The sequence below is a fragment of the Bactrocera dorsalis genome, chromosome 1 (genome assembly GCF_023373825.1).
Source record: "Bactrocera dorsalis isolate Fly_Bdor chromosome 1, ASM2337382v1, whole genome shotgun sequence".
Taxonomy (NCBI): Eukaryota; Metazoa; Arthropoda; class Insecta; order Diptera; family Tephritidae; genus Bactrocera; species Bactrocera dorsalis.
In genome coordinates, this window is record NC_064303.1 from 104,397,132 (window position 1) to 104,541,310 (window position 144,179).

General features: G+C 35.3%; 6 protein-coding genes across 7 annotated transcripts in view; 2 read left to right on the forward strand and 4 right to left on the reverse strand.

Moving 5' to 3' along the window:
- Positions 1-9,913: 9,913 nt before the first annotated feature.
- On the reverse strand, positions 9,914-31,700 carry LOC105232994 (uncharacterized). Of its 2 annotated transcripts, none has more exons than XM_049455559.1 (2): positions 31,099-31,691; positions 9,914-11,017 (listed from the first exon to the last, which is right to left on the reverse strand). In XM_049455559.1, the coding sequence occupies exons 1-2, from the start codon at positions 31,313-31,315 to the stop codon at positions 9,939-9,941; spliced, it is 1,296 nt and encodes a 431-aa protein (XP_049311516.1). In that variant the 5' UTR covers positions 31,316-31,691; the 3' UTR covers positions 9,914-9,938. The 2 variants fall into 2 exon arrangements, with proteins under 2 accessions (XP_049311516.1, XP_049311509.1); XM_049455552.1 differs by lacking the exon at positions 9,914-11,017 and having other exon boundaries at positions 29,689-31,368; positions 31,443-31,700.
- On the reverse strand, positions 15,249-56,740 carry LOC105232989 (uncharacterized). The gene is made up of 4 exons (XM_049455573.1): positions 56,576-56,740; positions 20,949-21,237; positions 20,859-20,884; positions 15,249-16,725 (listed from the first exon to the last, which is right to left on the reverse strand). Exon 4 carries the CDS (start codon positions 16,684-16,686, stop codon positions 15,391-15,393), a length of 1,296 nt encoding a protein of 431 aa, XP_049311530.1. The 5' UTR covers positions 16,687-16,725; positions 20,859-20,884; positions 20,949-21,237; positions 56,576-56,740; the 3' UTR covers positions 15,249-15,390.
- LOC105232993 (uncharacterized) lies at positions 23,491-64,532 on the reverse strand. The gene is made up of 7 exons (XM_049455535.1): positions 64,401-64,532; positions 57,553-57,702; positions 48,509-48,547; positions 48,001-48,047; positions 47,345-47,940; positions 46,917-47,266; positions 23,491-25,233 (listed from the first exon to the last, which is right to left on the reverse strand). Exons 2-7 carry the CDS (start codon positions 57,670-57,672, stop codon positions 23,923-23,925), a joined length of 2,463 nt encoding a protein of 820 aa, XP_049311492.1. The 5' UTR covers positions 57,673-57,702; positions 64,401-64,532; the 3' UTR covers positions 23,491-23,922.
- Positions 44,854-64,401, forward strand: LOC109580023 (uncharacterized). The gene is made up of 3 exons (XM_049455539.1): positions 44,854-45,248; positions 45,419-45,624; positions 62,520-64,401. Exons 1-3 carry the CDS (start codon positions 45,163-45,165, stop codon positions 64,322-64,324), a joined length of 2,097 nt encoding a protein of 698 aa, XP_049311496.1. The 5' UTR covers positions 44,854-45,162; the 3' UTR covers positions 64,325-64,401.
- LOC105232991 (uncharacterized) lies at positions 57,151-59,803 on the forward strand. Its single transcript, XM_011214911.4, has 3 exons — positions 57,151-58,453; positions 58,528-58,842; positions 59,380-59,803. The coding sequence occupies exons 1-3, from the start codon at positions 57,857-57,859 to the stop codon at positions 59,602-59,604; spliced, it is 1,137 nt and encodes a 378-aa protein (XP_011213213.2). The 5' UTR covers positions 57,151-57,856; the 3' UTR covers positions 59,605-59,803.
- A 27,910-nt stretch (positions 64,533-92,442) lies between the features above and the next one.
- LOC105232995 (neural cell adhesion molecule 1) overlaps positions 92,443-144,179 on the reverse strand; it is a 287,944-nt gene continuing 236,207 nt past the window's right edge. Inside the window, exons 2-7 of the mRNA XM_049455551.1 lie at positions 107,329-107,523; positions 106,891-107,001; positions 106,540-106,677; positions 104,032-104,190; positions 94,733-95,251; positions 92,443-94,040 (exon numbers count right to left, since the gene is read on the reverse strand). Coding sequence (XP_049311508.1) covers positions 93,760-94,040; positions 94,733-95,251; positions 104,032-104,190; positions 106,540-106,677; positions 106,891-107,001; positions 107,329-107,523 — 1,403 coding nt within the window. The 3' untranslated portion in view covers positions 92,443-93,759. The remainder of the gene's footprint in view (positions 94,041-94,732; positions 95,252-104,031; positions 104,191-106,539; positions 106,678-106,890; positions 107,002-107,328; positions 107,524-144,179) is intronic.

The following is a 144,179-nucleotide window of genomic DNA, read 5'->3' on the forward strand; positions in this document are numbered from 1 at the left end:
CTGCGCTCAACTCGCTTGTATGGGTGAGCATCTGCTGCCAGTGTGTGCAGCGTTGCAACTGTCTGCCAAGTGGCAACTGCTTCCGATGCGCTTTTGATTAATGCGCTTTCGTGATTCGACGCCAATTGAATATTATCTACAACCCGTTGCACTTTGTTGTTTTCCGCTTTATTTTTACTTGATCCGTGCGCTCACTTGGGTGGGCGTTTAAATTGAATAATTGGCATGTTGAGATTGAGTAGACGACTAACGACCGCGAGTGCTTACAGGGATTTTATATTTGTCAAACGCAAGTAGAGGGTGTTTGCTTGGAGTATAGTATTTTCTATATTTCTTGAGGTTAGCTGTTGCAGCAGCTGTCGGAGTTTCTTTGACATTTATGTGCAGAAGACTTTAAAAGGGTTAAGAAAATAGGAAACGCTTACGAACTCGGACCTTAAAGAATATTGAGGAGGTGCCCTAAGCTACCTTGCATCCAAAATTATAATTACTAACCGAAGCAATATTTTACTGATCCATATTTTTCATACCTGAAGATGGAAGGAACATTATCGTGAGTCCGTACAGGCAAACTATTCACGTCCTTCCGATTCTCTCTGTCAATATTAATCATCCAAAAGCTTATTGATGGGAACTTTTCATTACTTATTGTCCCAAAATCACCTTGAACATGTTATTTGCCTCGGTTAACGCACTTGCAGTAATCTTTTCCACAATCCTTGCTGAATAACATTCACTCTGCTAGTTGGAAACCAATTTTAGGCCTCTGCGAGATCAAACCGACCTAGTAAAGGTGGATTGAAATTAGGCAGAGGGCATTTTGTTCAACAGGTGAAGTCGCGGTCGCTGCAATTTATGTCTAAACTCTTACCATTTCAATAATTTATCTGAGGCTGATTTCAAATTGAAGTTTCTTATCTCAAAAACGAACACCCTTTGTACATTAGTGCGATCACTGTAACAAGCTGAAGGGGATTGGGACTTTAATTTTCAATGGGTATCAAGCAAAGGAGAGGATTCATATATTGCTATTATGTTATTAATTGCTAAATACGGGAGGTTAACCCTTTCCAATATTTTACGGTACCTTCATTTTTCTTGTCAAATAAATACGCTTGAGGCTGTTGTTTCCTTTTCATTTGGACATTTTTTACGTGGCAGATCCTAAACCCAGTGCACAACCCTGGGAAGGGATGGTTCGCCTTCTCACTTTAGCTTGCCTTCAAACGGATGTTTTTTGGCTAACCAGAAGATACTTGTCCTAATACCGGAAGTCGCGAGCTTCTTGAACCATATGTAACACAATCGTTTCTGGCCATTCCCAGGTGAATGGCGCTCAGAGAACTTTCCTCATTTGCGTGAACTTCAGTACATGATTCTATCCTCCATCAAAACATATCAGAAGGTCTAAGTTTGGGAGATCTCGCAAAATCTAAGCTTGTAAGGAATATGTAGTTTATATATTGAGTGACTTCTGAATATTCAAGGATCTGCCTTGTGGAATATTGTTAAATATACAATTCTTACAATAGAAAATAAAGTACAGAGAGTTTTCGAAAAAATACTAAATAAAAAGTGAGTAAAGTAAGTGGTGGGAAGTGTGAAGGAAGTCGAGTGGTGAAAGACAATTATACAGCCACATATTGAAAGTCAATGTGAGAGCCCATGAAAACTGAGAGAATTTTTGAGAGGCAGATTGATCCCCTCAGAGTAACTTTGAGACCCACCCGAGGTAACCGGTGAGAACCTGAGAGGGACGGCGAGTGCTATTGAGAAACAACGACAGCGCGTGGAGGTCGTTGAGACCCATTAAAGTCCGTGAGAGTCGATTAAAGACAGCGGGAATTGCAGAAAGCTTTATATTCCTTTCTCAGTTTATATTTCTGAAGTCTGAAAAACCTTGCCGATAAATATTTCTGTGCTTATCGTTAACTTCCGGTAACTGTAAAATATATGTTATGAATCTGAGCTGATACTTGGCAGTCTTAGAATCAAAGTGCAATGTGAAAAATCGTCTAAAAGTGGCATTCTCTGCTGCGAATCCTCCACATACTCATACTGATAGTTGGTTAGTAGTATAACTGTAGTTCCTCAGAAGGATATTTGACCTCAGGGTAGAACATAACATATAATGCTGTTACTATTACTAAAAAATATTATTAATCGTCCGACCATATTAGATACTTGGCAGTCTCAGCCTGCCTAGAAAAAATTCATACAAACTTTTAAACATTCCTACGCTGATTCAGTGCTACTCTATCAATTGTTTTCTTTCATGCAAAAATTTCGTTTTTTCGTTATTCTATTTAAGGCGCCAGTTTTTACTGTTCTTCATTCAATCATCATTCTAACCTCAATTTCATAGCTGACGCCACACCAATACACTTGCAGCGTCAGCGCGAATTATCAGAAATGACAACTCGAAGTCGTAACCTCATATCATGGCTTAGACATGTCATGCGTAGTCATCAGCTGAAGTGTACAGTTTTATTGCCACTGGCTTCATCCGTACGCGCCTAACGGGATGCGAGAAGGTCCATTGGCGTTCACTTAATGAATCCAATTCTTTTGAGACGCAGCTAGTTGTGGTCGCCGCTAAAATGCGTTGATTGCCATTTGTCTTGTGGCCGCCAAATGTCGGTGCGAGATGCGATTTGACGAAAGTGGGACAAGCGAAAGCACGTGAAAAATCAGAATTTCACTTTTACGCTTCAAATTGAATTAAAAGTTGATTGGAAGCAGTTGTACGTGAATGCTGGAGAAAAGAGAGCAACGCAATGCGCCAGAAAATGGAAAGGGAAGTAACAGAATTACGCAACGATGCTGGTTAATGCGATTAAAGTGTGGATTGCAACTGTACTAATTGAAAGTACATAACTATTAATACTAATGATGTGATGAAGTCGTTCTCAATTCGAGAGGGATGAATGCGATGGTGCATTTTCGTTGGTAAAGAAAATCAAACAATTATCGGTATGATCTATGGGTGTGTAAACTCTGGCTTGTAGATGATCCTACAATTAGGAACACATCACCGCAGGAAATGTCTGAATTCAACTCATGGTAATCATACAGTTTCTGACATTCGGGTGACTGCATGGGTTTCCTCGGGTAAAAAACAGCCTTTTTCAATAATTTTTTCTCATTTAAAAATTAAATATTTTATTACAAGTTTTTACTGTTACAAACAAACACTATTAACAAAGAAATTCTGAAATTTTTAGAAAAAAAAAACAAATTTAAACTCGGCCATTGCGACTCCATTTCTGGTGACCCCCCTGACAAAATTTTTGGAAGAATTTTTACAAAAAAAATTAAAAATTCCCGAGATTTTTTTCAAATAGCTTTAATTGAAAAAAAGACCAGTGTAAAATTTCATGAAAATCGATTAAGCAGTTCTCGAGAAACCTTGCCAATCGACTTTAAACACACATTTTAGAGAAAAATGCATTTAAAGACGGCGGTATTAGCCTAACTAGCCTCGAACGCACAAGTTCTCAATCCTCGAAATTATTACTAGGATCAATTCAAAATTTAGGATCATATTCTAGAGGTAGAATTTAATAAGACAATACAAAAAAAAATATTTTTTGAAACCCGTAAACCCATGTGACTCCTTAAGCTCGCTAATGGTACTTGAGGTTGAGGTTAAAAAAAACAAAGAAATCGAGGTAGGGTTACGTTTCCTGATGATGCCAGATGATGTAAACACCGTCGGACGCTGTCTGCGATTTCAAATCCATAACTTGGATTCCACTCTTCCGAGTGAAACTTTGATGTGCTTCTTCCGAGTTTTTGGAAAAATAAAGTTTTAATTCACAGTGAATCTGAAGCCTTGTTATCGAGGCAGGTTTCATATAAATCAAGTCGACGGCTGCCTTAAATCTGTACTGATATACACAAGCAGTGTTGCCATACCAAAATAATTACTTATTCATTATCACGCTTTCCCATGATTCATACCAACAAATGATATAATTCGATTTGTCAAGCGTTAAGGTTGGTACGCAGCCTCAAGAAATTGCTCAAGGAAAAAATACATTATTTCTCAAGTAATTTTGACAGCTGCTTACGCATTGTGAATGATCCACATTAGAAGAACAAGACAGAATAAGCAAAGTAAACAAACTTTGTGCGTATGTATGTATGTGTTGTGTTACCATACCATAATATTTTCATTGAGATTTAAGGAATGTTGTTGATGATTGGTTGGATTTATACAACATTTCAAAATGGAATATACTTTATAATAATGATTTCAACTAATTTAGGATAAATTTGACGATTACTTCGAATTTCCTTCAATAAACAATTGTTTATTTGATGTTTCTTCGCAAAACCAGGTTTGCCATATTCACATTTTTTTGAAAAAAAGTATTAAAAATTAGTACTAGATTTCTTAAGAGCTTCAGAGGGTAATGAATCGAAAAAACCATACCAGTTGTCAAAAAAATTGGAAGCCCTTGAGATACAACCGTGTCATAATATGTCCTCTGACGCACACGAAATTGTTTTGCGTTTCTTTCTTTAATGGAAAAATTCTGCTTTCCCAAAAAAAGTGTTAGTAAAGCTTTAATTTCGTTTTCAATAAGTCTTCAGTTTTTAAAATCCATATAATAATTCTTTGTATTATCATTTTTGACAATAATTTGTCATTTGTGCCATTCACAATAGTAGAAGTGGTCTAATGCAAGCAGTTCGAATATAATTTTTATACCACTTTATTTGGTATAAATACACACTCTCTTATACCGAATTCAACTCGCTAACGTGGCTGCTGTTTTCACTTATAAATTGTTTGACAAAAGAGCAGAAGCAAGGCAAGAAATGGCGAATCGAACAGAGCTAAGGTAAAGCAAGGACATAAAGAAAAGTAGAATAACCAATAATTCCCAAAGTAGGACGAAACATGCAGTGAGCTAAAATAGAAAGAAAATATTCTCAAAGATTGAAAGTAGTAGTTCAGACACATATATCCACGCCCTTAACGCTACTTTATTATATTGAATGCAGCACGCAACAATATTTGCTTTGCGCTATTATTTAGCAACAGATAATTCTTGTAATCCACAAATTTATTTCTGACACTCGGTTAAACCGTTGTATTAATTGTTACACGTGTTTCGTTCAATTCCCGCATTCTCTCGCACAAAATTCGGGCATTACATTACAAATCACAGCGAACGCATGAATCCCGGCGATCCGGCGATTATTCATTCGCATTATGTTTTCGTACCAACCGCTAACAAAGTTTTCGAAACAATAAAACAATAATTCTGCATATCGATTTTAGTTGTACATTCATGCCATTATTTGTAAGTATTCGCCATTAATCCAATGCGAGCGCAATAATGTTGTGTGGAAGTGAAAATTAATTTATAAACATGTTTCACCACAAAACCTGCCTTGAATTTTAATAACTGTACATACAACTGTTACAGCGCATGCCAATAGCCTAAGTAAGTATTTGCGGAATTTCGGTTATTTAGCGTAGACCGCATTTAATTGGCAAATATAGATGCACAATTAAGTTTCGGCACAGTCTGGCTGTGTGCGTGCGTCCTTGTAAATGTGTGTGTGTGTGCGAGTTGGTGAAAACCGCAAACAACAAATCGCTGGTAACCAACAGTGGCGTCGCATAATAATATAGCCGTTGAAGAATCCTGTCAAAAACATTCCATGAAAATAGTAAACTTCTGAAGTTTCTGACAATAAGTCATAAAAATCGATTGAAAAACTTAGAAGTCTTTAGTATATATACATACATACTTGTATACCAAAAATCTCTATACAACTCGACAAATTTCGCTCTAAATAAATTCTTTTAAAACTAAAACCAAATAGTCATATATTGGCTGCTTAGAAGAGGATTACAATGATACCGCATAAGGCCAACGATCCTGGAAAGACACACCAAGAAGACTGTATACCCAAAATATCTCTTCAATTGCACAAATTTCCATCCACACAGATTATAGCGAATTTTGACTCGGGTATTTAGACTTTCAGAATTTCTTCTGAATATAGCTGTCAAAGCGACTATTAAAGGGTATACATGTGTTTGACATTTATATACAGTTTACTTTGGAAAATTACCATGAAATTTAAACTGGAAAATGTTTATAAAATTGATACAATGTATTAAAAAACTATTTCCAAAACTCAGGAATCTGAATATTGAACCAGAAAATTTAAAATCTGTACCATCTTTAGTTCAAACAATCATGTGCTAGTGCTTTAATCAGAAAAAGTAGTCTGTTAAAGTCTCAAATGCTAGAGTCATAGTTGTTCCATAAATCTCAAGACAAAAAAAAAAAAAAAAACAATTATTATTGATGTAAAAAAATATTTTCTATTTTTCGATTCTTCGAGATATAATCAACTGATAAATGTCAAAACTCTTTAGGTCAATGAAACATAATATATTGGTATCTCGTGAAACTATCACATTATTGTCAATTTAGGGCGACCGAAACATATCGAAAATCAAATATACATATATGTCGGTCATCTTATTTGACTTCATTAATCTTTTTGTACTCGTGGCGGCTGGCAAGCTTAGTTTAGATGGCTGATTCCTCAACAATGCAAGAGATCACACTTTGACTGTTATGGACAGTGCTTCATTAAGCCACACGAGAAACTGCTGTAGTTTGATATCAGCTATCGGCAAAATGCCCTGAACCTATCACAAATTATATCTAATTTTATTAAATCAACTAAACTTCATTAATGCAGACTTTCCTCACTGCCTTTGGAGACAGCTGTTTTAGTTTTGGGCTTGACGATTGAAAATGCGGTATTTTTCTACCCATAACTCGATTAGATAAGCTTCGGCGGCCTCATGTGCTGAACACAATGACCGCGACAGACTGCAGCAGCACGACAGTCAACTGAAAATGGCGTTGTGAAGCCTACTACGTGCGGCTTTTGTGAGAAGGCAGCAACATAACAATGGCCGGAATGCACACAAGACAACACAGCTCTCCATTTTGCATGTACACAATTTCGTTGTGGAAATACTAATACCTTTCACTTCAATGAAATTATAATATTTTGTTCAAAGTGAAATTTTTTATGCAAAAAATAAGTAATTAGGTAAATTTATTTGTTTTAAATTATCAATTGTTATTATAAATGATATAATAGAGCTATTTTATGCTTTTATTTGTAAAAAAAAAGTCAGGTTTGTTAGGGCTTTGAATAATTTTACATTTTACATATTAGTGGCATCACCACTCCACCTCATCTCTACTGTCAACTCTACTGTCGTTGGCAAATATTAGAATATATTGAAGTTAGCGAGAGCGACAACTGTCGGCCTGCAGTCGTGTCATCGTGCAGCTGTCAAAATAACTGTGTCCATAAGAACGTGTGTATTTTAATATTTGACAGATGTCGCTTGCAGTCTGTCGCGCTCAATGTGTTCAGCACATCACTGCACATTGCTCTCTATTTTTACTTTGCTTAATATGGCTTAAGTTTTCTAACTTTTATTTTTTTGTTTCATTTTTTTCACTTTGACAGTTTGAAGTGTCTAAATCAGCTGTGATACCATATATTTCCGTGCTAACAAACAGATGGCGCTAAATCAGAGTCGCGTAGAGAAATTTCGAGTAGACTAGCTTCAAATATCCTCGGTGACGAGATTAACAAGTGTCATTTTTGGCCAAATCTTGCTAAATTTAAGAATAGTGAGATAATCTATTCAACAGCTTAAACTTTGAAATTAAGGGTAGTTCCTAACATGGTATAAGACTAAGCTTAGATTCACTTTAACGCTGACGGTATGAATTTTTTCTCCACAGAATATTTTCACAAAAGGCCGTAAATCAAAAAAAGACATATTTTCTGTGTTCATTATAGAATAATGAAAATAAAAAAATTACTTTATAATGTTATCATTTTTCTTGGTTATAATACGACTTGACCATGTGTGATTCCTTATGGGCAATGAGAAATCAAAGTGACTTAGCCTTTTTGAGTAGCGGGGAACACAAAAAAAAAAACAGCGACCGACAAAATTACACTCCCGAAGATCAGCCATATAAAGGGTGAACATATTAATCAATTTAAATAAATAACTTTTAAAACTATTTCATCAATGTAAGCCCCTTTCTCTACGACCCCCATACACTGACTATATAACTTCAACACTTATGTAAATATATAATTAATTACTTACATAAATTATATATAAGTACGCCTCTGTGAACGGCGCCTTAAGAAATAGACACAGCAAATTCCTCGCGAATTTTGTTTAAATGTGCTAATATTAGTTTTCCCAGCCACCCCGCCCGCCAGCTAGCGCATTCCACGCTGCGCTCGTGTGCACGTACCGAGCTTTATTAATTCAGTTTGTTTTTCAAGTCCGTAAATCGCCAAAGAAAAAAGAGGCGAACAAAAATTTCGTGGCACGCATTGCGCCAACCACAAGAAATTTCGTGGCCACTTTGCTGTGGTTTTGATACAAAAACACGCTCCACACACACACACACTCACACGCATAAACGCAGCGCCTGGCGCACACTTGTGTTGCTTGCGTCTGTATTTGTTCTAAATGCTGCAATTGTTCGAAATTATAAATAAAAGTAAAAGCGTGAAATTGCGCGTTCCATTTGGTTTTCGCTAATTGGTCACATGAGACGCACGCTCTAAGCAATTTAATTGTCAGCAGTTGCTTATAAACTTGATTTCTATTTAAACTGCAACAAGTGCTGCGATTGCGCTGCTGCAGAGTCGCGCTAATTTTGTGCAAACTCTCTCTGGAGGGTGTGGGTAAACGTTTTAAAGGAGCTCCTTCAGGGATGCTATGGAAGAATGTATGATGCCGCAGTTTGGAAGAAACTTGTAAGTGTTCTATTGGAAGTATTTAATTTGATCATGCTAAAACACTAGGATTAATTCTTCAGTAATTGGGTCTAGCTATACTAAGATGACACTCTTTACATGAAAGTTTCGAAACTCGATGTTCGTCGTGATTGCTTTAGGCACTCGATGACTTGGAGTATTCCAGGCAATATTTTTCAGCATCTAGTTTGATTACTGTAACTGTGGCAATATGCATATGGTAAGGACCAACTATCTAACTACAAAACTAGTTGGTTTTCGAATCGACATTTCTCCGCTAGCTTCTGCTCTCTTGTTAAAAAAATTGCATGTAAAAGCAACAACAGGGCTAACGAGTTAAATTCGTAAAAGAGAATATGTGAATTTCTCAATAAAGTACCGCTTTTTTCTGCCTGTTTTTCTGAGCATCTGGTATAATTTGTTCGACTCGCTGGAGAGCAACGCCTTGTGAATCGAAGACAGCTACAGAAACTAAGCGACTTACAGTCAATCTATCTAAATTACAAAAAACCAACAATTGAAACTTTTTATTGAGCTCTGCAACACCAATAATTACTTTGACTGTTTATAAATTAGCCGAAGCTGCATAGCTCGGCTTTCATTCGTCATATGCGGTAAATATAAAAAGTTGTACTATAAGTAGACTACATGGCGCACTATCAAAACGTTTTTCTTGACTGGCAGAATACAAACCCATTACAAACATAATTTTCAAATTTTTGGTATAATAAATGAGGACACTTATTTTTGGTTTCTTTGAAATTTTATTTACAACTCTTACAAATAATTTTTTTTGTTTTACTTTTCTGAGTTAATTTTAATTTTTTTTTGTGATTTTTATTTTTTGCTTCAATTATTATGAATTCACTATAATAAATAGTTTAAATAAAAACAGCTTAACCTAAATTTTTTTTTTGAGTTTTTTCTAAAACTGGTTAACTCACTGAACTTAACTTGCTAACTTAAATTAAAATAACAAATAACAAATAACATTGTTTGATTTTCTTTTTTTTTCTGAATTTATGAGCGTGTTGGTTTCAAAGTGCAATAAATTCAGATTCCATTATGACATTTTTCTCGGATGGTTCTCAAGACACAGCTTCTGTTTGCGTTATAACATTTCTTTCGGTTAAATCTGATGACGTAACTTGCGGATCGTTTATGACATCCCTTTCGGTTAAATCTGAAGACACAACTTCCGGTTGCATTACAACATTTCTTTCATACGCATCTGTTGACGTAACTTCCGGAACGCTTATGACCTTTCTTGCAGCTGAAACTGCAAACATAGGTTCTTGTTTGATTGCAACATTTGCTTCTGGTGGAGCAAGGGCTATTTTTGAAAGACTGCGACGCAGCTTCTTGCACTCGTCGGCACATTTGGTGGTAATAGATGTTTTTACATCCTTAGCCGACATATCTGTCATAATTGTCATAAACTCGATTATATCTTGTACGATCAGCTGATCCAATTGCCCTTTCTCGGGTTTGTTCATTTTCAAAAACGCCGGCGAAGGCTTGCCAGTCAACGTGTGCGTAGCGAGTGTCTTATGATCGAATATACGACTTAACAGTTTTCGTGTTATTGCCGCGCCTGTGTTGTTCCAATTAAGTTCCAGTAAAAATTTCTTTATGACTCTGGTGTTATTTGCTCCGATTACTACAAATTCGGTACCATCGACAACAATGGTGCGTTCGTTGAGGCGCTCTTTAATCACATTCATATCAACTGGTACGATTTCCTTCACCTTTACTTTCTTTAGTTGCTGATCTTCGACAGTATCACTGCTCTCACTGTGTGAACGTGGACTGCTTTGTGCTGGCAGTGTGCGTTTTACTGCGCATTTCTGTACAGTTGTTGTTGTACTTTGCGTTGAACCACCTTGCTGTAGTTGCGGTTGCAACGGTATTTCAACTAGTCTATTAAGTGTTTGACTAAGTCCCGGTGTTAGCGTTGTTGCACTAGCACCAGTTGGCATTTCAGTTCTTATTGGTGACAAGTTTGGGGTCTCCCGTCCCAGTAATTGGCAACTTTTCTTTTCATTGGAGGATTTTGTCAAGTCAAGTGGCTCAACAAATGCTGGCTTCTGCATTTTCAGCTTCATATTTTCTTTAGTTAATCTTTCTAGATTCATGCGTAACTGCTGCACTACTACAAGTTCTTCATCTTCTGTATTTATGGTACGCAATTTTCGTTCAAAATCATCCACCATATGTGACACTTCATTGAAAATTTCTTTATTCTCCGCTTTGTTGTGAGCGGTTTGGTTGAGAATGTTCTCCAATACTTGTGGGAACTGTATTACGTGTTCCCTCATTGCGCTAATCTGCATGGGCTGTGGAACACTGTTTAAAAACGGGGGTTTCTTACATATGTTATCCATATATATTTATTTATTTTTTTTTTTGATATTCGTATTTTTCAATTTGATCTCCGTTGCTAAAACTTCAAACTGTTATATGAGATTCTAATAATTGTCTTTTTCACTTTTGGTTTATAAACTCACGTTTTAGGATTGTCTTTTTTCAATCACTTTTGGTTTGTACACTAGCGTTTTATGATTGACGATAATGTGTTCTCATCGTTTCAAGAAACGAAACTGTCGATCTAGAGCACTGCTGCTGCGGCTTTTAAAGCAAAAAGCTGGCATCAAGTGGCTAGCACAGGTAGAACGTTGTTCACTCAGTCGCTGATTTATTTTCGCGCTCCCACCAACCTGATCACCCTCAGAGTGCGCAGCTTTCTTTTTTACGCACTCACTTAAACGAGATTTAGAACAAAGGCATAAAGTGGCTGGCGCAGGTAGACAATGACATTTGCACGCCATTCGCGGATTTGTTTTCGCGCTTATACTAACCTTGTCACCCGGAGCGTATAAAACTGCTAAGCTACCAAAGTAAATAGTTTGCTGTCTCTTTCCGATTTTGAGTAATTTTAGTATATGCCAACAATATTAAGCATTACGGCAATATTGAGAAATATCAATGGATCTTCGCGAGCTATAAAATATTTCATAATGCTATTTCAGGCAATGTAAGTATCTACCTATGTATCTAATGAGTGTTATTTGGAACTGTCTTGAAAACAAGATCACTTCCAACACACACTTTACAGACAAAGCCGTTTCTAATATATTTATTATGAAAATATTTTAAGTGTTCAGAATATATAGTTTTGCTAACCTTATATACATTCGTTGCACATTCACTCATAGGAGACTTTAGACATTTTTATAAAAGCTTCTTAAAAATTTTTCAGAACAAATATTTTTAGTCCACAAAAGATTTGAAACAGAATATAATATCAAAGAACGTGTCTATTAAATTTGTTGTATTAGAAAATGAAGAGATCTTAAAATCAGCAAATAAAATTATGTATTGAAATCTCAAAAAACTATGAAAGCTTATAAAAGAATCTTAACCTCACATAATATTTCAGTTTATCATCTTTTCTTGCATTCTGAACTTTGAATTTTTCCAGTTTACGCAGCGTGTCAGATTCGGACTTTCTCAATAGACATTCTAATTGTTGTTCAAAATTCGCTGAGACTGATTGTTTCTTACTAAACTTTTAAGATGTGCTATCAAATCTGGATCAAATATGACTATGAAATGATGTAAAAAAGTGAGGAGTTGTTTGATTTTCAAATAAAAATTAAATTTCTAACACACTTTTTATGGAGCCTCATAGGTAGTAGCTCCTTTTATTGCCTTATTTCTAACTCTATTTGATTAATAAATCTCATACAATGTGGCATAGCAATCTTCTTTATTGCACTAATTGATGCAAAGTATTGAAATTCTAGATCACATCTCCCAGATGTGCTTTATTTTCTGTGTTATTAGTTCCAGCATTTTTGGGAATTGATAATAGGTGACATGTTAAGAATGCGATACCCATTGCCGCCTTCACCAGACCAAATTATAATAAAATGAAAGAACTCCCGAGCTTTATTAAGAAACTTGAGGTCAAGGAACATGAGATATATAGTTCTTTGGTAGGCAGTTTTGGTTTGGATGTTTCTTAATGATCGCGATATATAATTAATCTATAACCAAAATCCAGCTCTCAATCCAGATCAAGTAAAACACTGTATCTTCAAATATAATCACTAACAATCGATTATGTGACCGATGTCTATTCCTAGCACCATCAGTTAAGATCAATTAGCATAAACAAAGATTGTAATAACTTCACAATTTTACCGTGTTATTTTAGTCATCAAAATGCACTTTCGCTTAGAGATTCCTCATTCAAACGAACATCGGTGAATACTTAAGTAGGTGTTGCCTTTTCATTTGTTATGTGAAATTATTCAAAAGATCTGTAAATTTATGAAAATTAGAAATTCACTACACCCGTGCCAGGCATCGCTGCGTATCCTTCACGGAAAGTACCTGCACCATCAAGTATGTGTTTGTGTGCACAAGCTGACATAAGCAGCGCTGCCTTTAAGGTTTAGTTTGTCTACTAACCTTTCAGCTTCGCTATACTTGTTATTGTTGTGAAACAATAGATCATACAAGACTAGTTGCCAGTGCAAAAGGGTGTCACGCACTTTCTTTGTGTTCCTTCGTACTTTGCTTTTATGTTCTACGTTTAAAATAATATGCAAATTTATTTATTTATTAGTGAGAGGTATTAACATATTTTTCAACTTCTGTATATCAAATAATGTAATATTTGTTAAAAGCAATCATATATTCTCATATTTAAATATCCAAGAAATTTTCTTCTTAACTGATAAAATAAAATTGCACACCCGTCGAAAAAAAATTTAAAAATTCCACATTTCTAATATTAGGTGCAATAAATTAAGACAATTATTAAGTAATTCACTCTAGAAGTTTGTTCTTTCTTAATATGTAGAGTTACAGATTTCTTAAAGGTCTATATTATTAGTTATAACTCAAGTCAAATATGTTTTTACTGCCCGCAACTTTGCAATTCTTGCAATATATATTCGTCGATAACGTTTATCTTATGTGGATTTGGGAGAACCCCATAGAATAAATAATTCGAAATTTTTAAATCACATTTACGTCGTTTCGGCGGCTAACGGCTGCTTTATGTTAGTACGCAGCAAGTTAGAGACTATTGTTTTTATAATATTTGGTCGCATAATTTTATATATATAAAATATTGTTCAATGTTTCGGATTTATAATTGAAACTTAGAGATTATCCTTTCATGATAGTAGTCAATACTTCCCTTACTACCCATATATCGAATATTCAGATTTTCAAATTTCCGACTGACTTTGTACCGCATATAGCGGCCAATATGTGAGCTGACTTAATAAAAGAACAGCGTGTTTTTCTTATAACGATGTTTGTGTTTAGAAATAACAAAGTCGAGCAAAAACTCGCCCTAGACCCTAAATAGCCTTATGTTCCTGAAGGTACGTCCCACGCTTTAATCCTTGCAAATTGAAAGAGTAAGACATTTTTGATTATACTTGAACTTGGTTCTTCTTTACTCGTTTATTATAAGTTAGATTTTTAAAGAACTCAATTCACTTTTTCCCTAATAGTTGTTTCATCTATACTTTTTATTACATAAATAAATTCGGAACACTTCTAAAACAAGCTTTCAGAACAAACAAATGTTTAGAGTTAATAAAGGATGAAATAAGAATAAAACAAGAAAAAACGTTAACTTCGGCTGCACCGAAGCTAGTATACCCTTCACAGGTGAATTTTATTATTATCTTAGAAAATAACCTGTGCCAACTTTTGTGAAGATACATTGACAAATGCGAAAGTTTTCCATACCAGAATATGCTATGGTAGCTATATGCTATAGTTAACCGATCTGAACAATTTCTTCGGAGATTATATTATTACCTTAAGTAGTAATCCATGTCAAATTTTGTGAAGATACTACGTCAAAGGCGAATGTTCTCCATACAAGAATTTGATTTCGATCATTCAGTTTGTATGGCAGCTATATGCTATAGTTATCCGATCTGAACAATTTCTTCGGAGATTACATTGTTATCTAAGAAAATAATCTATACCAAATTTCGTGAATATATTTTGTTAAATGTGAACGTTTTCCATACAAGAACTTGATTCCGATCGTGCTTTATAGGGTCTCCGATGCTTCCTTCTGGGTGTTACAAACTTTGTGGCAAACTTAGTATACCCTGTTCAAGGTATAAAAACAACCATTTCCTTGACTAATAGTATACAACACCATTACGATAAATTTTTTAAATTTTTGGTATAATAAATGAGGACACATATTTTTGATTTCTATGAAGTTTTTATTTACATTTCCTAAAACTAATTTTTTTTGTTTTTCTTTTGCCTTTATTTTAATTTTTTTTACTTTTCTTTTTTGCTTCAATTGATATGAATTGATATAATAAATAGTTTAAATATAAAGGGCTTAACCTATTTATTTTTTTTTTGGAGTTTTTTCTAAAACTGGTTAACTCACTGAACTTAACTTGCTAACTTCAAATAAAAAACAAATAACGGAAACATGGTTTGGTTTTTCTTCCGTTTGTGTCTGAATTTGTGTGCGTGTTGATCTCAAATTTCCATATATTCCGGTTCCATCACAACATTTCTTTCGGTCAAATCTGAAGACGCAGCTTCCCATTCCATCACAACATTTCTTTCGGTCAAATCTAAATGTTCAGCTTCTGGTTGCGTTATAACATTTCTTTCATACGAATCTGATGTTGTAACTCCCGCAAAGCGTATGACACTTCTTGCAGCTGAAACTGCAAACATAGGTTCTTGTCTGATTGTAATATTTTCTTCTGGTGGGGCAAGGGCTATTATTGAAAGACGGTGCCGTCGCTTCTTGCACTCGTCTGCACATTTCGACGCAATGGATGCTTTCACATCCCGGGCGGACATATCTGTCACAATCGTCATAAACTCGATTATATCTTGTACGATCAGCTGATTCAATTTGCCTTTTTCGGGTTTGTTCATATTCACAAACGCCGGCGAAGGCCTGCCGGTCAACGTGTGCGTAGCGAGTATCTTATGTCCGAATATACGACTTAACAGTTTCCGTGTTATTGCCGGCCCTGTGTTGTTCCAATTTAGTTCCAGTAAAAATTCCTTCAACACGCTGGTGTTATTTGCTCCGATTACTACTAATTCGGTACCATCGACAACTATGGTGCGTTCGTCGAGGCGCTCTTTAATCACATACATATTCACCTTTATTTTCTTTTGTTGTTGCTCTTCGACATTATCACTGCTCGGATTGAATGAAGGTGGATTGCTTTGCGCTGGCAGTGCGCGTTTTCCTGCGCAAATCTGTGCAGTTGTTGTTGTAGTTTGTGTTGAACCACCTTGCTGTGGTTGCGGTTGCAACGGTATTTCAACTAGTCTATTATGTGCTCGACTAAGTCCCGGTGTTAGTGTTGTTGCACTACCACCAGTTGGCATTTCATATTTTATTGGCGACACCTTCGGGGTCTCCCGTCCTAGTAATTGATTAGCTTTCCTTTCATTGGAGGATTTTGTCAAATCGAGTGTTTTTTGAAGTGCTAGCTGCTGTGTTTTCGAGTTCATATTTTCTTTAGTTAATCTTTCCAGATTCTTGCGTAACTGCCGCACTGCTATAAGTTCTTTTTTTAATGAAATTTTGTTAAGCACTTTGCCTCTAAAATCATCCATTATTTGCGACAATGTATTGGGAAGCTTATTTTTTTCATCTTGAGTGTGAGTGGATCGGTTGTGAGTGGCTTGGTTGTTAATGTTCTCCGCAACTTGTGGGAAGTGTACTACGTGGTTTCTCATCGAGCTAGTCAACAATGGCCGCGTTAGATCCTTAGGAAACTCGGTGTGGTTAAATGTGCTACCCATTTTTAAGTCCTTTTCTTAATATTCGTATTTTTTGAATTTAAATCTGTTGCTCAAGTCTCTTTCTGAATGTGCTAGTGAACAGACGTGTCACGTGTTTAGTGGAGATCTAAATATCAAAGTGTAGCAAAATCGATTTGTTAATAACATCCAACAATTGTAAAGTCGCGAAATGAATGCAGAAGGTGAGAGTACTCTCTTCAAATGGCAAAGTGTTACAAACAAAAATGGAAAGCGTGCCAACAAAGAGTCCCCTAGCTTGTATGTCCACAGAAAACAAGTAATTATACACCCAAACCGATACGATCTTTTGAGTGACGACGACAATGATGAACGAGAGGCTGGCGAGAACAATAATATCGAAGCGAATGAAGCAACAATGCCGAATATTCCAAAGCCACCACCGTTGATTATACCTGGAGTAGTTAACATAAGTGAAATGATAACCTCTATTTCAACTTTGATTTCTAGAAAAGATTTTAGTTATAAATCGTCAAAAGATGGACAAGTTAGACTATTTATAAATAACATAGATTCATATAGAAAAATTGTACAACTACTAGAAGCAGGGAAGATAAGTTATCATACATATCAGCCCAAACAGGAACGGTCATATAGAATAGTACTAAAGGGATTACACTGGTCAACTCCTACTGATGATATAAAAAATGACATTACTCTATTAGGACATAAAGTCAGAAATGTATTTAATGTTAAGAGTAGAGTAACAAAACAACCTTTGTCAATGTTTTTTGTTGACTTGGAGCCAAGTACCAACAACAAAGACATCTATGAGTTAAAACATTTGAATAATGCAAATATTAAAGTAGAGCCCCCTAGGCAAACAAGTGACATGGTTCAATGCCATCGATGCCAAGAATTTGGACATACCAAAACGTATTGTAGAAAACCCTATAAATGCGTAAAATGTGGACTAATGCATCCAACCGCAGAATGCACAAAACCAAAAGACACTTTACCAACATGTGCTCATTGCCAACAACACCACACCGCGAATTACAAAGGCTGCATAGTTTATCAGCAACTCACTGGAAAGAAGCCTATATTTTCCAACCGTACGAAAGAGAGTGTAAACATGAGATCGCAAAACACTAATAATAACACAAATACTGTAATCAACAACAAGCAGTCATACGCTAGCATTTTAACAGGTAAAGACAACAGCAATGAGGTAAATGAACAAAAATCAATAGAAAATATTGAGCGTTTACTCTCTAAACAAATTGAATTAACAAACACACTTCTTAATATGATGTCACTACTTATCGATAAACTATGCAAGCAGACTTAAGAATAGCAATATGGAATGCCAATGGTTTATCCCGTCATACACAGGAAACTGAAATATTTTTAAAAGACAACTTCATTGATATAATGTTGATTTCAGAAACCCATTTCACAGACAAAACCTTTTTTAATATAAGAAACTATGACCTAATCGCCACTAATCACCCTAGTAACAGGGCTCACGCCGGCTGTGCTGTTTTGGTTAAATCAAATATCAAGTATGATATACTTGAACCAACACAAACATTGTCAATACAAGCTGCAGGGATCAAACTAAATTGCAATAATATTGACTTACATATTTATGCTTTGTATTCACCGCCAAGACATAGCATCACAACTCCGGAATACGAAAACTTTTTTAATTCCCTGGGCAATAGATTCCTTGTGGGAGGTGATTATAACGCTAAACATCCCTGGTGGGGCTCACGTATCCCTAACCCAAAAGGTAGAGAACTTTATAAGTGCATTACAAAGAATAATTTTAAAACTTTATCTACTGGTGAGCCTACTTACTGGCCAAGTGATCCACGTAAAATCCCTGATCTGCTAGATTTTGCTGTATATAAAGGCATTCAAACTCCACTGCTTGACATTGTCAGTTCTGAAGAACTAAGCTCAGACCACTCGCCAGTTATTATCAGTTATAGCACTCTTATTGATACAAAGCAACGGAAGTATATTGGATTAAATAATAAAAACCAAATCAATATCTTTCAAGACCAGATAACAGACAATGTGGAACTTAATACCTCAATCAAAAGCTCAATAGAACTGGACAATGCAGTTGAAACATTTACGTCGTTAATTCATCAAGCAGTTGCTGCATCTATAATCGAAAATAGTGCAAACTTTACACCTAGACGTCGTGCCTGTGTGCATGTGTCTGCAGATATCAGAGCATTAATTCAACAAAAGAGAAAATTACGAAAAAAATGGCAAAATACTAGAAGCCCAGCAGACAAGACTATACTAAATAAGGCTACAGGTGAACTTAAAGATAAACTTAAAGAATTTAGAAATAAATCAATCTCAGATTATATTGAAAATCTAAATGACAATAGTAACGATGACTACAAAATATGGAAAGCTACGAAGTACCTGAAACGCCCCAAAAAAGAGAAATGTGCCAATAAAGGACTGCAATGATGCATGGTGTAGATCTGACAAGAGCAAGGCAGATGCATATGCGAAACATTTAGAAATAACCTTTACACCTATTACAATTAATAATGGTAACGATTCCGATGTTCTTCAATTTCTTGATGCCCCATGTCAATTGTCAATGCCAATCAAACATATAACACCTGCAGAAATTTGTAGTGAAATCGAAAAGCTTGACAAAAATAAATCTCCAGGATATGACAAAATCGATGCTAAAATAGCTAAGTGTCTACCAAAAAAAGGTATTATGTTTTTGACACTAATATATAATTCAATTCTAAGATTAAGCCATTTCCCTACGCAGTGGAAATGTGCAGAAATTGTGATGGTTCCCAAGCCCAACAAACCAGAAAACGAGATAACCTCGTATAGACCTATCAGTCTACTGACGCTGTTCTCAAAAATATTTGAGAGAATATTCTTACGTAGAATTTCGCCAATACTCAAAGAAAATAACATAATACCTGAACACCAATTTGGTTTTCGCCGACATCATGGCACACCTGAACAATGCCATCGAGTTATAAATTTCGTTGTTGACTCTTTTGAAAGAAAAGAATATTGTTCTGCTGTGTTTTTGGATATACAACAAGCATTCGATAAAGTTTGGCACCATGGTCTGTTATATAAAATGAAAAAAATCTTCCCATCACCAATTTATTTAATTATTAAGTCGTATCTCGCTAATAGATCATATTATGTAAAAGTAAATGATGAAACCTCTACCATAACATACATCAAAGCTGGTGTACCTCAAGGAAGCGTTCTCGGACCAGTCCTTTATACAATTTTTACTGCAGACATGCCACAAACTGAAAACGTATTTATTGCTACATATGCTGACGACACTGCTATACTGGCAACAAATCCATCTCCAATTGAAGCTTCCAACTTAGTCCAGAAACAACTGAATGAGATACAGTCCTGGCTAGATCGTTGGAAAATAAAGGTCAATACAAATAAATCTGTACATGTGCTATTCACTTTAAGGCGAAAAGACTGTCCTCCTTGTCACATATATGGTAGTACGATTCCGAAAATTGACAGCGTCAAATACTTAGGCTTGCACTTGGACAAGCGCCTAACATGGAAATCTCATATTCAAGCCAAAAATAAACAATTAAAAATGAAAACTAAAAAACTGTATTGGCTACTTGGACCTAAATCAACTCTATATCTCGAGACTAAACTCCTATTATATAAAGCTTTATTAAAGCCAATATGGACTTATGGCATTCAGCTTTGGGGCACAGCCTCGATTTCAAATATAGAAATATTGCAAAGATATCAGTCTAAAACTTTAAGACTAATTACAAATGCTCCTTGGTACATCACGAATAAAGCCATACACTCGGATCTAAATATTCCTTTTATAAAAAATGAAATTAAAAGGTTCAGTACGGCATACTTACGCAGAATTAGTAATCATGAAAACTTACTGGCAATTACGCTATTAGATGAAACCAATGAAATCACTCGACTTAAAAGGCATCATGTACTAGATCTACCCTTTAGAAGTTAATTAATATAAAATTAAGTTAAACAAATTGTAAATGTACCTATGTACATACATAAGTATATTATTATTGGCCTCACTGGAGATCAATAATACAAGTCAAATTTCCATAGTTAACTAATTTGCTTATTGTTCTACGAATAGATTGCAAATACATGTATTCAATAAAAAAAAAAAAAAAAAAAAAAAATCTGTTGCTAAATCTTCAAGCAGCTAAAATGTTGTATTATATAGTAAGAATGGTCTTTTTTAAATCACATTTGTCTTATAAACTCACCTTTTATGATTTCGGATGATGTGTGTTCGTCGCTCGAAACTGTCGATCTGCTGCAAGGGCTTTTATGCAAAAATCTGCCGTCAAGTGGCTGGCACAGGTAGAACGTTTATCAGTCATTCGCTGTTTTGCTTTCGCGCTCCCACCAAGCTTATCACCCTGAGGGTATAAAACTGCTAAGCTAGCAAAGTAAATGTAATGCTGCCTCTTTCCTGTTTTGAGCGATTTTAGTATATGCAAAAAATGGAGCAATAACGACAAGAAGAGGGAATTTGCACTGGTCCTTCGCGAGCTATAAAATATGTATATAATGAGTGTTATTGGAAACTGTTCTGAAAATGTTAAAACACAATTTACATACAACAATTATTCTAATATTTTTCTTTTAAAAATATTTTAAGAAATCAGAATATGGAGTTTTATAATACTACTTCATTCACTCATAAGAGACATAAACCATTTTTGTGTAAGCTTCTAAACAAATATTTTTAGTTCGGAAAAGATTTGAAACAAAATATACGAGGTGTGTTCAAAAAGTATCGCGAATCGTAACTGACAGTTTTCTTCGATTGCAGGGGCGTGGTGCATCATGAGTTCTTGCCACAGGGAAGAACGGTCAATAAGGAATATTAGCTGCAAGTTATGCGCAATTTGCGCGAAGCAATCCGCCAGAAACGCCCGGGTTTGTGGAAGAACGAAAATTGGCTTTTGCACCACGGCAACGCCTTTGCTCACACACATCGTTGCTTGTGCGTGACTTTTTGGCCAAAAACAACACACTAATGATGCCGCAGCCACCATATTCCCCAGATCTGGCCCCCTGTGACTTTTTCTTGTTCCCTAAACTGAAGAGGCCCATGAAAGGACGACGTTACGCTTCTCTTGACGAGATAAAGACGGCATCGAAGGAGGAGCTGAAGAAGATAAAAAAAAATGATTTTTTGAAGTGCTTCGAAGATTGGAAAAACCGTTGGCACAAGTGTATAATATCTCATGGGGATTACTTTGAAGGGGACAAAATAGATATTCATGAATAAATAAATAATTTTTGAAAAAACACAAAATTCGCGATACTTTTTGAACACACCTCGTAATGTCGAAGAACACGTCTATTATATTTGTTGTATTAGAAATTTGGGAAGATCTTAAAATCAGGGAATGGAATTATGTATTGAAATGCCACGAAAGCTTACAAAGCCATGAAAGCTTATAAAAGAATCTTAACCTCACACATAATGTATAATATATTCTGGCTCAAATATGAATATCCTTGCATTACCTTATCTCTAACTCTCTTTAATTAATAAATCTCATACATTGTGGCATACCATTCTCCTTCATCACATGAACTGGCGCAAAATATTGAAAACCTAGACCTCATCTTCCAGATTAGATTAATAATTAAAACTTGAAAAGAGGACGAATATAAATTCGAAGGTATCTAAAGCTTATTGCGATTTCGAAAAGTTTCTAAATCGTAATTAAATTAAAAAATTGTCGAAAAATTCAGTCGAATATTATACTTACAATAATAAATGCTGGGTCTTCCCATAGGTAATGATACGAATACGAGTAGTACCCAGCATTTATTAGGCGAGATGAGCTTGAAGTTTCGTAATAAAGTAGAAATGTAGAAACAGCGAGTAAAAAATCGTCAAAACCAGCATCTTTTTGGAAGCCGAAGGCAAATCGTATTAAAAAAAATAATGCACTTGCCAACTGCCGTAATGAAAAAACGAGGTTCGACAAAAAAATATGTTTTCTATGACGTAATTTTTATAAATTCCTAGCCATGTCTTTAGACGTTGATTTCGGGCTTTCCAAATTCCTCCAAAGTTGCCCAAAAACACAAAAAGTGTCGGGAACGTTCGAGCTGGTCTCTCTTGCATTTCAAAGTAGTCATGGCCGTTGATGTTTTACATGCTAAGGACTTCTCTTTTTGAAACCTTTTAGTTGGAATCAAAGTCACCGTTTCGAGTGGCTACAGGAATATTATTCGTTTTTTTTTTCAGTTAAGTGCTTAAACTCTTCAGACCCTTTCAATAAATCATATAGTAACATATTTATCAAGTTCCGCCATCACTTTAAAGCGCAACATTTTTTGGACCTAACTACATACATATATCGTAGAAAGGTCAAATGACAACCAAAACTAACCTTTGACTTATTCGCTTAGCGATGTTATGTTATGTTTGAAAGTTCAGTACGTTACATTTGAGTGGACAATACATTCCTACAATACGATTAGTGACAATTCTGGCTGAGCTCGTAAAGCTGTCATGTATGAGTTCAAGATACATTTTCTGCTTTGAGCCAAATATATTGCCGGAAATCATCACTAGTAGTTTAGAACTAACAGCAATGTATATCAGCTTATAGGAACACTTCTGCACTGACGCTAGAACTGAAGAGCCCGATTCTCAGGCGCAATAAGTTGTGAGTAGAAAAAAGTCTCTGGTTCTAGATTACATTGTGCTTTACCGAATATAATCTTTTTAACTGACAAAATAAAATTTAAAAAATATAAGTTTTTAAAATTAAAAAAAGCACTTATTAATTTTTACATTCTAATAATTTTTTATTTTATTTTTTACTAGATCTACAGCTATTTTAAATATAACTTGAGTCAAATGTTTTATGGCTATCGGAAATTGCGTCATTGTTGCATTAAATATTTGTCATTAACATTTTTCTTATGGGGTTCGCGGAGGATCGTAGAGAATAATTCGAGTTTTTTAAATCACATTTACGTCATTCCGGCGGCTCAGTCGTTAGCTTCATATTAGTACGCAGCAAGTTAGAGCCTAATGTTTTATCCTAAAGCAGTTCATCTCAAATAGCTTACTGAATAGATAGTAATATTTGGTTCCAAGAGTCGTATTGTTATATACGTTGTCAAATGATCTAATGGTCAACACCTCATTCCCTTTTTCGTGCATCAAAATTTGTGCGTGTCGATTCAAAAATGCCATAGGTTTCATACAACTGCTATTTCGGATGAATCAGAATCTGATGAAACTTCCACTGTTTCCGGTTCCATCCTAACATTTCTCTCGCGTGAATCTGAAGACGCAGCTTCCGATTCCGTTATAACATTTCTTTCGCATGAAGTTGTAGACGCAGCTTCCGGAACGCTTATGACATTTCTTTCAGATGAAACTGCAGTTTCTGGTTTTCTTGCAACATTTGCTTCCGGTGGTGCAACAGGTTTTGCTGAAAGATTGCGAAGGAACATTTTAGCCAAGATCATGCACTTTTTATTAATGACTTCTTTCACATCACTGGCCTTCATATCTTTCATAACCACCATAAATTCGATTATGTCGTCTACGACCAATTGATCCAATTGCCTTCTTTCGGCTTTGTACTTATCTAAGAACACCGGCGATGTCTTGCCGGTCAACGTATGCGTAGCAAGAGTTTTCTGGTCGAATAAATGACATAATAGTTTCCGTGTTATTGACGAACCTGTCTTGTACCAATTTAGTCCCAGTAAAAATTCTTTCCACACAGGGGTTCCGTTTACACCTATTATTACAAATTCAATTCCCCTGTCCTCTACGGTAAACTGGTCGAAGTGGCGTCTGATCAAATTTATATATCTTTCATTGCTTCCATTCATCTTTAGTTTCTTTAGTTGTTGTTCATGGACATTAGCTCTGCTCTGATTGAAGGAAGGTGCATTGGTTTGCGCTGCTGGTGCACGCTTTTGTGTTTGATGAGTTGGTGAAACAATGACGATCGGTCTTTGTGCATGCGCTGTTGAAGTTTGTGCCCCAATATCCCGCTTTTGTTGCTGCGCAGACAGATTACCAATCTTAGTTGTGGTAACATTAGTTGGCGTTTTATTTTTTTGTGGCGACGCTTTTGGTGTCTTCAAACCCTGTAATGGACTAGTTTGCCTGGTGGGTGCAGCCTTTCTATTTCTCGACAAATCGAGTGCCTTTTCGGTATTCTCACGCCCCTTGCCTTCGAGAACATATTTTCTATAAAGTAACTTTTTGGGAGGCAGTGGCACTTTAAACACACTATCTGCTGTCTTACATTCTTCTGACGATTCTTTTTCATGTGAAGTATTAGTGGTCTTTTTGTTTGTTAAAGGTTTCTCTTGATTGTCGGCGACTTCTCCAGTTTGTGAGTTGCAGTGAGTAGTGGGATTCCTGTTCGAGCCAATCGGCAATGATGGCGCCAGATTCTCTTTGTTGTTCAAAGACGGTTGTTTATTGTTAGAATTCATGTCAGTGTGTGCGTATGTATGTACGTAAAATAAAGGTCGAACTGTCAAAATCTGTAACAGAAAAAAGGATAGCTGTATCACAAAAAGTAGTTTCATAGGAACTTAAGCAAGGAAAAAGCGCTAACATTGAACCAGGCCATAGTATTGCATAATTTTTAAGTCAAAATTTTCACAAACTTTCTAAACGTTTCGCAAAAAATATTTAACCGATAGATTATCAGTTACTTTACGTAAGCTTTTTAAAGTAAATTGGGTAGAAAATTTGTGAAAGCTTCTAAAAAGCTTTCATAATAATTAATGGGAAAGAGTGTGTCTAATTAATCGATTACAATAGAAAATTTTAAGATATCTTACAAGCAGCTAAGAGAATTATTCATTGAAATCGCATGTAAGCTTACAAAACCATGAAAGCTTATAAAAATACCGTAACCTCACACCTAATTTTTCGGTTAGCAAGTTACATTGTGACTTTGCCAATTCTTTGGGGTTATTCGATATATACAATATACCAATTGTTACATAAAGTTCACTCAATCAGTCTGAGCTCCTAACTGTACTTTGAACAATTGGTTCAAATATGCATATGACTTTCATAAAAGTATGAACAGCTGAATTGGGTTTTGAAAAACGAATTAAACGTTTGTCAACCTTTTTGGCGATCAGCAGCAATATCAGGCTCTCTAGTTGTCTTATCTGAAGTTGTCTCTGATAAGTAGATTCCACACAATTATGCATGCCAATACTCTACACCACATCAATCAGCGAGAAATATTGCAAACTTAGAGTTTGGTTAGTAATTAAATATAGTAAAAGCTAGAAATAAATAGCTTTTAAGTTAAGAAAATATATTACTATAAAGCATACATTTCTCGATCCACATCAATTAAGCAACGTATCCGCGGTTATAATCGCTAATAATCACTTATGTGACGAATGCTCACTAACGGCAACACTTTCGAGCTTCCAAGTGTTACTCCAAATTAAGATTAACTACCGTAAATAACGAATACAAAGAAGCCGTAATTTCAACGTGTTATTTCAGTCGTTCAAAATATGCATCTTCACTTAGAGATTCTCGTTCAAACGAGCAGCGGTAAATACTTAAGTAGGCGTTGCCTTTTCAGTTATTTTCTGTTCATTGTTATGGGAAAATATTCAAAAGATACCTAAATTTATGAATATTAGAAATTCACTTCAGCCGTGCCAAGCATCGCTGCGTATCCTTCACGGGAACTACCCCCACCATCAAGTATGTGTTTCTGTGCGTATGCGCACAAGTTGACATAAACCGCGTTGCTTTTGGCGCTTAATCCGTCTACTAACCTTTCAGCTTCGCTAGTTTCGCTATTGTTACGAAACAATAGATCATGCAAAACACGTTGCCAGTGCAAAGGGGTGTCACTCATTTTCTTTGTAATTTTTGTGTAGCTTGTTGTTTTGTCCAATAGTTTAAAATACCTAATTAGTGAAAGGGATTAGCCCTCTAATAGTATTGTAAAGAATATAACTGCACATTTTATCAAGGACTCGGGAAGGTGAATATCTTTGCCTTCACTGAAGCCGGTAATGAAAGCTGTTATGAGACTACTCAACAAATCTGACGGCAAAATTTCGGACTGAATACGAATTTCAGCTCAAAAATGTTCCACCACGTACAGCTATTTATATCATTTTAGTAGGGGGGGTCACACGTTGGCGGCTACAATACAAAAAAATCCAACGTATTAAGAAATTTTTACTATCATTTTTGGGTTGTCTACCCAAAATTAGCAAGAAACAACCTCCACTGACATTACAATCGAAAAATGACTGGAAACTATTGTAATTATACATGTCTATTTATCTATTTTTATTATATATATCTATCTAATTATATGTATCTATGGCGGTAGATCGACACATGTGGGCGATATTGCATAAATTTTGTTTTAAATTCCTTCTGCGTTCCACATCTTCTCGAAGATGACCGCTAACGATTTTGTCCAGTTTTCTAAGAACTTTAGCGAAAATGAAAAGATCATCGCCAAAAAAAAGGCATTTTCAAAATCAAAACACAAAACGTATATATATAGTAAATATAATATCAGAAGATTGCTAAGTGTATTGAATAAGAAAATCACAGCTTTCCAATAAAAATCTTAATATATGCATATCTAAGCCGTGTTTCCAAGTAGATTTTATATAATTTGAAAAGTTTTCTAAAAGCACACAAAGAATACCAGCAACTAATCGCTTTTACTAAAAGAACGCGTGTTGCCTTTAGCAATGAAAACTAGTATTAAAGAGCGTCAAATAGATATCGGTTGCGGCCACCTTTCCTGGGTTTGTTTGGGATAATCAAAAGTTCTTTAGAAAAACGAGAAGTCCTTACTTTTGGTCACCATGATGAATGAATTATTATTATTCTCCTCGTTAAGGGGGACCTTAAAGTATGTAGGCGATCTCGTTGCTCTCTGTTCGTAAAAATCTGTCTGCCACAAGATGAACAAAAATCTCAAAATTTAATATACCCTCCTTAAGAGGTGGAACTATTTTACTCTCGACATCTGTTCAATATATCGTAGTCATCCCAGATTGTGGGGAGTGAAGAGAGAATGTTTGTGGCAGCGGGCAGCAGGAGTTGCCATGCCAAGCTACTCCAATCTTGCAAGGTTTAGGGATCAGATCAACCTCCCCTGAGACAAATTCCGTCTCCATGTCGCGCTGTATAGAGGACACTGCAAGCTCAGGAAACACTTGTCCAACATGGGCATAGTCTATTGCGGAATCTCCCGGTATTGCGATGTGGAACAGGAAACTCCAGAACACTAGATTCTAGATTGCACAGAAATTTGTAGAAGTAGGCTCCCGACCCCAGGTTTCATCACACTTCAGTCGTACCCAGCAAACTCCTGAAATTAGAGTCCTAGACCTTTGTGGCCATATGTGATATAGGAGAGTGACAATAGACCATTGATCGCAATGCAAAGCATCAATTATTTTCTATCTAACTATGTATCTATCTATCCTAGATAGTATCCTAAGCTGGAGGGAATACATTTAGAGCAGGGCGTCCGAAGTCCTTCAAATTCTGAACTATTACAGAAGAGTCGATGCCCCAAAGTGGAGTTTACAACCACATATGAGCTATTGGTTCTAAAGAACTGTCATCCTCTCCGCAGCAAAACCACTGAAACGAGTGCAACGGCCGATTATGCACGCAATGAAAACTACGTCAATTAAGACTGTAGAATTATCCTCGACAACCAATACATGATGTTGATGGTGTACAGATCAAAAAGCTCCTACTTCTAGGCAAAAAGGGAGCTTAGTCAAATTTTAGGATTTATCAGAGTCCAGCTATCCCACCGTCACAAAATGGAAAAACAGGAGACGGCGGAATGCAGAGCATCCACAGAGGATGATGATACGCTGGAATTATATTATCTAAACGAATTCCCAGTCATCAACTATATGAGACGGGAAAAATTCCATGGCTCCCAATGCTCCAACAGAGACATTGGGCAACTGAGAATCTGACTTTTTTACTAAATCAGTGGCTAAATGAGGCTTAATTTGGTTAGAACTCAGTAAGACAAAGGGCCAAATGATGGCCATGTGCTTAGCGTTATTTTAGTTTGGAGTATTATTTATGTATTTTTTCCTTTTTTGTAACAATAAACCTGTGAAAAGCTCTAAATAAAAATTTCTGTTCAATTTAAAATTCAAGAATTTTTAATATTAGCAAAATTATTATTTCGAAAATTAAAAAAAAAAAAAATCAAGAAGTTCTTTTGGAAGTATTTAATTTGATCGCAAGATCATGCTCAAAGTCTAGGCTTAATTCATCAGTAGTTGGGTCTAGCTATTCTAAGATGACATATACATTAAAGGTTCGAAAGTCGTTGTTCGTCGTGATTGCTTTAGACACTCGACGATTTAGCGGATTACAGACAATATTTTTCAGCATCTAGCTTGATTATTGTAACTGTGGCAATATGCATATGGTAAGGACCAACTACCTAACTACAAAACTAGTTGGTTTTAGAATCGACATTTCTCCGCTAGCTTCTACTCTCTTGTCAAAAAAAAATGGTTTGTAAAAGCAACAACAGGGCTAACGAGTTAAATTAGTTGAAGAGAATATGTGAATTTCTCAATAAAGTGGCATATCCGCTTGTTTCTGCCTGTTTTTCTGAGCATCTGGTATAATTTATTCGACTCGCTGGAAAGTAACGCTTTGTGAATCGAAGACAGCTAAAGAAACTAAGCGACTTACAGTCAATCTATCTAAATTACAAAAAACCAACAATTGAAACTTTTTATTGAGCTCTGCAACACCAATAATTACTTTGACTGTTTATAAATTAGCCGAAGCCCGAACTGAATTGATCGGTTTTCATTCGTAATATGCGGTAAATATAAAAAGTTGTACTATAAGTAGACTACATGGCGCACTATCAAAACGTTTTTCTTGACTGGCAGAATACGAACCCATTACAAACATTATTTTCAAATTTTTGGTACAATAAAAGAAGACACTTATTTTTGGTTTCTTTGAAATTTTTATTTACAATTCTTACAAATAATTTTTTTTTGTTTTAATTTTCTGAGTTAATTTTAATTTTTTTTGTGATTTTTCTTTTTTCTTCAATTATTATGAATTCAATATAATAAATAGTTTAAATAAAAACAGCTTAACACCTACATTTTTTTGTGTTTTTTTTCTAAAACTGGTTAACTCACTGTACTTAACTTGCTAACTTAAATTAAAAAACAAATAACAATTACATCGTTGGATTTTCTTTTTTTTCTGCATTTATGAGCGTGTTGTTATGACATTTTTCTCGGATGGTTCTAAAGACACAGCTTCTATTTGCGTTATAACATTTTTTTCGGTTAAATCTGATGACGTAACTTGCGAATCGTTTATGACATCCCTTTCGGTTAAATCTGAAGACACAACTTCCGGTTGTATTACAACATTTCTTTCATACGAATCTGTTGACGTAACTTCCGGCACGCTTATGACATTTCTTGCAGCTGAAACTGCAAACATAGATTCTTGTTTGATTGTAACATTGCCTTCTGGTGGAGCAAGGGCTATTTTTGAAAGACTGCGACGCAGCTTCTTGCACTCGTCGGCACATTTGGTGGTAATAGATGTTTTCACATCCTTAGCCGACATATCTGTCATAATTGTCATAAACTCGATTATATCTTGTACGATCAGCTGATCCAATTGCCCTTTCTCAGGTTTGTTCATTTTCAAAAACGCCGGCGATGGTTTGCCGGTCAGCGTATGCGTAGCGAGTGTCTTATGATCGAATATACGACTTAACAGTTTTCGTGTTATTGCCGCGCCTGTGTTGTTCCAATTAAGTTCCAGTAAAAATTTGCTCGGGACTCTGTTGTTATTTGCTCCGATTACTACAAATTCGGTACCATCGACAACAATGGTGCGTTCGTTGAGGCGCTCTTTAATCACATTCATATCAACTGGTACGATTTCCTTCACCTTTACTTTCTTTAGTTGCTGATCTTCGACAGTATCATTGCTTTCATTGTGTGAATGTGGACTGCTTTGTGCTGGCAGTGTGCGTTTTACTGCGCATTTCTGTACAGTTGTTGTTGTACTTTGTGTTGAACCTCCTTGCTGTAGTTGCGGTTGCAACGGTATTTCAACTAGTCTATTAAGTGTTTGACTAAGTCCCGGTGTTAGCGTTGTTGCACTAGCACTAGCTGGCATTTCAGTTCTTATTGGTGACAAGTTTGGGGTATCCCGTCCCAGTAATTGGAAACTTTTTCTTTCATTCGAGGATTTTGTCAAGTCAAGTGGCTCAACAAATGCTGGCTGCTGCGTTTTCAGCTTCATATTTTCTTTAATTATTCTTTCTAGATTCATGCGTAACTGCTGCACTACTACAAGTTCTTCACCTTCTGTAGTTATTCTAAGCAATTTTCGTTCAAAATCATTTACCATATGTGAAACTTCATTGAAAATTTCTTTATTTTCCGCTTTCTTGTGAGCGGTTTGGTTGAGAACGTTCTCCAATACTTGTGGGAACTGTATTACGTGTTCCCTCATTGCGCTAATCTGCATGGGCTGTGGAACACTGTTTAAAAACGGGGGTTTCTTACATATGTTCTCCATTTCTAATTTTTTTTTGATATTCGTATTTTTCAATTTGATCTCCGTTGCTAAAACTTCAAATAGTCAAACTGTTGTATGAGATTCTAATAATTGTCTTTGTTAAATCACTTTTGGTTTCTAAACTCACGTTTTAAGATTGTCTTTTTTAAATCACTTTTGGTTTCTAAACTCACGTTTTAAGATTGTCTTTTTTAAAATCACTTTTGGTTTGTACACTAGCGTTTTATGATTGACGATAATGTGTTCTCATCGTTTCAAGAAACGAAACTGTCGATCTAGAGCACTGCTGCTGCGGCTTTTAAAGCAAAAAGCTGGCAACAAGTGGCTGGCACAGGTAGAACGTTGATCACTCATTCGCTGATTTATTTTCGCGCTCCCACCAACCTGATCACCCTCAGAGTGCGCAGCTTTCTTTTTTACGCACTCACTTAAACGAGATTTAGAACAAAGGCATAAAGTGGCTGGCGCAGGTAGACAATGACATTTGCACGCCATTCGCGGATTTGTTTTCGCGCTTCCACCAACCTTGTCACCCGGAGCGTATAAAACTGCTAAGCTACCAAAGTAAATAGTTTGCTGTCTCTTTCCGATTTTGAGTAATTTTAGTATATGCCAACAATATTAAGCATTACGGCAATATTGAAAAATTTCAGTGGACATTCGTGAGCTATAAAATATTTCATAATGCTATTTCAGGCAATGTAAGTATCTACCTATGTATCTAATGAGTGTTATTTGGAACTGTCTTGAAAACAAGATCACTTCCAACACACACTTTACAGCCAAAGCCGTTTCTAATATATTTATTATGAAAATATTTTAAGTATTCAGAATATATAGTTTTGCCAACTTTATATACATTCGTTGCACATTCACTCATAGGAGACTTTAGACATTTTTATAAAAGCTTCTTAAAAATGTTTCAGAACAAATATTTTTAGTCCACAAAAGATTTGAAACAGAATATAATATCAAAGAACGTGTCTATTAAATTTGTTGTATTAGAAAATGAAGAGATCTTAAAATCAGCAAATAAAATTATGTATTGAAATCTCAAAAAACTATGAAAGCTTATAAAAGAATCTTAACCTCACATAATATTTCAGTTTATCATCTTTTCTTGCATTCTGAACTTTCAATTTTTCCAGTTTACGCAGCGTGTCAGATTCGGACTTTCTCAATAGACATTCCAATTGTTGTACATAATTCGCTGAGACTGATTGTTTCTTACTATACTTTTAAGATGTGCTATCAAATCTGGATCAAATATGACTATGAAATGATGTAAAAGAGTTGTTTGTTTTTCAAATAAAAATTAAATGTCTAACAAACTTTTTATGGAGCCTCATAGATAGTAGTTCCTTTTATTGCCTTGTTTCTAACTCTATTTGATTAATAAATCTCATACAATGTGGCATAGCAATCTTCTTTATCGCACTAATTGATGCAAAGTATTGAAATTCTAGATCACATCTTCCAGGTGTGCTTTATTTTCTGTGTTATTAGTTCCAGCATTCTTGGGAACTGATAACAGGTAACATGTTAAGAACGCGATACCCCATTGCCGCCTTCACCAGACCAAATTATAACAAAATGAAAGAACTCCCGCGTTTTATTAAGAAACTTGAGATTAAGAAATATGATATTTAAATCTTTGTTAGGCAATTTTGGCTTGGATGTTTCTTAATGATCGCGATATATAATTAATATATTAGCGAAATCCATCTCTCAATCCAGATCAACTAAAGCACTGTATCCCTAATTATAATAACTAACAATCGGTTATGTGACCGATGTCTATTCCTAGCATCATCAATTAAGATCAATTAGCATAAACAAAGATTGTAATAACTTCACAATTTTACCGTGTTATTTTAGTCATCAAAATGCACTTTCGCTTAGAGATTCCTCATTCAAAAGAACATCGGTGAATATTTAAGTAGGTGTTGCCTTTTCATTTGTTATGTGAAGTTATTCAAAAGATCTGTAAATTTATGAAAATTAGAAATTCTCTACACCGCTGCCAAGCATCGCAGCGTATCCTTCGCGTGAGATACCTACACCATCAAGTATGTGTTTGTGTGCACAAGCCGACATAAGCAGCTCTGCCTTTAAGGTTTAGTTTGTCTACTAACCTTTCAGCTTCGCTATACTTGTTATTGTTGTGAAACAATAGATCATACAAGACTAGTTGCCAGTGCAAAAGGGTGTCACGCACTTTCTTTGTGTTCCTTCGTACTTTGCTTTTATGTTCTACGTTTAAAATAATATGCAAATTTATTTATTTATTAGTGAGAGGTTTTAACATATTTTTCAACTTCTGTATATCAAATAATGTAATATTTGTTAAAAGCAATCATATATTCTCATATTTAAATATCCAAGAAATTTTCTTCTTAACTGATAAAATAAAATTGCACACCCGTCGAAAAAAAATTTAAAAATTCCACATTTCTAATATTAGGTGCAATAAATTAAGACAATTATTAAGTAATTCACTCTAGAAGTTTGTTCTTTCTTAATATGTAGAGTTACAGATTTCTTAAAGGTCTATATTATTAGTTATAACTCAAGTCAAATATGTTTTTACTGCCCGCAACTTTGCAATTCTTGCAATATATATTCGTCGATAACGTTTATCTTATGTGGATTTGGGAGAACCCCCTAGAATAAATAATTCGAAATTTTTAAATCACATTTACGTCGTTTCGGCGGCTAACGGCTGCTTTATGTTAGTACGCAGCAAGTTAAAGACTATTGTTTTTATAATATTTGGTCGCATAATTGTATATATATAAAATATTGTTCAATGTTTCGGATTTATAATTGAAACTTAGAGATTATCCTTTCATGGTAGTAGTCAATACTTCCCTTACTACCCATATATCGAATATTCAGATTTTCAAATTTCCGACTGACTTTATACCGCATATAGCGGCCAATATATGAGCTAACTTAATAAAAGAACAGCGTGCTTTTCTTATAACAATATTTGTGTTTAGAAATAACAAAGTGGACCAAAAACTCGCCCTAGACCCTATATAACTAAATAGCCTTATGTTCCTGAACGTACGTCCCACGCTTTAATCCTTGCAAGTTGAAAGAGTAAGACATTTTTGATTATACCTGAACTTGGTTCTTCCTTACTCGTTTATTATAAGTTAGATTTTTAAAGAACTAAATTCACTTTTTCCTTAATCAACTATTAACAACATGCATACTTTTTATTACATAAATAAATTCAGAACACTTCTAAAACAAGCTTTCAGAACAAACAAATGTTTAGAGTTAATAAAGGATGAAATAAGAATAAAACAAGAAAAAACGTTAACTTCGGCTGCACCGAAGCTAGTATACCCTTCACAGGTGAATTTTATTATTATCTTAGAAAATAACCTGTGCCAACTTTTGTGAAGATACATTGACAAATGCGAAAGTTTTCCATACAACAATATGGTATGGTTGCTATATGCTATAGTTATCCGATCTGAACAATTTCTTCGGAGATTATATTATTACCTTAAGCAGTAATCCATGTCAAATTTTGTGAAGATACTACGTCAAAGGCGAAAGTTCTCCATACAACAATTTGATTTCGATCATTCAGTTTGTATGGCAGCTATATGCTATAGTTATCCGATCTGAACAATTTCTTCGGCGATTACATTGTTATCAAAGAAAATAATCTATACCAAATTTCGTGAATATATCTTGTTAAATGTGAACGTTTTCCATACAAGAACTTGATTCCGATCGTGCTTTATAGGGTCTCCGATGCTTCCTTCTGGGTGTTACAAACTTTGTGGCAAACTTAATATACCCTGTTCAAGGTATAAAAACAAACATTTCCTTGACTAATAGTATACAACACCATTACAATAAATTTTTTAAATTTTTGGTATAATAAATGAGGACACATATTTTTGATTTCTATGAAGTTTTTATTTACATTTTCTAAAACTAATTTTTTTTTGTTTTTCTTTTGCCTTTATTTTAATTTTTTTTTTACTTTTCTTTTTTGCTTCAATTGTTATGAATTTGATATAATAAATAGTTTAAATATAAAGAGCTTAACCTATATATTTTTTTTGGAGTTTTTTCTAAAACTGGTTAACTCACTGAACTTAACTTGCTAACTTCAATTAAAAAACAAATAACGGAAACATGGTTTGGTTTTTCTTCCGTTTGTGTCTGAATTTGTGTGCGTGTTGATCTCAAATTTCCATATATTCCGGTTCCATCACAACATTTCTTTCGGTCAAATCTGAATCTGGTTGCGTTATAACATTTCTTTCATACGAATCTGATGTTGTAACTCCCGCAAAGCGTATGACACTTCTTGCAGCTGAAACTGCAAACATAGGTTCTTGTCTGATTGTAATATTTGCTTCTGGTGGGGCAAGGGCTATTATTGAAAGACGGTGCCGTCGCTTCTTGCACTCGTCTGCACATTTCGAAGCAATGGATGTTTTCACATCCCGGGCCGACATATCTGTCATAATTGTCATAAACTCGATTATATCTTGTACGATCAGCTGATTCAATTTGCCTTTTTCGGGTTTGTTCATATTCACAAACGCCGGCGAAGGCCTGCCGGTCATCGTATGCGTAGCGAGTGTTTTATGTCCGAATATACGACTTAACAATTTTCGTGTTATTGCCGGCCCTGTGTTGTTCCAATTTAGTTCCAGTAAAAATTCCCTCAACACGCTGGTGTTATTTGATCCGATTACTACTAATTCGGTACCATCGACAACTATGGTGCGTTCGTCGAGGCGCTCTTTAATCACATACATATTCACCTTTATTTTCTTTTGTTGTTGCTCTTCGACATTATCACTGCTCTGATTGAATGAAGGTGGATTGCTTTGCGCTGGCAGTGCGCGTTTTCCTGCGCAAATCTGTGCAGTTGTTGTTGTAGTTTGTGTTGAACCACCTTGCTGTGGTTGCGGTTGCAACGGTATTTCAACTAGTCTATTATGTGTTCGACTAAGTCCCGGTGTTAGTGTTGTTGCACTACCACCAGTTGGCATTTCATATTTTATTGGCGACACCTTCGGGGTCTCCCGTCCTAGTAATTGATTAGCTTTCCTTTCATTGGAGGATTTTGTCAAATCGAGTGTTTTTTGAAGTGCTAGCTGCTGTGTTTTCGGCTTCATATTTTCTTTAGTTAATCTTTCTAGATTCTTGCGTAACTGCCGCACTGCTATAAGTTCTTTTTTTAATGAAATTTTGTTAAGCACTTTGCCTCTAAAATCATCCATTATTTGCGACAATGTATTGGGAAGCTTATTTTTTTCATCTTGACTGTGAGTGGATCGGTTGTGAGTGGCTTGGTTGTTAATGTTCTCCGCAACTTGTGGGAAGTGTACTACGTGGTTTCTCATCGAGCTAGTCAACAATGGCCGCGTTAGATCCTTAGGAAACTCGGTGTGGTTAAATGTGCTTCCCATCTTTAAGTCCTTTTCTTAATATTCGTATTTTTTGAATTTAAATCTGTTGCTAAATCTTCAAGCAGCTAAAATGTTGTATTATATAGTAAGAATGGTCTTTTATAAAACACATTTGTCTTATAAACTCACCTTTTATGATAAAACGTTGATCGGTCATTCGCTGTTTTGTTTTCGCGCTCCCACCAAGCTGATCACCCTGAGGGTATAAAACTGCTAAGCTAGCAAAGTAAATGTAATGCTGCCTCTTTCCTGTTTTGAGCGATTTTAGTATATGCAAAAAATTGAGCAATAACGGTAAGAAGAGGGCATTTGCACTGGTCCTTCGCGAGCTATAATATATGTATATAATGAGTGTTATTGGAAACTGTTCTGAAAATGTTAAAACACAATTTACATACAACAAATATTCTAATATTTTTCTTTTAAAAATATTTTAAGAATTCAGAATATGGAGTTTTATGATACTACTTCATTCACTCATAAGAGATATAAGCCATTTTTGTGTAAGCTTCTAAACAAATATTTTTAGTTCGGAAAAGATTTGAAACAAAATATACGAGGTGTGTTCAAAAAGTATCGCGAATCGTAACTGACAGTTTTCTTCGATTGCAGGGGCGTGGTGTATCATGAGTTCTTGCCACAAGGAAGAACGGTCAATAAGGAATATTAGCTGCAAGTTATGCGCAATTTGCGCGAAGCAATCCGCCAGAAATGCCCGGGTTTGTGGAAGAACAAAAGTTGGCTTTTGCACCACGATAACGCCCCTGCTCACACACATCGTTGCTTGTGCGCGACTTTTTGGCCAAAAACAACACACTAATGATGCCGCAGCCACCGTATTCCCCAGATCTGGCCCCCTGTGACTTTTTCTTGTTCCCTAAACTGAAGAGGCCCATGAAAGGACGACGTTACGCTACTCTTGACGAGATAAAGACGACATCGAAGGAGGAGCTGAAGAAGATAAAAAAAAAATAATTTTTTGAAGTGCTTCGAAGATTGGAAAAACCGTTGGCACAAGTATATAATATCGCATAGGGATTACTTTGAAGGGGGAAAAAAAAATAGATATTCATGAGTAAATAAATAATTTTTGAAAAAAACACAAAATTCGCGATACTTTTTGAACACACCTCGTAATGTCGAAGAACGCGTCTATTATATTTGTTGTATTAGAAATTTGGGGAGATCTTAAAATCAGGGAATGGAATTATGTATTGAAATGCCACGAAAGCTTACAAAGCCATGAAAGCTTGTAAAAGAATCTTAACCTCACACATATTGTATAATATATTCTGGCTCAAATATGAATATCTTTGCATTACCTTATCTCTAACTCTCTTTAATTAAGAAATCTCACACATTGTGACATAACATTCTTCTTCATCACATTAACTGGCGCAAAATATTGAAAACCTAGACCTCATCTTCCAGATTAGATTAAGAATTAAAACTTGAAAAGAGGACGAATATAAATTCGAAGGTATCTAAAGCTTATTGCGATTTCGAAAAGTTTCTAAATCGTAATTAAATTAAAAAATTGTCGAAAAATTCAGTCGAATATTATACTTACAATAATAAATGCTGGGTCTTCCCATGATACGAATACGAGTAGTACCCAGCATTTATTAGGCGAGATGAGCTTGAAGTTTCGTAATAAAGTAGAAATGTAGAAACAGCGAGTAAAAAATAGTCAAAACCAGCATCTTTTTGGAAGCCGAAGGCAAATCGTATTAAAAAAAAATAATGCATTTGCCAACTGCCGTAATGAAAAAAAAACGAGTTTCGACAAAAAAATATGTTTTCCATGACGTAATTTTTATAAATTCGTGACCGTGTCTTTAGACGTTGATTTCGGGCTTTCCAAATTCCTCCAAAGAATGCCCAAAAACACAAAATATGTCGAGAACGTTCGAGCTGGTCTCTCTTGCATTCCAAAGTAGTCATGGCCGTTGATGTTTTACATGTTAAGGACTACTCTTTTTGAAACCTTTTAGTTGGAATCAAAGTCACCTTTTCGAGTGGCTACAGGAATATTATTCGTTTTTTTTTTTCAGTTAAGTGCTTAAACTCTTCAGACCCTTTCAATAAATCATATGGTAACATATTTATCAAGTTCCGCCATCACTTTAAAGCGCAACATTTTTTGGACCTAACTACATACATATATCGTAGAAAGGTCAACTGACAACCAAAACAAACCTTTGACTTAGTCGCTTAGCGATGTTATGTTATGTTTGAAAGTTCTGTACGTTACATTTGAGTGGACAATACATTCCTACAATACTCGTACGATTAGTGACAATTCTGGCTGAGCTCGTAAAGCTGTCATGTATGAGTTCAAGATACATTTTCTGCTTTGAGCCAAATATATTGCCGGAAATCATCACTAGTAGTTTAGAACTAACCGCAATGTATATCAGCTTATAGGAACACTTCTGCACTGACGCTAGAACTGAAGAGCCCGATTCTCAGACGCAATAAGTTGTGAGTAGAAAAAAGTCTCTGGTTCTAGATTACATTGTGCTTTACCGAATATAATCTTTTTAACTGATAAAATAAAATTTAAAAAATATAAGTTTTTAAAATTAAAAAAAGCACTTATTCATTTTTACATTCTAATAATTTTTTATTTTATTTTTTACTAGATCTACAGCTATTTTAAATATAACTTGAGTCAAATGTTTTATGGCTATCGGAAATTGCGTCATTCTTGCATTAAATATTTGTCATTAACATTTTTCTTATGGGGTTTGCGGAGGATCGTAGAGAATAATTCGAGTTTTTTAAACCACATTTACGTCATTCCGGCGGCTCAGTCGTTAGCTTCATATTAGTACGCAGCAAGTTAGAGCCTAATGTTTTTATCCTAAAGCAGTTCATCTCAAATAGCTTACTGAATAGATAGTAATATTTGGTTCCAAGAGTCGTATTGTTATATACGTTGTCAAATGGTCTAATGGCCAACACCTCATTCCCTTTTTCGTGCATCAAAATTTGTGCGTGTCGATTCAAAAATGCCACAGGTTTCATACAACTGCTATTTCGGATGAATCAGAATCTGATGAAACTTCCACTGTTTCCGGTTCCATCCTAACATTTCTCTCGCGTGAATCTGAAGACGCAGCTTCCGATTCCGTTATAACATTTCTTTCGCATGAATTTGAAGACGCAGCTTCCGGAACGCTTATGACATTTCTTTCAGATGAAACTGCAGTTTCTGGTTTTCTTGTAACATTTGCTTCCAGTGGTGCAACAGGTTTTGCTGAAAGATTGCGAAGGAACATTTTAGCCAAGATCATGCACTTTTTATTAATGACTTCTTTCACATCGCCGGCCTTCATATCTTTCATAACCACCATAAATTCGATTATGTCGTCTACGACCAATTGATCCAATTGCTTTCTTTCGGCTTTGTACTTATCTAAGAACACCGGCGATGGCTTGCCGGTCAACGTATGCGTAGCAAGAGTTTTCTGGTCGAATAAATGACATAATAGTTTCCGTGTTATTGACGAACCTGTCTTGTACCAATTTAGTCCCAGTAAAAATTCTTTCCACACAGGGGTTCCGTTTACACCTATTATTACAAATTCAATTCCCCTGTCCTCTACGGTAAACTGGTCGAAGTGGCGTCTGATCAAATTTATATATCTTTCATTGCTTCCATTCATCTTTAGTTTCTTTAGTTGTTGTTCATGGACATTAGCTCTGCTCTGATTGAAGGAAGGTGCATTGGTTTGCGCTGCTGGTGCACGCTTTTGTGTTTGATGAGTTGGTGAAACAATGACGATCGGTCTTTGTGCATGCGCTGTTGAAGTTTGTGCCCCAATATCCCGCTTTTGTTGCTGCGCAGACAGATTACCAATCTTAGTTGTGGTAACATTAGTTGGCGTTTTATTTTTTTGTGGCGACGCTTTTGGTGTCTTCAAACCCTGTAATGGACTAGTTTGCCTGGTGGGTGCAGCCTTTCTATTTCTCGACAAATCGAGTGCCTTTTCGGTATTCTCACGCCCCTTGCCTTCGAGAACATATTTTCTATAAAGTAACTTTTTGGGAGGCAGTGGCACTTTAAACACACTATCTGCTGTCTTACATTCTTCTGACGATTCTTTTTCATGTGAAGTATTAGTGGTCTTTTTGTTTGTTAAAGGTTTCTCTTGATTGTCGGCGACTTCTCCAGTTTGTGAGTTGCAGTGAGTAGTGGGGTTCCTGATCGAGCCAATCGCAATGATGGCGCCAGATTTTCTTTGTTGTTCAAAGACGGTTGTTTATTGTTAGAATTAATGTCAGTGTGTGCGTATGTATGTACGTAAAATAAAGGTCGAACTGTCAAAATCTGTAACAGAAAAAAGGATAGCTGTATCACAAAAAGTAGTTTCATAGGAACTTAATCAAGGAAAAAGCGCTAACATTGAACCAGGCTATAGTATTGCATAATTTTTAAGTCAAAATTTTCACAAACTTTCTAAACGTTTCGCAAAAAATATTTAACCGATAGATTATCAGTTACTTTACGTAAGCTTTTTAAAGTAAATTGGGTAGAAAATTTGTGAAAGTTTCTTAAAAAGCATTCATTGAAATCTCATGTAAGCTTACAAAAACATGAAAGCTTATAACAATACCGTAACCTCACACCTAATTTTTCGGTAAGCAAGTTACATTGTGACTTTACCAATTTTTGTGGTTATTCGATATATACCAATTGTTGCATAAAGTTCACTCAATCAGTCTGAGCTCCTGACTGTACTTTGAACAATTGGTTCAAATATGCATATGACTTTCATAAAAGTATGAACAGCTGAATTGGGTTTTGAAAAACGAATTAAACGTTTGTCAACCTTTTTGGCGATCAGCAGCAATATCAGGCTCTCTAGTTGTCTTATCTGTAGTTGTCTCTGATAAGTAAATTCCACACAATTATGCATGCCAATACTCTACACCACATCAATCAGCGAGAAATATTGCAAACTTAGAGTTTGGTTAGTAATTAAATATATTAAAAGCTTTAAATAAATAGCTTTTAAGTTAAGTAAATATATTACAATAAAGCATACATTTCTCGATCCACATCAATTAAGCAATGTATCCGCGGTAATAATCGCTAACAATCACCTATGTGACGAATGCTCACTTACGGCAACACTTTCGAGCTTCCAAGTGTTACTCCAAATTAAGATCAACTACCGTAAGTAACGAATACAATGAAGCCGTAATTTCAACGTGTTATTTCAGTCGTTCGAAATATGCACCTTCACTTAGAGATTCTCGTTCAAACGAGCAGCGGTAAATACTTAGGTAGGCGTTGCCTTTTCACTTATTTTCCGTTCATGGCTTGCTATGTGAAAGTGTTCAAAAGATACCTAAATTTATGAAAATTAGAAACTGGCTATACTCGTGCCAAGCATCGCCGCGTATCCTTCGCGTAAAGTACCCGCACCATCAAGTATGTGTTTTTGTGCGTATGCGCACAAGTTGGCATAAACAGCGTTGCTTTTGGCGCTTAATCCGTCTACTAACCTTTCAGCTTCGCTAGTTTCGCTATTGTTACGAAACAATAGATCATGCAAAACATCTTCCCAGTGCAAAGGGGTGTCACTCACTTTCTTTGTAATTTTTGTGTAGCTTGTTGTTTTGTCCAATAGTTTAAAATACCTAATTAGTGAAAGGGATTAGCCCTCTAATAGTATTGTAAAGAATATAACTGCATATTTTATCAAGGACTTGGGAGGGTATTCTAAATTTATAGATCTATTTGCCTTCACTGAAGCCGTTAATATCTCGACTAATTTCCATCTAGAGCTGTTATGAGGCTACTCAAAAAAACTGACGGCAAAATTTCGGACTGAGTACGAATTTCAGCTCAAAAATGTTCCACCACGTACAGCTATTTATATTATTTTAGTAAGGGGAGGTCACCCATTGGCTACAATACAAAAAAATTCAACGTGTTAAGAAATTTTTACTATCATTTTCGGTTTTTTCTACCCAAAATTAACAAGAAACAACCTCCACTGACATTACAATCGAAAAATGACTGGAAACTAGTGTAATTATACATATCTATTTATCTATCTTTATTATATATATCTATCTAATTATATGTATCTATGGCGGTAGATCGGCACATGTGGGCGATATTGCATAAATTTTTTTTTAAATTCCTTCTGCGTTCCACATATTCTCGAAGATGACCGCTAACGATTTTGTCCAGTTTTCTAAGAACTTTAGCGAAAATGAAAAGATCATCGCCAAGATAAACGCATTTTCAAAATCAAAACACAAAACGTATATATATAGTAAATACATATAATATCAGAAGATTGCTAAGTGTATTGAATAAGAAAATCGCAGCTTTCCAATAAAAATCTTAATATATGCATATCTAAGCCGTGTTTCCAAGTAGATTTTATATAATTTAATAACTTTTCTATAAGCACACAAAGAATATCAGCTACTAATCGCTTTTACTTAAAGAACGAGTGGAGACTTTAGCAATGAAAACTATTATTTAAGTTCGGCAAATAGATATCGGTTGCTACCGCCCTTCATGGGTTTGTTTGGGATAATCCAAAGTTCTTTAGAAAAACGAGAAGTCCTTACTTGAGTTCACAATGATGAATGAATTATTATTATTCTCTTCGCTAAGGGAGAACTTAAAGTATGTAGGCGATCTCGCTACTCTCTGTTCGAAAAAATCTGTCTGCCACAAGATGAACAAAAATCTCAAAATTTAATATCCCCTCCTTAAGAGGTGGAACTATTCTACTTCGACATCTGTTGAATATCTCGTAGTCATCCCAGATTGTGGGGAGTGAGGAGAGAATGGTTGTGGCAGCGGGCAGCAGGAGTGTGCCATGCCAAGCTACTCCAATCTTGCAAGGTTTATTGATCAGATCAACCTTCCCTGAGACAAATTCCGTCTCCATGTCGCGCTGTATACAGTACACTGCAAGCTCAGGAAACACTTGTCCAACATGGGCATAGTCTATTACGGAATCTCCCGGTACTGCGATGTGGAACAGGAAACTCCAAAACACCAGATTCTAGATTGCACAGAAATTTGTAGAAGTAGGCTCCCAACCCTAGGTTTTATCACACTTCAGTCGCACCCAGCAAACTGTTGGAAAGTTCAGTGCGCTGGACTTTTGTGGTCATATGTGATACAGGAGAGTGACAATAGACCATTGGTCGCAGTGCAAAGCGTCAATTATTTTCTATCTAGCTATGTATCTATCTGGCCTAGATAGTATCCTAAGCTGGAGGGAATACATTGAGAGCAGGGCGTCCGAAGTCCTTCAAATTCTGAACTATTACAGAAGAGTCGATGCCCCAAAGTGGAGTTTACAACCACATATGAGCTATTGGTTCTAAAGAACTGTCATCCTCTCCGCAGTACTTTATTAAACCACTGAAACGAGTGCAACGGCCGATTATGCACGCAATGAAAACTACGTCAATTAAGACTGTAGAATTATCCTCGACAACCAATACATGATGTTGATGGTGTACAGATCAAAAAGCTCCTACTTCTAGGCAAAAAGGGAGCTTAGTCAAATTTTAGGATTTATCAGAGTCCAGCTATCCTTAAGATCCTATCGTCACAAAATGGAGAAACAGGAGACGGCGGAATGCAGAGCATCTATAGAGGATGATGATACGCTGGAATTGTATAATCTATACGAATTCCCAGTCATCAACTATATGAGACGGGAAACATTCCATGGCTCCCAATGCTCCAACAGAGACATTGGGCAACTGAGAATCTAACTTTTTTACTAAATCAGTGGCTAAATGAGGCTTAATTTGGTTAGAACCCAGTAGTACAAAGGGCCAAATGATGGCCATGTGCTTAGCGTTATTTTAGTTTGGAGTATTATTTATGTATTTTTTCCTTTTTTTTAACAAAAAACCTGTGTAAAGCTCTAAATACAAATTTTTGTTCAATTTAAAATTCAAGAATTTTTCATATTAGCAAAATTATAATTTCGAAAATTAAAAAAAAATAATTTCAAGAATCTGGTTCATCATACATAATATTCAAAAAATATCCCATTTTCTATTTCTGTTTACGCACTCAGATTTCTGTCACTTATGAATGTTCCGAAGACAGTTAATAAAAATATTTTGCCTAAATCGTTTTTAAGTGTGTTCTTTACATAAACAAAAAATTGATAACAAACATAAATTTTCGTAAATTGAAAGTGTGCCAAATAGTCAATAAAGAATTTTCGATTAATTTTTGAGCAAAAAATTCGGACTAAATTAAATTTGTGTTAAATGATATGGTTTTAAATTCGCAATGTTATTTTGGAAGCTGAACTACAGCAATAAAAATTTACAAAACACACGAAAGAGACACTTTTTCGCTTATAAAATTTGAAAACCGAAAAAACAATGAACAATATTTACGATGAGCAACAACAAAAGAAGCTGACACGAGCCATAGCGATGCGTGCGCTCATGTATGCCAGTGGCGAGAAGTGAGTGCGACACGACGAACAATATATAAGATAATTACCCACACTTATCCCAGCTTACAATTTAACGTTTTGGACAAACTGTTTAAAATTAAGCATGACTCTTTCCTCTCGATCTTTTTCACTCTCTCTAACTCTCCCTCTGTGCCTCTCTCTCTCTTTCTCCTTCTCAGCTGCTATTGTCCTGTGAAGAAACCCACCAAATTCATAGTCACATTGAAGCCGGTCGTTAAAACGCCCAACGCCGATCCGTATCTAAATTTGGAAGCGGAAGCCAGTGGCTGTACCTGTAATATGAAGAGACCGCGCAAGACCACAACCGCTGAGCAAATTCAAGTGCGGAGCAATACCGAAGCATTAAAAGGCAAAACACTATTGAGTAAGTTATATATAAAAGTGAACAATCTTTTATTCGTCCAAACTAGTCAAATTATTGTATATAGAGATATTTAACATTTGGCAAGTGAAAATATATGACATAGCATAAATTACTTATGGTATATGAAGACAATCAAAAATTCTAACCTGAGCATATAATAAACTTAAACGCAAAATAATATATACTATGCACATAAGGTAGACATACAAACGTAAATTAACGGAAAAGAGCACAAGTTTTACAATAAGATGAGGGTCTCTGCAAATCGCCTCAAAATTCTACACAGTCTTTGGGAACTAAAAAATCTTTGGTCGAAACTTAAGTTTGGAAACTAAAAACATACAATATAGATCACCATAATTCTTACATAATATAACTTAAAACACTCTCTTAAATACATATAACTTCGGATGTTTTATATAACAGAGACTTATTTCACTAAAACTACACAAGAGTGCCGCAAACTTCTAAGACTAGAAAAGGGTCAAAGATCAGTGCTTGTAGCCCGCAAGTCATTCTGTGGACATATGCTTTTCATAAATACACCTCAGTACACAATGCACTAACACGTCTAAAACTCAGCAATATTTCCCCCTTTTTGACCGGGCGCGTTACTGAGCTCGGTGGCTCATATAAGTGTACTATAATTCTTATAATAAACAAAATTCAGCTATGCAAGGCAGCATTTTCTGTAAGCGCAGTCGCATAAATTTACACTGCTTAGACCACTAGTCCTAAGTGAGCTGCAAAATTTGGAAAATATTTAATATACGCTACACACATTTGCAAAGCTGATAGCTACTTAAATTCAGCGACAAGTCAGACGTCAAGTCAGCGCGTTCTTTTCAAAAGCAGCAGACACTTTTTGCTGCAATTGCTGGTGGTAGCTTGCGCTAGCTCCGTCTATATTTTTCTGGTGCCGTGTTTAGCTGCATGAAGCGTTGTTCTTATATCATATATATGTACATACATATATCATCTATATTTACTTTACCCATTTGCTTTTATCTCCTCCCATATTTATTTTTAAGTTGTTTTCTGAGTTCCCTCCTTTGACGATTTCTTTCAAGTTCCGCAAATTTATCTCTAATGGCTCTGATGATGTCGCGGATCTCTAACGATGTTGTTTGTTGCATGAGGTCTATAATATCTGAAATGGCATTATAATCTACGGTGCCAATATCAAGCGTTTCAAGCCTTTTAACCCCGAAAACTTCCTCCAATAAATTTTCTACTATAATAACAGGACATCCAAACCAATTCATTTCACATAAAGCTTTCTTTCTTATTACCGTCTTCATTGCGCCAATCGTAACCCACTCTACACCGTTTATCACAAGCTGGTTTGAATCGAAGAAACTCATGAGGTCATTCATATATCTCTCTTGAGATTCTAATATATTTTCCTCTGCTAACTTGGAGCACCTTATTAAAAGGTCCAAAGTTTCTAGTTCGGACGAATCTAGATCTTGTTTGCTTTGGTGGTGTGTCTCTTTTTTTAATTGTGGTGCCTTTGATATTTTGTTACTCTTTTGCTCAGCTTTAAAAAATTTGCCATTTTTGTCAGTATTGCGTAACTTGTTTCTTTTCCTGTTTATCCTTCGAGTTGTTTTAATATTTTCCATACTCCTTAGCGAGAATCCTTGAATAAGTGGAAAAATTTTTAGATTTTCGAAAGTGTTTCAAAACTGCATTTTGCTGGCACTCACCAGCTCGTCACCTGTTTCGTCATCCGATGCACCGGTACAAATGTGCACGTTATCTGTGGCAATACCACGTACCGGTCCTCTTCGAGTATTTGGCTCTTCCTGAACTGTTTCTGTTACTGTGGGAATACCACGCATCGGTCTTCTTCGAGTATTTGGTTGTTCCTCAACTGTTTCTGTTATTGTGGGAAGACCACGCACCGGTTTTCTTCGAGTATTTGGTTGTTCCTCAACTGTTTCTGTTATTGTGGGAAGACCACGCACCGGTCTTCTTCGAGTATTTCGCTGTTCCTGAACTGTTTCTGTGGGAATACCACGCACCGGTCCTTTACGAGTATTTGGCTCTTCCTGAACTATTTCTGTTACTGTTTGTGTTTCTTTAACTGGTGTCTTAGCTCTTTTTCTTGCCATTCTAATTTCATCTGCCCTTACTAGTTGATTAAAGTAATCAGCGACTTTGTAGCTTTTAGACATTTTAGCTGCCGGTTCTTTCATCAAAGCATACTCGATTTTAAGTTGACAGATCAATTTCAGTAAATTGTTGAGCTTTTCCTCTATTTCCACCATCCTCCTAGTTCGAACCTGATACCATAACATTAGGGTGTGTTGCCTAAACATAGAATATGATCTTTATAATGCATTGGCTACAAAAATTTCACAGTTATATTACCAGACGCGGCAGCGCAAATAATATGCATGTTTGGTTAACATTAGATACTGGAAAAACAACAAAATTATAGCTAGTATGTAGAATATTTGATTTCTATTTGTACACTTATACGGAGCATACAAATTTAAAACCAAAAAAATGGATTTAAAGTATTTTCTGGTATAAGTAATGCCCAATATTGGACGCGATATGAATTAATCCATTTGGGTATCTTATGACCTTCGTAGGTGCTAATTTCGAAAACAGAAAGTAAAAATTTTAGCTCCTTAAACCTCTCTTTTTAATAACAGTATATATTATTAGCTAAAATCAACGCTTCTCCTAGTTTTATATACCATAAGGTTTTGCCAACTGCTGCAGTTATGTCTCCGGCTTTGATTCTTACAAGTTGCTAAAATTTCAATTGTTCGGTTATATTCAAATTTAACTTTTCCTTACTTGCTTTTTTTGGTTTTAAATCTGTACGTATACAGTGTAAATAACTAAGAATCTTCTAAACAGCACTTACCAATTTTACACAATCGAAATCGCCTTGAAAATAGCCAGCCTGGTGAAACACAGAAAAACATATATTAGCACTTAAACTGTTCAGATATACAAGCGATATATTTCTGAAGCCGAGTTATAAAGAATTATGCTTAAAGACAAATCCTCTTTACTTTTTTATAATAACTCGATGTTTCCCTTAACTTAAATTGAATTAGGTCGAAGTTATTTTATTGCTAAATCGAAATAAATTAAAATTTAATGTTTGAAATTTGTCGGATGTCTGAGTCTCTTGATTTGTTTTTGTTGGCAAAACTGCTGAATTGGTTTCCCTGATATCAAAACGCAACAAAAAATCAATCATCAAACCAATATTCTGTATCGATTAACTATTCTTCTTCACCATTTCTCTTCTCGCACACCTTTCGTCCTCGTTTGAAAAAATTTACAAGTTTGAGCAACAAGAAAGTTATTGAATTGATTGATACAAGAAAATACGCGGATATCTCATTAGGAGGTTACAAGAGAGTACATGGATACCTCATTTAGGGGTTACACGGGTTTCCTCGAGCAAAACCCAGGATATTTTTAATAATTAGAAAAAACTTAAATATTTTATTTAAACTTCTTATTACTCCAAAGATACATATTTTAAAAAGATTTTGTCAAATTTTTGTAAGGGAAATATTCTAAAAGCACTCTTTCCGACGTCATTACCGGCAGGCCTCAAGTTGTTGTCAAAAAGTTGTTTCCGTGTTGACAGCATAACTTTTTACAGGATCCACCGAAATAAAAAGGAAAATATATATGTTTTAATTAAGACCATAAACTATGGATTGGACGGAGGAAAGTGGAAAGTAGAAATTTTGTTTTTGAAAGACGTAAAAAATGCAAGTTCTAGGGAAAATTGCTAGACGTTTTTGTTTTAAGTAGTTGTAATTGAAAAAAAATCTTATGAATTATATCTTGAAGACCAGTATATAATTTTAAGATATATAATAAAATCGTTTAAATAGTTTGCGAGAAATCTTCACAATAGACTATGAAAGCACAGCTTCGAGAAAAAAGCGTTTAAAGTTTTAAGTGACATATAGCCAACTTTTGAAGACTGTATCTCCGAAACCACCACTCAGATCAACTTGAGCATTGAGGTCCATATTCTAGAGATATTAATAAATAAAATAAGACAAAAAAGTCGGGTTTTACAAGTCCCAAAAACGATGTAACCCCCTAAAATTATATGAAAACTTAGGTTATAACCAAAATGTTGCCAATTTCAGTTTTGAATAACAGATATGGTTTGTCCGATTCACTGCTCCCCACCGCTTAATATCTCGGATACAGCTTGTAGTTCTTTAACTAAGTCAAACTATAAAAGTTTAATCGGTTTCCACTCTGTTCAATTCAAATCTGTATAGTCAAAGCAATAAGAAAATCAGCTACCTAATTTTATGGCAGCACTTTTTGACTGGATTGGCAATGTAGGCTAATTAGGGGTTTTCAAGTTGGATATGTAACCGCGGTAGAAATTTTGACCTACCATACATAGCCATCTGTTGGCAGCTTTTGTGATCCAAAGTATCACTTGCGACTACAAGGCAACCTGGAGGAGATATTTTTTAGAAAGCGTTGATTTACAGGGAGCCGAAAAAGGAATAAATCTCGTATATGTACGGGCAATGTTCTACGGATCATTCTGAACCACTTTACCTAAGGCACTATGGGTCTTAAAACCGATTTCGAGCCAGCGATTTTTGGTAAGCAAATGGACTTCTCAGTGAAGTTTTACTAAAATTAAAAAAAAAAATGCGGTTTCTATTTTATTGTTATTCACAAAAGCTAATTGCCGATTTTTCACATTTTATAAGCTATATATAACAGTCTTCACAAATACAAAAAAAATTCTTACAAGCACTTGACTTTGATCGGTCAGTTAGTCAACCGATCTGAAAGAATTTCTTGAAGATATGTATCCCCTAAAATGGGAAAGTATTCCATACAAGCACTTTATAACGATCGTTGTTCAGAAAAATAGAATTAAGGAAAGCAAAAAAATTGGAAAAACAGACAAAGAAACTTAGTTTCACACACATAACGTTATGAAAAGGACATTTTAACGTAAACACACAAAGAAAGGGCGATGAAAGTTATTTTTTTGAATTTTTGGAAAACACGCAACTCCAAAACGAAATTTATGTTTTATACACATACATACATACAAACATATGTACGCACATATATGTATATGCAAAGCTTGTAGTTGTAGTTGGTAGAAATTTTTTAAAAATATTTTTTTTTAATTTAAAATGTTTTTGTTTATTTAAATTTTTTTTATTTTTTTTGTGGCAGCTATATGCTATAAGCCGTGCATCGCCTTGGGAAGAACTGGGAACTGAAGGCCTTCCTTTTTATTTTTTTATCCGAAAGTTTCAACGCATGCAAATGCTCGTCAGCCTAGACCGGTCGGTTAATCCGACGTTTTCGAGCCAAATTCTGTGCAGCGATGAGGCCCATTCTGGCTCAATCGATATACTTATAAGCAAGCAAACTTGATGCATTTGGGACGACGAGCAACCTGAAGAGATTCTAAAGCTTCCATTTCATCAAGACAAAACAGCGGTTTAGTTAGGTGTGGTTTGTTGGCCCGTCGGTCCAATGTTCCACATTTCTTCAAAAATAATGTCAATGAGAGCGCAACCGACAATGGCGACCGTTATCGCGCTATGATAACCTATGATCGCGATGCCTAAAATTGAAACTCGTTATTTTGGGCGACATTTGGTTTCAGCAAGACGGCTGCACGTCCCACATATCGCATTAATCAATGGATTCATTGAGAGAACACTTAATGAACAGATAATTTCACGTTTTGAACCTGTCGATTGGCCACCAAGATCGTGTGATATCACATCGTTAGACTTTTTCATTTAGGGTATGTATTGTTTAAAGTCTATGCGGAAAATCCCACTTCAATTCAGGTCGTGGAGCAGAACACCAAGCGTGTAATTCACCAGTTACCAGTCGAAATGCTCGAAGAAGTCATCGAAAATTGATCTCAACATTCTTTTTAAAGTTTATGTGTTTTATTTTTCTTTAAAAAATACTGAACTCCTAACGGATCACCTTTTATTTTTTAAATGTGTCATCTTTTTGATATGCTCAAAAGATTTAATAAATTAATTTATTTATAATATAAATAAAAAATTGTTGAAAATTGGTATCTTCGAACCTACCTTTGCCGTTACCTCTGCTTAGCCGTATTTTGAAGCAAATTTACTTTTCATAAATACTTCTAATTAAGATTTAAATACTTTAAACTACAAAGGTTACCTTTTACTACATACTTGTATGTACTATATGGAGACTAGGCTGGCTCTAAAATGTTAAAAGAAAAATATTTGCATTTCCAACTCGCTGCTATCATAATTAAAAGGATCATATATTAATATATTTTTCCTCGATTAGTCTAAAATCATTTAATTTTATTTATAAAATCATGATTTTCAAATAATACTTGCAATATATACGCTATTCATATAACAAAGCACTAAAACGACACGAAATACAATATTGTTCTTCATCATACATACATACAGTTTTAGTACAGGTATAAAAACAGACCTATATTTTCTTGTACGTGTATGCATATGTATGTACTAAGTGACAAACAACCACGCACAAGCACGGCACCATGTGTCCTTGAATTCATACATTTCACTAGCGGGCGGGTCGGTTTTATGCCGGTCGAATGTCCGCGAGCTGCCGCCGTGAAAATAATCAATTGTCTTTGGTTTTCACCTTGTTTACTGAATTTCAATAACAAAAGCGCAGGTTAAATCGCGGTATTGAAATATTTTTAGATTGCAACGCGTTCATCATCAGCCGAAAACGGCGAAAGGTGTAGGTGTTTACGGACATACCTACATGTACCTTCGAATTCAGATGTACATAAATATATTTGTCCGCATTGTCGTATGCAATGTGTGCAGACACATCTGGCGTCGCCAAAGGTATTTACTAGGTTGAAATAACACCGTTACTAGCCTCTAATGTAATTGTAAACCCTTACCTTCGTTGATATAAAGAAATGGTCAAAGGACAATATTAATATTTCGTAAAGATTAGCTCACGTAGTTATAAGACAATGCGAAATGCGCGGATTTTCCTAATTGAAAGGGAAGCCGGTGAGGGGGAAAACAATCAGTTAATATAGATGTTTTTGCAATTGAAGGTTGAAAACACCTTTTAACAAAGATTAGCAAACTTTCCAAGAAATAGTGTGTACTAAAATTTCTAAACTAACAATATGTCAAATATGTACTAAAATAATATATACTTTTGAAAATGCTAGATAAATGTATGAATATATCGTTATCTAAACTGGCAAACATCATATCACTAAAGATTCGAAATTGAGTTTTTTATTGCTAACGATTCATTAAATCATATTATATATATGTACATATGCATCAAATTTTATGCTTCCGCTATCAGATATAACCAATGTACCCTTTATATAACCATTTTATGACCAAAACTCAAATTTTGTTTCAATATGAATGATTTCGTTGAACTTATAAAAAGTAATCTTACGTTATTTTCATTTTAGACAACGATATACATATGTATATATTCTCAATTATATATTTATATCAAAATGTCCACTCAGAATTTCAACGCAATCTCAAGTAAAAATTAAAGTCAAATATCATGTTGACAAATATGCTCGTATGCATATGTGCTATATGTATATGAAAAGATTTTATAATTATATTGAATTTATTGCAAGCTTAACAATAACAAGTTAAAACTAATTTATTAATCTGGAGCAATTATAAGCATTCCTTACACAGTTACAATAGCTGCTCAGTAACTGAATACCAAAATTCATATTATGCAAGTCTATTAGGCATAAATTCTAGACAACTGAAGGAGCAGCATTTTTTATTATTTTTATATAATTGTTCCTTGATTTTTTTTTTGTGAAAATGTATTTTGCACATAATATTTTTTTTATTCCGACAATTCGCTTTGGTTTTGGCTCTTGATCCAAAAATATGTATAAAGTAATGCATTTAATTGTGACTGAGCGCTGCTTTCTTGTAAGTTGAGAGTTAGTAAATATATTATATTTTTATTTATTTTTTTTTGTGTTTTGCAACACAAATGCATTTAACGCACATGAATCTGGTAATTCTACGATTAACTTTTTAAAAACTTTCCAATGTAGTAAATTTTTAAACCAATTTCAAATCTATTAAACAAATAATTTTCAATGAGAACCTTTGTTTTCCATTTCTTTACTTTCCATTTTCACCACTCCAGTTCTAAAAAAGTAATTTCGTTTGTTGCACTGGAGGTCTTAGCAAATTTTTGTTGCTTTCAAGTGTTCAGATTACGACCTTATTCATCAAAATTTTGTTTTTGAGATTTGATTTCATCAAAGTTATTCCGGAATGTATGGCTTGGAAATATTTAGTGTGGATTGTCGAAATTTTCCTAGATAACCATAAAGCAAATTATGATAAGAAAGCAAGAACGAATACTTTAACAAAGATTTGTTCATATTAAAGTAATACTCGTATGTCTATTAGACGAAGTAAAGGGAGGTATCCAAGTAGAGGTAAGACTTTTATGCCTGAACAATATTTACAAATCGTTCAACTTTATTATGAAAATTCACGTTCTGTGAAGAATTTACTCTTCGGAACACAATCACCCATCTTGGAACTCAGCATTCGATACATGGTTATGGCTGAAGAAAACTTTCATTTTTGTAACAATTCAATGCTAAAACTTATCGAGAGTGTGGCGTGCTATTGTAAATTCAAAAATTATTAACCTTTCACAAGGTATCTGTCATACCAGGAACATATACACACATGGTTGACTAAGCAAATGAACACTTTATTTTTAATTATTCCATATTTAAAAGCGGTTTCAGTAAAAATTCATGAAATGTTGTTATTCGTATGTTATGTCTTGGAATTTGCCATCCTTTGTTTTGGCAGACGAGCGCTATTTGTTAAGTTGTAAACAGTAACTTAAAATGCTCATCTCGGCAAAAAAATTAAATTTTCACGCGATTACTTTTTAACAACTATCGACGTGGATTAACTCAGCAACGTGAATCCATGTACTTAATTCAATTTTTGGTGTTGAAACTCCGTGACGGACCGGTGTTTATCGATGGTACGGTGAATTCAAGCGTGGTCAAAGATCACTTCAATACGAATTTTGGAAAGGTCGACGTTAATTAATTGTTGTTCCGGAAATTATTGATGTTGTGCTAAAACTAATATTGCACGAATGTCGTGGGATTGAGACAATTATAGGCATTTGTTGAACTAGTATACATTCAATATTACATGAACACTTTGTTAATCGTTCAAAAAAGGCGCGTCTGGATTGGTCCACTATGACGAAAGTAAGCAGCACTTAACTGTATGAGTGTTTCAAATTGAGCCGAAACCAACAAAAGTTGTTAGCGCGAAACATTGTCATGAAGATGGTTGCCTTTTTTTTGGAAAAAACTGAATATATCGCAACCATACCACTGGGACAACGTAAAACAGTAAATTCTAAGAGGTACACAACCATTTGTGAGCAAGTTGTTCTTCCAGAAATCAGAAAAACACCCGCCGAAGGCGGATCTCATTTCACAAAAAAAATCCAAACTCTCACACATCGACTGAAACAACTGCATTTTTGGCACTCAAAACATCGATTTGTTGAGTCATCCACGGTCCTGAGTCCTGAGTCCTGACTTGTCACCGAACAACTTGGTTTATTCCCGTGCGTAAAAATTAAACTAAAAGGTCAACATTTTTCGAAACCTGAAGAAGCTGTTGATATGGCATGTTTTAGAGATACCGCAATTAGAGTGACAAAAGAGCTTGGTCAATTGGTAGAAATGCATGCAAAAGTGTATAGAACTTAGGATAATATTTCGTAAACCATTAAGGGGTTGCATACATACGTCCAGAATTTAAAAAAATCGATTTTTTTTTATACACACAGGTGAAAGTTTAAACGCGTTTTTCTCGAAACTACTTTTCCTGGCACGGTCCGCATGATAACTCATACAGTTTTAAACATTTTTTGATGCGGTTTTTTTTTTAAATATTCGAAAATGTTTTCTCTATATTTTTATTAAAAAATTTTATAAACATAAATAAAGGGTGACATTTATGACGTAAAACGCATTTTTTTTTACTAAATTCCGTAAATTGGAAAATTTTTCAAAATTAAAAAATTCGGCTCGACAGACTATGGAGAAAACATTTTCGAATATTTAGAAAAAACCGAATCAAAAAATTTTAAAAACTGTATGAGTTATCATGCAGACCGTGGAGCAACTTTTTTTATTGTACTTTGTGGCACGTGATATTTTATGTACTAATTTTTGTAAAGAAAAATTAAAAAATATATTTTTTTTTAAACTTTAAGTACCAATAAACATTATATAAAATTTCTTTATATTCATTTCTATTGTTATCCCTTCTTAAAACAGTTTTTCTTTTAGCGCATTTTTGGTGCTGCTGGACGTATGTAACCCCTTAAAGTGATTTTCTTTTATTATAATTTGTTTTGGTTCTCCAATTCGGAAACAAAACGCAAACCTCGTATATCAAGCATGGCCTAAGTAATCCAATTAGAATTTCACAACATTTCTATTATCAAATGGTATACATACATATGTAAGTAAGCAGCTATTCTTATAGGCATGACGACATTGCCAATTGTCTGATCATTTTTAGGTTATGTTCTCAATGTTTTGTTTATGCCAAAACTTTTTCCAATATTCTCGCCATCGTCAATTAATCTTACGAGCTATCCGAAAAGAAAAACTAAGAAAACATAGCGTCTGAGCCTTTTGCGAACACATGCTAAGTATTTTATCAATTCTCACTTTGCACTGGGGCTCCGTATTATTTTCGCTATATTATTTTGGCGATAAATATTACACATTTACATATTTATAAATATATCTACAATATATATATTAATATTTATTTAACCTCCTTGTCGTTTAATCTACCCCGAAAAAATATTAGCAATTATGCAAACATATTGAAATTTTACTTACCCTGAAGCACAATAACTGAAAACAAATAATGTACTAATATATTAAACACTCGTTGACGATAATTACTTATTTTAAGTGCTCTTAAGAAAATATTATTTCAAAAGTATTAAGCGAAAGCGTTGATTTATGCCGACTATTTGGTTAGTGCATGTGCGAATATGTCATAAAAATTATAAAGAGAAAAGTAAATGAAATGGAATTTGCAAATTTTTTTTTTGTTATTCGCACATTTTTTTTTTTGTTTTTGTTATTGTTACTTCTGGTGCAATTGCGAAGAAAACACAGTGTTATTTTGTTGCTGGTTTTGTTAAACTGTTAAGTGCGAGTGCTTTTGGTGAACAATTTCCCGAAGCTGTGACAACAAATTAAAACTGGAGAGAGTGCGAACGACTTTAAAATGGATTGACCGCTACTTTTATTGAACTATAATAGCAACAACAACAAATTACGAATGTTAGATGAAAGTATAGCATATGAAAAAAGCGTATATTAAAAGTGCAAAGAGAAAAATTGGCCATAAGAAAATTTTACTGAAAATTTTTGCAGTGAAATGGTCCACCAAAACAACTTGTTGTGGCAGTAGCTTGTTTCATATAAAACATAAAGTTGTCTGTGATGGCTTGGTTTCGATTCGCAGGTTACTGACATATTGGGTATATAGAAGCCTTTGCTTGGTATCTATTCGTGGATTTCGACATATTAGCTATACACGAAGCACCTTTTGTTTCTGGATAAGCTAAAAGCTCAAGAAACTACCTATTGTAACGCACTTTAATAATTGGCAAATCTTGGCTTTTTTGGACTAGTTTACTTTCAATTGAAACACGTATACTTCACACCAAGCTATATACTAAATGTATATGTATTTATACACATATATCTTCTGCGCTCAAAAACATACATATGTACATAGAAATTTATATATTTCTGAGCGCAGAACTCAAGAGATGAGAGACAGCAAATCTCAAGTCTTCTACCTTAAACGCGCCAAGATTTTGTTGTTTTTGCGTACGGTTGACACCAGTGCACAGTTGCATGGCGGCCAAGTCCTGCCAGGTAGCACAGCTGTCCCTTTCCACAACATGACTACCGCTCATATAGGTGTTTAGTATAAAGGCAACAAATAGCTGCAAAAGGAATCAGTAGAAAACACAACGGAAATCAGCACACAACTCAAATTGAAACACAGTCTAATAGACCAACAGTTTAGCCAAACCGAACACAGTGCTTTAGTCTAAATTCAAGCGGCTAACTGATCACAGCACACGCACTAAACGAAAAATGGATCCAAAAACACCAAGTAACATTCTAAATACCAGCGATGAACAGTATTTAACTGCGCAATCGAGCCCAACGCGCGATGCCGCCCCTTGCCGCTTGTCGTGGTTTCTTGTGCGCAACGATCCACTTTATATAGCCGAATATGGCGTCTATCGTTTAATACATGGCATGGACTTGATAGATCCCGATTATACCAATGCATATGCGGGTAATCTTTTGAGTTATAATATCGGATCAGCAACAATAACAGGCAGAATGTTGGCCGTCGCTGATAATGTGAAGCTCGTGCAACGCTCCTTAAACGATTGGGTGAGAGAAGATCGTAAAAAATACCCAATATTCAAATCGAATATACTCGTACAATATCGCGCAGCTGCCAATCGTTTGGTGCATAGAATACAGCATGAGGAACTGGCGGTGCCTTTGTCGTCAACTGAATATCCGCACGTTAGCGATATGGATATATTTGTGCGTGATGGCGAACGGTTGACGCAGGCCAAGATACTGTCACGTAACAGTAACGTCGACGAATTAATAAACGATTTGACTAGGGTGACTAGCAACATAGCGGAAAAGATCTCCGGTAGTTTCGCATCGGTAAGCGAAAGAAATACAGATGAAATTTCGAATTTTACGAATGCATTTAAATTCAATTTTTCAATTGTTTGCAGATTAATCTCGATGTGGACGCCACCACCGTGCCCAAAGACAATCCATGGTTGCTCATACAGTTTAGCGTGAGTGTGCGTGATAGCATCTATTCGATTGTACGCTATAATGATACCATTGGATGGGAGTATAATGCCTTTCCAGGCTTACAAGCATTTCTGCTGGTTGGCAAGACACTCTTTCAAGCTTTAATCATACACAAATCGCACAGTTACAGTGCCGTGGTAGCAGCAATGGATACCATAATGCGTTCATGCATAGTGTCGAAGTACCCGCATTATGACGATCATGAGTATCACAATCCGGAAATAGAGAAGGTATGTCGTAATTTGAAGTGGGAAACCTTTGAAGAACTGCGCGCCCAACTAGCTGAAATCTTAAAAGGCGCAAGGGAGGAAACAGTATGAAGCTTGAGTTTCGCGAAGTAAAAGGAGTGAGTAAAGTAGAGAGAGAGAGAGAGAGAGAGAGAGAGGAAAGTAGAGACAGAGAGGAAGATAGAAAGCGCGAGAAAACTATACGACAGAAGTAGACTTAAGAAAACGCCACAAATTCGACATAACAAATATTTTATTTATAAATATACAACATTATTTATTTTAATCCCCCTAACACCATTTGCGCCTTATCACTTGAAAGCAGGATTCGTAACTTTTTAGCATGAACTCGCTAGTATTTGTAGCAATAATCCCGCAAATATGACAACCGATAACGCTGATTCCGGTACTTATGATGTTTAGGTAAACTCTTTGACTTATTTTTTTTTGCATAAGAATTTTTTACTTAAATATACTCGCTTAACTTTCTTTTTTTTGATTTTCTAATGCTTGCTCCTCTCTACTCTTTTATGCCCTTAGTATGAGGAAGCAGAAAGATATTCGAAAGGCTGTGTAGAAAGCATTGATCTCCACGATGATGACATTAAAAATTGTAAAGAAGCAACTGAACTTATAAAATTGGAGGCATTAACAATCGATCAAATTAGCAATCAGATCGATGAAACCGAAAAGAAGGCGAAAAGTGTATTGCAAAAATTGCAAGATATAAACCTCCGAAAACGAATTGAAACAATGTATACATAATAATGTGAACGTTATGTACATTGCTTCCTTTAACAAAAATTTTAAAGTGTTTCTTTATCACTACTTAAAAAGTATTATTGTTCCATATTTACCTGCATTCTATTTAAATTATATTATATTACATATTATTATACATATATACAGTGTATCGAGTACCTATTTCATCTAATTGCAATTTGAATAAATTTTTTTTACAAAACACTATGTTGCTCTTAATTGTTGGGTTCTGGGTTAAGAAAGCGTACAGAAAATAGTTAAACACTCAACTACTATATTGTAAACAAAAAATAGCAAGACCTTTTAATTCAAATTTCGTGTGAAAACCCCTTCGTCGTATACCGACGTGAATCGCTACTCCCATTGAGGGCTGTTCCAGAAATAGACTTCAACAACTGTTTCGACGATTAGAAACAACGTTGACACAAGTGTATTGTGGTCAAGGAGGATTACTTTGAGGGGGACGAAAAAGACTTAGTACTTTTGGCTCATAGTAGTACTTTTCTGTGATCACTTCTTATCAAATTAACTTTAACTAATGGTATCTACAAATTCTACTTTTTGAGACACATTCTAATGATTTTTCTATTTTTGAACAGGCATTGCAAAGTGTGTTTAAATTTTTCTATTTTTTTATGCTCGTTTCGACTGTGTTAATTATTTAGCTACTCGGTTTTTATGGGTTTACATGAGTTTACGGCTTTCAAACAATCGTTTTGTTTATTGTCTTATTAAATTCCACAACACTTCTAGAATGTTGTTTTAAATTTTCAATTTGATCTGGGCAATGGTTTCGAAGTTACAGCCATGAGAACTTGTGCGCTCGAGGCTGGCTAGGCTAAGTACGCCGTCATTAAACGCGAAACTGTGTTTTTGAAGTCGGTTGACAAGATTTCTCGAGAACTACTCAAATGATCTTCATAAAATTTTACATATGTGACCTACAGATATAATTCTTAAAGACTTGGACGAGGGATTTTTTTCGATTACAACTATGTGAAGAAAAAAATATCGCAAAATGTACGCTGAAATTTTAATTTTTTTTTGTAAAAATTTCTGCAAAAACTCCAATTTTCAGTTATTTTTTTTTTCTTCGTCCAAGCTCTAAGTTAGGGTTTTAACTAAAATTCGTATATTTTTCTCTTTAGATGATCCTGTAAGGACTTATCCTGCCAACGCGAGCGCACCTTTTTTCCGAGGTTCATAATGGCCGAGCTTAAAATATCTTTTTCCAAGAATTTCAGAATTTCTTTTTAATTAGTGTATGTTTGTAACAATAACAAATTCCAATAAAATATTTAATTTTTTATATGAGAAAAGAATTGTTGAAAAAAAAAAAATAGTTTTTACCCCAGGAAACCCATGTAACCTTTTGCCAACAATTCTAATAACTTATTAAAAAATTACCACCCTTCTCGCCCAATATCATATATGTAAAGAATGTTGAGACTGTTTGCCGGGTCTGACTACAGTCTTATATACATATAGTTCTTTGATATGAATTTTTAGAGATTATAGTCAGGTTTGGTAAACAGTCTCGATGGCTTCTAAATAGACGATAACAAGCTACAAGTCAAGCATAGAGCCACATTTCGAAGTCGGACAGCTTTTATTCCTAAAATAAATAATCAGATATTAGAAAAGGGTTACAAAACCCCATTATCCAGAGAGAGATTTCAAATTCCGACACTTTTCGTACCATTTTTTCTAAGAAATAATAACTCTGATATTGGAGAAGGGCTGCACATACCCATTACTCATGTTCAGAGGTTTTGAAACCGACTTTTTTTTTGGTAGTGAGATAACTTAGATATTCGAAAAGGTATGAATATCAAAAATTACGTACATAGCTTGTACCTCTCTAATGTCAACTCTGGTTCTATTCTCGTCAGAATAGGTTCACACTTAAACCACATACATCGAATACGAGTTATAGTCTTAAACAATATAATATGCATATTATATAAAGTTAGCATGTTTTATACCCTGTATAGGGTATATTAAGTTTGCCATGGAATTTGTAACACCCAGAAGGAGACCCTATATATTTTTGTGTATATGTAGTTATGTAAATGATTAGTATGTTGAGCTGTGTCGATATAGTCATGTCCGTCTATTTGTCCCTTCGTATATCCATCCGTCCGTCGATCTGTATACCATTTTCGGGAGGTAGTCCCTCAGTTTTTGAGATATTGATAAGAAATTTTGTTTACGTTTTTTTCTCCCCAAAAATGTGTTTATGTGTTTGTTGGAACCGCCGATATTAGACGTCACATTTAGCTGCCAGAAAAACTGAGCAATCGGAGTCAAGTTCTTTTATGGAAAATTTATTCATTTGATGAGGTATCTCTATGAAATTTGAGAGAAGCATTGCTCAAGGCAATAATACAATATCCAAAGAAGTAGTTAAGATTGAATCACTATATCATATAGCTGTCATACAAACTGAAGGATCAAAATCAAATTCTTATTAGAAATACTTTGCAGTTGTGAAGCATATTATAGCTGTTAGCAAGCTAAGTCGACGTATTTTCTTGTTTAAATATGAGTTGGTGTCAACAACTTGCAAAATCTGTTCTAATGTTGCTGAGGTCATCATATGACCAATCTACAGATTCAAGACTAAAATTGATAATTCCCACTCAGCCTTAAAAACCTCTACAACGTACAGTCGTATAGAAAATTTAAAAAATATAAATCTATAAGAGCAGACCACTTTTCTTGAAAAAACACACTTCGCTTCTTTATTACTTATATACGAATTCCTTCTTAATGACAATTTCTGCTTTGTCGCATTTTCAAAATGTAAGTTTTGAAGCTCACATTTTATAATTTTTCCTAAAAAATGTTTACCAACATAAAAAACATAAAAATAATACTAAAATTGCTCACTTGTGCACTTTTCTACTCTATTTTAGATGCTTTTCGAGTACTGACCAATTCGAAATTCATCACTATCGATCCGAAATATGATTACGGTGACAGAGGTCTGCTCTCGCCGTCCGGCCAACAGATACGCCTGAGCGGTGGCGCATATGAAACACGGAAGAATAACGAAAATTGTCAATGCCCGAAAGAGACGGCGGCAACGATTAAAACCGAGAAGTCTCGTCATAAATTTCTACAACCCGGACAAGAGAGAGTACGGCAGGAGAAGCATACCAAAAGTCCAAAGCCTAAGCCAAGTCAAATATCATTTGTTTGCGAAAGTGGACGGATCTATCGTATACTGCAGCATGGCTGTCATGAAGCAGGCGAAAAGGCAAAACGAACACCTAAATATCGTGTTGTATATCCAGGTGGCGAGAAACTGGAGGAAACGAAAAAAGTAACGCACAAAGAAAGGGATAAAAAGCCAGAAAGAGTTAAGACGCCGGATAGGTCACGAGAATCCTCAAAAGAGCGTACACAATTGAGACGTGAATTGGAGAGCGCGCCAGTGCAGGAGACCGTAACACCACCGCCAATGACGCCGCCACGCAGATGCGCTGAGAAATCGGTGGGTACGAGCGATGCACCCAGCGCAAGCACACAGCAACAAACTATGCTGGATATGTTTAGCTGGAATCCGCTAAAGTATTTCGACATTAACTGTGGCGGCGCATCGAAGGCAAATCAAACGGAATTGGAGCCTTGCAAAGAAAAGTCGCCATGCCCACTAAGCATATTTCCATTTCCCAGCATCCGAAAGACGGAGAAGCCCATAGAAACGTCAGCTGCTGCGACCGAGCCGACTTATGCAGTGAAGGAGGAGCCGTTTCCTTGTCATGAAAGCGAAGTGGAACGGCAGCAACAACCGCCGGCTCCACCGCCAAAAGCGCCGGATATTAGCAAAGAGATTATCACACAGCAATGCAATCGCATATACAATTTGGAACTACAAGTCAATGAACTGCGCCACGAACTCGGTCACATGAAGACAGAAATCATACCGCCCGATGAAATGTTGCGTTGCACGGCGCTCGCTGCCAAACTACGCGAACTCTCTACTTTACTGGCCGAACTGAAGACCCAGCATACGGAAGCGATAGCCGCCGTTTTGTTGGCACAAAAGCAAGCTGTGCCGCCAAAGAAAATCGAGTGCACAGCCGTTACGCAAACGCCGCGTCTACCCACACGGCCACCACCACGACCACGCCCAGTAATGAAAGCAGAGACGGTGCAAACCTACGCTAATGCAGAAAACAAACTCTCACAAACCAACGCCACGTTCGGCTGGCGACCCTTCATAGACGAGGCAACGCAAAGTTCACCACCATCCACTGTGCCGGTAACACCGAAAAACACCTCGAGCGTGCCGGTTAGCAGTCATGTCAGCTCGGCGGCCAGTACTGGTCTGCCTTGCGGGCATGGCACCGGCGAGCTACCATTGAAAGAGTCACCCAGCTTTTGTCCCTACTGTCAGTGCAGCGAATACCCACGTTGTGCTTACATCGAACGCAATCTCTATGGCGAAATTATACGGATTCTGCAACAACACGCACCCTGTGAGGTGTTGTTGTCGGTGCTGCTGCAACCGAACAATATCTACCATATAAACATTTCGTTGACCAGCACGGGTGTGCCCTTGGGTTGCATCTACGCCACGGAACGCGCTATCAACGAGGCCGTCGAGGCCGATGTCTTCAATCGCTTTCTCACCTTCTTCATCGTGGATGCGCGCATTTCGGTGCAACAGAAGGCTAAGATTCTGGCGCACACCTTTGAGTTCTTCAAAAATTAATGTGATACATACTTATTGCACACACACACACACATACTATATATAATGTTATTGATTGTGGCGTTGTTAGACTTACGGGCAAATGTGTATTCCGTTACTCGTTGAAAATCCTGTACAAATTGTGGTAATATACTTGTGTATATATTTTTGTATTTAACTGAGTATGTGTATAGCGTTTCGATGATAGTTTATAGATTTTCGATCCAAGACACAGACGAACATATACAATTTAAGACAAACACATCAACTTTCTATTCCATTAAAGGGATCGTCGTCGCGACACAATCGTTAACTGTAAACTATTCTCCTTCTGTGTGGAATAGTTTTGTAATACCTGTGCCTTTGAGCAATAAAAAGTTTCCAATGCAAAAGCTTTTCCAATAACAGACTCATTTGGAAGCAGTGATATTGAGTGATCGCACTCTTTTAAGTGTGTTGTAAGAGCGCAAACGTCGGTGGTACCGTTAGAGAGGGGGATATTTGACGAATTGTCGTTAAGGCAGTGCACTGAGAACTGAATCATTGTTGGGCCGTTGGGGTAATGATGAAGAGAAGTGTAAGTAATTATAATTCAAGTAATTAAGTGTGTTGTGAGAACACAAACGTCGGTGGTACCGTTAGAGACGGAGATATTTGAGGAATTGTCGTTAAGACAGTGCGCTGAGAACTGAATCATTGTTGGGCCGTTGGGGTAATGATAAAGAGAAGTGTAAGTAATTATAATTCATCTTTTTACATAAATATTTTATATGACCTTGTCAACCACCTAATACATTAGAGCTGGTCGCTTTTCAATAAAACCGCGAAAATTTTCTACGATCAAAAAAAAAAAATAAGAAAAAAAAACAAATCGAAAATCGGTCTCAGATATACTAACCAATATATAACCATTTTATAGCCAAAACACAAATTTTGTTTCAATATGAATGTATGATAACCAACATATTGGGTAGTCGAAATTTTTTTTCGTATTTTGTCAATAGATGTCTTTGCAGCCGTATATCTCCAGTTCTACCAAACCCATTGTGTGATATCATATAGTGTTGAAAAGGAGAGATCTTAAGCTTTATTTAAAAAAATAAAATTAAATTCTGTGAAGTTGAAAAAAAGTATATTTTGAAATTTTTGTATAAAAAAGGGAAGAATGTCACGCAAGCCACCATTGAAATTTGTGAAGTTCACAGCGACGATACCGTATCAGTCCGTGTATCACAATGATTCGTTTGACCAGGACCATCACATAAGCAGCCATAACGCCGCTAAGGAACTTAACATTCGTCATCAAACGGGTTTGAACCATTTTAAAAAGGCTGGCTACAAATATAAGCTCGATATTTGGGTACCACTTAAATTTTCTGTTAAAAATTTATTTATTTTCTTCTGAAACGAAATGAAATCAAACCATATCTAAAGCGAGTGGTAAGCGGAGACGAAGGGTGGATCAAATACGGCGTTAATATACTTAAAATATCATGGTCCAAGCGTGGTGAAGCTCAATAAATGGTCAGTCAGGATAGACGCCTCGAAAGATTATTCTGAGTGTTTGCCTGGTCGAACGATTGATTCTACGTTTTACTGTCAACAACTGATGAGCAAGCAATCGAAAAAACGGCCAGAACTGATCAACTAAAAGGGCTTCGTCTTCCATCAGGACAAAATTAGACCTCACACATCTTTGATGACTCGGCAAAAACTGGGAGAGCTCGGCTGGGAAGTTTTGATACATCCATCATATAGCGCTGATGTTGCACCATCAGACTATCATTTGTTTTGGTCAATGCAGAACTCCCTTAATGGAATAAAGCTGGCTTCAAGTGAGGCCTGTGAAAATAACTTGTCACAGTTTTTTGCCAAGAAACCAGAATAATGTCTCTAGCGAAAAAATGGCAAAAAGTAGTCGGCCAAAATAATACATATTTGATTGATTGAAGTTCATTATAAATAATTCAATATAAAAAAAGATAAGTTGTAGTGTGATTAGAAATTCGAAATACTTTTTCGACTGCCCTATAAAAACCAATACATAATCATTTTATAACCAAAACTCAAATATTTGTTTCATATTTATATTTAAAAACGGATTCCGCTTAGAGCCCTAATATTAAAGAAAATTTTGAAAAATAAGTTTCAGTTCAAAAAGAATTTTTAGTTTTGGATCGGATAATCTAGATTCTCATACACTTTTCAAAATATCTTAATCACATTAAACTTTTAAGGCTGCTCATACGCCTTGTTTCATTAGAAGCACTAGGAAAAAATTGAAACATATAAACATAATATGCCAAATATATGTAATATGTCAATTTATACTAACTCCAATTCAAGCCAAACAATTCTACAAAAATAGTTAGAAGACAAATGCGAGTTGTGGAAATGCTGAAAGTATATAAATAAGTAGAGGTAGGCCGAACTCTTATCTTCTACATATTTCACACTTAATCCCAGGCTTATTAGTTAGTTACTTACGAAAAATCGCTTCATAGCTATGATTTATGCGTTCTAACAACAACTATTTGCCATGTGCCTTAATCTACCAGCGGCGTGCTGCCACTCCTCGCTCGCAGTCATTTTACTACATCGCTTTACACTAATCTCTTCACCACTTTACTGTTGCTCTTCCCATTGCCATTTCCATTTCCATAGAGCTACAGATCATATTTTTCGCTAACTTACTGCCATCTATCATGTTCGCTGCTTTTGCGTGTATTACAGACCCTGCAGGGAAATTATGACACAATAGCGTTTAGCGCAGTAATCAAAGGATTTTTACTTTTACTGAGTTAATTTGTGTGGAATAAGTGGTGAGAAGTTGTAATAACACTCTTCTGTCGTAGCCTCTCCCGAAAGAGAGTTTACAGATTAAGTTTATGTATATCCAAAACTGCATGTATTCTATTACCGTTATTTTAGGTTCTAGCTACTACTTCCAAACTAGCTAGAACACTCTTTTTAAGTAAACTTTTCCCCACCATTTCCCTACTGGGTGCAATAACTGCGCATGTATTGACGGCAAAATGCCACATAAAATTGATGGAGTGTCAGTTCCGATCGATGGGTTCGTTTTACTGCTGAAAAAGTGCCTACCTAAGCGTACACTTATCATGCAGTGGCCACAACTGGCCGAACATTTCGGGATTTCCCGCTTATCCATGGGCATCTCTGGCCAACTGTGCGCACATACATAGACGCTATTGTTTTGCGTTGTCTTGTTTTGCTATTACGGCTGAGACAGCAAATTTCCTATTGACAAATGGCCTTGTAAATAATAGTTCAGCTGCACTTAATCCCTGCTCGGTATTTACCTACTTAGTATATGTAGTACGTACATACATACTTGGGAAAATCCGCCGCACAGCATTTGGACATTTCGTAACTTCCTTTTTCAGTTTGCTGAAATTTTAGAGCTATGCTAGTAGAGCCCTATTAGTCTCACTAGCTGTATATTCTTAGGAAACGCCTATTTCAAATAGCCTGAGGTTATTGGAAGGCACACTCTATTGTGACAAGCTTAGGTTGTTTTTGTTTGATGGCTGCTTGCATGCATATTCTTGAAGGAAAGGTCTTTCTCTTTAAAAGTACAGTCGCGTCAAATATTTTCAGTTGGATAAGGTCGAAGTGGAAATGTTGATGAATTGAACATGTCTTCACTGATAGAAATCACTCCGCCAAAAGTGAGAGAGCTAACATATTATGCTCAAATACACAATATATGCTTATGTAAATCGACGAGAGAGCTCTAAAGAGAAATTTTTAAATGTAAATTACCTTCTATCTAGCGAAATTCATACCTACGCAATTGGGTTCATACAAGTACACTCAAAATAATCGTTAGTAGAGAACTTAACAACATGACGATCAAAATTGGTAAATCTGTAACATACTTATTATGAAAATTTGAGTGAAACTGTTTACAAAAAACATAATTCATGCCATCAGTGTATAAAAACTAAAGAATTTATTTTAGAAGTATTTCATAAAATCAAACTTGACTTTTTTAGAAAACGAAACATTTATGAGAGACAAATCTCGCTCTAAGTCACAGTTTCGAGGTCGTATTAGAACGAAATCTCGAGTCGTTTCATATTAGAATTAGAGAAGAAAGAAATTTTTCATTATTTTAATATATATTTTCATAGTTACAATTTATTAAAATCAATATTGATTTCATGTACGCCGAGAACACCACATCTAAGCTCAGTACATAACGTAGTACAAAGCTAGCACATTGGAAAAAACATTGTCATATGTTCAATCAGCTGTTTTTGTCAAGCAGCATCAGCTGTTATCGTGGGTTGAATATCAAGAGCATGTTTCTCTAAACAAATCCAATAAGACACTTTCATTAATTGTTAGGTCTTTCGCTATGAAAATACTCCACTTGGAAAAACTAACAAAAACAGCTGACACTGGATATAGTTTTTAAATTAAAATCAGCTGTTTCGTTTCGTAACAGTTTTTATATTTCCAAACTTCGAATCTTATTAATCACTAATTATCATTTTCTCTCGTTGAAATCATAACTGCTTATGATGTTTGAATCAAAGTTTGTATGAAAAAGTTTCGGAACCGCTGGCAATATTTTTTACTCAAATATACATAGGTCGGTTTTTGATAGAAGTTTTAACTAAAAAATGCTTGCTTTGTGGGGAGCTTATAAATATTTTGGTTGTCTCAGGAGAGTGCTTAAGGGGTTGTATGGGTTTCCACGTGTAAAAACAGTCTTTTTCAATAATTTTTTTCTCATACTCGTATATAATAAAAAATGAAATATTTTATTAGAATTTTTTATTGCTACAAACATACACTATTAATAACGAAATACTGAAATTTTTGGAAAAGATATTTTAAACTTAAGGCTGTATTGCCGAAACAGTTACTCGGATCAACTTAAAAATTTAGGGCAATATTTTATAGGGGTTTTGCCGAATTTAATATGGCAGGAAAAAATGGTTTTTTTGAAGCCCCTAAACCCATGTAACCCTTAATTTTTGTTATGCTGTTCATATTACTAATTTTAATTCTTTTGTAATTAAGTATTAGCTTATCACATGATGGAATAGGGCACTTAATAAAAACTCTGCAATTATTTTGAGGATCTGGTGCAAGTTTATGAAGGATGTATAGTTACCGTCCATTCTTGCGTAGTTATAAAATTTATCTGGATTTTGGCATAGTTTTAAAGATATGATGTTAAATTCACCGTTCATATTCTTTTGTTCCTTAATTGGATATATTCCGAGACATGTTAACGGCACCTCTCTAAATGTATAACTCTTCATTTCAAAAAGCAATGTAAAAGCTCGCCTCGCTTCCGCTCTGACATCATACAAGGTGCTTTCGAAAGTAAACAGGACTTAAAAAAACACATAACAAATGTTTTTTTCGGCAAAATCAATTTATTTTATTCAAAATAGTCTCCCGAGTGTTTTAGCTCGTTGGCCGGCATGGCCGCCAGTATGCCGGTGCAAGACTTTTGAATGGCCTCCACGTCTGCATAAGGTTTTCCTTTCATGTCCAAAAGCATTTTTCCGATAAGGAAAAAGTCGCACGTTACCATATCCGGTGAATACAGGGAGTGGTTAATGATTAAAATGTGATTTTTGGTCAAATAATCGTCCTTCGAATGTTGGATTCTGAGCAATTTTTGGTCATCAGTCAATTTGTGCGGAACAAACCGTGCGCACAACTTTCGTAAGCCCAAAGTTCGGTCAAAATGCGATAAATCAATATTTTGGAGATGTTCAATTCTATTTCCATAAATTTCAATGATGATTTTGGCTGATTTTTGATGAATTCACGAACAGTTTCGATGCAATTTCCGGTGATCACGGACTTTGATTGGCCCACATGTTGATCGTCATTTATGTCCTCACGACCACTTTAAAAACGTTTACCCCACTCGTGCACTCTGCTACGGAATAGGCGGTCATCGCCATAAATTTCTTTCATCAATTCAATTGAAACGTTTCGGTACAAGTTTTACCAAATTTAAAACAAAATTTAATGTTGGCGCTTTGTGCGAAGCTCATTTTCGACCCGTATAACACAAACATGTTGACACTCAAAACGCATTAACTTCACTTCTAATAAATGAAATGCCATGCAATTCTCACTGGACAATCGATAAAGATAGCAGATTCTAACGCACCTTTCGGCATAGAGATGGTCAATGATCCTACTATCGTTTCTCGCTTCCACTCTGACATCAACTTCAGAGGACCATCGCGTCTATGAATGACTTTATACCGAAAATATCACTCCATTTTTGATATCTTTAAAATACGTATTTAAAGACAGAAGTAGAAAATATTTGGCAGACAATAATTTTGTATGTTTTAAAAAATTTATACCATTTGTTCAGTATGAATAATATTGGTTCAGCTTAAAAATTTCGCGGGCTTGAAGAGTCCAATTATCAAATTTTTCTTATATTTTTTTATAATGTTTATGTACATGTCCCTGTGGTATGGATACAATTCTCAGCTGCATTTATTGTATTCTTTATAAAAAGCAGCCGCTAAAGTGAGACTTGATTTTATGGGCTCATGGATTTTTGTTTGTTTAAAGATTATACTTCATTGTTAATTCGTGAATTCTTAGCTCAAATAATATATACATAACTATGACCCAGCATCCATTTACGACAGAAATGGCTCCGTGTGATTTTTTCCTATTTACAGAAGCGCGGCATAATTGCAAATATCGAATGGATATTATTTTGAGGGTGACAAACTCAATGTAGGCGAATGAATAAATATATTTTTTTCAAAAAACGAGAATTCCTGTTATTGAACACACCTTGTTTAGGTTAATATGTGGGCTATTTTGATGAATCGAAAATATTATTTTACATATAATATGGCTTGCCACTAAATTGCTACGAAATCCAGGCATATTCTAATAAGGCGCCCTTACTTGCTTCAAATATTATATATGTAATATATGAATTTTATTTTCAACTAATTTTCGAAAATTTCGAAGCCGAAATTTACTGACCGAAATATACTCGATAGGTATGAAAACACACTCAAATATAGCAGTAAACTGGGTTTAAGACTAAATTTGCGTATGCAAATCTGCTGTTGTATGCAGAAAATTTACAAATCAAGCAGAAATACAATTACACATACATACACACAATCCGGACAGTTCAATATGCATATGCGATCTGGCCAATTTACTATTTTGACTAGTTTTGCGCCATAAACATGGGTTCATTAGCAATTCTATGGAAATGCTGCACATGTTCGTGCCTAACTGACTAACCTGCCCAACTGCCGGACGATAATACATACTTACATATGTATATACAAACTCATATACTTATGTACATATGTACAAACATACTTAGCTACTTTTCCACTTATTTTGCAGAATTGAGCGGCATTTTACAGCAGCAACACACACACACATGTCATATACACTCGCATTTGCATGCATGGATGTAAGGCAGACATCATTTTAACAGCCTCCAACTGACAATCGTTGATGCAAATCTTTCCATCGATGAAATGCGAAATCATCGAAATTAGAGAATCACTGCAAAATGCAATAGAAAAAGCCGAAATGTAATGCAAACGGCTCGACTTCGGTCAGCGCACATTAGCAAATAACAACAAAGCGATTGGAGTGGAATGAAGCGCGAGAGAAGCGCAAGCGTAATGTCAGCCGACATGCTACAGCAGCAGCGCACGAATGTAATGCAACGCGAGCGATTTTGACCATCATTGCACCTACACACACACACATACAAGTAGATACCTGTAGGTATATATGCATGTGTGCAGATACTTTTATTGTTTGGCGGCAAGCGTTGACGATTAGCTGAAATGCAGCGTCGGTGTAATACAGGTATGCATATATTTAGCCATAACCATATTTATGCATGTTGAGTGAGTGTGTATCTGTGTGTGCCATCAAGTATGCGTACTCGCATATTTGCATTTTGAGTATTGCTAAGCGCATTGTTGCATTGATTTTGGTGAAATGGTAAGCTGATGACTGTTCGCGCCAAACTGTAGGGCACATCAAACCAACTGCATTGGGTTACAAATACAAATTTACGAATTGTAGTGATGACTTCTTTCATTATCACAGCACATTGAGGGCTAAGGCAACACAGTAAACACTTTTATGCCGACTTAGTATGAGATAAATTAACGAACAACACCCTAATGTTTGTAGTTACAACCAATAAGAGCATAACTCGTTAAGCACAATTAAGTGTGGGGTTATGTATACTTATCGCATATCACTTCGACCGCACCGTTCACGAATACAAAAGAACTCTGATCATTCAGTTTGTATGGCAGCTATATGCTATCGTCATCCGATCTGATCATAGAAATCCTATTGCCAAAAAATTGGAAAAGTTTCTCTTCAGGCGAATTTTGCACCGGTAAAATCATTCGCCATAAACAGAAAGAAGCAAAAGTCACTTCGTGCCAGATCCCGACTATAACGTGAATACATAAAAACCTTCCAACCAAGCTTCCGGAGCTTCTGGTGGGTAGCTATCCATGTGTGTTGACTAGCGTTATCCAGCTAAAGAACGATTCCTCTTCTGTTGGTCAAAGCAGTCTGCTTCTTCAAAATATAATATGTTCACGGCCTTCTTTAAATTTTCAGACGATCCAATAGTTGACAGTACTACAGTGTCATCCCAAATACATAAAAAAAAACCTTGTTGATCGCCAATCCTGCCGTGACTACCGTTTGCGCCGGCTCACCGCGATTCGACCAAGATCGCTTTCACTGTCATTGTCGCCAGTGGTCCACTTTTCATCATCGCTTTAGAAATGAATCGATTATGTTGCGCTTCAGCTTAAATTCGATATTCGTCATCGAATTTGGTTTTATTATTCGAAAAATAATAGGTCTGGAGATAAATAGTACAGTTACAGGGATCTTTCGATACCATGTTTGCCTTAATATAGTTGTCAGTATTGACGATTTACTGCTCATTGCCGCCAAATTCCTTTCCAGCGATCATTCATTTGAGGTCATATTTCTTCTAAGACTAACATTTTGACATATCCTTACTCTCCCTGCTTTGCTGCCTTACTTTGGCTACAGGTTTTGGTTCCCGCTGCCGCTATTGTTAGCTTTCGCTTCTGTGTTAGTACTAGTCCTTGCACCTAGACGCAAAGATTCACTCCTGTCTCTGGGCTGGGTGTTTTAGAGCTTGCTACAAACGCTGCTATCTTCTCGAAACACCGCCCACCATAGTACGTTTTTCCATCCAAATGCTGTACTATTGTGAAGCAACAAATACCCGGATTAAAAGTCAGATCTTAGCTAGATACCCCCCAATCGCAATGGGGCCAAATTTTACCAGTCCGTCTCTGACATCGTGGTATCTGTTACAAGTCTCCATACTCCGGAAGGGTTCAGCGAGGGATTTTTGCCAACCTTCTAAGATTTGAGAACAAGAAAAATGCCACTGGTAGCCAGATTGAGTGCCTGCGGCAGCAATTCGAAGCTCAACTCAGACTAATCTACCATCGTTTCTATGTTTTAATGAGACAAGACTTTTTCCTTTTCATTGAGAAAAGTTTTGGGAGATTCCGCACTTTAAACGATTCAATAACACTATTATTGTATGGTATATAGCAACCTTTGGTTGTTTTCTTTTTCAAATCCCTAAATATATGCGTTATGTCTGCACTTTACTGTGAGATTATCGTATTTGGTCGACTTTGAGCTCACGGAGTACCTACTTTGTAAAGAGGTTTGTAAACCCAAATATTCAAGAATGCTATGTTCGAGACCTTACTATATCTTTCTGTCCATAGTGTGAGTGATATTGATAAACTTCATTTTAGGGTCATACGAAGTTGTTTTGTGTATTTTTGTCCTCTTTTTTACAACTGGAAGGATAAGCCATCTTCGGCGCTCAGCTTTTAGGGGATTTTTAAAACCTCTAACAAATGGTTTATAATATTTAATATTATATCTCACGAACCAATTGTCTTCCAACTGTAAAATTTAAACACGGTATTCTTTTACGTTTCCGGTATCCTAGCATTGTCTTTGATCGGAAGCTAATAACGTTCGTCTATTGGGTGTATACCTAAAAATACACTTATTCTCACATATATTTACACTGTGTGGATATTATGGTATGTATGTTAGTTACATAAATGGGCGTAGGAACGTGGTCCACAGAGTGGCGCTTAAAATTCATACGCGAATATGCAAATGATCTGATTTTCCCACAACATCGCACAAACCGCACCACACCATGTGTAAGCCACCAGTTTTATGAGTCAATTTCCCCAATGAGATCTGGCCACTAACATCCAACATCGTGGCTGGTGCTTTGGTTGGTGCGCTCATTCGATGAACGGCAACTCTGGGCTAAGTAATTGGTTGGACGCTGATTATTTTTGGTGTGGGTTTTGCTGGATATTTGTGCCGACCTTAACATTTTGCGTGCGTATTCGCTAATAAGTTGATTAGTTGGAAGTGGGTTACTACGAGAGGTACACTAATTAATTAACCATGACACATTCTTGAAAACTATGGATCGAGATTGGATTTGCTTGCAATATTCCACAAAAGCCATCTGGAAAAGTACAATAGAAACTATGCTTTTCTTTTCGAGAGACGAGGTTCTTAGCCAAAATCTTAAATAACGGTATTTTTCGTTACATACAAAAGCAAATTTGATCAGTAATACTGAGGTAATTATAACACTGAGGTCCATATAAATAGAAAATAAAAATATGAAATTGCATTAATATTGCACAATATAATTTATAGAATGTTATTAACAAAAATATACTAAAATATTAAAAGTGATGAATATTTGATGTTATAAAAAATGGTCAATAATATTGACTAAATTAAAATATTGCACAATAATAATAATTAAAAAATAATGTACAATAAATTTATTCCACAATATAACACAATGATAGTGATTAGTAATGCCGAGACAATTATAATACTCAATGATTTTAATGCAATAATATTGCCCAATACAATTCACACAATGATATTGATCAAAATATATAATAATTTTTGTAAAAATATTAACAGTGATGAATAATTGATATAGCAAGCAAAATGGTCAATAATATTGACTCAGTTAAAATATTACACAATAATATTAATAATTAAAAACAAGAAAAAACGTTAACTTTGGTTGCACCGAAGCTAAATACCCTTCACAGGGCATTTCTGTTAGTAACTATGTATTCAGTTTGTATGGAAGCTATATGTTATAGTTAATCGATCTAAACAATTTCTTCGAAGATTACATTGTTGCTTTAGAAAATAATATACACCAAATTTCGTGAATTTATCTTGTCAAATGTGAAAGTTTTCCATACAAGCATTTGATTCCGATTGTTCAGTTTGTATGGCAGCTATATGCTATATTTAACCGATATGAACAATTTCTTCGAAGATTACATTGTTGCTTTAGAAAATAATATACACCAAATTTCGTGAATTTATCTTGCCAAATGTGAAAGTTTTCCATACAAGCATTTGATTCCGGTTGTTCAGTTTGTATGGCAGCTATATGTTATAGTTAACCGATCTGAATAATTTCTTCGGAGATTACATTGTTGCTTTAGAAAATAATATGTACCAAATTTCGTGAATATATCTTGTCAAATGTGAAAGTTTTCCATACAAGCATTTGATTCCGATTGTTCAGTTTGTATGGCAGCTATATGCTATAGTTAACCGATCTGAACAATTTCTTCGAAGATTACATTGTTGCTTTAGAAAATAATATACACCAAATTTCGTGAATTTATCTTGTCAAATGTGAAAGTTTTCCATACAAGCATTTGATTCCGATTGTTCAGTTTGTATGGCAGCTATATGCTATAGTTAACCGATCTGAACAATTTCTTCGAAGATTACATTGTTGCTTTAGAAAATAATATGTACCAAATTTCGTGAATATATCTTGTCAAATGTGAAAGTATTCCATACAAGAACTTGATTCCGATCGTTCAGTTTGTATGGCAGCTATATGCTATATTTAACCGATATGAACAATTTCTTCGGAGATTACATTGTTGCTTTAGAAAATAATATACACCAAATTTCGTGAATATATCTTGTCAAATGTGAAAGTTGTCCATACAACAACTTGATTCCGATTGTTCAGTTTGTATGGCAGCTATATGTTATAGTGGTCCGATATCGGCCATTCCGACAAATGAGCAGCTTTCATTCAAAATTTCAAAAGGATATCTTAAAAACTGAGGGACTAGTTCGTATATATACAGACAGACAGACGGACGGACAGACAGACGGACATGGCTAAATCGACTCAGCTCGACATACTGATCATTTATATATATACTTTGTAGGGTCTCCGACGACTCCTTCTGGGTGTTACAAACTTCGTGACAAACTTAATATACCCTGTTCAGGGTATAAAAATGTTGTTTAACAAATTTATTGCACATTCATGATGTTATAGTGATTATTAATATTAACAATTAAAATTCGCTGCTCGGTCATAATATTATTAATTAGTTCCATTCCGATTCCGTTAAAGATGGTATGAAAGTCCATTCTACAAGTACATATGTAAATATGTACATATGTATTGGATAAAATATACTCGACAATGTTGCCACAAAAATATTGCACAATATTTTCATACAATAATATTGCACAATAATTTTATAAAATACTATTGAAAATATTTTATTCACTTTCTTATGCAAACCTTTCCATCATATTGTACAATAATTTTGTACAATAATATTGCACAATAATTTTATACAATAAAATTGTAATATTGCTTTTTAATGCTATCCTTTTAAAAATACCTAATTTGTTCAAAAATTTATAAAATAACCGGAAAATTGTTCAAATTGCCGCAATTTTATGTGAAAGACCCGCATAGTTGAACAACAGCAAAAGCAAATCGTAGCCTTACATACATACAGACCTACATATGTATATAAACATACCTACGTACATACATATGTACATTTATATGATGCTTCTTCATATGTATGTACACAAGTGCACTTGCGATTAAATTGCGGAAAAAATGCAAATGCCCGAGCTGTCGTAAATAATGGTTTGTTCAGCACAACTTCTATAAAAAACGGAGACACAGGCATGACAGCGTCAGCAACAGCATCATCACGTATGTATGTATGCAATATACTATTATATATGTATGTACATATATTGGCTACATGCATTGCTTCATGCACTGGATTGCATAGCTGATGTTGCAGCTGTTCGTTGCAATGCAATTTCCACCGTTACTGCAACGCTCATGTGTCATGTCGTTGCTGCATGCACCGTCTGTGATTTTGTCCCGTTAATGGCAGTGTGATGGTGGTTGTCGTAGTCGATCTTCAGCGCCATCTACGCAAATAGCAACGAAAATCCGAATATAAATATTGCGTACATTTCAAACTGGTGCCTACGCTTTTTTTTGCTCCGTGGCCAAAATGCTTTATTTCCATTTTTCAGTCGCATAGACTTCTACTTTATCTTCATTCCACAATCTCTTTGCCTCCAATCGCTCATAAACACACGCAAAGAGCCACTCGGCTTGTAGAGTTAACGATCAGCCGCTGTTAACGTTTACCGTTGCCGCTGCTGCAGCTTTATTAAAAGCTTTCCAACACTGGTTGCCTTTCCTCCTGCACAAATGCACATGTTTGGTTTCATTTTGTTGTTGTTTCAATTTTATTTTGTAAAATTTTATTTGTTAAACTCTTTCATGCACCGACTGTTTGGCTGTTTGCCTCGCTGCAGTCAATCTGTCTACTCAATCGACCGCGCCTGCGTTGAACCGCCGAGTGCGGACGATGACCGCCGGATGTTTGTGGGTGAAAAGTCGCCGCTATTAACTACAGCAGTGCGGTTGAACGCAATTAAATGCAAATATGTTGCAGCGCTAAGTGCAAGGAAAATGTAATTAATCTTTTAAAAGGTGGCAACGTCGTACGAAAACAAAAATTAAATCAATGCAAATAAAGGAGCTATAAATTTAACGCTTAAGGAAGGGCAAGTTTCGTGTGTAATCGAAGACATTTCGCTTTGGGATTTTAGACAGATAGAGGCTGGACTGAGATTCAGACCGATTTTATTTATATTACATGCAAAACCTCAACATGGTCAAGAAAATATTATATAACCACAACCTTCGATTAAATGTCACATATTTGGACCTATAATATATATAAGTATAACCGGTAAAAAGTCAACTGGAATGTCGGAAATAATTATATTAGATATATTGAACCTAGAGAAGTTCTGAGCTAATCGTATTTACTTTCGGCATTAAACTGAAGTATGCTCGATAACATTATTCCACGCAGCTTTAGTCAGTTAACTCACAATTTGACCGATGTACCGAATATTATAAAGTTCACCAGAATCTAGTAAATTATTATTTATATCATACGCGAACCATTAACCAATTTTTTCATTTTCCCCAACATGTTATAATAAGTATATCCAATATTAATCGTTCACCTAATTTTGCTAAGATATCTTACTTATTGGCCGATATATACGGCATAAAACCAACCAGAAGTTTGAAAATGAAGGGTGGTCAATTTCGATGTTCCCTATTTTTTTAAAGAAAAAACAAATAAACATTCAATGGCCACTGTTTATTATCATTCCAAAGAACATTATTTGGCATTTATTTTTTAAGATTATCTCTTTCAAATTTCGGCCGCGGCTACGCCTCAGATTCATCCATCCATTGATTTTCGATAACTCGTTCGAACATTTCGACTGGTAACTGGCGAATGACACGCGAATTATGTAGAATAAGGTCGAATTGAAAAAAACAAGCTTAAGCTGTTATGTTATATCTTCCTTTATTCACTTGAACCTTAAGACTAACTTAACAATAATTTCGTTCTTAAAATGAAACCTACAATATTGATCAAAATAATCGAATATGAACAAAATCATATACATACATATGTAATCTTTTAATACTTATCCAATTACATTTATATTTATGTGGCTTAAGCAGTTTTTAAGTGGACATACAAATAATTTAGTGCATTGACATTTATGTGGCTTAAGTACAAATATTCCTACGTAATTTGATATTACTTTGACTTTTGCTTATAAAAGTAAAAGTAATAACATTTCATGTAGTACTCATAAATTTGAGTTCGGTGACATGAAATTTGAGCCACAATGTTTACATTGCAAGTATCGTTGTTTAATTTTTATGAAGCAACGACACTTGCATTTTCGTTATACACATTTATATGAGTGTCAAGTTAAATCAAGCCGACAAATAAATAAATGTTTTATACAGTAATGTTGTTGGGTTGATTTAAGTATTTTCTTATTATTTCATCTACGTTGGAGTTTTCATTACATATTGTTGTTTGTGGAACTATATATGTAACTCGCGCGATGTTTCCCTCCAAGGCCTGAATCGAAGCGGAATTGTTCGCATAGACTTTAGATTAGAAAAAGTCTAACTATGTGATATCACGCGATCTTGTAGGCCGATCGACCGGCCCAAAACTTGAAACTATCTGCACACCGCAGTTTTCTCTCAATAAATCCATTGATTGATTCGTTGTTTGGGAAGAGGCGCCGTCTTGTTGAAACCAAATATCGCCGAGATAATAAGCTTCAATTTCAGGAATGAAATAATCGGTTATCATGGCCCGATATATTTTTGAAGAAATATGGAACGATGATTTCACCGGGCCACAACCCACACCAAACTGTTGTTTTTTCTAGATCAAATGGCAGCTCTTGAGTATACTCAGATTGCTCTTCGACCCAAAGGCGGCAATTTTGCTTGTTTACATACCCATTGAGCCAGAAATGGGCGTCATCGCTGAACAAAATTTGGCTCACAAACGTCGGATCTGTCTCGATTAGTTTCAAAGATTTTTTGTGCAAAATTAGAGAAAGAGAGTGAAAATATATTGAACTAACAAAGACCGATCTAAATAGGGGTAGATGCTCACAATAACAGCTCTTGATACAATCCGAAGGAAATACGTGGAACGGGTTGTTGTGGGAATTTTAGGATGAACTTTAGTGTGATACCAAAGATGGAGTAGAAAGTATGAACCCATTTTGACCAGGGATGGGCAATTTTTGTGGTTGTCTGTGACTTTGTTGATACTCCAAAAGTCAACATCGCTTTCCGCGGACTGTCATTCGATTTTACTAAAAAAACGTAAGATATTTATTCCCTTGCCTTAAATTTAATATACCCAAAGCTTACAACACCCAGAGGAAATCGTCGGAAACCCTACTAAATGTAAACTTAGGGGGTTTCATATAGTCTCACAAAGTTATAAGTTAGAACGAACCGAAAGCATAGCGTTGAGAATTGTAATTGCGTAAACTAATCTTTGTATATAATCCAACAACATTTTTTTAAACAAGTGTAAACATTTATGACTTCATGATTTGCGATGTTTTATGACAAGTTGTGAGTCCCATGTAAGGCGAGCTCAGTATATACACGAACAAGTCTTTCAGTTTTCGAGATGTCGATCTGAAATTTTTCACACGTCTGTTTCTGTACAAGAAGCTGCTCATTTGTCGAAACCGCCGATATCGGACCACTGCAAAACAAACCAAGCGATAAAAATTAAGCTCTTCTATGAAAAACTTTTTCATTTGTTTAGATATCTTCATATTATTTTGCATGGGTTGTTGTCTATTGGATGTAATGCAATTTTCGAAGAAATTATTCAAATCGGATCACTATAGCATATAGCTGTCATACAAACGGAACGATGAAAATTAAGTTCTTGCATAAAAACTTGTTTATTTGTTAAGGTAATTCTATCTCCGGTTTCAAGTACTATCATTTATGGGAGCAAAAGCCTGCAATAATAACCTTTCTTCAATGCCAAAACGCATATATGACAAATTTTAATAAAAAAAAGTCTCAAGCTCTTAGGAAATTATCACTTCAATGATGACAAAAAGTCATTTTGTCTCTTTATACTGCCAATTTGTCTATATATCTCTATCTACCACATTTGCATTAAATTGTTCCATACAACCGTTAGATTGTTAAATTCATCTAGCTCAATAAAAGTGTACACATTTCAAGAAAGTGCAATTTAATAAATAAATAAAGTTAAATAAGCAGAACATACCTCAAACGTCGTAAACTAAAAATATATAAAGCATGCGAACGCATTCGATAAATTGTAAAGTGAACAAAAAGAATACAAAATACAACAAAACAACTTAATGGTATATGTGGTGTTCATTCACCGTTTTACCTACCATGCATGCAGCTGCAACATGCATTTTTTATTACCAATTTTCCAGCAGCACCATAAACCATACAATGTGAGCTGCCACCACTACAAGCGCACATAAACGATTACCATTTTCATTTCTGCACTGCACCCCCTTCGTGCTTTCAAAAGCGCACCCACACATTTAGCAAGCACACAACACCCATCGGTATGTATGTATGTATGAGTGTATGTATGTGTGTATGCGTTTGTGAGTATTTACATAAGTTTAATGCGCCCTACTGACTGCAATGATTGGGTCATTTATTGTTTGCTGCAATTCAATAGCGGATTTCGGTGGTTTTACTTTATCCGCTGCAGCTCTGCGCTTTTGCATTCTTGACGCGTGCATCGCTAGCATCACCAGCCACCCACTACCCACCATCTACTGCCCATTCACTCTGCATTTTTTCTCCCTCTCTCTGTCGTTCTCTGTTTCGCTTTGTGCTTCAGCTCGCACCGTTTGCCATGAAATATGCATTCAATGGCCGCCACCCTCGTGCGTTGGGCATGACATTTGCACATTTTAATCCGCCACTGCAATTCCGTTTTATATTTGCGCTGCATTCAAGTGGCATGAATGCCTGCACCCCGCTTGGCCTTTGCTGCTTTGTACACGCATCCATACATATATCACTCGATTTATTTATTTGATTTTATTTTTGCTTTCATTCGTATATTTTAAATTTATTTTTGACTTTGCTCTGCTTGCGGGTTGACCGTTAAATGTGCGAATTTATTTTGGTAATACATTTTTAATGCTGCGTGCATTAATTTGCCCACCGCTGGCCTGTGACAACTATCTGTGGCGCAACTGTAATTATTGCTGCACGTACGAACACGACCATATGCATACCTATATTGTGTGTGTGTGTGAGTGCGTGTGTTTTTGTGAATAAGAGAGGTAAATATGCGCGCTGCGGTATTGTCGGTGGTCGCTGGCAAACAGTTAAATTAATGTTCATCATACGCCATGTGGCCGCCGTTCGGATAGTGGGCGTGCGGTCACAGTGTTTTAAAGGCGACTAATTAGGCTTTATTAATGCATACAATTATAGAAGGTCTAATAACAAGAAATTCATTACTTTTCCAATAGGTTGCTTTAGTAATCCATATCGCTCGGTGTATCAGTACAATTAGGTTATGCTAAGAGTCATAAGAAAGTTAAGATTTCGTACTAAAAACACTTTCTAGACAGTTTTGTGTTTACTTTACTTGCGTTCACGAACATCCGTCAAAGATGGATACAAACAAAAAGGTTATCAACATAACCTTGATTTTTGATCTGCTTTGATGTGGTTTTTTCGGCTTCGGCTGACCTTTGCTACGATATTCGGCCGATTGATCGACTGTTTCCGGGTCGTAAGCATAGATCCAAGACTCATCGCCAGTAATAGTACGTTTCATGATATCCTGGTAGTCGAAAAGCGTTCTTTCACAGACGTTGGCGACGCTGTTTACAAAAAAAAAATAGTGATTTTGGCACCAATCGTGCCCTCTCTTTTCTTGTGCCCAAGTGATCTTTCAAAATGGTTTTCACTGATACTTCTGATATTCCGACGAAACCAGTAGGATCCCTGACTGTTAATCCTCGATTTTCAAGCATCAATTCCTTTATTTTATTAATGTGTTGATCATCATTTGATCTTGATGGCCGTCCTGAACGTGGTTCGTTCTCAATGCGGTTTCAACCTTTGAAAAATTTGTACCATTCAAGAAAACTTGCTCTCAACAAACAATTATCACTCACCGAAGGCTTTTTCCAACATTCTGAACGTTTAGGCGCCAGACACTTGATTTTGCACACAAAATTTAATGGAACTTCTTTGTTCAATAATTTCACTAAGGCGTTAGGTGGGTTTAAAAGGTACAAAAAAGGTACTTTTACTATTTTTTTTTAATCTATACAATAAATATTTCAAAAACATATTTAAATAATATATCCCGAAATTTTGATGTAAAAATGTTGAAAATTCAACCGTTGAGACCTCATCTCCCTGGGTGTCGCACAAAAAAAAAATACTCCCGCCGTGGACAGCATAACTAATTATTGGTTCATCTAAAATTAAAAAACCATTTCCAAATCCATTGGTACAAATATAAATGTCATTTTGAATGAGTTAAATAAAAAAATAAAATTTTCATTTCAATAATTTGAAATGAAATAAAAAAATCCTTCGTTCAATAACTAGATAATATTATTTTACTAACGCTTAATTTGTTAAAAATGCTTTAATTATTAAAAAGAATTGTTTCCTATTTCAGTTTTCGCCTCTACGACTAAACTCATAGACTACTTCATTGTAGTTGGCAGGTTCCGAAAATATAAAAAATATGAATCTCATCAACGCTTTCTAATATATAAATGACGTATAACTATCTTCGGTCAGTCTTATAAAACAAAAAACGCAATGAGTTAAAAAACGAGCGAGTATTTTTGAAATAGAAAATATATAAATTATTTTTAAGCTATGACTCAATCCATCGAAAAACAATTGGAAAAAACACAGAACACAGAAAAATTCTATAATTTTTATTTTCAAACTAATTACAAGCCAAATGGTATACCTTGTCAGTCAACTAACGCTTTCTTTTGTTAATTTATTTTATATTATCGGTATAAATATATAAATCTCTACTTTTTTATTTTTGTAAACATTTTTTATTTATTGAATCTGTAAAGCTGTATTTTATCAATATTTTTTTTTAATAAACTATTATGCTGATTATTTTACAGATGACGAGTCAACGGACGTTTAAGTAAAGTCGAACAATTGTTGTTTCACATTGAAGAAGAACGTCACCCATGCTCTTACTTATCTATAATAATATGTCATGTTGGCTTTCATCGGTAATAACATTTTGTTAATAAAGTTGTATAATATAGTACGTATGTATAATATTCATCGTCATTGATATTTTTTACCTATATATTTTTTTATTATTATTATTTTATTATTTTAATATAATTTTCCCAATAGTACAATATTCAACAAATATTGCAATAAATAAAATAATCGCGAAATATTAAATACTTGGCAGCTCTGCTTGCGGTATTTGTAAAAACATATATGTAAATATGTACACATGTCTAATTTGGCACACAGTGAGAACTGAAACATCCTGCAATTGTTGTTATGCATTAACGAAAGCTAAAGCAAGGAAGGAATGGAAATTGAGATCAACACAGTTTTCGTCGGCTCATTAGTAAAGTACCGCCGTCGGGTTTTCTCTCACTCGTTTGTCGCTGCAAGAAATTTTGTTATATTTGAAGTGAAATTTTTTTTTATATTTTAAATATTGCTTGGAGCAAATTGTTGCTGATCTTTTACCTATACCGATAAAGTGCAAGCAAGTTTATTTTTGATTTCAGAAAATTGCCTGTGGCTGTGCTCGGGCAAGTGTTTTTGTTAATGACTGAGGTTTTTTTATATACATATGCATATGTGTATATCGTCACTTAAAAGGCAAAATAATGTAAAAACACTTTTCATAAGTTTACAGTGAATGAAGAACGATATAACAGAAGCCACTTAAATTGAAACAAAATTTCAGTTTTGGTTATAAAATGATTATATTTATGGATATATTGGACGGCGGAGGCTTAAAAGTTGATAATACATATATTTAATATGCTATAGTGAATCGTAAGCAATAGAAAATTCAATTTCGAATTTTTCGATGATGCGTTGTTTTGCGTTTTAAGTGACGATATAAGTGAGAAACATTAAAAAAAGTGGGAAACTGTGCGTAAACATACTGCATTACCAATATTAATGCTTTAGCTCAAGTTGATGTGAAAGCTTTCAGCTGTTACTTACCGTCTGCTTCTACCTGCTGTCTGTCATCAGTTTGTATGTGCGCCTAGTAAATCTTTATGAACTTAAAAATTACCTTAATAAATTAAAAAATACTTTATTATATATTTCAATAAAAAACACAATCATTATAACGCCCTATTAATTAATAAATATTATAAAATTTTAAGATTTAACTTTTTGAAACAATTACTTATTTATAGTTTTTTGATTTTCAAGGGAGAAAATAAAATTATTGAAATTTTTGTTTACTAAATGAATAATATACAATAAATAATAATAACATTAGTGCCTTTACTTGTGACTTGTGATTAAAATAATATTACATATTATCATTTAACTTTTTAATTACATATTTTTTAATTTTTTGCTTTCAGGGAATATAATAAAATAATTTCGTAGAAATTTTTCTTTAATACTTTTTATTTATTTAAACTCGGCAATCCTTTTTAAATGCAAAACAAATGCAATTATTTATTTTCTCTCTTTTGCTGTCTTTACATGGTATTTACTTAGGAACAGCATGGCATTTGGAACGTAGCTTTGTGCTTAGACACATTGCAGCACAATTGCCGAAATCTCTAATACGGATGGCGTCGTCTACGATCAGCAGCAGCTTACTGTAGTCATGTTGGCCTGGTAAAGAAGATGCTTATTTATAAACAAATAATAATAATAATAACAATAATTAATTAATTGTTAATTATTATTGTTATATTATATTATATTAAATTATTTTTTTATATTATTTTGAATTAATTTATAATTTTTTATTTTTTTGAATACATTTCTAATTAATTTATTTTTCAATTCTCTACTTTCTTATCAGGAAAATATAGTTCTTAATCATCTCCCAACAACATAATCCACACATAAAGTTCTTTGGCTGGCATATTGCATGGCAATGCAAACACTTGTAGGGGCAGCCTGTCGATACTTGGTGACGTGACTACCAAATTATTTTAAACGTCTGGAAGATCTATTTTTTATTATTTATTGTATTACAAATTACGAATAAAAATTATAATTTTATTTTTTATTATAATATTAAATAAAAAAATTATAAATTTTATTATCTTCATAATATTAAATTATATTTGATACTTTGTTTGAATTAAAAATAAATTCAAGAAATTATAAACAACTATTATTTTTCTTTAATAATAAATGCAAATTTTTTAATAAAAACATACACTTGGCAATCATTTTAAAGGAATGCGAATTAGCGGTTTGTATATGTTTTGTTTTTTACTAAGAAACGAAGTGGTAGTGAAACAAAAATTTGTTATTGTCGAGCGCCAAACGAAAGGCGGAGTCTTAAAAATAAAGGGCGCTTACCTGTTGCTGCTCACAGCCTGCGCAACCATTATGGTCGCCTGGTGATTTAGTGTGCTGCAAAAATTAAAAATTTTGATCGATTTCGTGCGCAATACAGGGGAGTTCGTCCAGCTGTGATACAATTTTTGTTTTAAACCTTTTGAAGATTTTGCAAAATAAAATAACTACATAAAATTTTGACTAATCACCCATTATTGACAAAGATCACATGTTGTTATTGGAAACAATACTGCTGCCGCTGCATTGCTGGTGGTCTACTGTATTTCATGATCACCTGGTGACCACGGGTTACTTTTATTTCATTTTTTGGCAGTTTTTCTTATTTTTTATAGGGACAATGAACCTTCTTCGTAAGTTATGTAGGCCTGGTAATTAAGTGTCCTGCAAAAATGTGAAAATTTTATCGATTTCCCTGACTTCTAACACAGGGGTCCTGAGTCCTAGTTTTTAACTAAATACAAGCTTTGTAGCTAATCACCCTTTAGTAGAGCTTATCATTTGTTGTTGCCATTGTGAATTCTCCAACTTAAGCTTTTCTGCAATTCATCTCCTATTTTGCATGTTCGCCTGATGTTTTATCGCTTACCTCAAAGCGCTGCTTTTTCAGTTCCTTGTGTCTCTCATAATGTTTTTTTTTTTTCTAAGTTGTCACTTGGCAACCCTTTTTTCACGCAGGAATGCAGGTAGCGGTTTCGGTGTTAATATGTTATTTAAGAGACGACGCGATAATCGAAACGATCTTTTGTTGTTGCTCAGCTGCAACTGAGTGGGTGGATGCACCACCAGCTGGTTGCCTACTGTGCTGTCATGTTCGCCTAGTGAATCAGCGACATTTAAGAAAACTTGAAAAAATGCGAATTCGCGGTGAGGATGTGTGTGTGTGTGATTCGATGCGTAGAGTACTTACGTTTGCTATTTCATTTTAAGATGAGGTTTATTTTCTACTTTCGTTTTTTAAGTATATTATTTTAACTTTCATTTCTATATTGATTTTGAAAGCATTTTTACCAAAAATTTAGAAAATTAAACATAAAATACATATATTTATAAAAAATAATTTAAAAAATTAAACAAAAATAATTATATGAAAAATAATAAAATATTTATATAAAAAATAATAAATTTTTATATTAAAAAATAATAATAAAAAAGTTTAAACTATATGGAAAAAACTAATAATAATTAAAAAAAAATTAGTAAAAATTAAAAAATTTGATAAATTAATTATATCAAATATTTATATAAAAAAAATATAAAAAAATCTTTAAATTGTACTAAAAAAAATAACTATTTATAAAAAAAGAATTGAAATTAATAAAAATTAAAAAATTAAACATAAAATTTTTATATAAAGAATACTAAAAATATTAAAATTGCATTAAAAAATTAATAATAATTAAAAAATAGTAAAAATTAAAAAATTTAAGAAATTCAATATATCAAATATTTATATAAAAAAAAAAATAATTAAAAATTAAAAAAACTAAACATAAAATATTTATAAAAAAATTGATAATAAAAAATTTAAATTGTGTTAAAAAATGAATAATAATTAAAAAAATTAATAATAATAACAAAAAATTATAAAAACTTAAAAAATAAACATAAAAATTTGTATAAAAAATATTAAATAAAATTTAATTTGAATTAAAAAAATTTTAAAAATTAAGATAATTAAAAAAAATAATAATTATAAAAAATAAAAGAAGTAAAATTAACAAATTGCATAAATAAATAAAAAAAACAAGAATTTTAAATAATAGAAACAAAAAATATATTCACTTTTTCAGCAAACCCAGCACACTGTGCATACCACCTACATCCCGTTCAGCAACCAGCGTTGCCTTGCCGCTGGCTCGTTGTCATCACATAAAATATTAGCTAATTTATTGCAAATGCAAACGCAGCACTCTCGAACATAATGGAAAAATAACAATAACAACACGACAACAACAATATTTTACATTTATACAAATAATTTATTTCAGTTTATTTCCGTTTCGTTAGACAATGGCTGACCGCGTTTTAGTTACATACGTAAATATATAATTCAAATACATACATATGTTTATAGATTTGCTTGTATGTTTGCGTATTTTAAATGTTAATGAGTATGCGTATGCTGTAACATTTGTTTTTAAGTTAATTATGCGCTTAGATTTTGGCTGTAAACGAATACAAAAACAAGTACAAATGTTATCCTTTTTCATATATTTAATTAATGGCTTCAAGTGTTTGAGTAGATGTGTGTGTGTATTTGAGTGTTTTTGAGTGTGAAAGTATGTGTGTTTAAAAGTATGTACTGCTGCGCATTGTTAGTTACGCGACATGTAATTTGTTCCATAGAAAATTTTGGCACATACTATTAGTAGGCCTTTGGCTATAATAGGGTTAAGGGTATAATCTTACAAAGCTGTTAGGTTTGGAATTATTTTGATTTTTTTGTATCTTCTCGCGGTTGAATTCATTGGAATGCAGTTTTAAATTGTATGTTTGTATGTTTAAATGTACATTAGGGTGGTTCTTAAACAAATTTATTTAATTGTTTTTACGATTCTTTGCGGATTAGTCGCTTTACAGTAACAGGCAAATATTTTACATATAAAATTCGGTAAGCATTTTTGGCGATTAGAATATTTGATCTTTGACCTTCCTACGAGCAAAGTTCATAGGCGATAGTCGGTTCTAAGTAATCGGAACGGACCCAAACTTTTATCTATCAACTCGGCAGCATTCCTCGAAATTCTTTCGGGAAGTTTTTCTATCTTTACAATAACAATAACAAAAACATTAGTTTTTTGTGGAAAACCTGTGATAAAATTTTTCCTCACATATAAGGACCACCCTAATGTATTTGCATGAGTATGCATATGTGTTTGTATGTATGTGCGAACATTTATATAGCATTTAATGACAGTAATACTAAATATAATACTACGTGTATCTGTGAAGCGCTTAAATAATAAAATCATGTGTAGTTCTGTATGTATGTATATAAGTGTGTAGTTTTTCAAATATCCATGTTGCTTATAAAGTATTTCTAATGTACAAACTTTCACATATTATACATACAGATATCCGTTTTTGTTAAATTATTTTAAATTTTATTATAATATTTTGGCGTTTAGCTTTAGCACATGCATAGAAGTATGTATAAATGTATATACTTTGGCACGTAACAACAATTAGCTCGTACAGTTAGCTTTCACAATGGCACCCATTTCTGTCTGGTTATATAATTATAAATTACATGCATATACCGTTATAATGTAAATATTTCTACAGCATAAAATAGAATGAGTTTTATACGCAAGTTTCCTCTAAATTTGCAGCGTACATTTGTTATTGTTGCTTTTATTTTTTATTTTTCATCATAAATTGTATTATTATCAAAATTCACAGTGCATACATAAATATATCAATTTCAATTATAAATGTGTTTTATTTACTTTAGGCGAACGCTTAGATACTCACACACGTACATCTTTTTTGAATGCAATTCTATTAATTGAGTCATTTCAACAAATGAAATTTGTGAAATTTTCGATTTTCATTTACGTTCAAACATAGATGTGTGTAAAACGTATATAAATGTTTAGGGTAAAAATTTTTAAACTTTATTTCGTTTTTTATTAAAAATTTATATAAAAAACAACAAATAAAAATGCAATGTGAAAATAAAAATCACAATTTAAAGTTGAGTAAAAAATTAAAACTAAACTAAATAATATATTACAAAAAAATAATATTGAAAAACAAAAATAAAACTTAAATTAAATAAAAAAAATAAAAATAAACTCAAAAAATATATGTGTTACAAAACCAAATAAATTCAATAACAAAATAAAAATGTAAAAAATTAAAACAAAAAAAATATGAAAAATTTAATTTGAAAGTTAAGTAAATAAAAAAAAAAAAAATTCTGAAGATTATTATGCTTTCTTTATTATTAAAAATTTATATGAATCAAACTTAAAAGTTAAATAAAAGCTTAAAATTAAAAAAAAAAAAAATCACATATTACAAAAACAAAAAATACAAATCAAAAATAAATTTCAAATAAATTAAATAAAATTAAATAAAACATAAAAATTGAAAAAAAATCAAATAAAAAAACTTAATACACAAATAAAATTAAAAAATTAAAAATAAAAAATAAAAAATAAAAAAAAAATAAATTAAAAAAACTTGTGCTCAAAAAAAAAAAATTAAAAATAAAAATTAATAAATAAAATTAAATAAAGAAAATTTTCAAAATAAAAATTAAAAAAATATAATAAAAATTAAAAAAATATAACAAAAATAAAAAAAAATTAACAAAAACTAAAAAATTAAAAAAAAAATAAAATAAAAAAAAAATTTAAATTAAAAAAGAATAAATTAAATTAAATAAGAAGAAAAAATAAACGTAAATTAAATTTTCTTAAAAAATTTTGAATGCAAAAAAATCGAATTAAAAATTAAATAAAACATAAAATTGAAATTAAAATTAAAAAAATTATAATTAAATAAAAAAATTTAGAATGTTTAAAAAATAAGAAATAAAATTTAAATATTAAAACAAAAAAATATGAAAAGTTATATAAAAAACTAAAACTAAACTAAGTAAAAAACTTAAAATAACAAAAAAAATAAATTTAAACAAAAACATGTGTAATAAAATTAAAAAAAAAATTATAATAATAAAAGAATATAAATAAAAAATAAATTAAATTTAATCTTCAAAAAAAAAGGTTAGAATAAAGAAAAACGGAAAAAAATTAAAACTTGTATAAAAAAATTTTAAAAATTAAAACAAAAATAAGAAAACAAGTAAAAAAGAAAAGTTTTGTAAAAAAAAAAATTAAAATAAATTAAGCAAAAAAAACTAAAATGAAAATGTAATACAAAGAAAATGGAAATATAATATAAAAAAATTAAAAACATACTTAAAAATATTTAAATGAAATTAAAGAATAAAGAAAAAAGAATAAAAAGAAATTTAAAATATCAAGCAAAAAAATTAAAGCTAAAAAAAATTATCGAAAAATGTAAGGTTTAATATTTTTTAAAAAAATTAAAATATTAATTAAATTAAAATTTAAAAATATAAGCTAGAATGAAAAATAAAACTTAAACAAATAATTGCAATTTCAATTAAAAAAATTATAATTAAATAAAAAATTAAAATTAAATAAAAAAATTATAACTAAAAAAAAACATACGATAAAACCCAAATTAATTATAGTCGGACTTTAGAAAACAACTTCCAGTTTTTTGGGGTTTTATAATTAATTATGTGGGCTTTAAGAAAGCAACTTCCAGCACTATAATTAATTTGTTTATGTCATACATATAGATAAGAAAATTCAGTATTCTTGAAAAAAATTTTTAACTTTGAGAATAAAGCTTCTACACAAATTCGATTAAAAAGTTGAAAAGTTTATAACTTTTGTTCGCACAAAGGCACATCTTAAAAAAATCACTTTAGTAATGTTAGTGTGTCAAAACATTTTCATAGATTTCACAATAATGATCTTGGTAAAATCAATCACAAACACGTAACGAAATGGGGTTATTTTATAAAATGAATTAATTTTTTGACAGTTCTCTGCCGCTGCTGCAGCAAATCTATTTTGCTATTAATGAATGGGTGTTCGATAACAAAATAGATTTGAATTTGTTTGAAGCATAACAAGAGAAATCAAGGCACATTTACATATATATTAAGAGCTCTTCAAACTCACATCATCATAAAAAGTATTAATTTTCACTTAAAATAACAGTAGAAATTAGAAATGAATTCCAATTCATTAAGGGAAACTGTTGTTTTTTATTAATAAAGAGCTATGCTTAGGTATATGTACATAAATGAGTGTTCGTTTGCAAGACGGTATCGTTTGTGGAATATGAAAGTCACACCAAATAAACGTTTTGTGGCTATTTCTAATAGTATATGTATGTTAAAAAATATATATTGTACTAATAAAAATTATTTTTAAAAAATTTTAAAGTTATAAAAAATTTGAAATATATATAATACATGATTAAATCAACTGATATTCTTAGGTATAAAACTTATATTGACGTTTTGACACTTTGGGATTTATTTTTTTTTTTTTTGGATGGTCTTAAATACCAAAATGAGAAAATATCCCAGATTTTTACAAAAAAAGAAGACACGTAGTTAAAATAGAGCAAAGTAGAGAAAATTTTTTTAAATATTTTTTACATAAAAATTAATTGTATAAAAAGTCACTTTAATAAACTCGCAAACATGATTAAGGATTGTTAATGAAATGTCAAATATAAAGTAAGATGTAAAAAAAAAATTATAATCAAAAAACGCAAAAGAAAATCCAATATTTAGAAAAAAATAATTTTAAACTAAACTAAGCAAAAAATATTTCCAATGATTTTTAAAAAGAAAACTGATACTTGTGAGTCTGCGAGAGATTTCAGCAGGACTATTATCGCTACGAAATTCGCGCATATATTTAATTATAATTATATAATTAATGTCAGCGGCAATGTACACATAAATTTTGTTTTATTTATAAGAGTATATAATATAAAATTTATGTTATAGTATATATAAAGTACTGCAAGCGATTTCCTTTCATATCGATTAACAGCTAAACACGGAGTCCAAATATTTCGCCATTTATTATCGTATATTAATGCTTATGCCATGCAAATGGAATGTTTATGTAAATATACAGTTATTATGTTTTTTTCATAAGCATCAACATTTTTTTATGTAAACGTCAGCGTATATATATTTTTTATTAATTTAATTAAAATATTTCCGTTTTGTATATTTCCATTATTTGGTGTGTGTATTTCAACTAAGTAAAATATAAACTCTTCGTAGCCTTTAACCCTTAATTCTAAACGAACATTTTACACATAATACTATTGTCATGTGTATATATAACTTGAAACCCATACCTTACTTTCCTACCAAGCTTTCACCCAGAAGAAAGCTGTCGCTGCTGCTGCTGGCGTAGATCCTCACTGCTCTATAATTAATGGCGCCACATTTGCTTCACCAACGCACACCGGCAGCGCGTTGCAACTTCGTTATACTGCTCACAGGTTGAAAGCCGAAAGATAATTCCTTACACAACAACAACGCCACCAGTGATATGCACAACAACTGTGTGGCAGTCAAGTGCTCGAGACGCGCGGACGCGGATTTCGGCTCATTGGAGAGTGTGTGGAATTTTTCGACTTTCGTATAATCGCTGAGACCGGCTAAGTTTTTGGTGGCGGCACGCATCAAGTAGGTGGTATTGGCTTCCAGATTGTTGATGAGGAAAGTTGCGCCTGTGTTTGGGTGGAGAGAAATGCAAAGCAGAGTTGATTTACTAAGTTAGTGTGTGGAAAGTAATGTAATAGTTCAGGTCTTTATATGGAAACAGCGATCCACCTTATAAGAAGTATCTTTATCTCAACTTTTATATCTAGTTTTGGCTCTATCTCTTTCTCTATACTCCATATTTCTATCAGCTCTACATATAACTGTCTCTATTTGTACCTTTATCTCCGTCTCCGTCTCTATCATCCCATACTTCATTTTTTTACTCTCTATCTCTATCTCTCTCCCTTTCTCTGTCTCTATCTCTAACGCTGGCTCCATCATCTTCATATATATCTGTATTGTTATCTTTGACTTTATCTTTATCTAGAACACTATCTATATCTCTCTATCAACCATGCCCGCCGTTAACTTGCCCATTATCTTTAATTTTGGTTTCTATCTCCATGAAGTATATATAGGTATATATCTACTTGTATATCCTTTTCGTTATCTATATTTGTCAACTTTTTCATTTCCATCTTTTTCATATCTAAAATTTTAATTCCAAAACCAAAAATGAACTTTCAGGGCTCCTGACACTTATTCAGCTTAAGAGAATGTTAGCTGAAAAAGCATTTTGTTCCCAACACCAGCAGAGTCTTTCACAAAATGGCGTACCAGCCTTTCCCCCCTTTTATATAGACTTTTCTATATTTACCATCTTCGAACGGAAAGTCCCTCCGTTTAGCATTTGTCCATTTGCCGCCATCCGACTTGAATTCATACTCAGTCATATATTCAATACGAAAACCGTTCACCTCCATCAATTGTTCCGTTGTTGACGGAGCGGTGCGTGCCGGCGAGACTCGCACCGAACCAACATCCACATCGAATGTGTTCGAATTGAAGCCACGCAATTGTAGTACGCTGGGTGGTGGTGGCTTCACGCCACGCTTCAGTACGGTGTTGCGTTCGATGGCGCCTAACTGATTTTCGGCCAGGCAGCGGTACGTGTCGAATACGTCATCGTTGCGCGCATGAATCGTCAACGTGGATGCATAGTAATCCTTCTCGATGGCGTGGTGTTTGTCGTTATGCAAACGTTTCTTGTTGCCATTCTTGTACCAGGTGAAATTGGCTGGCGGCTCAGCGATTGCCTCGCACGCTATGGTCACACTTCCGTTCGGGTAGACATACTGCACCGGTATGTGTTGGCTGTATCGCCAGATTGGTTTATCTGCAAGGAATCACAACAAAAAAATGTGTATGCCGCGCATTGTGCACTTTGGTGAATGGTGTGTTGACTGTCGATTGTTGCTGGCTGATGAAATTTTGATAGCACAGAAATGCAAATGGAAATTGATGTCTGTCGGCGGCATTTTGCAAGGTGCTATATGCTATTTGTATGCGCGAGATTGCAGCCGGTTGCAAGTGAGTTAGTGGCAGTGCTTGCTAAACCGGAGGCTACTAAAAGCTAACCGTTTCCGGGTAAAATAGAGTTGCTGCGTTGGCTTATAAGCAAGTCCGGTATAAAGCGGCGCTTTGTTATAATGGAAAATTGCTATTTTTTGTCAGATCTCAAAATTAAAATGGAAATACCAGTTTCAAGTTTTTTGAACTATTAGGTTAGGTTAGGTTTGCTGACTGATGAAAAGGTCACGCTTGGACTACTATATGGCAAAAAATTAGAACTAGTGTAATTTGAACTCAGACGTTTATTTCTATCGCCAGCAGTTCGGTGGGCATTTGAAAGTTTGAGTTCCAAGTGTTTTAAGCTTGGATCTCGCAAACCCGAGACAATAAAGATAGAAGTGCTGCGATGATTTCGCTTCATAGTTTACAGGATGGACGACGCAATGCTCTGTTAGAACCCTTCCATTAGCGAGAGCCTACCCGTACTGAGGTCAAAGAGCTCACTGAATCTCTTACAATCTAATTTGGTCCAAAGGATCTTGCGACAGTGCATGAATAGACGGTAGCCCAACGCTCGACACGTTCCCACGAAGTCCAGTTATCCAGTAGTAGAATACACGAGAATAGGAAAGCGCCTTCCACTCTAATGGTAGCGGGGCTAGGCTACCCTTCTTGGCCAACACAGGGGCCTGGCACCCATATTGTTCTTATCAAAAAGTAACTCGATGTCATTGATAACGAGGTTAGGCATTCTGAACCCATGGTACTGAGCATATAGCTAACATCGTCGCCCGCCTATTAGAGTGGATATTCACTTCTCTCTAGGAGGCTGCACTCCAGTAAATCTATCATTAACTTAATGGCAGAAACTTGTTCTGCAATTTGCAAGTTTTCATCTATCCGAAAAGAAACTGAATGAAATCTTATCCACCGGCTACTACCCACCCACGGCTCCCTAGCTGGTATGTGGACAGAGAAAAAACTGCCAGTTTCAAAAAAAATCTTATTACAAAGTTTGACAATTAAGTTATGAGACTGATTTTATTGCCGCGCTTGTGGTAAACCTGTGACCTTGAAATTTCCAGCATCCCTCCCCTCTCCTTTGATATATGTACCATCGATCTAGCTTGCTTAGTTCGCCTGCTGCGTCAAGTTGAGTAGAAGTGTGTTTGTAGTGCTCATCACGAAAATGGAAAAACGAAATCAAGAGCAACGCGTCGCGATAAAATTTTGCGCCAGATTGGGCGAAACAGCTTCGAAAACGTACACTAAAATTGTAAGAGTTAATGGTTATAGTGCTTAGTCGTGCCAAAGCTCACAATGGGTGTCTCCGCGCGCCCCCCCTCCGAAAAAAGCTCGCATGAGCAAGTCGAAGATGAAAACGATGATTATTGCCCTTTTTGATAGCCGTGGAATCGTCCACGAAGAATTCGTTCCGCCAGGGAAAACTGTGAATCAAGTCTACTATTGCCAAGTACTCGAAAGATTGCGAAAACGAGTCAACAGGGTGTGCCCAGACATCGCTCGTAACTGGATTCTTTATCACGACAACGCGCCGTGTCACACCGCTCTCAGCATGTCCCAGTATTTGGCCTCTAAAGGGATCGCCGTGTTACAACAGCCGCCTTATTCGCCCGACATGTCACCATGTGACTTTTTTTTGTTTCCTAAAACCGGCCTTTGCCGGCTATAATCGCATAAGCGGTGTCTACGCCAATTAAGAAGAAGAAAACAAAATAGGCGGTCAAAGAAACCCATTTTGAGTCGATCACGGACATTTAGGCGGCCGTGACGAGGGTACTCGCGGACATCCCAGTCGAAGTGTTCCAGAAATGTTACGAAGCATGGAAAACACGCTGGAATCGCTGTATAATTGCCCAGGAGACTACTTTGAAGGGGATGGCAGAGTTGTAGAATAATTTTCAAATATACGGTTTTGAAGAAATTTCCACGTAGAAGGAACTGAGGATATGACAGGAATTAAATAACGTCCAAGGAAAAGGGTAATAGATAAGTAATAAATTAGTACGATTCTAGGGCCAAACTTTTAAATGGAACTTAGGTACCATTTCTATCACCAATTGCCTCGTCTGAAGGAATAATCTCCAAGAATAGTAGAAAAGTTGTGTTCCCACAGAACAAAGCCAGGATTCTTTCATCGATAGTAACTTGCCAGGAGCTCCGGTACCTTGGGAGAAAGTTCTTATCGTTTATCGTATGGTCCAAACCTGGCACCAAGTGATTACTAACTGCTCCTGTCAACATCGAATAATTTTGCTGATATAAAATTCGCATAAAACGAAGCTCTGAAAATTACATGCGACAGTTTTTTACAATAGGGACTTCGGATTTTCCCAGAAGGGTCATTAAAAATGGAAATAAGCTATCGAACAAAGCGGTGTATTAATGTCTGTATAAATGCCCTAAATCGGCTCTTTTTAACTATGCTAAATAAAACCTTCAATTTAATGCAGAAATAATGGGACCTTTTTCACTAGAACCTCAAAGAACACAAAAATAAGTTTTCTTTTAAACACCTTAATTAACACATTTTAACTGCTACGAATTTGGCTCAAATTTATACAAAGTTATTAACAGCAGATTCCATGCACACCCACAAACGCGCAAATCACGATTGTTAAACGAATATGTGTCTATGTATACTTGTACCAAGTTCGTAGCACCTGAAGTAATCAAAAAATCATTTGGGCGTGAAATTGAAAATCGAAAAGTTCGTCGTTGAAAATAAGTGCAACGACCAGCGAGAGCAAGCTGCCCAAGCGTATAAGAAAACGAAGAGAGGAAAAAATCGAAAAAAGTAAGTATTATATGAGTGTGTGTGCTTCGAATTCCATAAACACTCCTTCAACATCAATTAAACTTCAAAATTTCCGATACACAACTTTCAGGTAGTGTGTGAAAATATAATAAGAAAACAACAACAGCGTTACGAACTCAGTGAAAATTTTGCTTGCAGCAAAATCTAAAAGTAATTTAATGGACTACACACACTTTACGAATATCGAATGAGAAAATAAATAAGAATATTTATTCAACAATGCACAATGAATGCACAGGAAATAGCTCGCCTGAAGTACCAATAAACCGGGAGTACTCAGTTGTATATTATATGTATGGATTGTCTGACGTCAAAGCCAACCTAAATGCGTAGGAAATCTCCGAACGCAGGCACACACTTAAAAGAACCTTGTAGGGAAATGTGGATTGGTGAGAGAATACTTTTCAATGGAATCGACCACATCATTTTGGGGTTTAGAATTGATTTTTTTCAATTGAATGAATAGATGATGGAGCCAAGTTTTATTAATTGAATGAATAGATGGTGCAGAAGTTCAGGCAAGTGAAGAAAGTTCTCTGAACGTCATTCACTTGGGAGTGACCAGAAACGATTGTTTTACATATGGCTGAAGCAGCTCACGACTTTCGGTCTTAGACCAAGTATCTTCTGGGTAGCGAAAAACATCTATTTGAAGTCAAGCTAAGGTGAGAAGGCAAAACATCTCCTTCACAGGGTAGTGCACTGGATTTGGAACACACCACGTAAAAAACACTACCAATGAAAAGAAGAACAGCCTCGAAGAGCCCCCTTTTGATGACGTCTACATCCAGGACGGCCAGCAACATCAATTAATGACCAACACGTCAATATAATAAAGGAATTGGTGCTTGAGAATCGAAGATTAACAGTTAGAGGTCTTAATGGCATAGAATATCGGAAGGATCAGTGAAAACATTTTGAAAATTCATTTGGGCCTAAGAGAACTGAAACCGCGATTGGTTTCAAAATCACTAATTTTCGAAAAACAGCGTCGCGGTAACGTCTATGAAACAATGATTTATGACTACCGAGTCATGAAACGTATGTATTATTACTGGTGATGAGTCTTACGTCAAAATTACGTCAAAACAGGTAAAAAATCAAGGCTATGTTGACATTTTTCTTCGATTGTCGATGTGTGGTGCATTTCGAATTCCTTCCGAGTGGTCAAACTGTCAACATGGAATGATATTTGAGTGTTATGCGTCATGTGTGCGAAGCTTTTAGTCAAAAAAGGCTGGTATTATGGGTCGGCAACTCTTGGCTTTTACATCACGAATTTTTATGAATCGGAGCTAGCTACCAAATATAAAAATAATGATACCATTGCTGGGGAAACCTAAAAAAACGATTACTTTACATCTCCGATCTTTCAAGATGCCATAGCTAAATAATACGAAAGTCATAGATTGAACCCCGGTTATTTCCTGGCAAACTGGTTGACGAATGAATTCTATTATTGCTCACACCAAATCGGAACCACTGAAAATTAAACCGAACCGACTTGCAGCTCTTGCAAATTCCGCCGGGGATATCATGACATGCAACAGTTTAGATAATTTCTATCTTTAATATAATACCTACAAACAATGCAATATATACATATGTATATCAATGCAAGTATATATTTAATTTATATTCAAATGAGTTTAAGGCTGTGGAACTGAAGCAGAAACTCTTAATAATAGACCAGCTGTAATACGGTAACTCTATAGTGTTGTGTAACGTCCGTAAAAGTGTTGCTTTGTTCTATTTTTGTGAATTTCACCTTCGAATGCATCACCTGATATTAGCCGGTGGTAAGCTGTTAACAGTAAATCCTAATAACAGTATATGACTTTTCGAAAAACAATTGGATATTTTCAACTCTGTTTTCGGTCGAGTGAATCGAAATACAAAGCAACAAATTGTATTCTACCGAGTACGATGAGCAGAATAGAATTACCTGGCTGTGTTGAAAGTTGCCAGTGTGGAAAATTAATCAAACAATATTGAACAATGGCAAATAAAAGGTAAAATTTAGATGGCAATTTGAATTTTCGAGAGCGCAAGAGTGTAGTTTTAATTAAAGACGCTGTAGTTTAGTTTATAAAAGTAAAACTGTGTCCTCGTTATTTGTTCAAATATTTTGAAATTCGTCTTTTCATTAGTTCGCTGAAAGGTCGACAAATTTGAAAGTATGAAAAATTAATGCTTGAATATGAATGGAAATACTTATGATAGAAATGTAGTTCAGTATTTACAATTTATATTTCGATTTGTAGTATCATTATAATCCCTTAGTATCTACAATGGATCACTTAGCGAAAATTCGATGGACAAATACGAGAGCGGTTCGATATGTAGTAGGGTAGGTAGGTAAGAGTGCAGCTTCTTTGGGTTTAATTAGCGTTAGATATGTCATTCTCAAACTAGACTATCGTAAGACCTTTATATCTTGATATCATGATCAGTTATGGTCCTGAAATCCTTAGTGCCCTCAATGAAACTACTTATATCCATAATATTTTTTCCAGATAGACATAGAGTTCGATATCCGGCTATTGACAGAACTTGGCACTGACAGAGGAAGTGTAGAACCGTTTCTTTGCTCCCTTCGAGTTTAGTCCAACGCCACATTATGGTAGCTGTAAGGCTGTATATACTTTTCGTGGACCCATGTTATAAGTTATTAGTTTTTGTCGTGTCATAATTTGGCCTTGTCTGTTTCGCTATCCATCATTTGGTTACAAATTTCTATCTATGCTGTGCTATTTGTTCAGAATTTGTATTGAGCTTCCTCTTGATCTTTCCTAGCGGACACAGTATTGCCTTTGCTTAGGATTCGTCTAGCGAAGCTTCTGACTTAACCAATCTCTGTCTGAGTTGTCGGTCCCGAATATATCCCTGTGACCGGGAACGCAAACTATGAACAAGTGGAGTTGACCTGCCAGTGAGCTTAAAGTGAGTTTAAAGTCTATTTTTGACCAGTCGGTATAGATTGAGGTATTCTTTTTCTCCCCTACTAAACTTCCTCCTCATTCACTTCTAGAGGATTCGAGATGTACTTCTCAAAGACTCAAAGAAAAAGTTCACGAAATCGTACTTGCATAACTCCGACTGAAGAAGGGCGAGATATCTGAGCGCGCAACTTTGTTCTGGATACTGTAGCGGGTTAAACTCTTGCATATCCAGAATTACCCTCGACATATCAAATTATATGCAACATGCATGACTCTAACCACCCTATTGCATGCCCAGGGAACTTCATTCATCTAATACCATCCTCCCTATGGTCCGACCCTATCGAAACAGCATGTTTTCTGGCATGCACCTTTAAATTACTTCGATGACAACCAACCCAAAGCTTACCACCAAAGCCGGGACTAGTTAACCGCTCAAATAACAATAACATGACAATACATATGCAGGTCGGAGAGATGGGTGTTAACTCCGGATAATAAGCACAATCTTGAGATTACTCCACTATAGTGCTTGAAGCTGATAAAGCGAAATCTGATTAGTGACGTTTTGTGGATTCCCGGTTACACAGTAGATACACAGAAATAGTAAAACAGGGGACTGGAGTGGCGAAGCTACTTCGAAGATTTTCGTATCTGCCGGAAAAGTTAAAGCTTCAGTTTTCTGAGATAAACATGATGTGTTCTACATCTATCGGCTGGAGGAGAGCGAAACGATTAAATGGCTCTACTAAACCGAATTTTAAGGTCAATGCGACACCGAATTGCAAAACAACCGTCTCGTTTGAGGAATATAAAAGCACCATTCCACAATGACAATGCAATGGTTCAAGCCTTCACTGTCGCTCCAACAAATAAATTGGTCAAACAAGACTACGAACTTCAACATAAACTCTAGATTTGGCTAAGCACGACTTCTTTTTGATTCCAAACATTAATAAGTAACTCGCTGGGTAAATATTTGAGTCGAATGAAGAAGTTACTGCCGTTACGAAGTCTTTCACTTGGGTTGGAATGCCGCAGGGACAAATTACTCGTCATAAAAGAAATATTTGGTTCGGTCTAAAGTGGAGAATTTAGTTCTTTAGAGGTTAGATACTCGCAAATCGATGTTCGCCTAAGTATGTTACGTGCGTGAATACCACTTCAGCGGTAATTTTCTAAAATTCTTCTTCGTTTTGGGGAAAGATGCAAAATGATTTCTTTCTCAGAAATCTAGCAATGCATCAATGGTAAACTAACAATATTTTGGTATAAACTTCCGCAAAAATATGTCATATTAATAACAATGTATCCTTTTTTCTCACAAACAATGATTTCCTTAGTGACCTAGGCATTTAGAAAATAGCTTTGCTGAAACATTTACGAGCTAATCACGTTTGGAGCGTAAACACGTTTCAGCCTAATCTCAAGCAATACGCATGGCGATAAATCAGCTCCGCAGCTGTGGAGCCACAAAAAGCTGCAGAAAATTGCGGAAAAATGGAATTCGCCAACGGCAATAAAAATCGAATTCGAATTCGAAATCACTCAAGAAACACTAAAAGCTCATCTAAACCAAACATTAAAATTAGTTCAGCGCCGGCGAAAGGTGGCAAGCAAAGGCATAAAAATCTATTAAAACTGCGTTTTCGACGCTCATCACGTGACCGAACGCCGGTGGCCGCACGCAGGTGGGAGCAGGTTCACAAAATTGTAAAGCGATGCACGAGCGAATGCAAGCGCTGCACTCGTATATATGTATGTATGTGTATGTGCTGTTGTTTTAACGAAAAGTCCAAGAAAACGCTATCATGTGGAAAAAACGCAAAGCCACAATCTATTGCAGGCGGCGCAAGTGGCATTTTCTCAGCGCCACACAAAATCACCACTCTGGGAGACGCAGCACATGTGTGTGCATCCATGTAAGGGTGTGTGTGTGTGTGGCAAGTTTGTTTACGTGAGTCACGAAAACACAATCAAGAGACCTGAATGAATTGAAAGCCAGCGCCGTGTGCAAACACAGACAACAAAACAAACACACAAAATGGTGGATTGAGAAGGCAGAATTTGAGCCGGAATTCGGGCACTCCAAAAATAAGGCCACACACGCTTACGAGCACATACATATTTATGTGTATATATGTGTGTATATGAAGAGCAACACACCAAAGCGAATATTTGCGCTATAACAGCAACAAAAAAGCAGCAATGCAATTTACAAAGTAATTTTTTTACAAGACAACTCGGAGATAATAAAGAATATGTCCACAAATACAAAAACAACAGAAAAAAGTAAAAAAAAACACCAAAAAATATAAAAAAAAGCAACAACAAACAAACGCAATTCGCTACTTTTTCGGCCATTGCGCTTAGATATCAGCAAATGTTGACGGAAACAGTCTAACAAAAATAACAACAACAAAAAATAGTATTCCGCGCGGAAATCATCGGAGATAGCAAAATGAACACACACACCAACTGCCCGCTAACGACTGCCAGCTGACAAATGCTTTAGAGCGCGCATGAAAAGCAGTGGCGGCGGCAGCTCACACACACACACTCAAACAAACAAAGTAGCGCGTTGCGATCTGTGAGTTCAAATGAAAATTGCCGCCAGTCCACGGCAAGCGTCGAGCGCCGGCAAAGGAAGTCAGCGCGGCTTATGGCATTTCCTATATACCAAATATAATATGTGTGTATGTATGAAACTACCGTTATGCTTGTGTAACAATGTAGGTTAGTGTGGCTATTGGTTAGTATGACTATTGCATATATTTGTGTATGTATGTATATGTATTTATAGGCAGTAAACTTCCTACTCACGTTCGATTTTCATCAAAATGGTGCGCTCCTGCATGTCCGATGCGATTGTGTTCACTTGGTAGGCGCGGCACGTATACTCGCCGGTGTCGTTCTGCGTTACCTTGCGGACCTGTAATCCGTCAGCCAGTATTTGGAATTTCGTTGTGTTGCCCGTAAATGCTGTTAGAAGTAGAAAGCAAGACAAGATACAATACAATTTTGCGCCACATTTTGTTATTGTTGGTTTTTGTTTTGTCATAGTGTATATTTGTATATTTCGGACATGTATTAGATGGATGTATTTTTTTCTCACTCATTTTATTATTATTAGATTTGCCAATGCAATCGAAGAGAAGTGCATGGAAAATATTTATATTCTTTTTTTGTTGATGATGTATGATGATGTAGGAATGTGCGAGTTAAGGAACTTAAATTGCCACCATTTTGTGAGTGGAAAAAAGAGCATAAATAAAAATAATATTCTTTTAAGGCGAAAGCGTTTGATCAAAATTAAAAGGAGTCTATTTCTTTGATTGGTTTCAGAATCTTACGAGGGCGGTGAGGTTAGTTTTTATGTATACTCTAATGGAAATTGAACTTTTTGAAACAAGAAAAAAACGTTACGTTCCAAATAAAATATTTTTTGAGTACAGCGAAACTAAAATACCCTACACGGCAGCATAATATTTACCCTTCGTATGGTATAAAAGGACATAAAAATATCTTAATATTGCTTTTGTTCGATCAGTTTGTATGGCAGCTATAGGCTATAGTAATTCAATCTGAACAAGATATTTGGAGATTATAGCTTCATCATGGGCCATAATCCGTGCCGAATTTCGTGAGGATACCTCGTCAAATAAAAAACTTTTTCATACAAGAACTTTATTTTAATCGGCCAGTTTGTACGGCAGCTATAGACTATAGTACTTCGATCTGAACAATTTCTTCAGAAATTCCATCCTAGCCTTAGGCAATAACACATGCCAAATTTTATGAAGATATCTCGTCAAATACAAAGTCTTTCATACAAAAACTTGATTTTGATCGATCAGTTTGTATGGCAGCTATATGCTATATTGGTTCGATCTAAACAAGATATTTAGAGATTATAGCTTTATCTTGGTCAATACTCTTTGCCAAACTTCGTGAAGATATCTTGTCCAATAAAAAAGTTTTCCATACAAGGACTTGAGTTTAATAGATCAGTTTGTATGACACCTACATTTTATAGTAATCCGATATCGGCGGTTGTGGGCCATACAAAATTTAAAATTTCGAAGATAGGGCGTAAAAGATTGGGTGTAGCGTTTGCTGTATGGCACGTAGCGCCGTCCTGCTGGAACCAAATGTTGTCCAAGTCTTCCTCTTACATTAGCTTGAAGAAATATTCGGTTCGTTTCGCGATATCGCTCACCATTGATGGTTACGGTTCCTTCTTCATTTTCGAAAGAAATGGGCCGATGATTCCACCAGACCAAAATTCGCAGCATACAGTGATTCGTGCTGGGTACATTGGCTTCTCGACGATTACGTGCGGGTTTTCTGTGACCCAAATGCGACAATTCTGCTTGTTAACGTAACCATCGAGGTGGAAATGAGCCACGTCCGAAAAGATGATTTTTCAGTAAAATTGACCATCCTCGGTCAAACGATCTTCTTCCCTATCTGCGAACTGTAGAATAGTGAATATCGACCCATTTCGTAAATTTTAGACCTTTTACTGAATATCTGTCACTTTCAAAATGGTATTTGATGTTTTCAATGACGAAATATAGATAATTCAAATTTAAAACGTTAGATGGAACACCCTTTAGTAGAGTACTTCTTCATCTTCACTGGCGTAGACAGCGGTTACGGGATTATACTCGAATTAACACAGTTGTTCCTTTATTTCACTATTTGGCACCAATTAGGGATACCAAGTACAGCTAGGTCCTTCTTCACCTGATCTCTCCAACGCCGCTTTAACTGGAGGGTACTGTATCAAATACCTTTAAAGCTGGATTGTTTTCGTCATGACCTAGCCAGCTCAGCCACTGTTTCTGAAAAGGACCATAAATTATTCGCAAAATCTTGCTCTCGAACACTCCTCCATGCACATATACAACATATAGCAGGATGGAAATAATCATGGACTTGTAGAGTAGTAGTGGACTAGTTCGCATAGTCAGACGGATATGTATAAATCGACACGGTTCGTTCGTCATGAAAATCCCATGGATATACATTTTAAAGGATCACGTTTCCCAGTCTCTTACTTTCCCTCGAGGGATTACAAATTTCGTGGCAAACTTAGTACACACTGTTTAGGGTATAAATATCGACAAAAAGTATTCGAAAAACCAATATTACCTCAACACGTACTCCCTTATAATTAAATGAATTTTCACCTAATTAGAAAAAAAAATTTTTCCCGGCAAAGCACGTCTCCAAAAATAAAATGGCTACTAACAAACATACACTGCTTCATACATGTATATAAGTAGATAAATATATATATAAAGTTAAATGAGTAATTGAGCTTACATTCAACAATAATTGGCTGTCCGTTGTAATACCAAGTGACATTTGGTTGCGGTTCGCCCTTCACCTCGCAACGTATGAACGCATCCTTGCCCTCCTTCACGGTGAGAATGGTGAAGTTCTCGGTGAAAGCGATTTTTTCTGCAACAACAAAGCAAGACAAAAGAAAGTTGTGTAAAGAAAGTGTTAGCACGTAAGTTACAAGACAATAGCGACTTTAATGAGCCGACTCATCAGACGACTTTTCCGCTTTAGAGGCAAGCATTGTTGCACTGAAGGTATTTTAGCACCCCACATGCGTCTCACTTGCGACGTCTATGAGATCTGACGCTCGGCGGAGCTGGAGCTACTTACGATAGACAATGAGCTCGAAATATTTTTCCGCTCTATCACCGTTGGCATCTTCGCAGCGCCACTTGCCCTTGTCGCCCAGCGAAATGTGTGTGAAAACAATTGTCAGTTGATCTGTGGCGCACGGCGAAAAAGGTTTGCAAAGGTGAACCGAAAGCGGCAGCCGAAGCACAAGGAGGTGCATAGTTGGTTGTAGAATCACATTCCGTGTATGGCCAGAGCAGGAGACATGAAAAATAAAAGAAAAATTAGCAATGATTTGTGTTAACAACGCCGTTTAATAAGCACTCAAGGCGGCACCAACAACAAATACACGCACACATCCACTAGACCTAGCCGCCTTTGTGTGTGTGCTCGTAAAGCATAGCGGCACAAGACAGTGGTATGCGCTCAGCATGCATGTTGGAAGCCGTTAATTTAGCACTACCTCCTCGCACTTACCTGGCGCACTTTGCTCGATGTGTATGCGTCCTTTGTGCTCCTTAATTATTTCGCCTTTTGGCGAGCGCCACACCAGCTGCGACTCCGTTGTCGTGCTGCGGCATTGTACCAACAGTGAATCGTTTGTGTAGCGCACCAGCTCGTAATCGGAAGGACTAAGCGAAAGCATATCATGGCGACTGCCCAGCACGGTAGCTATAAATAGAGACACAAAGAGAGAAGGATAGAAAAAGAGGAAGACAGGAGAAGGTAGATTGTGTGTATTAGTAAATTAGTAAATGCAATTCAGTTCGATTTATTATGGTTGGCTGTGGAAAGGTGAAAATTTATGAGCCCTAGGGCAATTGCAGCAAAATTTTTGCTTTCGCACGCTATAAATTTATGCAAGCTTGAAGATAAGTAAAATTAAGTAAACTTCAAGGATAGTTGCTTTTTTTGTTGAGGATAATAGCTTAAGCTACGGAAAGGACTTGAAAGTCATTGGTTTATCTTTACACTCTTAACAAAAGATTCACATCGTTAAATCTACTTCAAACTGTCTGGTCCAATAATTTGCGACTTCGGGAACAGAAAAATCAAAAGAAATTAATACTTTAGGCCGACGTTTGCCAAAACTCATCACTGGTGTTCATTTCTTTTAAATATAACGAAACATATAAAAAAAACCATATCAATAGATTTTTGGTATTTATCTGGTATATTCCAATTGGCATTTTTTCGAAAAATTTAGTCATATGAAAAAAAATAGTTTTTTAATTTTTCGAAGTCCAACATTTTTCGAAATATTCTTCGAAACCCGGCTTCTCGAAATTTTTTTCGAATTTCTAAATTGAAAGAATATATGAAAAGAATAATAATTTCTTTATTTTTCGAACTTTATTCGAAGTAAGACTCCTCGAAATTTTTTTTCAAACTTCTAAATTGAAAGAATATATGAAAAGAATAATAATTTCTTCATTTTTTCTTCGTTTTTCGAAACAAGACTCCTCACAGTTTTTCTTCGTATTTCAAAATTGAAAGAATATATAAAAAAAAATGTTTTTTTAATTTTTCGAAGTCCAACATTTTTCGAACTTATCTTCGAAATAAGGCTTCTCGAAATTTTTCTTCGAATTTCTAAATTGAAAGAATATATGAAAAGAATAATAATTTCTTCATTTTTCGAATTCTAAAATTTTTCGAACTTTTTTCGAAATAAGACTCTTCGATCTTTTTTTTCAAATTACGAACTTAACTTATTGAAAAGGTTGACATCCTCTCTCATGTTATTTCAAACGTATATAGCAATTTTCGGACAAGCTTGTATGACAGATGTCACCCGTTTCGAAGCCGAAAACATAATATTTTGAGACATAAAATTTTTATTTTTTTCTAATATTCCATTTTTGATATTGAAAGTTAAATTCTAAAATCGCAATAATATTTTTTTCGCCAAGATTTAATCTTTCAAAAAATTTGGTTTGGTCAAGAGGAATTTGCCTGTCCACGAATGCGTCCAAAAGCTCTCAGCGGGTACTGATTTCAACTAGACGACCAAGTGACACTGAGAAAAAACTGTGCAGCTTCTGAAACATATCAACCTATAAAAGATGTCATACCCAGTTTGATGTTGTGCCACTCATTTGTTTCGGAATAATATCTAGGTTGACGAGAAGTCGGTCAGAAAACTTTTTATTCATGAAATTATGGAGATACGCAATATTTTGACATTGCTGCGACTTAGAGCGGTAGTCTCGGTGGCTGAGCTTGACGAATACATACATAATTGTTTTGGATTTTCCCGCAAAAGCTCTCTTATAAGAATTGGAGAGTTAGGACTCTGCGGACTCTGACCGAGCCAGACTTTCTGTCCGCTTATTGGAGATTACTGCAAATGTCCGCTTAATAGAGCTTTCACTGCCCTCAGGTATAGCCGAACAGATTAAAATATTAAAAATTAATTATTTCTACCACCTTTTATAGAAAATCGCTTCCAGTGACATATAAAATATCCCCTTTTTATTTTTTTAGTGCAATTCTGACATCTGTCTTTCTTCACACAAATTAAAGAAAAAGTTTTTGCAAATATACAAATAAACACTCTGCATTTGAGCATGTCTTTGCTACGGATGGCAGGCAAATGAATATATTCATGTGCATGTAATTTCCTTTTTCATGTGGATATAGGTTACTATAACTGTTTGATGTTGTTGTTGCTGTTGATATTGCCGTATGTTGTGATGGAAAATATGCTTTCCACATTACGGATTCATTTCACTACTTTCTAGTTAACTTAAAGCAATTTGGCGCAAATATGTAATATACGAAATTGCACTTAAGCGCACACCCACTGCTGCACACACACGCACACATACGCGCACGTCTGTGTGAACTCACTCATACCTTCACGTAGAAGTGCATATGCGAAGAGGAAGACTACTTGGGCCAAGTTATGGGGTAAAAATTTGCAGAAAATCTGAAATTTGAATTTCCACTTTGCATGCAATGTTGCACGAACAAAACTGCCGCCAGCTTGCTTGCTGCTTACTTGTATGTCTCAAACTATGATTACACAGACACACACACAAACATACATGCACCTTCATATAGAAATATTAATGCTCATAAGCTCATGTGCAATTGCTTTATATTTTTTAGGTTAGCAACAGCAAATGCTTGCTCGCTTTGGTAGTTATTTTGTGGCATGCAACATGTCACTCGTATTGTGGCAGGCGGGCTAAGTTCGGCTTAGTGTAAGTTGCATAAGCAATTTAGTTGTGCGTTTTTGTAGCAGCAAATCTGTTAATACTGCTTTTCTATTTGTAGTTGCTGTTGTTGTTATTGTTTGCAGATGAGTGCATTATTGGCAGCTGTTTTCAGGCACTTTATGTAGCAGGATTTCTTTTTCCTTTGGGAGGTTTGGGTTTCCGCAAATCCAGCATTTGACATATGTGCTAATCAGAGCATTGAAACTTGGCTTGGCCTGTTAAATTTTGTAATTTCCATAAGCATTTAAGACAACTTTTGTGTCGATGATGACTAGCGAGTGCAGCGGCCTCTCACGCCTGTTCCAATTCAAATGTATATTACTTATTCAGTTCGATTGCTTTCATTATGCCACAACTTTTTTTGCTCTGAGAGTCAAGAATGCTCTCAAACTGTTTTCTTCCATCCTCAGACGATAATGGACAACGAAACACCTTAAGTGCTTGTTCCGGAAGTTCTTATACAAGTATAAGTGTTTGGTTAGGTTAGGTCGTAGGGTTGAACCAAAATCGATGGATCTCATTTGGACAGCTATTTGTCTTTTGTGTTACCCAAAACTTTCTAAAAGTGGATCACCAGATTTTCATATATCGACGAATCGTTTTGAGCCATAACAAAATTATAAATAGGGTTAATATGAATTCCAGGAACTTTACAAGGTTATCCAAAGGTGTGTCTCAAGTGACAACCACCACCTCGTCTTTCCCCACACAACTTTGGCAAAGAGCGCCCGACAAAATATTTAGTCGTACCGCGTGTGTACCTAATGACCAGAGTCCATTCAGAAATCCTACAATTCTGGCGAGACTGACTTTGCTAAGATAAGTAGATGGTTCGCAGGATCTTTTACGGTTCACTCTGGATAGGAAGGATCTCGAAAACCCGGCTCACTTCCAATCGGATGGAATTGGGGTAAAGGTCCCCTTCCTAGCAAGATCATCCACTTTTCACGTCGATTCCGCTATGACCGGGCAACCATTAATGTCTAATATGGAAGAAACTTTAATATACTATATTTCTAATGAGGTCATACAATTCTTCACTAGTTTTGAATGCACAGTCAGCGAGCTCGAAGCCTATATAATCGCTCAGCTATCGGAGTGAATGTATAAAGGACTCTGCGGAGGAGCACATCTACCGCTACCTTGATGACAGCCACTTCCGCTTGAAAGACGCTACAGTGGTATGGTAGCCTGAAACTAGAGTTGATGGAGGACTCCGAAAAGAAGACTCCACCTCCTACTCTCCCTCTTAACTTCGATCCACCCATAAAAAGATCACAACACTTTCTCCAACGACTTCGCCTCGACCACAAATCCAACAGAAGGTTGCACAATGCTATGAACCAAACTGCAAGGCATGCAATTTAAGTAGGGTAGAATTTCATTTTGACTCTGCCTATGGCCCTGCCCGTGGCTTGTCTAGAGGTGCAATGTTTAGAATGGCATTGGGAGACATTGTTGGTGTTCTGCTTGGTACACCATAAATGCCGAAGAGAGTCGGTATTAGTGTTACAACTCACTGATTTCTCCTAAGCGTTATTTACTAGTGGAAAGCTAAAGCACATAATCTTTTTTAGGCATCCTAAGCTGCCACATCTGATACTTTCGTTCTCCATACAACTATTTAATATTAAAACCTTTCATAATAAACAGCTTTTAAGTTAACATTTTCACTAATGAATAAAGAACTCTGTTTGTGAACTCTTGACTTTGCTCAGAACGCATTGTCTATGTCATCCCTCACTGCCAGCACATCTCATCGCCGCAATGTGGTCTCTTACTTTTTCGTCAGAAAATCTTTGATGTACTCGTACGATTACAGCAATAAATATGATCACATATTCAGCTTTTTCTTTCTCTATTCTCGATAACCTCTTCAATAATTTCTTTAGATATCCGTGAATGCAACTTAACGACACCAATATTATTAATGCTAGTCAAAATCGTTTGCTCGTTATATTTATAATGGATTGACAAGGTAAGAAACAGCTGAAAGCTGAAAAAAGTTATACTTTTTAAGTGTACGTTGATGTATGGCATTATCAGGATTTTTTTTTGCCACGATAAATAAATATATTGTAGTATGAAACTTTTATTTTTGCTTGGCTTTATTGCTCGCCCAATGTGTTTGTGCTCAACAAACTTTCGCAAAGCAGCATCTGCACACAATTTTCCTGTTAATGCACGCAGGTATCCTTCAAGCATGCATGGTTACATGTTTTCTTATGATTGTATTTATTTGTAGTTATGACTGCTTTACTATAAACATATTTATTCCGTACTTGATATTGTATTTAAAAACTTTTTCGCGATTTTATTGGACTAATATTAAATCGATTTATACCAGAGCAACATCTTACTAAAGAGTATAATAGTTTTGTTTGTAACACCAAAAACTTATCGAATTAAATATGGTGTCATATATGTATGTATAAATTATCAGATTGACGAGACGATTTGAAATCCGGGTGATTGTCTGTCTCTCCGTCTGTGCGTGCAAGTGAAAACTTGAGCAAAAGTAGTTATAGTGATGAAACTTGCTACATACATTCCTTGGCATCCAAAGAAGGTTAAAAATGTGTGTGGCCCGCAATCTAAATGGTTTAGTGAACATATTTTCTGAAACACCGCAGATAAATCAATCAAACTTGCTGAGAAGAAGCTACAAAAAATGCAATAACTCACTGAATAAATGCAATTGCATCGGACTATATCTTTTCTAGAATGCAGGCACTAAATATGTGAACCACCATGCCTATAGCTGATTTACCGTGACATATCGGTCAATCCGCGAAGTCTAGATTTGAAATTCGGGGAGAATATTTTTTTGAAGACATTATGCCTTTATCACGACAATGGGTAATGTCGGGTCAATACTTTTCTTAGCTCTCATATAACAAATATAAATTGGTTTTCAAGCTTCCCACTTGACTTTATACCTTATAGTATATCGGTTAATCTGTGAGGTTTCTCAATGCATTTGAGAGAGCCTCTATTTCTGGTTAACATACAGCGTCGAACAAAACATATTGGACTGATTATGGATATAAAAAAACCTATTAAAAACTACAAAAGAGGATTATCAAAAAAAGACATTTGTAACAAATTTTTTGTCAATAAATCAACAGTGAGCTTTATTATAGGGAAATTTAGGTGCAGTGAATCTGTGAAAACTCAACATCGTGGAGGACAACCCAAAGCTACAACACAACATGACGATTCAAAAATACTTAGAGAACTGAAGAAGTTTCCAGATAAGTCGGCAGCGAGCGTGGTTATAGCCTTAAATTTGAAAGTGAGCTGCCGTTCTGTACAAAGAAGCGCGTTTGAAGGTTGCCTTACAAGTTATGGGGCAGCTAAAAGCCTTTTACATCAAGAAAAAATCGACTAAGACGATTAAAATTTGCTCCGGAATAGAAGAGTTGCTTAGTAAAACGATGGAAATACTTTTCTCTGATGAATCAAAATTTATTTTTAATTAATTGAAATATTCAGACGAGATGAGAAGAGTTCACCGAACAAAAAATCAGAGGTTAGATCCCCGATATTGCTCAGGTATGGTTAAGCATGGTGGAGGTGGCATTATAGTATATGGTATATACATAGGTTTTTCCGGGCTTGGCGTTGAACCTCTTCATCGAATCAATCGTTATGAATCGATTCATATACAAGGTTACCCTTGAGAACATAATGCTTCCCAATGCCGAGTGGAATATGCCAGATCGTTTCAACATGATAAAGACCCAAAGCACACGTCGAAACTAGTAACAAATTGGGTCTAAGCTCAAAATATTAATGACCTAAAGTAGCTAGTTCAATCGACGGATCTCAATAGACAGAAGGATATACAGAAAAGGAGTGAATGGAAATAAAAAAAATTTCTTTTAATGTATAAAAAAAAACAAAAAATCCCAGGAATAGTTTATTGTTCGTTTACAGGTTTACTATAATTCATGAATTCTTTATTAGCTTTTTGACTCACACTAGTGTATATGTCCTTGGAGGTGCCAATGAGTTTTGAATATCGCCAATAAAGATCGAAGAAATATATTTATGTACAACTTGAACTCTTATAGTACCTGTATTCTGTACTCCTGAGGAGTTAAAAGAAAAAAAAATAATTCGAATAGTCAAAATAATAGCCATTGCCCATTTATCCTACCAAAAAAGGGAAAACACAGTCCAGTAGCTTTGAGTCATACCTTTAAAGCCAAAAATTCAGCATGGTGAGACTCACCTTAAAATGGATCAAAATCTGCATCAAACAATCCTCTGTTGCCATATTCAAACCTAAAAATTTCCAAACATTCCGCTCTAATACTTTTAGTACATCAAATACTGCGCGCACTTTTAAACCGTTATACGCGCATTCGCAACTGAAATGTGGCAGATAAAATTTAAAAGCAACGCAGTTATCTAAATAGTACGATTCGACGGTTGTCTTCATAATGCTGGCAGAAAATTTCTCTGCGCACTATTCAATAGAGCAAATCCAAATAAACGAAAACCAGAAAAAACAACAATAATAGTCGAAAAAACAACAACAAATGCCAGAAGAAAGAACAACAAATGCCAGTTGAAAAAAAAAACAAACAAAAATGTGTATAAAAACAACAAGAATGAGCCAAAAAATACATCAACAACAATAACACAAGCAAACGCAGTGTATGCTTGTGAAAACAAGCGGTGGTGATGAAAGTGGTGAAGTCGGTTGATATCACAGAATAACGTCTACTAATGTCGAGCGTCACTACAAGCCAACAACAAACCGCGCTTCCACACATTTCCGGTAACATGGCAATGTTTCCTGCTACATCCGCTAGTGTGCCGCCTCCACGCTACGCGCCAGTTGTTGTTTTGCTGTAACATTTTTATTGTTGTTGCAATTTTTTTAGTGGGCGCAATGTTGCAATATTTACCTGGGCAATAAAATTTTATGTAACAGCCATGACCGCAACATGTGCAGTTAATGACCGAAAAACGAAAACCGCAAAGCGGTGACGCGCAACGCAACAAATAGCCAACAAACACACAAACGCACACCAGCAGAAGCAGAAGCACAAGCGAAGAGAGTTGGGTGCGGCAAACGTAGCGAATGGCAACTATGACGATCGCAAGCATTCACACGCAGGCTGCACTCACACACATACACACTCACACATAAGTGCAGTGGTGAATACATAAAAGCTCTCACAATATATGCACATTTATAAGTGCTCCACTTATATGGCATACAAGAGCACTAACACACACTCACACTCACACGCACACACACATGTTCGCATATTTGTTTAACTCACTCGTTGTGGTGCCACAGTGCGTATACGTAACCATTATGTGGCCATGCCAAGCACACTGTGACCGCTATAAACGCTGTAATTTAACTGACTATGGCAAAAAAGAAAGTAACAAAAACAACTACAACAACAAAAAGCAAAAGCTAAAAAGGGTTTAAAACCAATAGCGACAACAGCTCTTTAGTACGAGTATTGCTGTGTAAAAAAAAAGAGTTTAAAGCGCGCTGTGTGTGCAAAGCACTGCTCCGTAAAGCCATAAATGTACGCGAATTTATATGCGCATTATTAAACGCACTGTCGGCCAACAACAGCAAGTAAAAGCTGCGTCAGGCGATGAACTGACCACTGTGTGCTTACAAGCAGCGCCGGCACTTTGCTATATGCCTATTAATACATACATATATACATATATTTGTGAACGCAAGCACATATGCATCGCTTACACACAAACATACGCAAGCACGCGCTCATTTATAGCAAGTTTTCCGACACTTTCGCATGCCTACGAAAGCATTTCGCGCGCTTTAAACAACTTTTATTTTTTTTACTTTCATTTTTCTTTACTTTTTATAAATATAATCTGCGTGTGTGTGCGCCTTTGGTTTACTGCATATCAGCGTTGTAATTAATTGCATAAAACCGTGACATATTAATTATTAAGCTTTGACTTTGCCATACGCTTGATTTTTCTTTGCAGTTTTAATTAGCTTTAAGCGGCAAGTAAAAGATGAAGTAACCGCACACGCGTGAACGTGACATTAACGCGCTTGTAGGGTGGTAAATCGATGCGTTTGTTCCCTTGCCTCATAATTTGCATAAAAGTCAATGAATTTTTCAATAATTAATATGCAGTTAAATGCAGACCTTCACAAATAAAGAAGTTTCCATACAAAAAGTTGATTTTGATGGTTCAGTTTGTATGGCAGCTATATGCTATAGTAGTTCGATCTAGAATTTGTTCTTCAGATCTTATAGCATTGCCTTAGAAAATAATTCATGCCAATTTTTACGAAGATATCTTGACAACTAAGAAAGTTTTTCATATAAGAATTTGTTTTTTATCGTTCAGTTTGTATGGCAGCTATAAGCTATAACAGTCCGATCTGCAAAAATTCTTCAGGTTTTATAGCATTGCTTTGGATAACACGCCATGCCAATTTTTATGAAGATATCTCGACAACTAAGAAAGTTTTACATATAAGAACTTGTTTTTTATCGTTCAGTTTGTATGGCAGCTATATGCTATAGTAGTCCGATTTGAAAAAGTTCTTCAGGTTTTATAGCATTGCTTTGGATAACACGCCATGCCAATTTTTATGAAGATATCTTGACAACTAAGAAAGTTTTTCATATAAGAACTTGTTTTTCATCGTTCAGTTTGTATGACAGCTATATGCTATAGTGTCCAATTTGAAAAATTTCTTCAGATTTTATAGCATTGCTTTGGAAAATAATTCGTGCCAATTTTTATGAAGATATCTTGACAACTAAGAAAGTTTTTCATATAAGAACTTGTTTTTTATCGTTCAGTTTGTATGGCAGCTATATGCTATAGTAGTCCGATTTGAAAAAGTTCTTCAGGTTTTATAGCATTGCTTTGGGTAATAATCCATGCTCAATTTTGTGAAAATATTTCGTCAGATAAAAAAGTTTTTCATATAAAAATTTATTTTTGATTATTCAGTTTGTATGGCAGCTATATGTTATAGGATTCCGATATGGAAAATTTCTGCAGATCTTATAGCGCTACATTGGACAATAACTCATGCCAAATTTGATATAGATATCTTGACGATTAAAAAAAAATTTCATATATTACTTAGTTGTCATAGTTTGTATCAATTCTTTGCTTAGAAGGTTTTCCTGTGACATATAACCAGGATGAATATTTATTCTTAATTACCTACGAATTCAATAAGAATTCTTTCATAAACAAAAAGTAACCTATAAAGCTTTTGATTTTCTCGCACGTATATTCCATAATGAATACAGAAATATAAATTTATTTACGGACACTTTCACCAGCGATGCACATGTAGTGGTGCAAATAAATGTTAATCGCTTCACTTTTAATTAAAATCAGTGGCAAAGTAAAAAATATATTGCATGAGATGGCAAAGTGGGATGACAACGGTAGCCAACAACAACTACAACAATGGCCACACGTATCTACGTTTTAAGCATAATTCATATAAAATTACATTTTCTTTTATTCATCAGCTTTTGCAGTTATAAATATGTTTCAAAGAAGGAGTGTATATGGAGAGGGAAACTGCAATACAACAACCACAATATAAAGTGTAAACTACATATGCTTTGTTAGAGAAACTAGTTGTTTGAAAATACCAGCACAGTGAGTAAATACGATTCTATGCTAAGGTGAGTGCATAAGGGTGCAAAAAGCTGATAACTCATGCTAACAGTGATGGGGAAGTTGAAGAAACTAATAAACAGTAAGGAAACTTTACTATCATGCAAAACTAAATCAAAGGCATTGCAGAAAGGTGGTGGAAGAACGGAAGCAAGTGTTGTCAAATATGGCAACAAAAACACATCACATTTTCTAATCTCTAAAATAAAGTGTTGCTGTTGCCCTCAATGTAAGTTGATACAAGTAGAGTTGTTGAAGGATTTTGAGCCACCATTCTTTATAAAGAACAGTAGACAGTGAAAAATCTGAGCTAAGTGAGGTTCCTCTATGTTTCATTTCCAAACAATCCTCTTGAGACACCTTCGCGACCATTGAATATAGGGTGTGCTGCATATCAAACATCAAGCAATAAAGGATGTAGATTCAAAATAGATATTGAGAGCAATTTCCTTTACTTATTTATGGTAATTGCGATGGAAGAAAAAAGTATATTTCATTGTCGAACACATGCTACATATCTTATAGACCAGTAAATATCAAATATAATCTGAGGCAATAGAAACAACTATAGTTAAAAGACAGACAAAGAGAATATGTCATAGAGCGTAGTAAATTAAAAAATGTTCATCTAAAAAAAAGTAAATTGGTTAAAGATCCGAATGCTCAGTTAACAATGGTTGTTACAAGAATATTTCTCTACCAGTATCATTAGTTTTAGTAACAACTGTAGACACCGCCAGCATTATATAAAAAATATTACCAACGCTTTAGCAATAAATATTTTTCTTTTCTTTTTTGTTGCATAAAACGTCACATTTGCAAAGTGCAACAAAGTTATTTGTTATTGCTGTGGCCACAATATGCAACCACTCCCACTTGCGCATAACAATATAATGAAAACGAGGGCTTTAAGTGGTAACCATGTTGGGAAGAACTAAGAACTTAACTATATTTCTGAAATAGGGCGTGGGAGTCAAAAAATTATCGAAGAGCGATTAAAGAAGAATTAATGAAATATGACCTTGTGCGGTAGCCTTTAGCATTATGGCAAGTAAGTTTGGTTAATATATAAGTATATAAAAAATATAGTAAAGAAAAATTAAAAAAAAAAAAACCAAAACCAAAAAAACATTAACTCGGCAGCCAAAAATTATAATACCCTACACAAGTACACATTTTATATCATAAAAGGGTATGCAAAGATCTTTACCTTGATTTTGATCGATCAGGTTGTATGGCAGCTATATTCTATAGTAGTCCAATCTGCACAATATTTTCTAAGACTGTAACGGTACCTTTGGTCACAATCTGTGCCGAATTTCGTCACGATATATGGTCACATAAAAAAGTTTTCCATACAAAGTCTGGAAGTTCGATTGAACAGTTTGTATGACAGCTATATGCTATAGTGGACCGATCAGAAGAATTTCTTCGGAGCTTATACCGTTGCCATAAGCATTAATCCATACAAAATTTCGTGGCGATATCTTGTCTTATAAAAAAGTTTTTCATACAAGACCATCTTTTAATCGTTCAGTTTGTATGACAGCTATCTGTTATAGTGGTCCGATCTGAATATTTTTTTCAGAGATTACTCCATTATCTTGGGGAATAATCCGTGTAAAATTTCATGAAGATATCTTTTCAAATAAGAAACTTTCATATACAAGGTTATGATTTTGATCGTTCAGTTTGTATGGCAGCCATATGCAGTGTTCCGATACCGACGCTTCCGACAAGTGAGCAGTTTCTTGGCAAGAAAAGAAAGTATTGAGAATTTCGGAGTGATATCTCAAAAACTTAGGAACTAATTCGCTTATATACAGACAGACGAAGGGAGGTAAAAAAGGGTTTGAACTCAACTCGTCGCACTGAAAATGCATGATTATATTTTATGGGATCTCCAAAGTTTCTTTATAGGTGTTTTCCAAACTTCGTGGCAAACTTAAACTGTTCAGGCTATAAAAATAGCGAGATGTAAAAGGTTCACTTTTTCTTGCAGGGCCAGCATGAACATGTGTTAGTTCATTACTGCAAAAAATATTAATTTCCATTTCACACTTTCCAAGGTGTTTTAATGATTTTAGTCATTTGCGGAATGCATAGCAAACAAGAACAATGTTGACGTTTATACAAACATACACACATATGTATATACATACAACACACATACATATACGCTCCTACGAGCTGTGTAGAGCAAGGTGTGCGGCATAACACAATCAGAGACATGAATTTGTAATTATGTTGACTAGGTTGTTAAGCACGTGACAGCAAACGCAACAATGCAGCAGACAGTGGCGGAGCGGCAGAGAGGTGCGGCGCAACGGGGTGCCATCTTGCAAAGTGAAAACAAAAACAAGAACAACAAAATTGCGGTAAAAAGTGGCATTAACGGCAACACAATGAACATAACAGTCATTGTTGTTGTTGTTGTTATAGAGGCGGTAGGTGCAACTTTTAAAAACCCAGCAGCAATATTTTAGTACATTTGTGTGTCGATGTGTGTGCGCTTTTGTTGCACATATTAAACAATATGCTATTTGGCATATACACTCACATAGTAGAGGTGTGTGCGCATAAAGTCATTCTTGCGCCAATATCCTTCCCGCTGTGCTGTCATGTGCGACACATTTTAGTGTCTAGGCAGCTCGCAGGTGGCACATCGGTGTACTGTAAGAGTATATGTGTGTGGGTGAATGCCTGTATGTGTCTAGTTGGAGCAAATTGTTTATGCGGTTCGTAAATGTTATTAAAATACTTGCCTTAACAACATGTTATGCGTGGTCTTAAATGTCGGCAGTGCCATATGTGTGGGTGTATGCATATATATGTGTGAGTATGTGTATGCGTGTGTGTTTCACTCTTCTTTTCCACTTTTATTAAATTTTATGTTTGCTCATTTCACTCTGCGTTTAGTTAATAATTTAATAGTTGCAATAGTTTGCTGGCAAGTGGCGAAGTTATTATGAATATGCGTGGCTTTGCTTGTTGTTGTAAAAATAGTTAATGCTTTATTCACACCTCGTGTTGGCAACTTAATTCGCCATGTGTAGTTGAGAATTTACGAGCTTATGCGCAACAATTAGAGTAGAGGAAAGGAGTTGCATGTAGTGAGTTAGGAGACGCTATAAACTTATTTGCAGCAATCACTAACAACAATTATGGCCAGCTAACAGCTAAAATGAGAATATTTACAAGTATGAAAATATAAAATATATGATAATATGAATATGAGAAGTGCTATGAAAATTTCAGCAGAGAAGCGACAACATTTTTTTATCTGGGTGCTGGTTGAAGTTTGTCATGGAAGCTAAACATTTTTTATATAACATTGCATGATACTAAACTTAACCCTTTTTGATTCAATCAAAAGCTGAAAAGACGATATTATTCGATATACATTGTGAAAAACAATTAAAAGGAAATTGTAGCGCGTTACGGTTTTACAATGAATAAAAATATCGAACGAAGTATTGGTCTTAAATTTGGTATTTTTAGCCTGAATTTGCGGAATCATTGCGAATGTTGTGAAAGGCTTACAGTGATACAGTTGTATCAAAAACACAAGCCTACGAGATGTACAAAGCCTTCAAAGTCGATCGAGAGACTGTTGAAGAGATGCCTCGTTTTGGACGACCTTCGCCTCTTCAACTGATGGACACATGTATGTATTAAAAAAAATAAGTATGTGTTTGAAAATCGTCAGGCAAGTATTAGAGAGATAACAAGAGAGCTCGATATCTCTACCGAGTCCGTTCGAATGATTTTGGTGGAAATTTCGGCTATGAAACGATTTTGCTCGACTCGTTTCGAAAAAGCTGGATTTTTTTTTAAAGGGTACGATTGTGACCTAATTTAAAGCAAAAAATGCAATGAATATCATCGATAAATCACCGTATTCATCCGATTTGGATATATGTATGTGATATTTTCTTATTCCCGAAACTGAAATTGCCGCTCCGTGGAACCCGTTTTCAATCGATTGAGGAGATGAAACAAAATACACTGAAAGAGCTGAAGGCTATTCCAAAAAGTGCTTATGAAAATAGTTTCGAGGACTGGAAAAATCAGTGGCATAAGTAATAATAAAAATTTGCCTTAAAATAATCAAACTTCATAAGCTTTTATGTTCACAGAAAAACCTACGAGTATAAGAGACCATTTTGTAGCTTATTCAATTCCCTACAAAATCAGTGAAACGAGAAATTTTTGCAAATAGTTGGAAACGAGATATGAATTTTTCTATCTGGTGACATGAAAAAATGGAAAACTACAAAGCAGAGGACGTTCCCGTTCCCAATTTTTCACAGTACGAAGCGAAAGAAGCGAACTACTGTGATCAAATTGAAACGTGAATTTTAATTCGAATCAGTAAATTTATAGTATTTGCGATACGCGTCATTTTGTGAGGCTCTAAAAGTGGATTCTTCAATTTTTACTATGCTATGAGTAGAATTTATTGAAGAAGTGTGATAATGCACCATCTCATACTGCATTGGATATTCGTGATCATTTCGCCACATTTTCAACTAATATTGTGCCACCGCATATACCTGATTTACCTTCGTGTCACTTCTGTAACTCCGAGGACACCGTTTTGACTCAATTGAGGATATAAAAGCCGAATCGAAGAAGGCTCTGATGGCCGGAGGATTTTTCCAAGTGCTAAGATAACTGGAAAATTCGTTGGCATAACTGTATTGCAGCGGGAGGGAATTACTTTGAAAGAGATGATATGGACAAATTCAAATTCAAAAAAAAACACAGAGAAATCGCGTATGCGGGTAATAAACTACGGATCATTCTGGTCAATTTTACCCAAGAGGTTATGGGTTTAAACCCGGTTTTCAGCCAGCGATTTTTTAAGTGAAGTTTAAATTTTCGGGATTATAAAAATTTCTTCGTCAGTTTTCGAGATATACGAAAAAATTTAATACAAAGATGGCTTTTGATATTATATTGAGCATTTGTGGAAATTGGTCAGATGGGACAACTATATCACATGTTTCCCATAATACTGATTATTCAGATATTTAACTTTCTAGCGTCTTATCTTTATTTAAAAAGCTTAGAGCACGTAATTTTGCATGTTCTCTATTACATACTCAACAACGAAAGTGAAAATGAAGAAAATCGGATTACTATAACATGTGTACATATACATACATATATCCCATACAACCGATTATTAAAATAATCAGCCGGGCGTTGTCATGATGGAATGCCTCTTCTGTAGTAGCAAATTTCTGGCGTTTTTGTACAACTACTCGCTTCAATTTGTAGAGTTGGAACTGAGAGCGTGCGATATTAACGGTTACACCCTCCTCATATCGCACCATAGCATTACCTTGGCGTCATGTATATTTGGCTGCCTTTGCCGTTGATTTTAAGTAGACCAGGTAACGCATACTATCATTTTGGGCATATAGAATGATAACACTAAATCTTCTTATTCTTAGCAACAATCCTCATAGATTAATGTTTCCAGTTCCTCATCTGCAAAGTTTTTCAACATATGTCGTTTTTCCAGCAATGTCACTCAAAAATTTTACTATATTTCGTCAACTCTATTATAGGCTTCAACCAGATGACAAAATGACCGAAAACGCAGATCACCTTCGCGACGGGTATCAGCGAACCAGACTGCTCTTTCACTCTATCAATTTAGCGTATTAAAATCATTTTGTTATCTAATAAGTAAATTTTTTTTTTTTTTTTTTATTGCGAGATATATTTGTGCTATTGTGTCAACTGTGCCCGCAATGCATTTTAAATCAGTTTTCCATTGTGCATTTTGGTTTCATTAACCTACTAACTTTTTCGTGACAATTCGTTGTATCAAAAATAACAGTGTTTAAAAGCACCCAGCAGGCAATTCTAGGGATATGGGAGTGTTGTGGCATAAGAAAGACAGAAATTATTTAAGAAAATGTATTCTATTGAAATAAGTGCCTGAAATAATAATAACAATTAATAAAGATATTGAAAAGTACGGCTCTCCTGAGCAGCTGATTTTAGGGCGTAGAAGAATATGATAAAAGGCCGGCAATACAACCACACATCCAGCAAGGAATTGCTCTAAACGGCCTTTAGATCATATAAATATTACATCAATGATTTAAAAATTCCTGCAATTCACTATAAATTTCCTTCAGGGTATTACAAGCTGTACCGGCAAGCGACCGACAGCTGCAGCAGTTGAGAGACGACAACTGTCATCCGCTGGAAATGCATTTTTAATTACTAAACAAACCCGCGTGGAAGTACGACGCGCATTGTTAAGGCAGTCGCCGAACAAGAACAAGCAGAAATAAGTTAAAATTCATCAGCGCGTGGAGCTTTCCGTCCTTTCCACCAGCGAAACTATGCGAAAGTACAGCTTTCAACTTTTTTTTTGCGCAATTCGCAAGAACACAAATGAAATTAGACAGGATAAAAAAAAAACGCAAAACGAAAGCGGCGAGCAAGGGAAATGCAAAAGCGACGCAAAAACTATATTTATTTATAGTAATTTTCTTCAACCAACTAACTTTTCCACAGCGTCCACTGCGCGCTGCTGCGTCGCTGCTAATTAATGTCAAAAAATAAGCACACCATGGCGCATGTAGCGCCGTGAAGTATGCAACGTTTTCCCGTTTATATTATTTTAAGCCTGAAAAATGAGCGCCGCACAGTGGCATTTCGGCGGAAAAAATAGGATTTTTCCACTTTCCAATTTCAAAACTTTAATGATTTTGTTTTGCAAAGAAATATTTGAATAAGAAAAATTCAACAAGGGTTTTTATAAAAAGTGAATTTTTATAGTTAAAAAAACTAACAGAAGTCGACGGAAAGTTATTCAATAAAATCAGATTAAAATTATTGTCCAAATAAAGAATTTTTTTTGTGTGTAAGTTTATAGCTATGGCTTTTCTTTTATTTTTTAGTGAAAATATAGCACCTACTTGTTTATAAAAAAAAAAATTTATTGAAATTGGCAAAGTAAAGTAATTTTTATAATTTTTCAAAAATTATACTAAAAAATATCAACTTTTCATTTTTTGATGGAAAAAAACTTTATGTGCTTTGCCTTGCTTAGCCCTCTTACTATAAAAAAATGAAAGTTCCGAGTCTGTACTTTCAATTAAAAAAAAAAAAAACAACCGCCAATTACCGTCCCTTTTAGTAACATCGATTTTAATTTCAAAAGTCACTTCCAATATTTCATACAAATGGTCAATAAGACAAAAAATGTAGTATACTTTCAGGCTCTCGGGAATTGAAGTAGAGCGAGGGGGAGAAAAACAAAAGCTTTTGAGGAATGTAGTGATCGCGCGAAACGGTATAAAGCTGCAGCCTTGGCGTCACAATTTCCACAACAACAACTTTCACTGGCAAGTGAAATGATTAGAAAGGACAAAAACCCACAGGCCTATATTTATTCTTCAATTGTATTAGCATTAATAATTGATGCTGATTTAACAAAGATGCAATACAATACCATAAGAAATGTTTTGCAGTCTGAAGGGTATAATATTCTTCCACCTTACAACAAGCTATCGACTGAAAAAGAAAAATGCTATCCAGAAAACATTAATGTAGCGGACTTCAACAGACTTCTTATAACTTCGGATCCTTACATAAGTAGCTTAAGGCGTCATTCGAACAAAATTTCCTTAGAACTAGATCCCATTGTTAAAGATATGGTGCTTGCATAATATTACAAATAAAAACTAACACAATTTTTCGCCTGTTACATATTCAATTAAAACATTGCATATTATATTGGATTTTTATCAAGGTAAAGGTATAAATAACGTCACTTTGCGTTTAAGTTTAATTTTTTTTCATCAGGAGAACTCAATTAAGAAGTGTCCCGAATTTCAAGTCCCTAGGTCCAAAAATAAAAATTTTGGCAATTGCAGTTATATGGGAGGTGGGTGAGGCAGTGGGCGGTTTTCCAAGATTTTTCCAAAATTTCTTAATTTAGTCCAGAGAAGTGTTTCTGCAAAGTTTCATTCTTGTACGACCACTCCTTCTATTTTTTTCCAAGAAATGTATGGAGCGGTGCCACTGTGCGCCGTCGCAATGACAATGGCGCTGGGGAAGCATGAGGAAAAACAAAATAGACGAAATAGTTGGAATATTATTCCAGGAGCACGAAGCTACAACGTCAGGCTGTCAAGTAACTGTCGCTTCAACTGTCACACCTGACCGGAAGTGCATGCATACTAAGTTGCCAGAAGGATTTCGTCGTCACTCACTTCCGCGCCCACAGAAATGGATGAGACTACCGTTCGCTAAATGAATGAACGTCAGGTTGTTTTGTTTTTTGATTTTTATTGCAAATCTGTTAACCTAGAAATATATAGCGGCGTTATGTAGTCATATATATTAACAGCTTAAATTTGAATGGGTTTAAAGCAGATAATTAAGAGAGTTGCAAATGCAATTTAGTTAGAGAAGAAGGTAAATTCAAGCTTTATTTGCTTAAATGAAATAATTTACACTTAATAAAAATAAAACAACGGTTTAGTGTTAGCTTGAAGTCTAACAAAAAGATCACAATTTACATATGTATACATTTATATATACATACATATATATATATACATATAGTACATCTGAAACTTAAAGTAGCTTTACACTTGTTATTATGCACACGAAGTATCCTCCCCTCCACAAGGTTTTAGAAAAAATACACAAAAAACCCTCACTTCGCATATTCTTCAATTTATAAATATTTTTAGTCAAACACAAGCTACTGTATATGTCTTTTAATATAGTGTTGCTTACTGTGAATGCATTTCGCCTTGCTTACCAGTGACCTCACAAGCGACCATATATGATTTGTTTATTAATAAAATTGAGTGCTTTCTTCGTCGTGTGGGTTTGTTCAAATATAACGGCATAATTTATTGCAGTCATATATATACAAGACACATTGTTACTGTCTTACAGTGGCCACACAAAGAGAGCTTGTTATTTATGCTTGCAAGGACTTACACACACACCTATAAAATACACCGTGTACACACATTCGTAGGAGTACATAAAAAGAAAATACTTTAACACAGAAAATGGCACTTGGTTGCCACATAATCAATCTTCGTAACAACCTACAGAAAAATTTATATACAGAAAAATTTGTATGTAGAAATGGCAAGAGTAGAAAAAGCAGCAGAGCATACGAAGAATACATTTCAATTTCATTGAGGGATCAAAGAACTGCACATACTAATCAATATATTTTTGAAGGCAAGCAGTACTTGTTCATAAGATTATTGTTATAGAAAAACCGGCGTTTGCCACATTTCCATAAACAATTTAAAAATACATTTGGGTTACAGATACACTTTCCCAATTTTTTTCGAAGTTACAACATCTCTGGAAATCAATGACTTAAGAAGCGAAAAATTATATGAAGAAATATTGAAATTTGAAAAAAAAAAATGATAACTATTGTGACTAAAACCACCCGTAAATTGTAATTAAATTCACTGAGTAAATGATATTTCAAAAAAATCTATTTTGGTAAGTTGGTAGGACTACAGTGCCAATTGGTGCGATTTTTACAATGGATAAAAGTACCGAACAAAAAATTGGTCCCAAATTTCGTATTTCTTACCATAATTCGTGCGCGGAATCGTATCGAATGTTGGAAAAGGCTTACTGTTATTCAAAAACACAAACCTACGAATGGTGTTGATGAAATGCCTCGTTCAGGACGAACTCTTCAACTGATGAAAATTTAAAAAATGTTAAAGACATGGTTTTTGAAAGTCGTTAGCAAGCGTTAGAGAGATGGAAAGAGGGCTCAAAAACTCGCATAAGTCCTTTCGAATGGTTTTAGTGGATATTTTGGGTATGAAACGCGTTCTTGCTCGATCCGTACCGATGAAACCGTTAACAGGTCTCTTTGGACATATTTGATGGTGCGAATTCCGATCCCACATTCTATAGAATTATAACTGCCGATGAAACTTAGGATGAATTTGACATGCTAACAAGTCAAAAATCATCGGAATGGAACCCTTTTTCAGTCGATCGAAGAAATAAAACAAAGAGCTGAAGGCCATCCCAAAAAATCCTAATGAAAAATGTTTTGAGGACTGGAAAAATTGTTGACCCTCATTTAGCTACTCTTTCGATGCAGTTTTTATCTACTCAATCGTACTGCACCGTCGTCCTTTTTAGAGCCACTTCAGTTTTACCAACAAGAAAAGTCACAGAAGGTCAGGCCTAGAGAATACGGTATATGCGGCACCATTAAAATTTTGTATTTGGCAAATATGCAACCGACGTTGTTTTTGGATGACATTGCTGTGACAATCTTTCCCAAATTAAAAAGTTCTGCAATGCGGCCACAACAAAATTTTAAGCTGCAGCTAGTCGGAGAGAAGACGGAAGCTGTGCTTATCACGAGCAGGAAAAAACTAGAAACGGTCACCTTAATTATCGGTTGATACAACATTACAATGCAACTCCCTGAGGTAGCTTGGCGTTATGATTGATACAGTGACAGCGGTCCTGTCAATAATAATGACACTGGTGGCCCTGGTCAGAGTAGGCAGTGGCAGCTCTGACATACGCGGCTCCTTTATGGGGGAAAAGCACTGCGCCGTTTTCGGCTATGAATAGGAGTCTAACGGTTAACGAGCGAGAAACGGATAGACAGGTGAGCCTCGAAGAGTGGCAAGGACAATGGGACGCGGCAGAAAGCAGAAGATGGACGCATAAGCTCATTAAGAACTGGTACCTGGATAGAGAAACAACACGGAGGAGACAAACTGACGCAATCTTGAGAAGTCATAGCTGTTCCACGATGACGACAAAAATGTTCGTTTTGCAGCAGTGCCGAAGAAAATGTTAGGCTTATCTTTTTCTCCTGCTTGATATACATAGTGGAGAGATCTACCATCAAATAATCCACAGGATGACGCCTGAAGACATTATTAGTCACATGCTGCAATCAAAGCTGGTATGGACGAAAATGAAAAAGGGCGATCTAAGAACTCAGGATAACTGAACGGCAGCGAAGAAACTTACGACCAGCTGAATAAATCCGCAGGGAGCTTGTGAAGAGGCCTTCTTGCTCTTCGTCGTTCACATTTTTTCGACCCTTTGAGAACAACACGTATCACCGATTAACGTTGCCTTTGTCGAAGCTAGATTCACCATATGGCACAGCCAATATTCGGTAAGCGTCTACGCACTTCATTTTTAATAATTTTTAAAATTCGAATTAATTTAAATTTTTCCCTGATTTTTTAATATTTTTGTGTTCATATGAATAGTGCCAATATTAAAAAATATTAATAAAAAAAATGCTTGATAAACAACGTGATGGCATCAGAGAAATAACAGAAGGTCTCAACATCTCTTATGGAGAGACTCAAGACATTTTGGTTAATATTTTGGGTACGAAGCGTGTCTTCACGTTAGAATCGTACCAAAAGGCCTGAAACTTTTGCGAAAAGAGATGCTTGACAACTTAGCAGAGGTCCTCCTGTTTATCAACGCATTATTATTGGTAACGAAACGTACGATTGTGAACATGAAGTTGAAATTGTCCATCAATTCAGCGAATGGCGATCTAAAACAGGGCCGAAAGGGAGAAAACCAAATTCACATAAGGCAATGAAGGACATCCCAACCGAGGCTTAGAGCAGGTGTATGGAAATTGGGTTAAGCGTTAAAACTCAAAATCGTATTCTGAAGCCAATAATAAAGATTTGTGTAAAAATAGGCAAACATTTGCAGCTTCGGTCAAACAAGTAAGTTTGGGGAGTTCGGTATGAAGTCACAAATACTGTAGCTACAGGCTAAGGACTCACTTACGCTAATATCGAACTAGCAGTTATCTGTGTATACCTATACGGATAGCAGAATTACATTGTATAACCAAAAGTTGGTACTCTGTGTATTTATAAAAGTTGGTATACAAATTTAATAGCATTTCGAGCTTTTAATATTCATAAAAAAGAAATATCGATACCGAAAAATCAGTATTATTGAATTAGGTGTGCGACTTCGGTAATTCTATAAGTAAGTATGCCTAAATGTAGGCCATAATTATAGAAGTTATGAAAATGCCATACGAAGTAGAAATTGCTAAACTTTTTGAAGTAAGTTTAAAAGATAGATTATCTAAGCTCTGACATTATAGCATTCAGATTAAAATATTTAAATAGTCTCTGTCAATGAAAAAGTACCACACTCATTCATTTTAATGCAGAAGATGCAGCTGATATGCGGCAGTGATATATGGGCTACTTAAACATTTTCACAAATAATGCCTCCTCTAGGCTGCCACAAATAAAAAATTGTTTCACCTTTTAACTTTATAATATTGACTTCAGCAGTTAAAGTAATTTACCACACAAACACACCCACTGCATGCGAAAGAGTGCAGGAGTAACACACTCGGCTTCAGCAACAAGCACCTCATTGGCCTTAATTTCACTCATTTGCATGCATACGAGCGAACGCAGCGCGAATTTGCAATTCCCCGCAAAGGCACTTCGACACGAGCAGCATACGAAGAAGTAGCAGCAGCAGAGGAAGATAAATGTACGACTAGAGCAGCATATTTAATAACAAGTCGCCAGAAGACACAACGGGATACACAGTCAAACAAAAATATTTGCATCCTCTCTTGTATTTACACGCGCACACACAAGTAAAGAGTAAATCAGAGCGCATAGCGATTGCTTGCACTCTGCCACTCCACCGCTGTATGGCACTTCAGGGCGCGCTGAGCTGCGGAAAATATCCTAAAAACCTCAATTTAAATACCCAAAGGACGCATAATTCATCAAGACTTTGCCCGCATACCCACTCACACACAAACACACGCACACAAGCGTTGCTTGTGGCTGTGCATGCAACAGCGCTGAATCACAGAATGCTTAGGTAATATGAAAAGCATGAGAATAATAGTTTAGTAGCTTAGAGGTGCTTGCGAGCACAATGCGGACCTTTAGACTCACGGACTTACCGGAGCCCGCCCGGAAGAAATGCGGCTACATGAGTGAACTGCATGTAAATCCCTATCAGCCATAAAAGTATGTTTGCAAGAAGCAAAATGCGAGTATCTTCAATAAGAATATGCAGCATCAAGTGTAGTAAATCATAAAGAATGCATTAAGATGTCGTAAATGGTCAGGTGAATGATGACGGGCGCGACGGTGAGGTGAGAGCACGCTCAAAGCGGGAATTGGCTGTCATTTCATGTTAATGTTTATGTGTAGGTGTGTGGGTGTGTGAGTGTGTGGGGAATGAAGCGCTGCAGCAACCATTACAGTTGGCTTAACTGAAGTGGCGGCAGTGGTGGTGCCGTGGGTGCTGATAATGGTTAAAGTTGTGTAACAGGTGTTGGCGCTGCACCGAAGTTGTGTACGGATAAACGTTGCAACAGTGAGTGCATGCCACACGAGCGGCTTGTAGGCGGTTTGCGCTTACAACTGCTGAAAGTTTACGCTATCTGATGCTGGTGGGACACAGTGTTTAGTTTTCTTAGTGGAGTAGAATTTTGAAAATAACTGGGTGGTTTTCATATTCCGTTGCTACAAAAGTGGAAATAGACTTAGAAGGATATAGGAATTAATAATGTCTTGACCTTTGTGAGACTTGTTAATGTTAATGACACAAATTAGAAAGATAATGCGATAACAGTTTAACCCATCTTTACCCATCGTTGCGCAAGCGCAACATTTCGAATTTGTTTTTTTTTTTTATTTCTAAAATAAGGAAATAAATCTATGAAATGTAAGCCAGTCTCAAAAAGAAGAACTAACAGATAGACAACAATTTTTTTTATGGCTTTTCAAATACAAATGCATTTTATTTTTATCATTCAAAAACTGCTAATTGAGTCATCTCGGGATCGATATATTCATCCAATCATAAAAAATATTAATTTAAATAAACCTTTACTTTTTACACTGTACAAAGCTTTAACAATATCTTCTTTGTGATATAAACCCTTTTGGTGGACAAAACTACCTACACGTGTTGTTTATCTTACATTTCTAGGAAACGTTGCGTTTACGCAACCTTGGGAATAACAATAGTCTGTTGTTATTGTTACTCAGCATGCCATTCGTGTTAGAAATGTATTGTCAATAATGGGTTCTCGCTATTCAAGGAGTAGTTCTGTTTTGTTTTTATTATTCAGTTGGTTCTAGAACGTTGAGCTAATAACATAGATAACTTGATACGAGACTCTTTGGTTCGAGAGAGAGCTGTCAAAACTATGCTAATAGTATCACATAGTAATTTCTAAAAAACGTTAAGTGAGTGTATACAAATCAGTAAATAATAAGGCGAAATATTATGGCTTGGCAGCGATTACTATCTTCTCAAGAAATTCTGAGTACCTTAGAAGAGGAAGAGGATTTACAAGATGCCACTCAAATCGATGCCGTGTACATCCCCCCGACGGTTGACAATCTTACAGACGAGGAAGGCCTAGATGATGACGCGCTAGGTGATTTTGACAATATTGTGTCCACTGATATCGCTGGAACATATGAAATACACACCGATTTACCCTTAGAGCCTGAAAACACGCAAGGTGAGCTCGGTCCTTCAACATCGAAGAAGCCAAGACTGTCAAAGAAGTCCCCAAAATGTGTTCCAGACTGGAAAAAAGAACATCCGACCTATATGAATTGTCCTACAAGTGATGAAACAGTAATGACACAAAATATTGAAGAACGTGTAGGTGGAAAAACACCTTTTGAAGTATTTTCACTATTTTTTAGTGATGAAATTTGGGAACAGATTGTATGTTTCTCGGAAAAATATGCTCGTGACCATAACCGTCATTTATTTATCCTCACGGTAGCAGAACTCAAAAGATTTTTTGGTATATTATTATTGTCTGGCTATCATTCTTTACCAGCAACGAAATTGTACTGGTCAAAAGATGAAGACAAAAATGTATCAATTGTAAGAAATTGTATGAGTCGGAACAAATTTTACTCTATAAAGGAAAACATTCATCTATGTGATAATGCGGATCTGGATAAAAATGATAAATTCGCTAAATTGCGTCCTATTTTCGATGTAATGAATCAAAAGAATATGCAGTTTGGGATATTCTCACACAACTTGTCAATTGACGAAGAAATGGTGCCGTATTTTGGACGTCATAGTTGCAAGATGTTCATCAAAGGAAAGCCTGTAAGATTTGGTTTCAAGATATGGTGCTTGTGTAGTTCAAATGGTTATCTGTATCGGTTTATTCCATATGGCGGAAAGGATAGTAACGACAATAGAAATGATTTAGGTCTAGGAGAAAAAACTGTTCTGGACCTATTGTCTGTCATTGAAGATCCTCGCAAACATCGCATTTTTTTTGATAATTTCTTTTCTTCGCACAAATTATTTTGCATTCTGAAAGAGAAAGGCTATTTTGCCACTGGTACTATTCGAGAAACTAGAACAGTGAATAAAACCATGATAAATACGAAAACTCTTCAGAAAAAGAGAGAGGATCATTTGATTTCAGCTTTGACCAAAAACATGAAGTATTATTAGTTCGATGGAATGACAATTCTGTGGTGACTGTGGCTACTAACAACGCAAAAATCGAACCATTGGTTACGGCAAAACGTTACGATAGAAAAATAAAAAAAATGGTGAATGTGCCACAGCCCCAGGTTATAGCAGATTATAATAAAAATATGGGAGGCGTCGATCTGCATGATAATGGAATTGCCAACTATAGGATTCGAGTAAGAGGGAAAAAGTGGTGGTGGCCACTGTTCATCAATTTGATAGATAGTGTTTTAGTAAACTCGTGGAAGATTTACAATCTGGCAAATGAGCGATCTATGACTCAATTAGAATTTAAATCTTACGTTGCTGTTAGTTTGATGAAAACCGAAGAAGCCCAACTTACAGATAATTCTCACTTTTTGGGTAATTCAAATAGAAATTTAGGAAGACCATCCAAAAACGCATTACCTTCCAATATTCGCTTCGATAATATTGGTCATGTCATAGAAGAGCACGAAAATAAACGTCGAAGAAGATGCAGACAGTGTAAAAGTACAACAATTTATATGTGTAAAAAATGTCAAATACATCTTCATGCTGATTGTTTTAAAATATTTCACTTACGCTAATACTATAGCGATTAGTAAATGATAAATGTATTTTTATGACTTGCTTGTATAATATAAGTTCAGTAATCCCAACGTTGCGTAGGTGCAACATTTCACGGAATGAAAAATAATTAACCAATATTTTTTTTTTTAATAATTTTCTCTTTTTTTATGTATTTTTAAACGTAAGAAACAATAAAACCATAAAATATGCATTTATTTTTACCCTTGGGAAATAATCGGTTAAAATTATCAGATTAACTTTAACAAGAGTCCAGTGGTCCCACATTTTCGCTCAACGTAAAATTATCCTTCAATATATTCCCACTCCACAGCAGTACAACTCTCAGACCATAAATTGCAGTTGACGGAAAACTTCCTTCTTATTCGTAGTGAAAGTCAAGACGATCATTTCAAACTATTGGTGTGAAACTTTGCTAAAAAAACAAAATGATCCTAAATGTAGACACTGCTATTATAGTTATGATTCTTATTTCTTTGAAAATTATTATTATTAATATTTTGAACTAAAGTCAAAACAAAATACCGTAAAAATCGATATTTGGATTTTCTTAGACATAAAATTCTCCGACATTTCCACCCAGCTTTAATAATGACTTTAGACATCTATTTAAACTATATTCTCATAGGTTGTGGAAGTCAATATTTTAATTTCTAGCTATTGGTGTGAAACTTTGCTGAAAACTTAAATGCTCATAAATGTAGGCAACGTCATAGCTTGTCAAAGTCTCACACTAATAGTTCTAGCTATTAGATCTAGCTATGAGTGTGAGACTTTGAAAAAATAAAAATGATCCTAAATGTAGGCAAAGTCATGATTTGTATTATTTTAAATAACTTTTTATTATTATAAGCTTTCTCCGACAACTAAAGGCCGACGCAGCTACAACAGAATACATCGAAAAAAATTAAAGACAGTAAAAATTGATAGTTGGATTTTGTTAGATAACATGTATCCACAAAAGTCCTAAGATGTGAATATAGAAGGGTATTTAAGCTATATTCTTACAGGTTATTGAAGTCAAGGCGTTAATTACTACACAATTGGTGTGAGACTTTGATAGAAAGTAGAATGATCCTAAATGTAGGCAACGTTTTAATAGATTTTATTATTCTTAGACAATCAGTCTCCGATATTTCTACGCAACAGTACTTAGAACTATTGGCAGCTGCTTAAGACTGAAATTTTGTATTTTTCAGCTAACCATTTTGACCAAAAATGTTATCACGAAAACCTCTAAAGCAAAAAACCTCTTCTATTACGCAGCTACATATATACAAACGATTTAATATATCTACAAGTGAGCCATTACCATAAGACCCACGAGAACAGCAAGCATAAATCCCAAGGAGAGAAACACAGAAAAAAGGAACAAATTCAAAAATAAAAGTTATGCCATAAATGTTCGACATAAATGACCCCACAGCGTCACCGAGCTGGTGTACCACCATTTGCTGTATGTGTATTGGTGGGTGACGACATGCCATGTGGTTGCCTCAACTGAGCGCGCATATGCGCGGACACGAGGCAGCTACTTGCCACAGATCCCAAGCAGCCGCACACAACACCGGTTGCAAGTTGCAACTTGTATGCCGAGCGTTACATAGCTGTTGCAAGCTTGGCATGGCCACAAGCACATACGTGTAAACCACAGAAAATTTGTAACATCTTCAAGTACTTGAAAATTTTCCTGTTCGTGGACAGATTTGCGCCCGAGTCAGCAAGTTTTGTTTTCGCTCCGCAAGCAACCGCTCTATTGTCACCTATAAATACGAGCTGGCGCATGCGTGCGTGTGTGTAAGTGGTTGAACTTTGCGTATTTTACAGGAAAAAAGCTGAAGAAAATTGTTGCACTAAATTTCCCAACACATTATGACTTGTCGGGGCATATTTAAATTTGATGATTTATGCAAGTGGCACACCAACACATAGCCATGCTGAGACACACACACATACATGCAAAATAGTGTGTAGCGCATGCAGGTTGGCAGCCAGCGTCAATGTTGTGGCATTTGTTGCTGCATCTAACCTCGCAGCCCTGAAGTCTAAACGCACTGACAGCGCTGACTTGAGTTGTTGGCACTTTAGTTGAGCTGTCGGTTGGCATTTTGCTTTGTTTTCGCCCTTTTTCGGCTCGTTTGCTCCAAATATGCTCATGTTTATTGCACTTTTCTTGGTGTTGCAAGCTTTTTCGTCTACTTCTTCAGTCAACGTTGCCCACCCATACACACACACATAAACATGTGCATTTACAACATCAACGCCTTGAATCGCTAGCAAAATTGCCACTGCCAACTTTCACCCTTTCATTGCTCCTCACTTTCTAGCAACTTTTCAAGTGGCAGGCATAATGCTGCAAGCTGCTGTTTACTCTACTCGTTGTTCTGTTAGTTTGTATATTTTTGTTTTTGGTTTTTTGTGAACTCTCTTATTGCTTGCTATCATTGTTTCCGCTTTGCTGCTCATCTCCATGCACCTCACTGCCCATCACGGAAGACATGCACGCGTCGCATGCTGTTGTTGGCTTGAGGCAAAAATGCTGCATTTAAAATGCCATGAAAAATAATTATTTACACTTGAGATATGCGAAAAGGCTCTAATGGAGCTAATAAGGAAACAAAAAAAGAAAAACGGGGGATTTAAAAAGAGAAACCGTTTATGGTATACATACTAATGTACAATGCAGATATCTATCTACACATATAAGTATGTATGTATTGTAACTAATTTCAAGCAAATCGTTTACCAACATCATACAGAATAGACAAGCTTTTATGTAAATAGATTGTCTAATTCAGTATTATTTAAGTTGATCCATTTGAGTGAAATCCCTTTTTTTGTAAAAATTATATATTTAAGGAACACGGAGAAGAGAAACGTATGAACCGAATTCATCAATTTTATCCATCGTACCAGGCCATATCCATAAAAACATCATCATTACCATTGTACATACTAATTGTATTAACTTTTTTGAATTTACCTCTTAAAATCTTAAGTAACACAAAAAAGGCACAAAAGTCCTCATACTCAATATCAACTTATCCTTCATAAATAAAACAAGTAAGGAAAAGCTGAGTTCGGGCATAACCGTAGATTTCAAACTCTTGCAAATTGCATGAATAAACACCAGGGAAGTACCCTCAAGTACAAGGCTTGTTAGTTATATGTGGTCAATGGCAAGATTTCAGCCGACACGCTCTCTCAATTTTACCAAGATAACTCAAATCACCAGGTATTTCGAAAATCTTTATATTAGGTATATGGGGACTAAGGGAAATAACCAATCTTTGATACACAGACATACCACTATCAGGAAAGTATTTTGTCTGAAATCCAATGATATACCTCACACATAGACAGATACTTTCAGTAGAAAGTCAAATATAACTACTATACTGGGTACATATATTCAGTACTTACAAGTTTGAGCAGTTTTGGCTCGGTTCAGGCAATTTTAAATCATAAAATGTCACACCTCAAACGCACTATTCGTGCAAAGTTATATCCTGTTATATTCATTTATTATTGATTTGTGTACTAGAATGTGAAAGTTTCAAATGGAAATTAAAATTGTGTTATATTGGAAGTAGACGTGACTGTTGTCCAATTTCGCTCATATTCACACCATAGCACAAGAATGTTGGGGTAATGTAACGAACCAAATTTCGTTCAAATCATTTGGGCCAATAACTTGACTTGGTGACAAGTTTTTGGACTCTGCCCCAGGAAAACCAACCATCAAGATTTGGTATGCTAAGTGCAGACGTGGTGAAATGAGCACCGAAGACGGTTAACGCAGTGTATTCCCAAAAGAAATTATTACCGACGAATACATCAAAAGAGTTCACAAAATGGTTTTGGAGGGTCGTAAAATAAGTTTTTCGACACAGCAAGCACTCCAAAACCATCTACTGGACGTGTGTATCATATAATTTACGATTATAGAGTTATGGGAAATATCTGTGCAAAGTAGGTGCCACTTTCGGCCAAAAAACAACGACTTTGAAACGTAATGAAGCCAAGTTTTTGCATGGATCCATCAACAGTGATTAATACATAGCGTTGTTGGATCGTTTGAAGGACGAAATCGCTGAAAAGCGGCTGTTTTTCTGAAGAAAATTAAAGTGCCTTTTGGCTCTCAATTGCTTCTGCATCCACCGTATTCTCCAGTTTTAGCTCCTAGCAACTATTTTCTGTCTTAAATATCTCAAAAGAATGCTCGCTGGGAAGAAATTTTCGACGAATGAAGAGGTAGGTAATCGCCGAAACTGTGGCATATTTTACAAAAAAAACAAGTGTTTTACTACGGTAGGCCGGAGACTTTTGAATTGACTTATTATAATACTTTTGATAAAAAGCAAGCCTTAAGCGTAAAAGTCCTAATATTCGATATTTAGAAGATTATTGTCGCATTATAGATTTAAAAAATCGAAATGGAAGTGGACATGATTTTACGCTGACTTACAACATTTTAAACTATAAGATTGGCGAGTAAGGTGTTATAAACAACACCTGTAATAGCACAAACATTTTACAGCTAATCGATTCTACTGTGACGTCTAAAGGTTAATGCTTCGTATTGCATCTCAAGGATGGTATTTGACTCATCTAATTAATTGACGACAGAGATTTTGAATGTTAGGTATTTGGGGTAATTTTGTATCAGGGGTGCCATGTCAATCGTCTTATTGAAAGTTAATTCGGGAATATGTTGAAAATTATTTTCAACAAGAAAAAACGTCAACTTTGGTTAATCTTCACAAAAAAAGGTTTGTATTGCAGCTATACGAAATAGTCATCCGATATGAACGATTTTTTCGTTTATTAAAGCATTGTCTTGGATAACAGTTCACGCTGAAATTCGTGAAGATATATCTTCAAATAAAAAAGTTTCCAGCACAAGGACATGATTTGGATCGTTCAGTTTGTATGACAGCTTTATGCTAGGGTGGTCCGATAGAGACGGTTCCGGCAAATGAGCAGCTTATTGACGAAGAAAGAACGTATGCTAAATTTCCACCAAACCAATATCCCTAACCAATATAAACAATGAAGTGCACCATGTCGTATGAGTAACATAATTTTTGAAGTATTTTGTATGAATGCTAAGAACATTTTATGCAAAAGTTTGACTGCGTTTAAGACTAAGCTAAAAAGTAAGTTGTTATAAGTAATTCTGATGTGGATTATTAAATTTCTTCTGCTTACAAAAGGACTCTCTCATAAGACAACTATACCTTGCGACTTGACAACCATGTTTGCGAACCTACTTGATTAGTGGCGCAAATGAAATTTGTCAGCAAATGTTGTAAAAGCACGCCAAAACTACAAAATGAAGAAAGCAAACAGCTTTAAATATTTTATAGACCATTTCTAAAGCTTACTTCCTACTAATTTGCAAAATGTTGAATATTCCACAGCTTCATACTTGTTCTGGTACACATTCTATGAAGACGTCTTTCAAAAGCGCGGTGTTGTAAGACGACCAAATGCTGTCGCACACGCTCAGCGTCTTGCTTCATTAACACATAGTGAAATAACGCACAAAGCCACACAAACACATATATACACACCTATGCATCAACGCTGATGGAGGTTCGCCTCAAATTCGTTAACTTGCCTTAAATTTCAAATAACGACGTAACGCCTTGTCGCCAAGCCAAACACTTACTTACAGCGCGCAAATGTGAACACAAAAACACACACATACATAAAAATAAAAGTTCATCTCTACATTGCAATGGCTCCTGCGGCGGTTGACAACATTCTCTACAGCTGTCATGCAATGCAATTACCATGCAGATGAGTTTTTGACACATTGCCGCTATGCACACACATACACACCCACACAGACACACCTAAATAACCACGTTAACCAACTATATTATGTAATATTAGTGACTTCCTACCACGCTGGCTGCCAGTGCAAAGTACAACGCGGACATCGCTCATTTCTGCCAATGCACGCAGCAGCGTCAATTTGTAACAATTTGCACTACAGCAACAGCAACAACAACAAAGCCATACACCCGCAGCAGTAGAGGAAAAGGCAGCGCAAAGCAGCAAATGGCGTTTGTGTTTGTAGTGTTGCTGCTCGGTGGTGACACGCTGCCAACACACAGCTGAACTGCGACCGCCGGCGGCAAAAGAACGCGAAACAAAGTAAATGATTACAAATGTTTTGCTCGTTCGTTCGTTGGCTCACAGCTACACACAAGCGCTAATACACATACATACATGAAACAAAATTGTGTTCCTGGCTTCCTGCTGCCGCACTTCTTATTTGCACTTGTCGGCGGCGGCGATGGCGTTGGCATTGTCGCCTTGTGCAAGTGTGGCCACATTTAGTGAGTACATCATTAAAATGCAGTTTGCAGCGTATTTATCTTCTTAAATTGGTTTTTGACGGCACCTTTTGTTTCGCGGCACTTCTCTTTTGCTTTCTTTCACTGACTTCTTTGCTTTGCTCCTTCACACAATTTTGCTTTTGTCATTTTTTATTCACCGGTATTCTTTGCTTAGCTTTTTGGCCTGACAGGTTCGACTAGTTTATTCATGAATCGGCGCAATTAAACAATGTAACGAGCGCCAACAACAAAATTCCAGAGGATATTAATCATACTGCAAAATTAAAGAGCTCAGCTTTTTAACTGCATTATATAACTGAAAATATATACTTTTTTAACCCATATTTATTTACAACATGTTGTGTGTATAGCATAATTGGTGTCAATGACCCCGGAATGGCTTCACTCTTTGTTTAAGGTTTGCTTATTATTACTTTTAATCCTTTAATATCTATATCTGCGCGCCTACCAAAAAATCATGATACATCTTTTCTCTTAAGGGGTTAGCTAGTTTAAAGTCTTTTGCAACTTTGCAGGATCAAAGTCGGGGCAATAACTTCAGAAGCGTAGGATGTATTAGTCTAGGCCCAGTTTTCACCCAATTTTTTTTCATTTTAGGCACATAGATGCGTTATAAAGTCAGTTGAAAGTTGGAAAATATTTCTTTTAGATATATGGGAGCTAAGAGAATGATTGATCCGATTCAATCCAATTTTGACATAACAAGCAAAATATATTTAGAAAAGATTCTCTCGAAATTTTTTCATTTTGAACTGAACGATTTGTCAGAAGTTCCGAATGTGGGATGACTACGATAAATAGCAATCCTGAATGCAAACACTGACGATCAAACGACATGAACGTACGAGATAAGGACATTGAACAGTGACAGCGAACCTTAAAAGAATCAAGACGGGATTTCAAGTCAGTCAGCTGGCAGGAATGGATGCACTTCAGCCAACAGGAAAAACGACAGCACCAGACGGAGATGACCGGTCTTTTTTTAATTTATAAATTTTCTAGAATAAAATCACCCGTGTTTCTTTCGTTACAATAAAAACAAAAACCCACATATATGTCACAGATTGGCCGATATTTCAGATAAAAAAAAATTGCAATACAGTTGGACGTTTTCGCTAAGTGATGTAGGGATATCAGGACAATAATATCTACCGAATTTGGTTGAAATCAGTCGAGTAGTAGATACCCAGACATGGTTTTAAGCACATTGTTCAAATTAAACACCGGCTTCTATTAAATCTTTTTATACGTTCTTTTTTACGTCTGGCAGTGGTTATAATACAAATTCAGCATTTTTTACAGGGCGAGTAAGGATCACAAAAAAGGTATGCCTTCGTGAATTTGGTTGCTATAGCTTAAATGGTTCTTTTCTCCAAATTTAGTCTAGAGTTGTTTAGTCAAAGAGCAGCAGCGCCAGCACCAGCATCTGGATCAGTGCCAGCAGTTGTAGCAACAAACACGAGATATGTACATTAAATTATGAGAGAGTGAAGTCACGCACACTTTTCGAAAATATATAGCAATTCGTTGTACCAAATAATGACTTGTATATTATTGTGGAGCTCAGTTATAACACTTTATAGGTTTTCGATTAATAGTGATACTCTTTAGGTTTTCGTTTTGCGGGCGTGGCAAAAATCCGATTACACCCATCAAGAACACCAACCCCCATTGGGTGTCTAGGAACTTGTGTAGCAATTTTACCAGTATTTCTCCGTATTTAATCAAGTTATCGGTTGCACGGGCAATACGAAACGAAACGGACAGACGGGCGGATGGACGCTTGGAAGTAAACTCGTTTTCTCATCCTAATAATTTGTATATACATAATCTTATATCGTAATTCGATTAGCCAAAAAAGCCATCACAAGTAGCAAAAGATCCTCTTTCGAAAAGCTCTGTGAAGAAGTAAACATAGAACTTTGGGGAACTGCATACGAAATATGTATGCCGAAGATCAAAAATAAATCGCAGCAACCTAAGAACGATTTTTTTATGAGGAAAGTGCTTGAATCATTATTTCAGATATACCACCTCATTACCTATCCTAATCGAAACGAAGCTGCAGAACTACCCCTAACAGCCACCCAATATTGGCAATTACAAAAAAAATCAAAAACATTGAAGCATCTTCTATAGAACATTATAGGGCAATTCACAATCTGGTGCAAATAGTCCTGCATATTTGCAATTGCAAATGAGCGAGGCATATTTTTGCTTTTACACTAACAAAATATACAGCGAATTTGCAATTGCAAATATGCAAGACCATTGTGAATACCCTGACTGTAAGACCCAAACTTGCTGGATTAAAATACAAGACGAGCATAATAGTACTTGTGTTACCCGATAGGAAGAAAGACACAACGTTTGGTTCTACTCCCAAAACCAAAAAGCCCCATAAAGAACCTTTAACTTATTGACATTTGTGATGATCGGGCGTCGGTGTAGTAGAAGTAGAACAGTTTTTCTTATTTTTGAAAGAATTTTTTTTGAATAGTGAAAACTTAAAATAGACTCTTTAAAGAATCACACTAGGCCTTACTATTAAAGAACGCATGCTGTAACTTAGAGAAATTAACCGAAATAGTTGCCACATTTTCCACAACAGTAAGTGCAAAGCAAAGTCTAAACATCTGCAATATTTCTTCGCAGAAAGAAGAATAATACAAAAAGTATTAAAAAAAAGGACAGAAATTGCAAGAGTAAGCAACGGCAGCAGTAAAAAAAAGAAATAAAACGCAAATGCAAATGCAGCAGTGTCATAGCTAACGGGAAACGTGTGCCATATGCACACCGGCTACAGCCGTAGCGACGTGGCAAGCAACAACAAAGATTTCCAATAAAATGTAAAATTAAAATGCGCTCCAGCGGCGGCAAAACGACACAAGGCGCCCATATGGCAGCAAAATGCAACGCGGTGCAGTGGGGCGTATGAGTAACATGCCAGTCGGGCATAAAATGTCACGCTCGATCGCTTTAACGGAACTACAAACTATGCAGTATTGAGAAATAGAGAGAAATAAAAAATTTAAATTTTAAAGATTGAACATTGAAGGTATATTAAAAGAAATTCTCAAAATTTAAGGAAAAGCAATAATTTTAAAACTAGAGAGATGATTTTATTATTGTAGAAGTATGACGGAATATTTGCGACACTAAAAATTAAAAAAGATAAAGGTTTTGGTACAGCTGAGCGTTAAATGCTTTAGGAGTCTATTGTAGATAAAGCATTATAGATTTTATTTGCTTGACCTGTCGTAGTTTCCAAGTGCTCTCTAAATTTTAGTCTTGACTACAATATTGTATCAAACTATTTTAGCTGACTCTGAAAAATAATCTGATAATCTTATGGAGCTGGCTTTTCTTCAATTTTTCCCTAGCTCTTGATACTTCGAAACCTAAGGGACTTTAAAGGCAACCAAAAACATTTCCGGAGAGATTACTTGCTTCTGAGCACACCACTTTTTATGATCTAAGTTCATGAGATGAAACATCAAATACTTTACGACCCATTTGTGCAATCTGATGATCGATGACAATTCAAAGTTTATTTTTTCACTGAGCAATAAAAACATAAATCTGGCAAAATTATAGCATTTCTCGACATCAAATATTTACTGCCTTAGTTATAAGAACTATTTTGCATAAATTTTCGCTGAAATCCGCTTAGCCAGCAATAACAACAGCAAACTTCTAGCAACTCTTGCACATACTTCGGAACAATTCGAAAGCTTTTGAATTTATCTTGCGCCATATTTACACAAACAACTTTCAGTTTTCCTTCATTTGACATTTCATTGGATCAGCAAATGCAACGCTGCAATCTTTTGATACTCCTGACACACTCTGACGTACTTACCAGCAAGTGATTCTTGCTCTATTGAATAGTGTATGTTAGTGTGCGTGTTTAAGCAAGTAAGTGTGTTTGTGTTAGTGCATTCTT

Bases quoted from the DNA above. Each gene is read 5' to 3' on its own strand.
- LOC109580023 (XM_049455539.1), top strand. From the start codon at position 45,163: ATGAACAATATTTACGATGAGCAACAACAAAAGAAGCTGACACGAGCC. The intron at 45,249-45,418 runs GTGAGTGCGACA...TCTCCTTCTCAG, and splicing joins ATGTATGCCAGTGGCGAGAA to CTGCTATTGTCCTGTGAAGA. The intron at 45,625-62,519 runs GTAAGTTATATA...ACTCTATTTTAG, and splicing joins AAAAGGCAAAACACTATTGA to ATGCTTTTCGAGTACTGACC.
- LOC105232994 (XM_049455552.1), bottom strand. From the start codon at position 31,315: ATGGAGAACATATGTAAGAAACCCCCGTTTTTAAACAGTGTTCCACAG.
- LOC105232989 (XM_049455573.1), bottom strand. From the start codon at position 16,686: ATGGGTAGCACATTTAACCACACCGAGTTTCCTAAGGATCTAACGCGG.
- LOC105232993 (XM_049455535.1), bottom strand. From the start codon at position 57,672: ATGAGCGGTAGTCATGTTGTGGAAAGGGACAGCTGTGCTACCTGGCAG. The intron at 48,048-48,508 runs GTAAGTGCTGTT...TTGTTTTTCCAG, and splicing joins ATTTCGATTGTGTAAAATTG to TATCTAATGTTAACCAAACA. The intron at 47,267-47,344 runs GTGACGAGCTGG...CACTTATTCAAG, and splicing joins TGCATCGGATGACGAAACAG to GATTCTCGCTAAGGAGTATG.
- LOC105232991 (XM_011214911.4), top strand. From the start codon at position 57,857: ATGGATCCAAAAACACCAAGTAACATTCTAAATACCAGCGATGAACAG. The intron at 58,454-58,527 runs GTAAGCGAAAGA...AATTGTTTGCAG, and splicing joins TCTCCGGTAGTTTCGCATCG to ATTAATCTCGATGTGGACGC. The intron at 58,843-59,379 runs GTATGTCGTAAT...TTATGCCCTTAG, and splicing joins ACAATCCGGAAATAGAGAAG to TATGAGGAAGCAGAAAGATA.